This window comes from Rhinatrema bivittatum, chromosome 5, assembly GCF_901001135.1.
Source record: "Rhinatrema bivittatum chromosome 5, aRhiBiv1.1, whole genome shotgun sequence".
NCBI classification, from domain to species: domain Eukaryota; kingdom Metazoa; phylum Chordata; class Amphibia; order Gymnophiona; family Rhinatrematidae; genus Rhinatrema; species Rhinatrema bivittatum.
This window is the reverse complement of record NC_042619.1, coordinates 230,110,744-230,254,922: the sequence shown is the minus strand read 5'-3', so window position 1 is coordinate 230,254,922 and position 144,179 is coordinate 230,110,744. Positions and strand designations below refer to the sequence as shown.

Sequence of the window (144,179 nt, the reverse complement as noted above, 5' to 3'; positions counted from 1 at the left end):
GAAAAGAGGATTTATATTCAGACAACATCCAACAAGGCATTGATCTGTGCAGTCTGGATAAACAAGCATCAGGGTAACTTGCTTGATGTGGCGGTTATACCCTTAATTATTAAGCCTTATGCTCACCTTTGATGCAACTCCAACATTACTCTGCATCAATGGCAAGGGATGGCAGGAAATTTGAATCAAACAGTTACCAACAAGGGCCCTGAACTTGATGGCTGCTGAAACAGATAAGTATGGGAAAATAAATGTGGGAGCTTGCTCGGCAGACTGGATGGGCCGATTGGTCTTTTTCTGCCATCATTTCTATGTTTCTATGTAAGTATCAACCTGCTCTTTGCTGGGATGCACTAGTAGATAGTTGGAATAGGGAATTGGGGACTAAGCTAACTTCAGCCTATTACAAGGGCTATTTTGCTCGTACTCAATCTCTATCAGTAAATATTTCTCTCTAGGAACTTCAACTTAAGTTTTTACACAGATTTTATATTGCCTCTACAAAAGTTATCAAATTGGGGAGTCTCAGTAATGGATGCTGAGGCCCTTATCATACTTGGCCATCAATTTTGGACCTGCCCAGTGCCCAGTAATACATCATTTTTGGATTTGTGTCCACAAATATCTTATTCAAATGAGTGGTACCCCCCTTTCATTCACGGTGAACCTATTTCTCTAGGACGATACTAGGGGAATCCTGTTTTCTAACAAATATGTAAAATGGTGGTGTAGGTTAACGATACTGTTAGCCAAAAATTGTATATTACAAAAATAAATCTCACGGGGCCCGCCAACTATAATGCAATTCCGAAATCTTGTCCACCATACTTGTGTATTGGATAAATATATTGTCAAAATTGAATGGTTTAAAACGAAAAGGGATTTTATTCTATTTATTTATTTATTTATTTTTAAAAGGTTTATATGCCATTTTTACAATATAAAATTTTGTCAAAACGGTTTACAAGAAAATACTCATAATAAATATTAAAACAATAAAAATAGTTGAAAGAGAGCACATATTAAAAAAGGTCTTAAACATTGTCTATAAGAAAAAAAAGGGGGAAAAGTTTAGGCAAAGGAAACACACTTTGAGGTAGCCTGTTATGGTGTACTGATTTTGTCAAACGCTGGGAGTTATATTTACAATCTCTATCTCCTTTTAACTTGTGGTGTGCTCCTTAATGACATACCTATTGACAAGATTTAACTACAACATTTCTACAGTATACTTAATGATGACATTATGGTTTTATAAGTATGCTTTGACGACTCAGAATCTTACAGAATAAGGGGGTGGGGGGTGGGGGGGGTGTTTGCTTTATGTGTTTTCTTCTTTTAAATGCGTATTCCTTCTTTGATTGTTAAGCCTATCGGTTTACAGAGCTCCTTTCCGATAGGCAGTAGTTGATATTCTTGGAATAAGAAAGAATACGCAGAGGGACAAGTTTTCTTTGAAACTGTGTAGTTACTTAATGTAGTACTGAACCATTTGTAAAAACACTGTTTCTGTTTCATGACCTTTTGATCAATAAAAATGATTTAAACATACAAATGACCAGTTTGATTCTTCCAATTATGCGCTGAAGTGAGCAGACGTGTGTTGCTGAGCTCTCGTGGGGCCTACTCATTCTTAATCACACAGATCCTTCATTTGTGATTTGAATTATATTATGGTGCTGAGTAAAGACACTACTCAAAGTTCCCTATCTGCACTCTGGGCTGGGAGGAGGTTGAAGCTACAGAAAATAGCGAGAGGTAAATCACCAGATTGGGAGGGTGATTCAGCTGCGTCCATGATGAACGATGAACTGGATGAGGGCTTAATAAGTGCAGCTGGCAGCCTAGATAAAGCTGCTGATTTATTAGAGGCTTTTGCCGCGAAAATAACGTCGCTCCTCGATGCTTGGCTGGGAATTGTGGTAGGCAAAATTGCCCAATTGGTGGAATCAGTGTGGGAGCACTCGGCCAGACTTGAAGAGGTTGAGACCCGGATTTCTGAACTGGAAGAAACGATCACATCTGTGAGTGCCAAGCTAGATAAACTAGAGTGCCAGCAAACAGCCGTGGTCGGTAAAATGAGCAACCTTAAGAACCGATCACAGCGAAATAATATCCTCACTGTTGTCTCCCGAAAAGAACAGAGGGCCGGGACACAGTTACATTTGTGGCTCGCTCGCTCCTTCAGCTTTTTAATATCCTATGCAAAGATGGTGCCATTAAGATCGATTGGATGCACCGTATAACTGCGCCATTGCCGACCCGAGGTAGAACATTGAGGACTCTGATTGTGTGCCTTCACAATTTTCAAGACAAGCAGCACATTTTGTCAGCTGCAAGGGAGGCAAAAATGCTAACTCACGCTGTGGCGAAAATACAGATTTTTGCTGGCTTCTCACCGGGGCTTCAAAAACAATGGCAGGCTTTTGGAGCCGTTAAAAGGGAATTCAGAAACCTAGGCTTTCCTTATGCAATGCTTTACCCTGCCAAGCTTAAGGTAACCGTTGATAATAAGGCAATTTTTTTGCTCTACTGTGAAAGAGTCAGAGAAACTACTGTCGGAAGTGAGGAGTCATGATCGTGTCTCTAACTCGCCATGATGGATCTGGGAACAGCCTTGTTTTACTTGCTTTGTTCTCTTGGGCCCAGCGTGTGGCCTGCAGCCTATGGTAGCCTGTTTTCATTGGAAGTTCTTTCTAGCTACGTTTTGCGAGTCTTTCGAGCATGACTTGTGAGGTGACTGAGCCTTCCCCAAATCTGACCACATTGCACTTCTTTTCCTTCCTGGCTCAGTTCATCGGTGATTTCTCAATTACAGTTCAACTGATCATTGCGCTATTTTTTGTTCTGTTTCTTTTTCTTTTGCTGGCATGTGTACGCTCCACGTTTTGTCTGCTTGATTTAATCCTGTTATGGCGGGTATTCTTGCTGGTTACTCCTGCTCTTTTACGTCTATCTTACTGGGTTCTGGTGGTACCTGAGGCAGTCTGGATCCTACAGAATAAGCGATGGAATCGACATCTTACTTGTTCGCCCTATATATGAACTTGGATTCGGACTCAGACTATTTATGTCCTGGCCTTGAACTGCATGAAAGACTTTTAATGGACTGTGTCATTTAGGCTTAAGTTTACATTTATAGTAGTCAGTTCTGATGTAATTTTTACCAACATGCTTGATTTCACAGGTTAGATTGGTCTATTTTGCACGGACTTGCTGGGAAGGCCCGAGGGGGTTGGTTCCAGGGTTGGTAGTTTGGATGTTTATGGGTTGGGCCCCCGGTCCCGATTAATCTCCCACTGGGGTAGATGCTGCCCCTTTGTTTCTTGGATGCAGTGGGTTGACTCTTTAGTTGGGCTGGCCTTGGTTAGTTTACTTCATTAGTTTGGGTGGGTTGTGGGGGGTGGTTCTGGGGAGGGTTTGCTTTCACACACTAATCTTTGGGTTGGGGGAGAGTTTAACTCTTTGTCCATGCCTTTTGGGAAATGGAACATCTTAAGCATATTTTGTCTTCAACCACGTTCTATTTTATTTTTTATAGCATTTTGGCCCATGATGTCCTGTTTTACCTCTAAATGTGTGCACTCCTGCATATTTGGTCTTCAGGCTGGGATCCTATTTTCTTGCTTTCTTTTCCTCTCTTCCCTATGGTTAAATCCCCTACATAACTGCCTTATTTGTTTCTATCCTGATGTCTACTCTTAAAATTATGTCCCTCAATGTGCATAGCATTTCGTCTCGCATTAAAAGGAAGTGGATATTGTGCTAGGTGAAGCACAAGATGCACATACTGTTTCTGACGGAGACCCATTTGACAAACGCAGAACATGAAAAATTAAAAACTGCTTAGGTGGGTGGTGTTTATTATTCCTCCTTTAACTCTAAAAGTCGAGGAGTTTGTGTATTAATCGATAAAAATTTACCATTACATGTTAATAGATCTCAGAATGATCCTGAAGGTAGATACATTATTCTCGATTGTTCTCTGTATGGGGACAAGTTTGTTTTGGTGAATGTGTACAGTCCTAATCAAGACCAATCTGCATTTTATAAATGCCTGCTAGATGTTATTGTTAATTTTGGTTATGATTCACTCTATATGGGGGGTGACTGGAATGTCTGTATGAATCCTTGGTTAGATAGGTCCACTGTGTCCTATACTTTAGTACAGTCAGGGTTTTCTAGAAGTGAGTTGACCTCCACTCTACAACTCATAGATATCTGGAGGCATTTTCACACCCTGGATAGGTATTATATGTTCTATTCCCACCCCACCCCCACATAATGCTCCCCTGACTTTCTTGCTACGGTTGTGGACTGTGCCATCTTACCTTGTGTGATCTCTGATCACAGTTCTGTTGAGCTTTCCTTTAACCCAGCCCCGGTTAGACCTCATACCCGCTGTGCAGACTGAATACTTCCTTGCCAGGGAAATTGGAATTTCGAGAATTGATAACTAAAGCTGTGCAGGAATTTACTGACTTTAACCCAGAAGCTGACTACATGCCTATTCTCCGCTGGGAAACTTTTAAAGCATTTCTTAGGGGAAAAATTATTATTTATGCCAACTATATTCAGAAACAAGAGAAAAGGAGAGTGGCAGAATTGCTAACTGAGATCACGAAGCTAGAGGCTCAACATAAAAGGGATTTCCTGCCTAAAACGTATCAAAAACCTGAACTAGCTCGGCAGGAGTTGTGTTCCTTTGAAACTACCAAAATTGAGCAGGCCCTTAAATTTACCAGACTTAATTACTATGAGCACGGTAACAGGGTGGGAACTCTATTGGCAAGGGTGGTGAAAAAGAGACAAGGGAAATCACATATTGCGATTTTTCGCACTCCTGAGGGTTCGTATACTGCTGACCCACGTGACATGGAATGCCTTTTGGTACAATATTTTTCTACTCTGTACTTGGAGTCTTGTCCGCCTGCTGAAGGGGTCATCCAGCAATTCCTTAATAGCATTGCTTTTACTGAGTTGGGTGATGCTCAGAGGGAAAAGTTGGAGGAACCTATTACTCTTTTAGAGATTCAAATGGCCATTACATCACTTAAGAACATAAGAAATTGCCATGCTGGGTCAGACCAAGGGTCCATCAAGCCCAGCATCCTGTTTCCAACAGAGGCCAAACCAGGCCACAAGAACCTGGCAAGTACCCAAACACCAAGAAGATCCCATGCTACTGATGCAATTAATAGCAGTGGCTATTACCTAAGTAAACTTGATTAATTGCAGTTAATGGACTTCTCCAAGAACTTATCCAAACCTTTTCTGAACCCAGCTATGCTAACTGCACTAACCACATCCTCTGGCAACAAATTCCAGTGCTTAATTGTGCATTGAGTGAAAAAGAATTTTCTCCGATTAGTCTTAAATGTGCTACTTGCTAACTTCATGGAATGCCCCCTGGTCCTTCTAGTAACCGAAAGTGTAAATAACCAATTCACATCTTCTCGTTCAAGACTTCTGGGTGGGAAATGCCCAGTGCCTGATGGCTATCATATTGATTTTTACAAGAAATGCCTGGAAGATATTGCCTCATTTCTGCTCTCTTTATTCAATGGCGCAGGATTGACTGAATCTTCATTGGGGCAGTTAGGGGATGCAACTATCTTGGCTCCTTTCTAAACCTGGGAAGGACCCCACTGAGGGTGGATCATACTGTCCCATATCGCTGTTAAATTCCAATTTAAAAATACTGGCCAAAATCCCTCAGCTCCGCTTAGAAAGTGTATTTCCCTTCTTAGTTCACCATGATCAGACTGGGTTTGTTAAGGGGCACAATTCTACTGCCAATACTAGGTGTCTATTTAATATTCTGTGTCTATCTAAGAAGTTCGGGAAGACGGGCATGATTGTTTCTCTGGATGCTGAGAAAGCATTTGCCCATATATCCTGGCACTTTCTGTTTTTAGTCATGAGGAAAGTGGGCATACTCGAGAGATTCTTGCAATGGGTGAGTGCTATGTACACAGCCCCTAGAGCATGCCTCTTAATGGGGTATTATCTCTTTTCTTTCCGATAGAGTGGGGTATACTAACTCTCTTTATGCAGATGATGTCCTGATTTTTCTGTTAGACCCGAAGTCGTCTGGTCCAGCTTGCTTGAAGTGCTTCAGAAGTATGAGGTTCTCTCAGGGTATAAAACCAATTATGATAAATCTGAAATTCTCCCTATTGGTCCTCATCAGCTGTTTCCTGATTATATGGCCGCCTTTCGCCTAGTGGAAGTAGGACTTCTCTATTTGGGGATGTTTGTGCCTTGGGATCTCAAAATTCTCTTTTCCTGTAATTACATAGGGCTATTGGTTAGGGCACCTAATGATCTGCAGAAAGGGGATGACATTCCGATCTCTTGGGGGGTGCATTAACGTAATCAAAATAAACATCTTACCCAAGTTTTTATACCTGTTCCAACATATCCCTTGAGATGTCCGAACTAAGGTTTTTGATAAATTGCCCAATTTGATTTCCAAATTTCTTTGGCAAAATAAATGAGCCTGTATCAAATTCAGTCAATTGTGGCTCGCTAATAAGCAGGATGGGATGGCACTCCCTAATTTCAGGGTGTATTACTGGGCTGCCATATTACTGCCCTTTAAGGTCTGGTTCCGTCACCAGGGAGCAATTTGGAGGTCTCTGGAACAGCTCCAATCAGATGAGGTAGATCTTAGGATGTTGCCTTTTCTTTCCCATGCCTCTCCTGTGCGCCACAGAGTGACTAGGAATAGCCCTATACTGGCTCACACTTTGAAGTTATGGAGGCAAGTGTTAGGGTATCTGGGTTTGGATGAGAGTAAATTGTCATTGCTGGGCCCTATTTATGGTAACACCAATGTATCTGGACTCACCTTCTCTCTGGGTTTTAAGAAATGGAGCGAAGGTGGTCTATATAGACTTGCTCAGCTTTGGGAAAATGGGCGTTTTCAATCCTTTAAGCCCTTGAGTTTAGAATTTGACTTCCTGCACACACACACACACGTAAATTATTTACAGTTGCGAACAGTTCTTTCTAAGCTGATTGATCTTTCTGCTACTGCCCCAGAGCTGAATGGGATACAGTTATATTTACTAAAGGCACTACCCTTGTTTATTGGGGAATATTACAGGGGAGGTTTCGTACTTCATCTCCATGGGATCTTATAGATCAATGGAATATGGAATTGGGGCTCTCTCTCACAGAGTTCAAGTGGAAATATATATAAGTCAATGCACATCTCAGTTATCTATACCAATGTCAGATCGAATTCATGATTTGACTGCTACATAGGATTTACAGAATGCCTGTTTATTACTCCAATATTTTTTCTGATTATAGTACCCTTTGTTGGAGGGGCTGTGGGGAACGAGGTATATATATATATATATATATTTTTTTTTTTTTTTAATTTTTTTTATATATATATATATACACACAAAGAAAGACAATACTAAGGGAGAGGTACCTGCCATGGTGGGACAGGGGGAGGGAGGAGAGCAGGAGGGAGGGAGGGAAAGGACACAATAACTCATCTCCAATGTAGGACAGAAAAAAGTTTTAATAATGTAGCCCAGGCCCTAAATCATGTCATGCCATTAAACATATGCCCTTGATGTTTAACCCAAAGTTCATCACTTAACCTCTGCTTTTAGTTATGTTGTGATTTCTCTGATGGAAGAGTGTGGCATTGGTTTTTAGCTCCCTCTTTAAGCGTAGTGGACCTGTAGGGGGAATGTGCCCTATTTCAATATAAGTTCATGCTTAGTATGGGACATGGGGTGATTTTTGACTGGGGGCTTCTTGAGAAATTTTATCTGGTATTCAGCAGTGATTCCTGGTGGGTCTGCAGGTTTACCCAGGAAAACAAGGCCATGACACCATGGAAGCAAGAATGTCATCACTAGGCTCCTATGCAGTGTGCTGTGGCACCGAGCTGGGATGGGTGGGTGGGTGGGAGGCAATGGACTGCAGATGCCTTATGGGAATTCTAAAGGTTTTGCTGAGATGTACTGCCGAGAAGAACCCTGTGAAAGGAGGTGAGTACTGATAATAATTTGTTTGAAAAAAAGACTTGGATTACTCCAATCCCAGGGTTGTGGATTTGAGGTATATGTCTACCACTTAAGGGAGTGAACATTTAATGCATTTATCTTATTTATTAAACATTTTGCTCTACCACCTTATTAACTGAATGGGTAGCCCAAAGGTGGTGTGCAATCAATAAAACACAATCAATCATAATAATCAAAGATTGAAGACTTATTGCTTGAAGGGTAAAGTCAGATGATGGAGGAAGGGAAGAGAGTCTTGGTTATTTTTCCCTGACCGGCATGAGAGAGAATACAGCCCTTGCCATTGGGTCAAGTCCAGACTGCCATGTACCCTACCATTTTGTGAATTCTGAACCCACAGAGGCTGGGCGCCAGAATCAGTAAAAGCCCCAGCATCTGACACACTTTTACTGTATCTGCCCTGAGAAGGGGATTTACAACAGCAACTCAAGAGTCCTGGTAAATTACAGATCGAGAACCTTCAGTCTCAGGTCTGTAGACCCCAGAACTTCTCAGTGCTGTCACAAGCTTAATAAGAACAGCTAGGGGGTGGGCTCATTATTCACGATATTACACTCTATGTTAACTATGCACATAGTCAAGTCTCAAAACAAAACAAAAAAAAATAAAGGCATCCAGCTCACCAGCACAATAGCAAAGGACCGAGCAAATAAAACTAGAAAATAAAAGTGGGCATGCAGACTGGAAAGCCTTTTTCTTCTTAACATACGCTGCTTTCATGCAAATAATATTAGTATGTTCTTTAGACTATACTGATTTATGCTTAATTCTGCGGTGATTTAAAACATAGAAAATACACATAGATTAATATTTTTTTAAATCTATTAATTAGAAAGTAGATCTGTCAGGGGGGGTTTTGAGGGAAGGAAGAGCATGGAGAGGCAAAAACAATTTAAAAGGCAATAGCACTGCAGAACCTAAAACTTTCCTAAGAACCCTTATGATTCTTACTGTCCTCTAACAGCATTTGGATCCTTGCCTGGCCCGCTTTCCACAGAACGAGGCTGATGAAAGGAGATCTGTTCACTTGCTAGACGAACAGCAGTGGTTCACTGTCTGATGTCTCACTGCCGTCTCATATGCTCTGCTGCTGTATGGCGCAGCTCCTTGCCAGTTTTCCCTTCCAGTTAAGATGCATGGCTTTGCCTTTGATGGATATTTCCTTCTTCGCGGTTCTTGTGGGTGGTATCACTGCAGGACCTCAAAGACAACCACACGGTTTGTTTCAGAATCGGTTCTGCCTGCGCCAGTGCAACAGGTTTATCTGAGAGACATTCAAAGAAACAACTTCTTGGTGTGAAACAAAAACTGTAGCCTTCTTTTTCAGTTTGTTGTTTTTATTTTTCCTGTGAATTTCTCAGAATTTATTATGGCGAACATAAACAGGAAAAAAAATAAGTGGAAAAACTGAGTTGTCTTTTTTTTCTACTGATTTTCTCCCATTTTTGTTCTTTATAATAAACACCAAGAAATCCATGGAAAAAAAAAAAACAAAGTAAAAACTGAAAATGAAGGTCTATAACTATTGATTAGTCTTCTAAATTTAACAAACAAAAATATAAATTAAAATGTTCCTGGGCTGGATTTCCCATTAGGTAGAGTGGGTGCCTTGTGTCCGGAGGGAGCTGGACACCTTTAAGAGAGTGTGTCCAAGGTGAGAGAAGGTCACCAGACAAAAGAAGGTGCTCACTGATAGTAGCACATCCCTGGAGGAGATCCCTCCTTACCCCAATGCTGCAACTTCTGAGGTCCCTATTAGGACTGGTGCAAGGGTATTAGGTGCCCTAGACAAACCTTACAGCCTTGCATCCTGGTCTCACACTCCCCTCCATTGTCTTCTCCATACACAATTCATAGTTATGTATTTATTATAACAAATTTTACAAGAAAAAAAGACATTCAAAGTACAGTCTTCTGAGGTAAAAATATTACAACAACATGTACATTGTATTTACCTGCATTTGCTGTGGTGCCAATCAAAAAATCTTGCAAAAAAAAAAAAATGACACTTGGAACCCATATGGTATTAGGCCTATTGTAATGTGTGTTGGGTTGGGCTTGGCCCTCAGAAAGCCATGAGTAAATTGAATTATAATTACAAGCTAGTAAACGTCCCGTAACAGCACTAACTGCCAGCACTCAACAATAACAACCCTATCTATGAAAAGGCAGCACTGATAATATTATACCTGGCTCTAAAACACCAATACACCTCCTATTAGGAAGCAGAATAAGCCACGCTTCTATAGATTTCAACACAGAAACAACATATTAGCAGAATCCCCCACCTCAGTCACATATGCTGAACACAGACCCTCACCAAATACAGAATAAAAAGATAATAAAGTACAATGAGAAATATGCAGGCAAAAACTGAACTGAAACTGCAACAAGTCAGACTCTGTATGCAGTGCAACAATGCAAAACAGAAATATCATCATGCTTCATAAAATATCAAACAATATAATCAAGAAATATAAAACATAATATTAAAACCATACAAATAAAAAAATAAATATTTCAAAACAGCTAATAAATAAAAATGTCCAATAATTAAAAACTCATAACATTTTTATTAAATTTTCTAAACACCAATAAATATTTTAAAACAATAGATACATCAAATAATACCCCATAATTAAAACTAATATGGAGAAAAAATCCCCCAGTTCTCCATACTTGGGGACATTTGATTTCCAGACACCCTGAGATTGTTGTGGAATGAGGGAGAAGGGGCACATACTTTCTCCTCACTTTCTCTCATATACACACACCATCTAACAAACACATGGTCTTTTTCTAATACATGCTAACTCGCACATACACATTCCCTCTTCTCTCACACTCACTCACACATACATACAATCCCTTTCTCATGTTCAGATACTCTTTCCCTCTCTCTTATTTACCCTCTCTCCCTCTCACACACACACACTCACTATCTGTCTCATTGTCACTCAAGCTAGGCCTCTCCCTCTCTTCTTCAGCTACTGGTGGGATGGGCTCCACTAGCAGCCCTGGGGCCTGGCACAGGATTTTAACGCCCCCAAAGTCTGGTGCTCTAGGTGACCGCCTAGTGGAAATGCTTCCCTGGGCTCCACCCCAATCCTGCAGAGGACATTCCTATGTTTAGGGGTGCGCCAGAGGTAAACCTGGTCCTAGGTAGGTCAGGTCAGGTCTTTCAAAATCTGACCCACAATCTCTTCCCTAGTCATGGGAACCTATTTAAAATATATATCACCCTGCAGAAATTGAGAATTCATAATTACATATTTAAAAGCTGATAGTAGGCATATTTTCACTTTTATATATCTTCATAATATTGACACCTCCTTTAACATGTTTGGTTTTCTCTGGTAAGTCAACTCTAATGTTTCTTTTTACCGTGTTTTCCCCTCCTCTTACTAGGTTTTCTTCTCCTTTCCTGTATTGGCTGGGCATTCTGTATCACATTATGGGGGTAATTTTGTATCTGCCCCCATTTTACTCACCAGACTTTCCACCGGTTTTGAAAGGGAAAGTATAGTATAAAGTATACACCGTTTTTCCCTTGGAAAATTAGTCCACCAAAACCACCTAAACACATTTACACCTGCTGAGGTGTGCATACAGACGGTAACTTTTAAACAGGCGCATGGGCGCACATTGGGCACGCGTTTGCCAGCTCGTGTCCAGAGACGCGGCTATTTTAAAACACATGGGCCAGATTTTAAAACCTACGCGCAGGCGTAGATTTGTGCGCGCAACCCGGCGCGCACAAATCTACGCCCGATTTTATAACCAGCGTGCGCAACCTGTAACACTTGTGCACCTTTGGCGCACCAAGCCCTAGGGGAGCCCCGATGGCTTTCCCTGTTCCCTTCCGCCTCCCCCCACCTTCCCCTCCCTTCCCCTCCCTAACCTGCCCTCCAGCCCTACCTAAACCTCTCCACTAACCTTTGTTCCATAAGTAGCGCCTGCCTCTGGGCAGGTGTAGGTTGCACGCACCGGCCAAGTGCCGGCGCGCGATCCCCTGGCACGGCCGCTGTGCCAGAGGCCTCGGTCCTGCCCCTGCCCCGCCTACTCCCCACCCCTTTTTTCAAGCCCCGGAACATGCGCACGTCGCCGGGCCTATGCAAAATAGGCTCGGTGCGCGCAGGAGCGGATACGCGCGTAACCCTTTTAAAATTCACCCCTATGCGCGGATACGTGCACATGCTATAAAATAGACTGAACGCGTGCGCACAAGCGCGCAATTTTAAGTGGGCGCACACTTAAGCGAACAAATGCAGCTTCTGCCGGGTAAGCGGGGGATTTTAATACACACTCGCCGACGTAATTGCCCATTTTCACAGTTCGTTTCCAGTTTGCCCAGTTAAGGGATAGGCCTTCCAACCCCCCACCCCCAGTTTAATAGCCTCCCTTTTACCCTGCTATCCCCAACCTTTAAATTCCCGCTCACCACTTTACGTTGTTTCTGAGTTAGACGCCATCCGTGGCAGAAGTAAAGTTATGCAGTAGGAGACCCTGGTGCGCACTTGTGCGCATAAGTACGTATGTGCGGGTTTCATTGTGAATTCCTGGAACACCTCTGCCCTGCCCAGACCATGCCCACGCGCCAACCCTTTTTCAGGAAAATGTATTTGGGCACGTACGCGGGCTCCTTTTAAAACCTTCTCGTGTGCGCTGGCCAGACTTGTGCATGTATCTCCTGGGTTTTGCACGCAGAGTGCTATTAAAATCTACCTGATGGGGGTTTTTGGGAAAAACTATGCACATACTTTAAAAAATGCAAACATGTGCACGTAATTCTAAATCCTGCCCCACCCTCAACCTCAGGAAGACATTAAGAACATAAGAAAATGCCATACTGGGTCAGACCAAGGGTCCATCAAGTCCAGCATCCTGTTTCCAACAGCGGCCAATCCAAGTCAGATAAGAATCTTCGTCTTAAATGTCGGTATAGTAAAAAGATGTAAATAAATAAATAAATAAGTGCCTGGCAAGTACCCAAACATTAAATAAATCTCAAGCTACCATTGCATATTAATTAATAGCAGTTTATACATTTTTCCTCTAGGAACTTATCCAATCCTTTTTTAAACACAGCTATACTAACTGCACTAACCACATCCTCTGCAACAAATTTCAGTTTAATTGTTCGTTGAGTGAAAAAGAACTTACTCCGATTAGTTTTAAATGTACCCCATGCTAACTTCATGGAGTGCCCCCTAGTCTTTCTATTATCCGAAAGAGTAAATAACTGATTCACATCTACCCGTTCTAGACCTCTCATGATTTTAAACATCTCTATCATATCCCCCCTCAGTCGTCTCTTCTCCAAACTGAAAAGTCCTAACCTCTTTAGTCTTTCCTCATAGGGGAGCTGTTCCATTCCCTTTATCATTTTGGTCGCCCTTCTCTGTACCTTCTCCATCGCAATTATATCTTTTTTGAGATGAGACGACCAGAATTGTACACAGTATTCAAGGTGCAGTCTCACCATGGAGCGATACAGAGGCATTAAGACATTTTCCGTTTTAATAACAATTCCCTTTCTAATAATTCCTAACATTCTGTTTGCTTTTTTGACTGCTGCAGCACACTGAACCGACGATTTCAATGTGTTATCCACTATGTCGCCCAGATCTCTTTCTTGGGTGGTAGCTCCTAATATGGAACCTAACATTGTGTAACTATAGCATGGGTTATTTTTCCCTACATGCATCACCTTGAACTTATCCACATTAAATTTCATCTGCCATTTTGATGCCCAATTTTCCAGTCTCACAAGGTCGTCCTGCAATTTATCACAATCTGCTTGTGATTTAACTACTCTGAACAATTTTGTTTCATCTGCAAATTTGATTACCTCATTCGTCGTATTTCTTTCCAGATCATTTATAAATATATTGAAAAGTAAGGGTCCCAATACAGATCCCTGAGGCACTCCACTGCCCACTCCCTTTCACTGAGAAAATTGTCCATTTAATCCTACTCTCTGTTTCCTGTCTTTTAACCAGTTTGTAATCCACGAAAGGACATCGCCTCCTATCCCATGACTTTTTACTTTTCCTAGAAGCCTCTCATGAAGAACTTTATCAAACGCCTTCTAAAATCCAAGTACACTACATCTACCGGTTCACCTTTATCCACATGTTTATTAACTCCTTCAAAAAAGTGAAGCAGATTTGTGAGGCAATACTTGCCTTGGATAAAGCCATGCTTTGTTCCATTAAACCATGTCTTTCTATATGTTCTGTGATTTTGATGTTTAGAACACTTTCCACTATTTTTCCTGGCACTGAAGTCAGGCTAACTGGTCTGTAATTTCCCAGATCGCCCCTAGAGCCCTTTTTAAATACTGGGGTTACATTATCTATCCTCCAGTCTTCAGGTACAATGGATGATTTTAATGATATGATACAAATTTTTACTAATAGGTATGAAATTTCATTTTTGAGTTCCTTCAGAATTCTGGGGTGTATACCATCTGGTCCAAGTGATTTACTACTTTTCAGTTTGTCAATCAGGCCTACCACATCTTCTAGGTTCACTGTGATTTGGTTCAGTCCATCTGAATCATTACCCATGAAAACCTTCTCCAGTACCTCCCCAACATCCTCTTCAGTAAACACTGAAGCAAAGAAATCATTTAATCTTTCCGCGATGGCCTTATCTTCTCTAAGTGCCCCTTTAACCCCTTGACCATCTAACGGTCCAACAGGCTTTCTGCTTCGGATATATTTTTTAAAATGTTTACTGTGAGTTCTGCCTCTATGGCCAACTTTTTTTCAAATTCTCTCTTAGCCTGTCTTATCAATGTCTAACATTTAACTTGCCAATGCTTATGCATTATCCTATTTTCTTCTGTTGGATCCTTCTTCCAATTTTTGAATGAAGATCTTTTGGCTAAAATAGCTTCTTTCACTTCCCCTTTTAACCATGCTGGTGATCGTTTTGCCTTCTTTCCACCTTTCTTAATGTGTGGAATATATCTGGACTGTGCTTCTAGGATGGTATTTTTTAACAATGACCATGCCTCTTGCACATGTTTTACCTTTGTAGCTGCTCCTTTCAGTTTTTTTCTAACAATTTTTCTCATTTTATCAAAGTTTCCCTTTTGAAAGTTTAGCACGAGAGCCGAGATTTGCTTACTGTCCCCCTTCCAGTCATTAATTCAAATTTGATCATATTATGATCATTATTGCCAAGCGGCCCCACCACCATTACCTCTCTCACCAAATCCTGTGCTCCACTGAGAATTAGATCTAAAATTGCTCCCTCTCTCATCTGTTCCTGATCCAATTGCTCCATAAAAATGTCATTTATTCCATCCAGGAACTTTATATCTCTAACATGTACCGATGATACTTTTAACTAGCCAATATTGGGGTAATTGAAATCTCCCATTATTACTGCACTACCAATTTGGTTAGCTTCCTAATTTCTCTTAGCATTTCACTGTCAGTCTCACCATCTTGACCAGGTGGACGGTAGTATACTCCTATCACTATAGTCTTCCCCGACACACATGGGATTTCTACCCATAAAGATTCATACTGTGCGTAAAATTACACACACTTTTACTCGCATACCAGGTGGGCAATTTTGTCAAAGCACTGTTTTACCCACGGAAATGACTTTGAAAATTACTCTCCATATGTTCTGACCACTATTTTGGCATGGGATGAGGGAGACGGGGGGGGGGGGGGGGGGGTATTTACTATTTAGCCACAGCAAAGCTCAAAGCAGTTATATAGAGAAGAACCACCGCACAATGTTAAGTGTTTAGAAGATCCAAGCAAGCAGCATAAAGGCAAGATCAATAAGGTATAGAAACATGATTTTTTTGTTGGGCAAAGCTTTCACCTCCGAATTTAAGGCTGCTCTGAAAATTAAGAAGCAAGAAACCATTTCAAAAGTGTATAGTTTTACCAGTCACCGTGAGCCACACACTTACAGTCTCTGAGATAAACAATAGCTGCATGCACTAATCGAAGGACTGCCACAGAGATTGGTGTAATTGTCAGAAGACAAGACATCCTGTAAACTGTCAGGGCTCTTTGCATGTGGCGGCACCTTTCACCGCAAAGTCAGTCAAAAATGATGTGCTGGATATGAGCCATCGAGACCACAGAAGGTGCCTTCGGATGCGAAAGCAGGAATCAAGGAGCAGAACTGGCAAGGGTACTGGAGCTCTGCCCTTTAAAGAAATCGTTGAAACGCTATTTTATACAGTGAATTGGCCATAATGGATATAGCACACTGTATCATGATATATTTCAGTTCAGCTTTTAAATTAACTGGATTCCCTGTTCTGCTGGGACCTGAGGAAGGGAGTCTTAAAACCCGAAAGTTAGTCAAGCAATATATTAAGTTAGCCCAAGAAAAAGGTATCACCATATATTATTATTATTTGGATTTTTAAATCTTTATTCCTGTCATCTACCAAAACAACTGTAGGTGGCTATTTACTACTGCTCTAGGCCAAGAAGAAAAAGCAAAAGAACACATGTTTTGCAGGACTGGATGCACCAACAGTAGAGGCAATAAACAACCTTTGCTTTCCAATCCCTACTCTACCATCAGTTTTATCCCACTTCATGTATTTGTTTTAAGCAAATGTTTGCTGGGAAAAAAGGGATCATCACTGTTGGCTTGCTGGCTCTACCCTGGGAGCTACAATGCCAGGGTCCATCCAGCAGTGTGAGGAGGCTTGACCTCCTGAGCCCTTGATGTGGCCATGTCCCTGGTCATTCGCATTAAACCCCAATTCGCTGGTATCCGTTCTTCAAGAGGGGAAAGGAGACCAACTCCCCCCCAAAAAAATTAAAATTAACTTCCTGGGGGTCCATAGAGGAAAATAAAATCATAAGGTCTGCACTGGTGTTCAACAAAAATTTTACTTCAGTTTAAAAATCAATATTCAGGCAAGAATTGAAAAAAGAAGCAGCATTAGGAAAATCGATGTCATAAAAACCATGGCCTCCTTGTGCAGGATACTCCTCTTTGGTGTTCTTCTTTCCTTTCACTAGCGTCCATCTCCAATATTCCTTCCCCTTAAAGGAGAGGGTAATCCTGCTATAGGTCCAGCATCCAAACACTGGGATAATGAGACAAAACCCCTTGATTAAAAAAAAACAAAAAACCTAGCCTTCAGAATCAAATAAATCCAACAATTCCTACTAGAATGTCCAAACAATTCCAACCCTCTGTACTCTTGCTCTTGATTCTTTAGCAAAGGCGGAAAAGGAAAAACAGAGGCTCAGGGTCTTCCCTTCTGTCAGGAGCTGGCAAATTCCTCAAATCTCCAAAATCAACTCTACCGTGAGCAGAGAAAACCCTTCTCCTCCCAGTCATTTCACCTGGGAGATGGCAAAGACCCAAATCACATGCTCAAGGGGATTTTTATACTCCTGAGAAGCCTCCCACATAAAGGTAGGGATAAGACAAGGAGAGGAGTCCGAAAATGCCCATCCCCCAACACTGTGCTAGAAACATTGAGCGAACACCTTGGTGACGGGCTAAGCTGGGTCACAAAGCGAACGGTTTGCCACAGTGAAAGAGGTAACTCAGCAGTGTTGTTAAATAGCATTAACAATGATGAAAAATAACATTTAAGTTGGGTGTGAAACCTTGGATATCATGCCTGATTTCACACTCACTGGTATGCCTGTGTTTATTTCTTAATACCGAAGGTGGCAAAGCACACACAGAACAAACCATTAAGGTAAGTTATTGGCTCAGGTCTAAGAGGAAGTCCCATCAATGTAATCTGGGGCAAAAGCCTTTCACGTCCGAACCTGTGGATACAGAGTTGCTGGGTCCTTGTCGATCATTAGCTTGTGGCGCAGAAGTTTAGCAAAATGTAACATTAGTGGTGGTCCTCATCCAGGTGATCCCCTGCACTGAAAGAGGTGGGGTTAACGGAGTTTTGTCCCGGGAATTTCAGAAGGGGGTTGGGTCAGTCAAAACGTCCATGCATTACCAGAACTGTTGACTTGCACAGCCTCTGCCCCACAGTATGCAACTCTTGCCTGTCTCTTTCATAAAAGAAAGTGCTCAAGAGACAGAGCGCTCAAGAGACAGCAACAAGGAAGCAAATACCAAGAGAAGGAATTAAAACCTCTTGTAGAGTTCAACGCTGGCAGATGATCAGGATAGACTATCCATGCCTAGCAAATATGCAAACTTGGACGTAACTTCTTTTTTAAGTACAAAAATTCAAAATGCTTATGTAAACCCCTGGCAGGATGGATTCTTTAGCTGACATCCAGGAAAAGAGAGCTGAACCCCTTATGCACAACTCCTCTAACGTATCTCACGTCTCACTTGCTCCATGGATAGCATTAATTATCTGAGTTCCAAGGCTCCACTTGCGGATGAACAGTAATTATTATACCCGGTTTTTTGGGGGGTTTTGCAATAAGCATGTCTGTCCCTTGTAAACAGCACTGACAACTATCACAGTTTATGCATCCAATAAACATACTTGAGAAGAAAGGTGGTTTCCAACTCCTTTACTGATAGTTGATTAGATGACTGAAGGATATTTACAGTTTGAATTTGGATTTCAATTAAAGTCAATACATAATAAGGTAGCAGAAAGATTTAATAAACTTGTTATTCCACTACCTTTAGCAAAGTCTCCATATATCTTCTGGAAGCACTCTTATTTACTCCAAATACTTGAGAATTATTAGATTGAAGTTAGTTCAATCTCCTTTAACTTTCCTCACTTATTTTCTCAGCTCTTCCCACTGAAGATGGTCAGAATTTAGGTCCCAGTTTTAATACATTCCCTAAACTCTCCTTACATCATTTGACTCCTTAGGCAGCACCTGAATGGCACTTCAGTTCCCTTTGTATTTCCTCTGCATCAACAGCAACAAAGTTCTTGCATCTTTACTTTGTATCCTCTCGTTTCCTTCCCTCTTGTGCCATCGGCAGGGATCCTCTCTTCCAGATGAATTCCTCCAAGCCCCTTTGGCTCTTTCAGGAGAAAGAGACATCGCTCTCAATGGTTTTGTTACTGAGTCCCAGGTACCACGGGGCCATCAGTTCCCAGCAGAACAAAAATAGTCTTTGAACCCAAAGAGGGGAAAAACATCAAGTAAGAAGCAGGAAGGGTGGAATAAAACTTCCTTGCTTCAAAACCGAGGAGATAGTGCAAAAAGGCAGCTAATTTAAAATGGAAACTCCTCTGCATCAGGTCACTGCCAGGTCCTTCCTCTGAAGGAGAGATAGCGCACTGCAAGTCTTCCCTACCCCATGATCCAGCCTTGAATACAGGGTCACCCCAATCCACTGCAACAAGGGGGACCAGGCTCTCGCAGGGAATTCTCCAAAAATGGGAGAAAAAAAGTACAAAACAATCAAAACAGGAAGTCCACCATGCAGGATGACTTCAGGGAGTCCCTTTAGCTCCTTTCATAAATAAACAGACATGAGGCAGAGAGCTCCTCTTCAACAAACTCAAAACTAAATTCCACAACCAGTCTGAGCAAAAGCTGAACTAAAAATCCACGAGGATAAATGGTGCTTGGGGATGAGAAAACTAGTTGAAACCATCTGCAGCTCCCATACAGGGGGAGTCAATCCCAAACCTGTCTTTACCAGTTTCTACACAGAACCCCCCCCCCCCCCATTTAGATGGTGCAGTCCTCTTAGTGAGGGAAACCATAGGAGTGGGTCCCATAAGGATCCAGTTCTTGGCCAGATCCAGGGATTGTTATTTCAAGGTCAAAAGGATAGAGGAATTCTTTTGGAGAAACTGGGATACCAACCAGGTAGAGTTGGTATCCCGAGCTATCATTCTGGGACAAAAAGTGGCGTTCATGGTTTACAAGGGGCTCTGGGGGAGAAGACACTTCTTGGGAAAGCTGGAAGAGTGCTAATCCCTGTGCAAGTGCTTAATCTGTTTTAGAAACAAAATTCTACTTTCAGTATTTTGGACAGTATTTTCTTTCTGTATGGCTGGACTCTTAATTTTTGCAGTAAAATTTACTCCTGTTTTATAGCACAGCACTTAAGAGAGTGGACTTTTCTTTTGAAAGAATGAGTGTGATTCCCTGGGCTTTACAGTTTATCGTGCCCCCCCCCTCCCCCACAGATCCATGGTTTTTCCAGATGCTGCAATGAGTTTGTCATGCCCAGTGGTCTCTGAAATATGGCCTCCCCCTCCCCCCACTGTGAAGAGAGCGCGTGTATGTGTGTGTGTGTGTATGGTTGGGTGTGTGGGGAGGGGAGTGTTACATTAGCATCCAATTGAACCTGTCCTGATTCAAGAGAGACGAGAGAGATTTATGATAATACAATACATATTGCTCCAAAAAGGACCATACGAACCCTAGTTTCCCATCGTGTTTGACTCCATAACGCTACCGGTTTCTTTGCAAATTGTTGTCATGATAATACCATAGCAGGGTAGCGTGCCAGGCTGGGCAACAAAAAAACTTTAAGGATCATTGGAGGAAAGCAAATGTAATTCCGAAAAAAACTGCATGAAGAGGAATTCTTGAAGAAATATTATCCAGTGGTTAACAGATAGGACAACTGGATTATACTCCTGGATCTTCTGCTAACTTGCTCAGTGCTTATGCTTGGAGTTTGGCATCTTCTTTATTTGGCAAGGATGGATGCAGGAATTTAATTAACTCTTACTCCAAATGGAGGAATCTGCAGCTGGAAGGATTATTCTGTATGCCATAGCCTGCAGCGCTTGGATTACTTGTTAATTGTCTCCAATAACAGAAGCAAGAGTTGGACCAAGGCATATGTAAGACTTTCTCCGCTGATGCCTTCTCTTCAAATTTTGTTCCAGTTATGTTATTTTGTTACAAAGGATAATGTTGTGGAACTGTGCATAATTGGCTGACACTGGGATCTTTCCACCTGAAAAGGAGATTATGCTGATCTTCTTCTAATATTCATTCATCCAACCAGGTATAAGCAGCACAGTCTGACATGGCGGGTCACACTAAAGCTTTCTCCAACGAAGGCAGTTTCCTGTCCATCACTATTCCTTCAAAACCTTTTAATCATCAGATGAGGTCCCTGCTTCAAGCTCTCCCATCCCCATCTTGTTACTTTTCTTTCCTTGTCATTTCTCCACATCTTTTCTCTTGCACCCTCCCTCACCCCTCCACATCCTCTCTCTGACTCTTACCCCCACTATCCCTCCCAGTTCTCACAATGACCCTATTTGATCTCTGGCTTACCTATCAGATTTCTATCTCCTAATATCACTTCTTCCCAGCTTCCCCCCTTTCACACCTCCTCCTGAATCCTCTCATTCTTCTGTTCCCCCCTCTGTTTTGTATCCACTCTCTAGCCCCCCATTTCCACCCTCAGTACTAACTCCTCCCCAGCCCTCGTCTACTTTCTTCAATCTCTATTCCCCTCACCAGCTCGAGCGCCTCCCCTGTTGCTCACCCTCTCCCTAGTCTCTCTAGTCTCTTTATTCTGCCATCCCAGGTCCTATCTCCCTCTTCACCCTGGCCCCCATCTCTAATCCCCTCTAATGGCAGACTCCATCCACAGGTTCTCTCTCTCTTTCTGTCCCCTTCCTCCCCACATGTGATCTATCTCACTTCCAATCTCCTGTGCTCTCTCAGTCTTCCCTTTCCTTCTCTATCCCATCTGCCCCAGTCCTCCCTCCCTCCCATGCAGGATCCTCCTTTCGACAACTTCATCCTTCCATTCCAAGTCCTCTCCCCCATGTACAGTCTCTCTCTCCCTCTCCCTGCCCCCTCATCCCATCCCATGGCTTCCTCTCCCCATTGCCCCACCACCACCTCATGAGGGTCACACTCTTTCCCCCAAATCTGCCCATGTACAATCTGTCTATCACACCCTATGCAAGTTTCTCTCTTTCTCTCCCCCACCACATGTATGATGTCCCGCCCTCTGAACCCCCATCCCATGTAGGTCTCCCTTCCCCCCCCCCCCTCTCAGTATGTTAGATCATCTCCTCATTTTTCCCCTCTTCCCCCGGTGTCCAGTAGGTTCGATCTTCTCCTTCTCCTTCCCTGCAACCATATTCCCAGCTCTTCTTCAGGCCCCACTGTGGTTGGAGCAGCACGGAATAGCTTCCTCTGCCATACAGGGCTTATTTCACAGCTCGCACCACGAGATCGGCCCCCCGCACAGCAGAGGAAGCTGATATGCAAATTAAGCACTGGTCTGCCTGCCAGCCAGGCACATGACAGGGACTGGCACAGAGGCAGGCCTGGCCCAGCCCAACAACTACTACATATTTACATAGTGCTAAAATGTGTATGCAGCACTATACACATACACATAAGAGACAGTCCTTACTACCATCCAGAATATACAGAAGCACACAGTTAAATCTTGCTTGCTGGAGTGAAAGGTCAAATTTTGAAAATATACTCTCAAAATATCATTGATGTACACAAAATCTTGAGAAGCTTCCTGACCTTTGATAACATTTCTGGGTTAGCAGGTCCAAATTGGATCGCCCCCAACTCCAAGAAATAATATAATTCAATATGACACAAACCTCAGAATGGGTTGAGTCAGAATTTACATTCATTTATTTTATTTTTAGTGAGAAATGTATGTGTATGTGTTGCAGGGCAGAAAGGGAAGGTGAGGGTGAGAGGTAAGAGAAAGGGACTGCAATCCATCCAAACTGATTGCCTTAACCTTTGCCTCCACATTCGTTTGAATAAGTGCATTTTGTCTCTTTTCCCTAAGCCATACCGATACCTTGAAAGGGTAATTTGGTAAATTTGTGGGCCGGTACACGCAGAGGTAATACTAACATTTCATAGCGAAAGTTAGGGCTGCCAAGTTCACTTTGAAAATCGCTCCGGTAAGGCTTCCCATAGACAAGTTTCACTTGCCGTTTTGGTGCAGCAGTTTTGCTGGGGGGAAAAAAAATTAGCTGCATACGAATAAGAAAGCAGGCACGGAAGCGAGAAACCCTGCCCGGATCCCCTTTCCTGCACGTGGCTCCCAGGTACAGGTTTTATGCTGGCACTTTTACTTTGCAAATGATGGGAGTAGGCGAATTTCTAAAAGGCCATTTCCGGGGGCGGAGGGCACGCCCCTCCCTGCTATTTCCCGGGAACGTGCTCCGACAGGAAGCAGGGCGGAGTTTGCCGGCAGCGGCGGCAGAGGGCGCGGCGTGGGCTGCTGCACGTGAAGCGCTGGCGAGCCCCGGCTCTCTGATCTCAGATCCAACCCCGCCCTGGGTAAGGCTGGGGCTGGGCATGGCCGCGGTGACTAAGTCCCCTAATTCGTGCCTGGGTGATGCACACCTACCGCGCTGGCACCAGGGGGAAGACGGCAGCGATGATCCCACGGCAGCAAAGCCCGCCCTTCTTCGCCTAAACGGATGCCCCAGAGGCGCAAGGCGAAATCCGCACTTCTTCCTCGTTTTGTTTTGTTTTTTTCGGGTTGGGAAACTCTGCTAATTGTTGTTGCCGTATTACTTGCGGTGAGAACTGCCCCAGGCTCCAGCGTGCATGGCAATTTTGGGAAAACTCCGAGGGAGGGAGGCTGGAGAAGAGGTGTCTTAACCTGCCCTTGCAATGTGCTGGAGGGGGCGTTTCAAAGGGAGAGAGGGAACAATAGTGCACAACGGAGAGGGCAGTTAGCCATTTTCTGCACACAGTCGCCCACCGGCTGTGAGGGTGAAGGGACCTGCCTGGGACCTGTAGGTGGGCACTTTCACCTGCGGTAAACAGATCGCGATTGGGAAGGAGTTTGCATGTAAGCATGCGTGGGCTTTTTATTCAGAGACTCTCCCCTGGCAGATCAGCAGGGGTAGTTTTGGGGGGGGGGGGGGGGGATCATTTTCAAAGGGAAAATATATGCACACAGGTGTAAAGTTTGCAGGTAAAAGGCTTTACAGTTATATGGACAGTTCCAAAATTACCACCTTAAGGGTTCAATAAGAAAGCATCTCCTTCCTAAAGAAGAGTTGGCCATAGCATATCTCTGTTTGATGTTTTACTGCTGGTCAGATTTAAACGTTTGCTATGTAAGAGTGTTTCAAGCTCCGGATACCAGGCAAGGACAGCACAGTCAAACCTGTGGCACTTAAAATGAAATGTGTACACGCAGAAAAACAATCAGGTCTATCCTGTAAAGTGTGGCCGCGTTTACCCTGCTCCTAAGCCGCGTTTTACTCACTTTCCGGCCGCGTTATCCCTTCCTGCGATCCCGAATCCACTTTAACCTACTCCTACCGCGTCCTAAAATCCCCGGCCAACCCCTTCCGCACGCGGCATGGATATTGCATGCAAACGAGCGAATTAGCTATTCCCTAGCATCCCGTAACCCGCGCCCCGATTATCGCTATCTTTCCCTGCCGTTTTGTCGCACGTTTAACCTGCTAACTTACCGCCTACCCTGACCCTGCGGTAGAGGCAGGGGTAAGGGTAGGTGGCAAGCTTTCCCCCAGCCCTCGCTCACCTGCCCCGGCCGCGATCTTGGGTGCCGGTCTCCAGGGCAGCCCCAGTCCTCTCCCTCCTCTCGAAGCAAAAAAAAGTGAAAAAACCAAAAGCAAAAAGTAAGTCACTTCGCCGCTGTCACTTCTCCCCTCCTCCCGGAGCAGGGCGCGAAAAGCAGCCTTGCTCCGGGAGGAGGGGAGAAGTGACAGCGGCGAAGCGCAAAAAAAAAAAAGCAAAAAAAACCAAAAGCAAAAAGTAAGTCGCTTCGCCGCTTCACGGCGAAGCATCCCCGATCGGACTTCTCGTGCCTAAACTTACTTTTTTTGCAGCCGTCCGGTCCATCTGAAGAAGGTATCTTCCCCTCCCCGGGGAAGATGGATGCCAGCACGGGGGAAAGCAGCCCCTGTGCATTCAATTGGCTGCTCAAGACGTGACGTCACGACGTTTGGCATCATGGCATGTGACGTCACGTCTTGAGCAGCCAATTGAATGCACAGGGGCCGCTTTCCCCCGTGCTGGCATCCATCTTCCCCGGGAGGCAGAGGGGAGCCACGATACCTTCTTCAGATGGCCGGACAGCTGCAAAAAAAGTAAGTTTAGGCAGGAGAAGTCCGATCGGGGATGCTTCGCCACGAAGCGACTTACTTTTTGCTTTTGCTTTTGGTTTTTTTCGCTTTTTTTTTTGCTTCGCCGCTGTCAGTCTCCCCTCCTCCGGGAGCAAGGCTGCTTTTCGCGCCCTGCTTCGGGAAGAGGGGAGGGGGACTGGCAGTCCCGACTTCCTGGTATCTGTCATTTCAAATGACATTTGAAATGACAGATACCAGCGTGGCGTGAAGCCTTAGGCCCGCGCACCCAGGATACTGTATAGGCGCTCTATCCAGTAAAATGGGTTGCGCGGGCCTAAGGCTTTTCGGACGCGGTTTACATTTACATAAAATTAGTGTTCAGGATCGAGCGGTAGGTGAGCTGCACTGTGCGTGCGGCAACCGCGGGTGCCGCAGGCACTAAGGCAGCTCTTCCTACCGCTCGGTACTGGATAGACCTGAATGAAAGCTCTAGGATCAGCCACCCCCACTCTTTGAAGAAATGAAAAGTGACCACAAAATTGTTTGCTTGCTTAAAACAGGCTGGCAATGGTGTCCTTCAAGCATTGGGATCTCCTAAAATTTACTTGGGCCTGATTCATGAGGACCTTACCTCTGGTACAAGCTTGAAGAAATCAGCTCCTCCCTTTTCCTGACCTCTCCCCCCACCAAGAATAGTTACAAAGCACAAGTGGTGTAGGAATTAGAAATGAAGTTAGACCGAGGCCCCCTCATCAATGTGCAGAAATGGCACTGTGGAACATGGATGAGTGCTAGTGAATGAGATGTGAATTAGGTGCAGGAATCGGGCCGGGAGGATGGTGATGACGGGTGTGGGAATCGCCTGCTACCACACTTTTAGAGGTGGATATTGCAGAGCTACTGGTTATACCAACATGTTAGTACTATGGTGCTAGGTCAGTAATTTAAAGTAAGGTTACTCTGCTATGAGTGATGAAGAGAAAGAGGGTGCCATTACTGGCAGTGATGTTACTTAAAATTAATTACTTGCCTAGCACAGTACTAGCAACATGTTGGCAGATATGGGGGAAAATGAGTAGTACCAGTAACATCGAGAAAAGAAAATTACTTTTTGGCAAAGGTAGAGAGACCTGAAGACCACAGAAAGAATAGGCAATCTGTGTGAGAAAAAAAATCAAGAAAGTATATTTTAGGTGAATTTAGACACCCTACCAGACGGTGGACACACTGCTGACATAACAAGTGTGAACCCTTAACCTACACAAGCACATAAGATGTGTCACACTGAGTCAGACCATAGAGCCTAGCATCTTGTGTCAACAATGGCCAATCCGAGTCACAAGTGCCCTGCAAATCCCAAAGAGTAGACTGGTCACCTGACATGATGGTCTTCTTGACCCGAGGCTGCACACACACAAACAGTAGCATTATTATACTATAATATAAGTTAAAAAAAATCACTACTAACCTTAATGAGACACTTCATTCTCCCTGTAGGTGCAATGCCGACACCGTTTGCCTGGGTGACTTAGAGGCAGCTGAGACCATTTGGCCCATCCACTCTCACCACTCCCCCCTCCCAATCTCTCCACAAAATTACTGACCACATTTTTGGATAAGGCTGCAGCTTTATTGTGTAACTATGTGACCCAAGCCATAACAATGAATACCAGTTGCACCCCTCCAACGAAGCCTGAATTGCCACTGCCGCATCTCAGTGGGGCAAGCTACAACTCCATTTGGGCCTCAGACTCCTACCAGCAGACCACCACCATCAGTTGAAACCCACCCATGCCACAACCCAGCATGGGAAGCTACTTGGGAAAGAGTTGCTGATGGCCATCTCCTAACCACATATCCAACATGCAGCCCCATCTTCCAATCCCAAAATTGTGAGATTAACTTCCAGTTTAAGCAATGCCCCCCCCCCCCCACCTCCATAAATTCAGCAAACTTGTTTGGAGTCTCCCGCCACAGGCACGGACATTGTAGTCCATGACACACCACACAATAAAGGTGAGAGGGCTACAAACAGATACGAACAAAAAGAAGAATGTTCTCACAATAAACAGGAACTCCCCCCACAAATATCCCATTGCAGTCTAGCAAACCCCACGAATTGGCCCTGACAACACATTGCAGAGAAACCACCTTCCGAGCGCTCACAGAGTCCCTCTTTGGCTGCTAGCATCCCGCCAAGTCCCGATGTTGCCAAAACGTGCCCACAATCTCAGCCAACTAAAAATAGCAACACCGCAAACAAGAACATGCCCACCCCATCCCCAAACCACCACCCTCACACCAGCTGAACAGATTCCCTGACTGACACAAACTCCTGGTCTGAACACAACTGCTCGCACGCCCAAGACCAAGCCATGCACCAACCCAAAGGCCCCCCACCCCCCTGAACCTCCCACATCCCCGTTCCCAACCTTGTAGCACCCCATCCCTCAATTAAGTCTTTAAGCAATCCGGGCAATGCTCAACACCCTATAGCCACATTACACCAGGGCCGCAGTACACAGTACAATCCATAGGAATCTACCGCTCCAATTTCCAGACTACCCCCATAGCGACGGCTATAAAAACGCGGCGTCTCCAGAGGCGCCGCGCGAGAAAGGGGCCTGCCCCTCTGTTCGCCTCTTAGTTTCGCTCCTCTATACATCTTATTGCCGTATATGTTTTTGGTTTAAACACCCTATGGAAATTTCTATTATCACCAGTAAAGGTAATTACAATAATATGTTTTCAAATTCAAAGCAGCCTAAGAACTCTTTCTCTAATAAATCAAAGAACTACCCCAGACGTTCTTTAATATCTGTAATACCCACGTTTTGCACTATGTTAATGGTAACCCTTTCCTTCATTTTGTGTAATGCCCAATCTGTGCGAAAAAAAAATTCCAATTCTAACGGACCTGATACAAACCAATAATCCGGATTTCCTTTTACTTATTGAATCTTGGTTAACAAATGCTGATACAGTTATCATAAATAACTTAAGCCCAACAGGATATACCTCTATATCAGAACCCAGATTAAACCGTAGGGGTGGAGGTTTACTAGCCATTATCAAATCCTCTTTAAAACCCATAAAAAAACAATTTGTCTTTCCAGGCTCCTTTGAAATCTTACTTATATCCACCTCAATCATAAATGTCTGTGTTATTTACTGCCCTCCTGGCTGTCTTAACATAGAACTTTCAAGTTTTTTAGAAATCATTTCTGCACTACCTGTAGATCTAAGAAAACCTATTCTAGTTGGTGACTTTAACTTACATATTACCTGTCCTTCTCCTGTCATAACTGCATTCTTGGACTCCATGATCAGCCTAGGCTGGGAACAACATATGAAGGCTCCAACTCATGTCAAAGGTCAAACTATTGATTTAGTATTTTTCAACCCACTCTTTGCCACCCTGTTCACAAAGAAAACACTAATCACTCCTATACCCTGGTCAGATCATTACCTTATTCATTTCTCTTTGAACGTAGACTGCAATAATCATAGAATTAGAAACCAACCTACTATACTTAAACGAAAATGTATCAGTACAGACTCTTTCCTAGAAACTGTTATACCTAATCTGCCAACTAATTTATCATCCAACATTGAAGATTCAGTAGCCAACTGGAACTTAGCTATCACTTCGACACTAGATGCAATTGCCCCATTTAAAAAGATTCGACTTAACAAAAGCACCATGGTATACAAAATCTTTACATTCTTTTAAAACATTCCTTAGAAGACTAGAACGCAATTGGCGACATAATAAAACACCTGAAACAAAAAATGCTTATTACTGCACTTTATGTTGTTACAATAAGGAAATAAATCAGGCTAAGAAACTTTATTATGCCAATAGAATTTTCAAAGCCAATGGAAATCCCAATACTTTGTTTAACATTGTAAAATCCCTAATCACTAATCAAAATGAAAACTTTATTGAATATGATTCTACATTTTGCAACAAAATAGCTACTCATTTTAAAATGAAAGTTACTAATATATCGAAAAAATTCTTGCAACTATCATACCCAACATATAACAATACTGAGCCTAGTTATCAATGGTCAGAATTCACACCTATATCTGAAAACACCATTCAAACCATTATTAGAAAACAAAATCCCTCAAACTCACCTGAAAATCCTTGCTCTGGGGCTTCCTTTAAAGCCATTGGCCCCCATGCCAGCACCTTTCTTAGTCTATTAGTGAATCAATCACTAGAAACAGGACAATTCCCATATAGCCTGAAAGAAAACCTCTATTCTACCCATTATCAAATCTAAAACAAAAGATGCAGCAGACCTCAATAACTTCAGACCCATTGCCACTTTAACCTCCTTAGCAAAATGTATAGAATCGGCAGTTTTACACCAACTCTCAGATTCTTTATCAGAAAATAACATCCTTTATACCAATCAACACGGATTCCGTAAAGGACATTCCACTGAAACCCTCTTATTAGCCTCTTTTGACACTTTATTCTGTGCTTTTGACTCTTACAACGATTATATCATAGTCTCTCGACATTTCAGCAGCCTTTGATACGGTTGATCATCATATTCTCATCATAGGACTTAAATCCATAGGTATTACAGGTACAGTCTTAGAATGGTTTTCTTCATTTCTCACAGGACGCTCTCAACAAGTCAACATAAATCACCACTCTTCTGATTCATATACAATTTCTTCTGGAGTTCCACAGGGCTCATCACTATCTCCTATACTTTTCAACATGTATCTCTTACCTCTATGCCATATTCTTTCCTCCTTAAATCTACAGTTTAAAATCTATGCAGATGATATTCAGTTTTTAGTTCCATATAATACATCCTGGTCCGCTACCCTGTCTATGGTTTCTTTATATCTATCCACTATTAATACATGGCTTTCTCACAATCGTTTAAAATTGAATCCATCAAAAACCGAGATCGTCCACCTAACCTCCATTTCAGACTCCTCTATTGGTCCTCCTTCTCATCTGGTAACAAACGGTGTTTCCATCCCAATATCAAACTACGCTACAAATCTAGGTGTCATTATTAATTCGGATTTATCAATGAAACAACACATTTCTTCAGTAACCAGAAAATCATTTTACAAACTACTACTCTTAAAGCATCTCCGCCCTTCACTTTTCCAACACGATTTCTGAACTGTTTTGCAATCACTTATCTTCTCTGGTCTGGATTACTGCAATGCTCTTTTTATTTAGGTCTGCCCGATAATACAACTCATCCATTGCAATTAGTTCAAAACGCTACAGCACATATCTTATCTGGTGTCTCTCTTAGAAATCACATTTCACCCATCTTGCAATCATTCCATTGGTTACCCATAAAATTCAGAATACAATATAAAGTTCTTACCATTATTCACTGTTTAATATACAATTCCTCTTCCACCTGGCTCTGCTCCATACTCCGTATTTACGCCAGACATCTAAGATCGCTAACACAAAACCTTTAGATATCCCATCACCCCCGATTAGCAAGACTAGACATTACCAGAAGGAGAGCTTTTTCAGTAGCTGGACCCTCCCTCTGGAATTCATTCCCAAACTCACTCCGCTTATTATCAAATCCTATACACTTTAAAAAATCTCTAAAAACATATCTGTTTCAAATTGCCTTTAACATTTCGTCAAATACACGGTAACATTTAACTTTTCTACCAGCCTTACACTTTCCCTCCCCTTCCTCTGTGTCTCCTACCTCATCACGCCAAAAATACCTAACTAAACTTTCCTCAATCATTCCCTCTCACATCCCCCACCAGTTTAGGGTAATTGAATGGCACATGATTCTTTTTCTTTCTCTTGTTTAAGAATAGATTAATTTTGTACATTTGTTACTTTGATTGATTGTTATACCTGTTTTGTGTAACTTTTTATTCTTTTAATTTTTTTTTAAAGTGTATAGGATTTGATAACCGTTTTGATAAAATTTTTTATTTGTAAAAACGGTATAGAAATACTTTAAAATTAAATAAATAAATAAACACCCCCATCCCAGAAAGCAATGCCTCCGCAAAAATCCCCAGGAACCTAGGATAAAAACGCCCCAAGGGAATACACTTCCCCACCAAAGCTGTCCAGTCCATCACAACCCCTAACCACCCTTAGCTACCCTCGCTCCCTCCCCACTAGAGAACTAGCAAAATCCAATCCAAGAATTGACCCCATATAACAAATGCCCACATTACAAAATTGACACAAACTCGGTAACAGCTACAGCCGCCCAGGGCCTGCCCCTCCGCAACTTGTCTTGTATTATCAATCACTAGTAACTCGTGCCATCAAACAAAAGGCACCATACAAGTGTCCGCCACATCCAAAGAAAAGGGGAAGTAGGAATATCCAGCCATGCCCGCACTGGCAAGAGGGTGATATATAATAAAGCAATGCACATTAACCCAACTACTGCGAAATGGGCCCCCAGAAAGTGCACCCCAAAAAACCACACCTCACCAAGATCTCACACCAAGCAAGGAGGTCCAGCAAACTGCGTCAAACGAAAACAAGAAAATAATGCAAAACAACAATCCAGGATGGTCCGCCAAGAACCAAGCCACCTTTTGCCCCAAAAGCAGGTGAGACAACCACAATCCTATCCCACCCACCTCCACTCGGCAGGCATATTGATAACCAACAAGAAATGACCTAAGGCCGAAGCAGCACCAGAACCCCAACAGATCCCCTTAGCTCGACAAACCAACCAACAACCAGAGCTACACTACAGCTAACATCCATACCATAAAGCCTCATAGCCCACAGCAAAGAGTGGCTGTGACAATGTTCCACCAACCCAGTGGGAAGACTGAAGAGGCTGCAAATGTCATTGCATGCAAACAAAAAAAAATAATAAACACCCAAAAATGGGGAAATGCAAAGCCCCTTAAACATCAACCTGCATACCCCGTGGGCTAAGCACAGTATGGGCAAAAAGACATAAGCCTTCGAAGTAAAGGGGTAACAAACATAGGGGGTGACCCATGACCCCAGAAATGAGGAGGTCTCCAGCAACAAGTTCCAATCTGGAGGAAGGGGGCAGACCCAAGAGCAATTCAGAGCGACACAGTCACGAAGAAAGAAGGGATGTATGGCTCATTATCCATATAAATAGAAACACCACTAACCAGCCACACCTGCAGGACCAATAACCACTCTTCATTACAATCCACACCCAGAAACAAGGAAATACACTGCCCCTCCCCACAAGAACCCAACACCCCCTTCCACACACACACACACACACTCCTCGCCCCATCACGCCAATCCAGTCCCTATAAACAGCTCCCAGTATGGGAAAAACTACCACTTACCCTGACGCGCTCAGGGGAGATAAGAAGCACTCCATACAAAGCGACAACAACCCTGGTAGGACTCACTAACCCCCTTTGAGGCAACCCCTAACCACATATAGACCCCCCCATTTCACCCCTGCAAACAAGCCAACACTACAGGACCCAATGTCACATCCCCCAACCAGTCAACAAAAGCATAAGTATATAAGAACATTCAAACTCACCCCACCAGCTCACACCCTCCCTCACCAAAGTCCATCCCCCCCCCCCCCCCCCCCCATCCCAAGCGGCATCGCTCAATCCAATAAGAGAAAACAGCCCTAAAGAGCCCATGGACTGGAGCAATGCATCCAGCAGATCAGCCAGACACATCGCTCAAGCCACGCCCTCCCCTCCCCCCCACCGACATAAGTCACCCCACTCCCCTAAATCACAGGAAGAATGCCCAATCCACCACTTAAGTGCACTTGGAGGGAAGATACCAGCCCTCACCATCTTCAACTGCCAGGCACAGTGCCCCCGTCGAACATCTCCAACGCTCCCAGCCAGCTCCAGGACTTGCAACAGGATGTCCCTCCACACTTTCAGCCGACAAGGCTTGATGACAGACATCAAACTCCTTTGGCCCAAAGCAACCAATCCTGAAAGAAAACAAAAAACAAAACAGCAATACCCAAAGCACCGAATGGTTAACCAACCCGCAGCAATACATCTGCATGACCCCCAATATCTCCACTCCATGCCCCCAACCATACCCCAAGCATCCATCCCATTGAGACCGCTTATAACCCACCAACCGACCCTCCCCCTGCCCGGCCCCAGACACAGTTCAAACCCCTTCATCATGGCCCCCTACCTCACAGCAACGTCCCCCAGAAACCACAGATGTAATACCCCGAAGAATGCCTGAAAAAAACCCTAAGCCGCAACACAAATAAACCCTCTGATGCCACAGTGCACCCAGAGAACATCATCCCCCTGCCAGGCCCCAAAGGGACACTCTATCCCACTCCCACAAAAATCTGCCCATGACCAAGAGGAAAGAAAGCAGTATGGGAAACAGTCACAGACCCCGGACAGGAACATTCTCCAGGGAGCCCCGCATGGCAACACCCAGCCCCACTCTCTTGGAACAGCGAACCCATGGGACTTGTCCCCCGTTAATGAACCACGGCGGGAACACAAGGTCTCAACACTGTCAAAGGCCAGCCACACCTACTAATCAGAAAACCCTTCCCCCAATACCTGCCTCATCCTCCCTACCATCTCTCACATTTCCGCACGCGCTCATGCTGGAGGCACCTGTGGCGCCTAGCCTGCATAGCAACAACTGCTCTACCGTTACTGATGCACTAGGCCGCACCGCACCAACAATTACGGCAGGACCTTGCCCAAGAGTGCATCCAAACCGGCTCCTTGCAGCTCCCAAAACCAGACCATTGCTACATATTTCCCCCAAATGTGGCCCCCCCCCCAACTCCACTGCTACCATGGCAACAGTGAGGCAACAAGTGAGACACCACCATCAAAGTTTCCACTGCAAGGAATCCAGCTGCTGAGCATGCTCTGCGTGTGAACAATGAAACCCACACCATCAGGCTCTGCAAAACCTCCACAGCGACACCCTGGACCCATCATCACAGCCTCCACCCCTGCCAAACACAGGATGCCCCACCTGGCCAACCATCCACCCACCAACCTCCCCCCCCCCCCCCCCCCCAAGACATCAACCTGTCACCAATAGCCGTTAACCTCCAGTTCCACACCCCCAATACCACTGACGCCAAGCACAGGGCCCAGAACCGCTCTTGTATGCTCCAAGGCTCCGATCGCAAAAAGGCCACAACTCTCACACTATCAGGAGAATCCGGGTGCACCCCACCACCACTCGGCCATCAGCAAAAAAATGCAACGCCCCAGAACCGAAAACTCTCCCAATCCACTCACACCCAAAATGCAATGCTCACAGCAAGCGCATCTTGCCTTTCTCCTGATGACAGGACAAACAGGATGTAGTCCCACAAGCCAGAAGCCTTTAAAGCTGCAACATTCAAACTTAGGCTTTGCCTCCCAGGTCCCTCAGCCAACCAGCATTGCCACCCAACACTGTTGGTAACCAATCCGCATGAGGACTGTACAGCTCTCCCTCAAACTCCACCTCTCTTATACCTACTCTTGGGTCACAGTTGAGTGGTGGCTGAGCCAGGCTCAGTTGTCATGTTAACTACAGCTGCCCAGACAGGGCTGAAAAACAACGTTGCAAACAAATTTAGAACATAAGACATTGCCATGCTGGGTCAGACCAAGGGTCCATCAAGCCCAGCATCCTGTCTCCAACAGAGGCCAAACCAGGCCACAAGAACCTGGCAATTACCCAAACATTAAGAAGAGATCCCATGCTACTGATGCCAGTAATAGCAGTGGCTATTTCCTAAATAAACTTGATTAATAGCAGTTAATGGACTTCTCCTCCAAGAACTTATCCAAACCTTTTTTGAGCCCAGCTACACTAACTGCACTAACCACATCCTCTGGCAACAAATTCCAGAGCTTTATTGTGCGTTGAGTGAAAAAGAATTTTCTCCGATTAGTCTTAAATGTGCTATTTGCTAACTTCATGGAATGCCCCCTAGTCCTTCCATTATTCGAAAGTGGAAATAACCGATTCACATCTACTCATTCAAGACCTCTCATGATCTTAAAGACCTCTATCACATCGCCCCTCAGCCGTCTCTTCTCCAAGCTGAACAGCCCTAACCTCTTCAGCCTTTCCTCATAGGGGAGCTGTTCCATCCCCTTTATCATTTGGTTGCCCTTCTCTATACCTTCTCCAGCGCATCACAGAAAGGGTCTAACTTCTTCAGCCCTAACCTCTTCAGCCTTTCCTCATGAAATGAGGATATGCAGAGAATACCTCTTAGTTATTTAAATAAGGACCATCATTCCATGCATTACTATTCTTTTTGCATACGACTTTGGACCGTTTTGGCGTCCCTAGATAGGGCTCCACAGCCTCTCGATTCTTCAAGCTGTAGCTCTACCACCAGAACTAGCTACAGGCACGAAAAACAAATGCTTCCCAACAGAAAATAAAAATAGAAGCTAGGCTACAGCATCATAGCAGATGAGCTTGATGGGGATGAAAGGCACCACTACCAGCTGCATAATTAAGTTAATCACAACAACAAAACAGAGAGAACACATTGTTTTGGGTGCTATTGTCGCTAGAGATATGTGAACAATTCAGCTGGATGATTTCTCCTTGACACTGATAAGGCTTGAGTGGGCTGAGTCAGCTCAGCTGTGCTAGGAAGAGCTTAAGTATTCAGTACTCAGTGCCTCTTCATGTTTGTTGCTGTCATAACAGGAGGGTAGAAACAACATACTGTTTTGCTTGATAAAGAGTTGAGGCCTTTACACTGGTTGCCATCTCTGAAGGTACTTCAGCTGCAGGTTTTGTTGTAGTTACTGCTTTTATATAAACACAGAAAACGCCATCTTCTCTTCATTCTGCTTATGTCTTGCTGGATCCCCTTACGATCTACAATCCAGAAATATTAATTTTAGTTAACTCAATAACCACTCCTCTGGCAAACTGGAATTTCAGCCAAGCCCTCTGTCTCAAAGTAGACATAATCCTTTCAATGCGTGGCTCTTGAGTCCTCCCCACTTCGGTCTGTGCTAGCTCTGCTGGGTTTGGACCTTACCTTAATCTCTTTAGTGTTTGTTTCTCCCAAATAGTTGTTGCTGTCCATGGTGTTTTTCTGCCAGGTCACTGACCTGCAACATTTTTTTTACTTGCTCTCTCCCCCCCCCTGCCCGTTGCAGCTGAAGTGGAAGGCAGAGGCTGTCGCTGGCCCTGACCCAGTAGCTTTTTAATATTTTTCTTCAGAAAATTACCTCTGATTGATGTCTTGGTCTGATCCACTACCATTGATTCTCTGCTCATTTATTTATTTTCCCCAGCATGTTTCACTAGATTTTCTTCTCTCTCTCTCTCTCTCTCTCTCATAGTCATCTTGTCCATATCACCTGTCCATTTACGTTTTACATAGTGTCAGGATGATTCTCATTTCTCAACTCTTTGAATAACCTTTAGCCTTTCTTTTTCCATCTTTGGTTGCATTTCTTTCATGACTAAACTCTTCCACCCTTATTATTTCTGAAAGCAGGGAAGTCCTTTGAAGAACAAATAGAACTGAGTGCTAAAAATCAACAATGGGATAAAAGGAGTCATTTCATTGTGGTAGAATTACTTTCTACTAATCTGAGGACAATATTCTACAGCCATCGGTTTAGATTGCATTGGCTCTGTCAGATATACAGACAGGCAGAGTGTATGGCTCTCCAAGAAGTATCACAAAATGACCCAAGACATACCAAAGTTACAAATATATTGCTTTCTGTGTTCATCTTATTGCCTTCAGCAGGAGCAGCAGCTGTTCAGTTCCTCTTATTTGAAATTGTCATGAACAGAACAACTTCAGTTATTTTTCCCACTCTTTGCAAGGCGGAGGAGGGATAAGTCTGAAGAGACACCTGTGATATGTCAGGAGCTTCTTCTCCGACACAGTACCAAGCATATCCTGGAAAGAAGTGAGCTAGCAGCTGGAGGCTCAGGTGGCATTGACCTCATCTCTTAAAATTCCACATAGCAACCTTTAAATGCTTTGAAGATACCAGACTTGGTGGAGGAAAGAAGAATAAACTTTAATTTGTCATTACAAAGGAGCACAAGAAAAAGAAAACAGGAAGATACTTTTTTTGAATGCCAAGGAGAGGACATCTCTTCTCTAGTGCAAACACTGGCAACGCTATAACTTGCACGCAAGGCATGAGCTGGAATTTAATGTGGGCATTAAAATACCATAGTGCATTTAATAAGAATAGGATATCATTTTTGGTGTCCTGGGAAAGCCCACCTGACATTTACCTGCACTTAATTTTTGAAATAGCAAGAGTCAGGAGAGCTCCCAGGAACTTAAATTTGTCATTTCTTCCCCTGGCTCTCACTTGGTTTTCTCCTTGGGCTGGTCACTTTCTACCACATTTTCAAGGATAATAATAGAAATTGCATTTTGATTTTGTATTAAACTGCCTGCATTAAAATGGGATTACAACATGCATTACAATAATACTGACTTTTATGGCGCCCTCCCTGAGGGCTGAGCCCCTGTCAACAAGCACCGCTGACACTTTAAAGGGCGCACTCTTCCCGTTCACCTCTTTTTTTATTCTAATTTTTGGCACGTTTGAACAGAGAGGTGCTGTCGTTTTAAAACATGAAACCAGCAATATTTGTTGTATCGTGTTGTCTCATTTCCTATTCAAAACGACACCAAATAACTAATGAAACAGCGTTTGTCATTCATGCTGTTTTAGCATGCTTAGAAGTTTCAGCTCGTGCTATTCACAAAAGTTATGCGCATTGTGAAAAAAAAAACAGTGCAGGTTGTTAAAAAAAAAAAAAAAGCATGCCCTGGAGTCTTCCCCGTGGTGGTGTTTTTATTTTCTAATTTCGGGAGAATAATCGAATAGTGGAAACACTCATGCAGTATCTTTCTCGTCCTGTAACAAAAACAGGATTGCTCGCTCATTGCTGAACCCAAATAGGGCTGCGAAAGTCGGAAAGGGGTAGGGAAAAGAACGTTTTTAGGGGGTTTTTTCCTCTCCAGAGTGGCGTTTTTCTCCCAGCATTTAACCCCCCGACGTCCTTTCAAACTTCATTCAGTCCAGTCCAACTTCATCAAGCGGCGCTTACCTTGTCCTATCTGCAGCGCAAGAGCGCCACCTTGCGGAAGTAAGTGGCTTTGCTGTATTAAGCAGCACTGCCACTTTTGGGGAACTCGTGAAGAGGGGTGGTCAGGGAGGCACCACAGAATCAGAGCGCCCGATTTTATTTATTTATATTCTGCCTTTGAGACACTTTGAAGTAGATTACATTCAAGTACTGGAAGTATTACCCATTCTAGGAGCTTTCCTTAAAAAAAAAAAAAAGGACAAGAAACAGCTTTTAATATGGGATGTTGGTGCCACTGCTCTACTTTTACCTGCATGTTAAATTAAATTCTGAAAATTCATTATGTTAGTTACTTGGCTATTGATTACCTGCTCTACACAAGGGAATACTACAGCCAGCATTCACACTCCTAGCAAGCAATGGCAGAAAGCGCCATGAATAACAGATTACCTGTTTGGCTACCTTGTCTATATTTTTAAGACTGAATTTTTTTCTTTGGAGGTGGTCTAGTTCAAGAAAAGTAAAGTCTACAAAAGACAACCTTTAAAGTTAACACAATGTTGACTCCTATTTTTTAAGCTCCCTTTGCTTTAAAAAAAAATTTGAAATCTGAATTTAGATTCCAAATCGCTATCTCCCCCCCCCCCCAAAAAAAAAAAAATCTTGCTATTCAATTTCATCCAATTTATATGAAAAAAATAATTTGCGAACATTTTCGGAGCTCTTTTCCACTCACAAAAAGAATGAAATTGTTTTGGACTTTTCCTGTTTGTTTCAAAGTCTGCAATCTTCAAACACCTGTGGAGGCGAAAACCCCAGGAGAGGCTCTTAAAAGTGAATTTTAAAAACCAGGCATGTGCCAAAATCGGGAGATGTGCGTGCATGTAGGACGTGTGTGTGTGTCCACCCCATTTTAAAAGCTGCCTACATGCACGCACATCTCCCAATATCTCACTTCAAACAAGAAAAAGGATGGGTTGTGGGCGGGGTTTGGGCATTCTGAGGCGGGGCCAAGAGAAGTGCCCATATCCAGAGCTGCGTAAGTTTACTTTGCTATGGAGGAGGTGTAAGTTAAAAAGAAATGCAGGCATCCCTGAGGGGTTTAAGGGGTCTGGGGTAACTGGGGGAGTGCAGGCTAAAGAACCAGGGGGGCTTGGAGAAACTAGCTCTAGACTGGGTGAACTGGTGGATGAACTGGTGAAACTGGTCATGGCATGGACGTGCGCCTGTTATAAAGTTCCCTCACTTGCGCAGCTCAAACCTGATTTTATGTGGCTGTGCACACCCATTTGCAAAACTGAGTGTGCACATATGCGTGCCTAGGCTACTTTATAACATATGCGCATATGTTTGTGCATGTTATAAAATGGACAAGTCTCTGGGTATGCACTGATGTGCACCCGTGCGCTCATTTGAAAGTTACTGTCCCTCCATGGAGATGGATTTTACACAGATTTCCAAAGGGAACTACTCACTTCGCTTCTCTTTGAAAGCTTACACAAGAGAAAAGTGTACACGTGCTCAAAGCAGCTGCAAGCTGGGCGCCTGCTATGTGTACTTGCAGGGGGGGAGAGGGTAAAAGAGCAAGCGTACATTTCAAGAATTAATCCACGTGCACTTCCTAAGCACGCCCACAGAACTGTTTCTAAATGTAACTAAAGGCGCCCCACTCTGGAACCCGCCTTGGAGGACGGCAGTTCTCATTCGGGCCTTTTTACCCTGGTACATGAAAATGTGAAAACTGCCCGAAATGTACACAAAGAAGGTAATTTTCAAAGGAGTTGCATGTGGAAATGTAATATATCATAGCAATTTTGAAAAGCTGATAATTGAATAGCATATATTGTAGCAATTTTCCAAAGCCCACTTACATATGTAAAGTATGTTTACACATGTAAAATCCAGTTTTAAGCATGTAAATCCTTTTGAAAATTACCCTCATAGTTTCAGCTTCCCACCTGCTCTAGAAGTTGTATTCATGATTACTTGCTACTGTTTTAGCATTGTTAACATAATATAATGTTTCTGTTTTTTGGATCTTATCTTGTTAATTTATTATTAATGCATTAATATCTGCTGCTACTACTTTCTGATCTTTAATTATTTCAATGTGTACTTTTAATTATAGTCTTATTTATTTATTTATTTATTTATTTCGGATTTTTATATACCGACATTCTCAATACAATTATCGAATCAGGTCGGTTTACATATAACAAAACTTTCGCAACAAAGGCGTTACATTGAACAGCGTTTTCTTAACATATAACGTATAACAAATGGCATATAACATATAACATATATGTATAAATAAAAAGAATTAAATATTACATAGATAATAATAATAATAACTCGTCAACAGGACGTGGGTAAATGTTCGGCATGTTTAAAGCGAGAATAAATATCTAGAAAAATTGAAGGGGTGGACTAAATTGTGATATGAGGGTACATAGTCTTCTTACTGTTGTGCAGATTTATATATATATATATATATATATATATATATATATTTATATACTGTATATATACACACACACTGTTTTGATTTTTGTTTTGAATGCTTTTGTATGTAGCTACTTTGTATGTTCTGATTTTTTATATTTTTGTAATGTGCCTTGAGTGATGGAAAGGCAGGCTACCAATGAATTCAATCAATAAATCTAGATTTAAAGCAGTTATTTACATTTACAAAAGGAAGGTCAGATTTTGCGTGCTAGGGTGGGGCGGGACTAAAATGTGTTAGCTAGTCTTCAATCTTATTCTCTTAAAATGCTTTCAATTATGCTAATGCTACTCCACACCTTTTCCTCCCCTCTCCCCAGTGCTAACATAATGTGTGTTCTCCCTTTCTGAAAGCTCCACACTGGCTGCCTTGCTTCAGTTTGCACTTGAATATTAGTTGCACCAGCAGATATTAACCAACTTTCCTTATGTACACCAACCCCCATCAAGGTGGGAATCGTTCAGCCAGAAAAGATAAAAGACAGGAGCAAGAACCAAGAGAGTGTCTAGCACAGAATCTAGAATAGCCCAAAACAAATCCTTCATATTACATGTATGACTTCTCTTAAATAGGATTCCTCAATTCTCAAAATAGAGTATAGTGATTCAACCGTTATAAAAAAATATTTATGGAAGGAGAGGAACGTTTCATATACAATAATCATAAATCCCCAACAGGGTGATTTGACTGTCAATCTAATCATCAACGAACCTCCTCCAACCAAAGTGTATAATCAATGTGCAAATATTTTTTCAAAAGTGAATTTTCTGTGTGTATCCTTTAAAACATTAATCATTTCATTTGTTTATAAAGGTGAAGTGAATCACTCCAAAGGTCCGAATATTTTTTAAATATTTTTTCAAATGAACACTCCTCGCAGCCTTATAAATGATCCCGGTGAAGGGTATGAAACAATACTTTCAAGGCAACCTAGATCGGCATGCTAGGCAGTCTCTGATGGCTTAAACACAAGCTCATACAACATCCCGACTTATCTGATGGTTGTGCGGGTCACCAGGGAAGTTCGTCCTCTGGCGATGTCTAGTCGGTCAATGTTGAGCCGTTGCCTACTAGGTACATGACGTGAATCATCCGATTCTATCCAAGGCTAACAACGAACTTCCCTGGTGACCCGCACAACCATCAGATAAGTCGGGATGTTGTATGAGCTTGTGTTTAAGCCATCAGAGACTGCCTAGCATGCCGATCTAGGTTGCCTTGAAAGTATTGTTTCATACCCTTCACCGGGATCATTTATAAGGCTGCGAGGAGTGTTCATTTGAAAAAATATTTAAAAAATATTCGGACCTTTGGAGTGATTCACTTCACCTTTATAAACAAATGAAATGATTAATGTTTTAAAGGATACACACAGAAAATTCACTTTTGAAAAAATATTTGCACATTGATTATACACTTTGGTTGGAGGAGGTTCGTTGATGATTAGATTGACAGTCAAATCACCCTGTTGGGGATTTATGATTATTGTATATGAAACGTTCCTCTCCTTCCATAAATATTTTTTTATAACGGTTGAATCACTATACTCTATTTTGAGAATTGAGGAATCCTATTTAAGAGAAGTCATACATGTAATATGAAGGATTTGTTTTGGGCTATTCTATGATTATTGTAATAATCCTTCTTAACTCGATTTGGTGCTCATTGATTCATATTTTGGTATAGCACAGAATCTAAACATTGTGTACAAATAGAGTGTCCCCTACTGCGTACATAACATCTGCACTCAGCATACTGGAAAAATGCTCTTGCTAAACAGCTAAAGTCACAGCATGAGCAAAAGATATTTTATATAATTTGTTCACCAGATAAAAATAAAATCCTTAATATCTCTCTTTTCCATTCTAATTTTTAGCATGTTTCCATAGAGATGTGCTGCTTTAAAACTTGAAACTATTAATGACATGGTATTGTTTTGTGTCATTTTCTATTATAAATGGCACAAAAAAAGCTAGTGATATAGTGTTTATGTCTTTCATGTTGTTGTAGCATGCTCAAAAGTTTCAGATTATGCTATTTGCAAAAGTATGGACATTGTAAAAAAATAGTGCACATTGTAAAAACTACACTAAAATGAAACAAAATAATATACTACACTAAAATGAAACAAAACAATATATTTTTCAAAACAAAACAAAATAAATGGAAAGCTACACAAAACACATTTTTTAGGATTACCCCTATTTTTCAACTCCAAGCTGAAAAATGCTAATACTGTGCTTACATTCATCAAGATGCATGATAATATTGCCTGCCAGTAGACTAACTGAGGTGAGGTTTGAGTGTTGGGTGTGTGGGGGGGGGGGGGGGGGGGGGGGGTGCGTGTCAACCATGGGTCTGGGATTTACCCTATTGAAAGTGACCTCTTTCTAATAAAAATGAAGTCACTTTTAAAAGGGCAGAAGTTGAAAAGCATTCCAGATCAGGCACATGCAAAATTTGTTGTCCTTTGTTTTTTAATTCCTCAGGAGATTTTCAAAGCTCCTTCTCTGAACTCAAAGTCAATCACAACACTGTAGTGTTGATCCTTCTTAGAAACATGAGTAGAAAGCACTTGAAGCATGAATCTAGTGTGAGCAGCTAAAGAATGAAGTCAGACTTTTAGAATCAGAGGGACAGTTTTGCCTCGAACATGCCTGCTTGCACACTCACGTGGAGAGATTACCAGCACTGCACTGCTCAGCAATGCCCCGTGCTAGACCCATGTGTCTATTATAGGGAACTATTACTACTCTGATGGCAGCGACTCAGTGACAGAGAAAGGAAACTCTCATTAGATGAGAGCGAACATCAGGCATGGCCATAATCTCAGGTCCAGTCCCCCAGTCCCTACTGTATAGGCCTGGCTTCCAAGATCTCCACAATGAGCATGTATGAAAGGTATTTTCATACTTTAGTCTAAGAACAGGGTTAATTTAAATATTTGTGCTTGCCCTCAAACAGGCCAATGCAATATAGTGCACTCGGCTGAGCGCACAGCTGTACACGTGTTTGGATGCGCAATAAGAGGATTAACGTGTCCAAAACGCACATCCAAACCAGCGTGTAGCTAATAGCATTAATCACTTGTGAATTCATATTGATGAGGCTATTAGCTATTACCCCCTGATGCAAAAAAAGAAAATGTATGCTCTATGGGGCGGATTTTAAAAGCCCTGCTCGCGTAAATCCGCCCGGATTTACGCGAGCAGGGCCATGTGCGCCGGTGCGCCTATGTTCCATAGGCCTACCGGTGCGCGCAGAGCCCCGGGACTCGCGTAAGTCCCGGGGTTTTTCGAGGGGGGCATGTCGGGGGCGTGTCGGATCGGCGCAGCATTTTGGGGGCGGGACGCGGCATTTTGGGGGCGGGCCCGGGGGCGTGGTTTCGGTCCAGGGGCGTGGCCGCGCCCTAGGAACCGCCCCCAGGTCGCGTCTCGGCGTGCTAGCGGCCCGCTGGCGCGCGGGGATTTACTTCTCCCTCCGGGAGGCGTAAATCCCCCGACAAAGGTAGGGGGGGGTCTAGATAGAGCCGGGGGGGTGGGTTAGATAGAGGAAGGGAGGGGAAGGTGAGGGGAGGGCGAAAGTGAGTTCCCTCAGAGGCCGCTCCGATTTCAGAGCGGCCTTGGAGGGAACGGCGGCAGGCTGCGCGGCTCGGCGCGCGCCGGCTACACGACATCGGCAGCCTTGCGCGCGCCGTTCCTGGATTTTAGCTGATACGCGCGTATCTGCTAAAATCAAGCGTACTTTTGTTGGCGCCTGGTGCGCCAACAAAAGTACGCGAAGGCGCACTTTCTTAAAATCTATCCCAGAGTGCACATTTTTTACTCTCAAAAATTAACACCTATCCCCGGAGCAGGCGTCAATTCTTGAGGAGCCCAAAAAGTAAACAGAAAAGCAGAAAGTACTATTTTTCTGTACTTCCTTTGGCTTAATATCGTCACGAGATTAAATCGTAGGAACTTAAAAAAGGAAAACCGACAAAAAAAAAAAAGTCGCCAGTGGTCAGGTTAGGAAAATGGATGCTCTTAAAATTGAGCATCTGTTTTTCTAACCTGCTGCCAGCCACCTCTCCTGGAAGCCCGATGCCGAGGAGGCGCTAGTAGGGACGCATAATTTCCCCCAGCGCCTCCTTTTTACTGCAGCAAATTTATACATTAAATTGGGTGGCCGGGAGAGGTGGATCGGCTCGCATTAAGAGAGCGGGCAATGATGGGCGCCTATTTAATGCGCGCTGATATTGCATCGGCCTGAAAACCAGTGTAGGGACAATACTATGGAAAACAGTAAGAGGTATTCTCTAGCACAGAGAATGTTCTAGGTAAAGAAGAAGGTAATGGGAGTAGTATCTGTCACTAAAGGGGAGAGCCAAGTCTTACAGAGGTAGGTGAAAATAGTCCAGTGCGTGGTTTGGAGGTAGCTGACCATCTTTCTTGGCGACCATCAAGTGTTAGATCCTGCAAAGTTTGGATTTTAAAAAACTCTAAACATGGAAATCCTTTTGCTTTCTCTCATTGATTTTCTGAGAAGGGGTATGGATGCTAGAAAGAGATATGTCCTGATTACATTAGACATCTCGTCCGCATGCAACATCAATGACCATCAAATGTTAATTTAAGAACATAAGAAAATGCCATACTGGGTCAGACCAAGGGTCCATCAAGCCCAGCATCCTGTTTCCAACAGTGGCCAATCCAGGCCATAAGAACCTGGCAAGTACCCAAACACTAAGGGGCGGATTTTCAGAGCCCTGCTCGCGTAAATCCGCCCAAAACCGTGCGGATTTACGAGAGCAGGGCCCTGCGCGCCGGGAAGCCTATTTTACATAGGCCTACCGGCGCGCGCAGAGCCCCGGGACTCGCATAAGTCCCGGGGTTTTCGGAGGGGGCGTGTCGGGGGGGGGGGCGTGTCGGGGGTGGGCCCGAACTGCGCGGCGTTTTCGGGGCGTGTCGGGAGCGTTCCGGGGGCGGGCCCGGGGGCATGGCTGCGGCCTGGGGCGGCCCGGGGGCGTGGCCGCGCCCTCCGGACCCGCCCCCAGGTCGCGTCCCGGCGCGCAGGAGGCCCGCTGACGCGCGGGGATTTACGCCTCCCAGAGGGAGGCGTAAATCTCCCGACAAAGGTAAGGGGGGAGTTTAGACAGGGCCGGGCGGGTGGGTTAGGTAGGGGAAGGGAGGGGAAGGTGAGGGGAGGGCAAAAGAAAGTTCCCTCCGAGGCCGATTTCGGAGCGGCCTTGGAGGGAACGGGGGTAGGCTGCGCGGCTCAGCGCGCGCCGGCTATACAAAATCCATAGCCTTGCGCGCGCCGATCCAGGTTTTTAGCAGATACGCGCGGCTCCACGCGTATCTACTAAAATCCAGCGTACTTTTGTTTGCGCCTGGAGCGCAAACAAAAGTAGGCTATTCGCGCTCCTTTTAAAATCCGCCCCTAAGTCTATTCCATGCTACTGTTGCTAGTAATAGCAGTGGCTATTTTCTAAGTCAACTTAATTAATAGCAGTTAATGGACTTCTCCTCCAAGAACTTATCCAAACCTTTTTTAAACACAGCTATACTAACTGCACAAACCACATCCCCTGGCAACAAATTCCAGAGTTTAATTGTGTGTTGAGTGAAAAAGAACTTTCTCTGATTAGTTTTAAATGTGCTACTTGCTAACTTCATGGAGTGCCCCCTAGTATTTCTATTATCTGAAAGATTAAATAATCGATTCACTTTTACCCATTCTAGACCTCTCATGATTTTAAATACCTCTATCATATCCCCCCTCAGCCGTCACTTCTCCAAGCTAAACAGTCCTAACCTCTTTAGCCCTTCCTCATAGGGGAGCTGTTCCATCACCTTTATCATTTTGGTCGCCCTTCTCCATCGCAACTATATCTTTTTTGAGATGTGGTGACCAGAATTGTACACAGTATTCAAGGTGTGGTCTCACCATGGAGCAATACAGAGGCATTATGACATTTTCCGTTTTATTCACCATTCCCTTTCTAATAATTCCCAACATTCTGTTTGCTTTTTTGACTGCCACAGCACACTGAACTGATGATTTCAAAGTGTTATCCACTATGACACTTAGGGGCGGATTTTCAGAGCCCTGCTCGCCGGTGAGCCTATTTTACATAGGCCTACCGGCGCGCGCAGAGCCCCGGGACTCGCGTAAGTCCCGGGGTTCTCCGAGGGGGGCGTGTCAGGGGCGGGCCCAGTCGTCGTGGCGTTTTGGGGGCGGGTACGGGGGCATGGCTACGGCCCGGGGGCGTGGCCGTGCCCTCCGTACCCGCCCCCAGGTCGCGGCCCGGCGAGCAGGAGGCCCGCTGGCGCGCGGGGATTTACTTCTTCCTCCGGGAGGCGTAAATCCCCGGAGAAAGGTAAGGGGGGGGTGTAGACAGGGCCGGGCGGGTGGGTTAGATAGAGGAAGGGAGGGGAAGATGAGGGGAGGGCGTTAGAGGATTCCCTCCAAGGCCACTCCGATTTCGGAGCGGCCTTGGAGGGAACAGGGGTAGGCAGCGCGGCTCGGCGCGCGCCGGCTATACAGAATTCATAGCCTTGCGCGCGCCGATCCAGGATTTTAGTGGATATGCGCGGCTCCGCGCATATCTACTAAAATCCAGCATACTTTTGCTGGCGCCTGATGCGCCAGCAAAAGTACGCCTATTCACGTTTTTTGAAAATCTACCCCTTAGAGCTCTTTCCTGGGTGGTAGCTCCTAATATGGAACCTAACATTGTGTATAGCATGTGTTATTTTTCCCTATATGCATCACCTTGCACTTATCCACATTAAATTTCATCTGCCATTTGGATGCCCAATTTTCCAGTCTCACAAGGTCTTCCTGCAATTTATCACAATCTGTTTGTGATTTAACTACTCTGAATAATTTTGTATCATCTGCAAATTTGATTACCTCACTCGTCATATTACTTTCCAGATCATTTATAAATATATTGAAAAGTACGGGTCCCAAAACAGATCCCTGAGGCACTCCACTGCCCACTCCCTTCCACTGAGAAAATTGTCCATTTAATCCTACTCTGTTTCTTGTCTTTTAACCAGTTTGTAATCCACGAAACGACATCGCCACCTATCCCATGACCAGCGGCGGATTCCCAAGGAAGACCGGCCCGGGGATTTGCCGCCCAGGCCGGCCCAGGACACATCACGTGGTCTGCCGAGCGCAGCTCCATCACGGCTGCGCACCGGCAGACCACATGACTGGAGCGACTGGCCCACCGAGGGATGCCCGATCCCCCAATAGGCCAATCCGCCCCTGCCAATGTCTTTTTACTTTTCCTAGAAGCCTCTCATGAGGAACTTTGTCAAATGCCTTCTGAAAATCCAAATACACTACATCTACCAGTTTACCTTTATCTACATGTTTATTAACTCCTTCAAAAAAGTGAAGATTTGTGCAGCAAGACTTCTCTTGGGTAAAGCCATGCTGACTTTGTTCCGCGATGGCCTTATCTTCTCTAAGTGCCCCTTTAACCCCTCGATCATCTAACGGTCCAACTGACTCCCTCGCAGGCTTTCTGCTTCGGATATATTTTAAAAAGCTTTTACTGTGAGTTTTTGCCTCTACGGCCAACTTCTTTTCAAATTCTCTCTTAGCCTGCCTTATCAATGTCTTACATTTAACTTGCCAACGCTTATGCTTTATCCTATTTTCTTCTGTTGGATTCTTCTTCCAATTTTTGAATGAAGATCTTTTGGCTAAAATAGCTTCTTTCACCTCCCCTTTTAACCATGCCGGTGATCATTTTGCCTTCCTTCCACCTTTCTTAATGTGTGGAATTCATCTGGACTGTGCTTCTAGGATGGTATTTTTTTAACAATGTCCAGGGAATATGGCTGCTCAGGAACTGTACTTAAGTGGTTTAAATGATATTTATCTGACTGCCAGCAACAGGCTAGAATTGGGACATTGGCTTCTAAGTGGTATCCCCTCATGACTGATGTCCCCCAACGATCTGCACTTTTGGCCATGCTGTTTAATGTTTACCTGTCCCCTATTTGTAAACTGCTTGCCAGCATTTGCTCTGGTCATTGGCTTTATGCTAATGACATTCAATTCTATATTCAAGCAGAGTCATTTTGGGAAAAATCTTTATCAGTCATTTTTTGTTGTATTATCTGCAAAAAAGCAATGGCTGGCACCTAATAGGATGGCTTTGTACCTAACCAAAACCGAGATGGTTGTGTTACAGCAGGGGGCCACTTTAGCAATATTTTCTTCTGTTCTGATCGACTCTACCATTATTCAAACTTCCAATAAAATGAAAAGTCTCGGAGTAATTATTGACAGATTAAATCTGTTACCCACTCCGGCTTTTTATAAATAAATGTGCTATTTGTGGCTTAAGATCTTTGCTGTCCCTGTCTGATTTTCAACGGGTAGTGCAGGCCTTGATTATGCCCTCTTGGATTATTGCAATCCCTTTTGCATGTTGGTCTTCCCACCTCACTTTACAAAATGCCGCTGCTAAGGCTAATCTCGAGCAAATCAATGAGGGAGTTTATTTCTCCAGTCCTTTAAGTCACGTATAAAGCTGCCACCTGGGTACTACATAATGTGGACAGGTTGAAAATTGTTTTTACAATGTTACCTTCTTTTGGGAGCACCCCTGACCAGGCTGAAGAAGCAGGCAGGCAAACTAAAAAAATAAAAAATAAAAGGAATAAAATAAAAGTAAAAAGAGAAAAGCAGCAAAATAAATTATAATAAAAGGAAGAGGGGTGCAGGAAATTGCCTGGGGTCTGCAGCAAGCCCCCGCCGCAAGGAAGAAAACCCTCAGCCCCTCGGAACTGCCAGTAATGCAAGGGGGCACAGGGGAGAGAAGGGAGAGCAGTAAGCAGCACTGCCAGCTCCTACTTAAAGTAGGCACTAGATCCACAATGAAAAGTCTCCAGACTGGGTTAATAGTAGCTAAAACCATAGGGCCGGATTTTGAAAGCTTTATGCGCGTAGAGTGCCTTATGTGCGCCAGGCTTATTTTATAAAGGCCTGGCGACACACGTAAAGCCTCGGAACGCGTCTAAGTCCCGGGGCTTGCAAAAGAGGGCGGTCCGGGGGCGGGGCCAGAGGCTCAGACACAGCGGCCATTTGCCGCTGTGTCTGAGGATTGCGTGCTGGCAGGCTGCCGGCGCTCACAACCTGCGCCTGCCTCCAGGAAGAAGCAAACGTTTTGATAAAAATTTGTGGGGGGGGGGGGATTACAGTAGGGCTCGGGGGGAAAGGTTAGGGGAAGGGTTGGGAAGGTTAGATTAGGGGGAAGTGAAGGGATAGGGTAGTTAATGGTAATAAATCTGAAGAGGAATGTGCTCTAATAGATCCTGTTCTAGCTAGAGGGGAATGTTAGCTAGCTAGGGGGGGAAAGGTTAGGGGAAGGGGTGGGAAGGTTAGGTTAGGGGGAAGTGAAGTTCCCTTCCAGGCTGTTCCCCTAAAATTAAAGGCAGGGAATTTTTGATTATTTTTTGTTTTCCAGCAAGCTGCCAGGCACATGCACTAGAAAGATCTTAGGCTTGAGGAAGATACTCAGTACCAGAGAGGCAATGTTTATTATTGACTTCTTATAGACTGATTGTAGGTATCCCCCCACCCAGAAGTGGACATAAACAGAGGATGACCTAATGCCAATGACCACAGGACCGTCACTGGAGGAGACGTGGCTATGCCTGAGATCATCACACAGCAACAGACAGAGCTTGGACCCAAGACACTGGGACCACAGCTAAGTGTATGACACACATGGAAGGGACGCCACCTAGGTCTGGCCAGACTAGTAAAAATCACTGAGCTCAGTAGGAAAGTGACAGAAAAGACAGACAACACAGAGAAAAAGGCACATATAGCCAAGCAAGACAAATATACTTACCATAAGAGGGACTTTCTTTGTTTCAAAAGAGCCTAAAAGAGAAAATATAGCCCACAAAGATTCATGTATTTAAAATACAAATGTGAAGTCTGAATCCAAGTTTGGGGCACAGCTAGAGTAAACCAAAAGTGATACTTATCTGACTCAGAGTTGAATCCAGCTTGGGGTTCTACAAGAAAGAGAATAGAATTGTTAATATTGGTTTACTACTGCTATACTGTATGTAAAAGAAAAGTTTAACAGCATATTACCTTCTAAATAATTGTTTAATTATTAATTACTGTAAAAAGAAAAAGAGGAATTTTCCTTGAAATATTCTCACACAGATACCTGTGGAAAAAAATTTAATATTTGCTATTGTTCATTGCAATTTCTAATCCTTTTCTTTTTAGAAAAATAAAACATGTTAAACCTTTTATCTCAGGACGGTTTTCTAACTTCCTCTCACTAACCCCAGGAGGGTTTGCTCAGTGGCTTTAGGGCCCAGCGTCTGCACAGGAGATCAGTATAGAAGACAGCAACAAACAGTGCACCCTGTGAGGTTCCCTCTAGAGACCTTGCAACACAGAAACATGTAACACCTACTAGTACCTCACCAATCTCAGCCACGACATTGATGTCATTTGGACCAATTGATTAAACATGACCCTGTGAAAGTGCAGAAAGTGCAAGTATAACTTGTGAGCACTGGGGGTGGTATGATGGTCCTTAAATATACATTGTAAAAATTGATAAAAAGATTTATATAGCGTTGTGATTGTTCAAAATTATCAAATACCACGTCTTTCTATATAAGGTATTTGAAATCTCCCATTATTACTGAACTACCAATTTAGTTAGCTTCTCTAAATTCTCTTAGCATTTCATCGTCTATCTCATCATTTTGGCCAGGTGGATAGTAATATACTACTATCACTATACTCTTCCCTAATACACATGGAATTTCTACCCATAAAGATTCTATTGTGCATTAAGTCTCTTTCAGGTTCCTTATCCTGTTGGACTCGATACCCTCCCGGAAATAAAGTGCGCCCCCCCCCCCCACCTCCACCACCACTATCAAGTTCCTCCTCCCTATCATTGCAATATAATTTTTACCCTGATATGACAGTATCCCATTGGACATCCTCCTTCCACCATGTCTCAGAGATGCCAATTAAGCCTCTCATCATTCATTGCTATACACTCTTACTCTCCCATCTTACTTCTTAGACTTCTGGCATTGGCATACAGACATTTAAAAGTTTGTTTTTTGTATTAACAATATGCTTTACAGTTGATAGGGATAATATGGAAATCTTTAGCTCAGGTGATTTTTTACAAATAGGCACATGGACTACATTTGCTTTTATTGGAACCTCTCTGTTGGGATGCCCTAAATCTCCTGTTTCATTATCCTTCAAAGATACCTCCCAATGAATCATGCACTGCTGAGCGACTGTCAGCTTTCCCCTTTGTTCTAATTTAAAAGCTGCTTTATCTCCTTTTTAATGATTAGCGCCAGCAACCTGGTTCCACTCTGGTTAAGGTGGAGCCTGTCCCTTCAGAAAAGACACTCCCTTCCTCAAAAGGTTCCCCATTTCCTTACAAAATGGAATCCCTCTTCCTTGCACCATCATCTCATCCATGCATTGATACTCCAGAGCTCTGCCTGCCTCTAGGGACCTGCGCATGGAACAGGAAGCATTTCAGAGAATGCTGCCCTGGAGATTCTGGATTTCAGCTTTCTACCTAAGAGCCTAAATTTGGCTTCCAAAACCTCTCTCCCACATTTCCCTTTCATTGGTGTCCACATGTACCATGGCAGCCGGCTTCTCCCCAGCACTGTCTAAAATCTTATCTAGGTGATGCGTGAGGTCTGCCACCTTCGCACCAGGTAGGCATGTTACCAGGCTATCCTCACATCCACCAGCCACTCAGCTATCTACATTCCTAATAATCAAATCACCAACTATGATGGCCAACCTAACATTCCCTCCTTGGCAATAGACCTGGAAGACACATCCTTGGTGTGAGAGGACAATGTACCACCTGGAGAGCAGGTGCTTACTACAGGATCACTTCCTGCTACACCAGGGTGATGTTCTCCAACTGGGATACCTTTGTGATCCAAGGCAGCACTGGGGCTGCCAGATTGGATTAGGGACTTGGTTACTATATTTATTTATTTATTTAAAAATGTTTATATACCGCTTTTACAAACAAAGTTTAGTCAAAACGGTATACAATATATCATTCAAAAAACTCAAAATATAAAGTAAAACAATTAAAAATTACAAAAAATATAATAATATAAATAAACAAACTTAAAACAAAACCATAATTATTAAAAAAATGAATAATAATACTACTAATAGGGTGCCATATGATTAATGTATGAAGAGTAACTGATTGATTATTTAGTGGATGTAATTTTGAATGCAAGTTGAAAGAAGTGTATATCCCTGAAGATCTCATCAATGTACCTCTCTGTCTTCCTCAGCTCCTCCACGTTCTGAGTGTCTTTTTCAGTTTTGTGTTACTTCACAAAGTATCTAGCAATGGAAGGGGTTTATTACTGTTACTGAGGTGACACCAGAAGTTAAGTATATATTTTTTTTGTCTGGTAAGGATAAACATACTAGGTCCCTTGTTGAGGGAATTTCTGTGGATGCCAGGTCATCAGGGATAAGAGGAGTCCATCCTGCTCTCTCCCATTACACGATGTAATGACTTGTTTCAATTTAATATGTAAAGTAGTCCTACAAGTTCTAGTCTGGATTGGGATGGTAAAACTAGAACAGGTTTATCCTCTCACTGATGACCTACAGGCAATAATCTTGAGTTGTTTAAGTTACTTAGACATAGGTAAATCTTTTCTTCTTTTTAGCCAGCAGATTTCCTGTTGCTCCTTTAGGCTTCCAGCTCAGATGGAGGCAGCTTTTGTTGGGCTATGATGCCATGAGCATTCATTCGCAATTACTCAAGATATTTACCCCTATTTATATCCCCTTCCAACTTACTTTAGTCCAGACATCACAGGGACAGTCTTCAACCAGGGCCCATGCACTAGGGCTCCTTTTGAAACCATGCAATCCCGGGCCCTAAATGTAGCCATTGGGTGTTGCCATTGCACAATAACTGGGGACCCCCCCCCCCACACACACACACACACACACACCCCTGCTTCTACAGCGCAACCCTAATCATAGCCAGCCTAAGGAACAAATGATCTGACTCATGAATTAAATCGAGTCGATAGCGCTGTCACTGACCCACTTACCTGTCAGCCCTGAAGCATTCGTATTGGGTCCAGAAGTATTTTGTGTTAACAGTATGAACATGTTTTGTTGGCATATTTTGATAGTAGAGTACAATTTCCATGGAGACAGTCCATTGGATAATGCCTTTTCTTTACCTCCCTCACTACTGATACAGGGAACAAGTGGTCCAGATTCACTCAAGAGCAATCCAATAGACTTACTCTAACCCCATCACATCTGTATAACAGTGCTCAGACATTCAGTTATTGTTGAAAAGAAAGATAAGCCCTTTGAATTCACTTGGAGGTGGGAGGAGAAGTACAGTAATTCCTTGCACAAGGAAACAGAGTAGGAAACACCGGCCCCAACTAGAATCAATGGCGATTGCAACAGGAAGTAATTTGTGCAGACTCGATGGGCCTTTGAGGCCTTACCTGCTGTCATGTTCTATGTTACTAAATTTGCCAACCACACCTGGGAAATAATGTTGATGAACAAGAAAGTCAGCTCTTAAATTACAGCAGAAACAGGTTATATAGAAAACTTTGTAGTCAATAAAAACATAAACTTGTTCTGTTTTGTTTTTGTAGCACTTATATGTCAAGGTGAATATGTCAAGGGCAATCTACCTTCCAACCTGCTGAGTCAGGCGGAGTAACAATGTGATTTTTCAGACAAAAGCCCTAATTACATACATAAGAATCCTTCCAGTAGAGGTGGTACTATCCAAGTTATATGCTCTGAGACAAAAGCAAGGTCAGGTTCTGACAACACAATCTTCAACTATTACTTTTAGAAACTAAAATTAAAAAATATATTTTAAAAATAAATATATTTAAGGTAGTAATTTTGTCTCACATAAACAAATTGGCAAATTCATGCCTACGTTATATCAGTTTTCAAAGCAAACTTGCACACTTATGCTTGCTTTGAAAGTTATCCCACCAAAAACTAGGGATGTGAATCGGGCTTCGGACGATTGAAAATATCGTCGATATTTTCAAAATCGACGATTGGTCGATTTTGGACGAATGGTCCAGTGGGGGTCCTGGGAGCGGGAGATCGCTCCCGGGACCCCCACTGGACCACCAGGTACCTGTAAAATGTTTTTGGGGGGGTCGGGAGGGTGGGGGAAGCAAAGGGATTAGTTTTAAAGGGTCGGGGTGCGTTTTTTGTTTATCGGCTCGGGCGCAGCCAATAAACAAAACTGCGATCGGGCCTGATGAAAAAAAACCCACATGTGAATCGGAACCGGAATCCGAACCGATTCCGGTTCCGATTCACATCTCTACCAAAAACCCTCACACATAGTTACACCTAATTTGTACATAGGAAATTTTTGGGAAAAATGTTCATGCTTACTTTTAAAAATCCCAAAGAATTACATACTATATGTAAACCAAAACCCTCTCCCCAACTCTGCCTCGGACACCTCTGCTTAGTCCAGGTTACATTCATACAGGACATGTCCCATAGGTTTACCTGCATACCAGGCATCCAATTCTATAGCAAGCCATTTCTACATGTAAAGCACCATTTTACTTGCGGACATGCCTTTCAAAATGACCCTGTGGGTTGTTGTTTTTTTTTAATTTTTATTTAAACACGGCAACTCCAGTTGTGATTTTCCTTTCCGTGGACTTCCTTGGTTCCTTGCGGTTGATTGGCTGACATGATGATTGCATCTTCTGCAATGGGATGCGCCCTTCACACATGGAGGTCCAGAGCTCTGGCAGCTGCATTGGCCCTGCAGGTTACCATAAATTTGATGGGAGCAGAATAACGATCCTAAGTTATTGTAGGCCATGGGCTTGAGAGCCAATAGGCCTCCTTTTTCAGAAGTGTGTTCATTTACAGTACCATTTGCAACAAAAAAAACCCAAATAGTGGCAGCAACCCAATAAGCAAAGGTCAAGCTTCCCAGCCTATACTCGCAAAGCATAAATGGAGTACTATGAAAAGCTGATGTGTGGACTTGAGCCAGGATAGGACTTAAAATGACTACAATTTAATCGAGCACACATTTTGTTACAAATAAGTGTAAACATGTAAGAGATGAAAAAAACATCATAAACAATAAAGGCGACCTACAAATCAAACCAAAAATAGCCAACAACCAAGATCATTGGCAGACTCTAATGGGCTCTAAGGCTTTACTGTATGGAATGGGAGCAGGTATCAGTGTATGGTGTGTTGTTTTTTTTTTTTGCTAGTGTCAGCCAATGGAATAAGAGGGGGAGGAGCCCCATTCCAAAACTCTAGCAGTACCTTGTTCTCTCTGTGGTCTGTGTCTATGTTTCGGTTGTAGAGAAGACACTGTCCATTCTGCCTTTCATCCCAAGGGCCAAGCCCCCAGTCTAGGCTCAAGATGCCCTCCTCCTGCTCACCCCTCCTCATCTTCAGGTAGCAGATTTCAAATCAATCCTGAGATCAGCCTTCCTGCTGGTGCCAAGGAGAGAGAGAGAGAGAGACAGAGGAAGGGGCCATTCACAGACAGACAGATAGAACTGGAGAAAAATACAGAGGGGAAAGAGAACAGACACAGAGAGACAGGGAAGAGAGACACTGAGTGGGCTTGGTACCCTGACATTTAAGAATGTGCAATTGACAGTGGTTAATGAGGCACAAAATTTAAGAATCATTTTAGACTCGCAATTTTTTTCTCAGAATCCACTTGAAGAAATTAGTTTGGCATATCTATTGTAAATTGAAATTATTGTGGCCTTTAAAGTTTATTTTAGCCACTGATGCCTTTAGTAAGTCTGCTTTCCAAGCATTATTTTTGGACAGGTAGATTATTGTAACAATCTTTATATTGGTTTACCTACTATTCACATCAGGGTACTACAAATGATCCAAAATTCAGCTGCCAGAATAATGACAAACATCTGAGCATAATTCGCCTGTGTTATCACCCTTCATTGGCAGGGCCAGTGCAAGAGTGATAACACACCTAATCTGCCCCAGGCAGATCAATGTAACACCGCCCCTCCCTGAGTTGAATGTGCATCTCTGACAGAGGCACATATATAGATTTATGGTCATATTCTTACAGTTCTCTCTCTCTCACTGTTTCTCTCTAAATGGTGCTCTCGTGTACCCCAACAGTGTCCGCCTACTGGCGCCGTCATTTGTTGCCAATGCGCTAGTGTGCTAGAATTAAGCCATTGATTATTTGCATAAACTATAATATATGTATTCTGCTTGTAATTTAACAGACACACTCAATAAGTATCAATAGACCAGCTCCTTGCGATCACTGAATACACACTTATTAGCTGTTTCCTCATTGTGTGAATGCCTATGCTTTTTCATGTATGGGTCCAAATTTATGAAATGCATTGCCAATTGAACTGCGGAAAGAGAAGGACATACAAATGTTTAAAAAAAGGGTTAAAGTTTACTATTATATGGAAGCTTTTAACCAATAGGTTTTATTTTAATTATTTTTATGTTTTAAGATTGTCCTGTTGTGAATTGGGAACTGGTTAAAAGATGGAAAACAGAGAGCAGGACTAAATGGTAAATTTTCCCAATGGAGAAAGGTGACTAGTGGAGTGCCCCAGGGATCTGTTCTGGGACTGATGCCTTTTATTATATTTATAAACGACCTGGAAATGGGAACAAGTGAGGTGATCAAATTTACTAATGACACAACATTATTCAAAGGTATTAAACCACAAGAGGATTGTGAGAAATTGCAAAAAAAACCATTGCAAAACTGGGAGACTGGGCATGCAAATGGCAAATGAAATTAAATGTGGACAAGTGCAAAGTGATGCACTTAGGGAAGAGTAACCCAAATTATAGCTACAAAATGCAAGGTTCCACATTAGGAGTCACCACTCAGGAAAAGAAGCTAAGTAGATAATATGTTGAAATATTCTGCTCAGTGTGCAGCAGCAGCCAAGAAAGCAAATAGAATGCTAGGGATTATCAGGAAAGGAATGGAGAATAAAAAAGAGAACATCATGATGTCTTTGTATCACTCCATGGGGTGACCTCATCTTGAATATTGTGTGCAGTTCTGGTCCCCACATCTCAAGAAAGATATAGCAAAATTAGAAAAGGTACAGAGAAGGGCGACCAAAATGATAATGGGGCTGGAACAATTTCCCTATGAGGAAAGGCTAAAGAGGTTAGGACTCTTCAGCTTGGAGAAGAGACGGCTGAGGGGAGATATGATAGAGGTCTATAAAATAATGAGTGGAACGAGTAAACATTAATCAGTTCTTTACTCTTTCAAAAAGTACAAAGACCAGGGGACACACAATGAAGTTACTAGGTAATGCATTTAAAACTAGTAAGAAAGTAAGAAAAACATTTTTTTGTACTCAACACATAATTCAGCTCTGGAATTCATTGCCAGAAAATGTGGTGAAAGCTATTAGTGTAGCTGCATATAAAAATGTTTTCTAACAAGTTCCTGTATGAAAAGTCCATAAACCATTATATTAAGATAGACTTGGGAAAATCCAATGCTTATCCCCGGGATAATCAGCTTGGAATCTATTGACCTTTTGGGATCCTGCCAGGTACTTGTGGCCTGGTTTGACCTCTGTTGGAAACAGGATGCTGAGCTTGATGGACCCTTGGTCTGACCCAGTATGGCATGTTCTTATGTAAGATTATGTTTGCATTGGTCAATAGTTTCATGTATTCACGTATGAATATATTTATGAATGTAGTTATGAAATGCTAGAAGCTGTGGAATATTTGTATTTTTAAATAAATAAATAAACATAGGGATGGAAGGAAAAGAGGGCGAAAAAGCAGAGATAGAAGAGACAGAGATGGATGGAGAAGCAAACAGAGTAGTGCCAGGACCTTTTTTTCTGTGCCCAGGGCTGATATTCAATCTTACACCCCTCCCCTCCCTTGACTTACCAGTACCTGCTTTGGAGGCAAAGACACAGCAAAGCCCCCCCCCCCCACACACACACACACACACTCTCCCCCTCCCCACCCCAGCATCCCCTCTCTCTCTTCCCCCAGCCCTTTCCCAGCATCCCCCTTTCTGTTCTCTACCATCTCCCGCATTGTCCCAATCCACTCTGTGCCTTGCACGCATCCCCTGCCTTCCCTCCCACTCCACCCCACATATCCACTCCCCCCCCCCCCCCCCACTCCTTGCCCTGCAACCCCTCTCTTTCTCTCCTCCCACCACACTGCTTGCCCTGGCTCCCCCTATTTCTCTTCCCCCTCACTGTTTGTCCTGCATCCACATTCACCACCACCCGCTGCATAACCTGCATTCTCCTTCCCCACCCTCTTCTTGTCCTGCATCCTCGTTTTTCTCCCACTCCATTCCTTGTCCAGCAGCTGCCCTCCTCTCTCTCCCACCTACCCCTTGCCCAGAAGCACACCCCCCCCCCCCATCTACCACCCACCCATTGCCTAGCAGCTTCCCCCCTGCCCAACAGCCCCTCTCTCCCCCAACCACCTGCTCAGCAACAGAAGCCCTCTCTACCTCACAACTCCCTGCCAAGCAGTAGCCTCCTCTCCCCAGTCCGCTGTCCAGCAGCAGCAGCCCCCTCTCCCTCACCAACCTTCTGCCCAGCAGCAGCTCTCTCTGCCCAGCAGGAGTCTCTTCCTTCCCCCCCCCCCCCCCCCCCCCCCCCATCTCTCTTTGTCTTTCTCTTCTCCCATCTATGCTCCGAGGGCTGCAGTGTTATAGATCCGCTGCAGAAACCTAAAATCAGTACGGGGCCCGCAGCCCATCCCGCACCCACAGACGCTGAAATAGCCCCAAAGCTTTTCCCATACCAGCTTATTCCTTGCAGTATCCTGAAAACTTGACTCTGCTGGGGGTCCCCTGGGACATGTTTGGGGGCTACTTCCATATGTCCTTCAGCCATCTGCATCCCCTAAAAAAAAACCCCTAAGATTTTGCTAATTATATTAAACAATCATTTCCTCATGAAACCCCTCCCAGAACAATCCTGTAAAATCTCCCAATTGGACATCATCAGTTAAATACTAAAAAGAATTGTGCGTGTGGGTGTGTGTGTGGGTGGGTATGTATGTTTCAGAATCTTGCTACAGTATCTGACGAATGTGTCATCTATGATTTATGGAGATAGATTATATTAAAAAAAAAAATCCCAATTAAAATAGCTGGCTGGGCTGAACTGGAATATTCAAATTATGTTGTCACTTCAATAACAGTGATACAAAGCCCTTCCCTTAGCAGGCACTTTGTAAAGTAGCACAAAATCCTGCAAAAATCTACTCTGAACTTGTATAGCAAACCTGCCACAGCAAAACAGCCCTAATTCCCATAACTCAAACAGCAACAACCTTATATGAAAAGGCAACACTACAAATATTCCACCTGTCCCTAAAACACCAATATACCTTCTAGTAGGAAAACAGAACAAGCTGGACTATTACAAATCCCTACATAGAAGCTATATGCTAGCAGAATACTTCACCCTAGCCACACATACAGAACACAGACCCTCACCAAATACAGATAGAGGGATCATAAATTAGAAATAGAAATATGCTATCCACTTCAGCTTCATCAACCCTGCTCCCACACCATCTCGGTTCCTGTTTCCTGCAGAAAGGAGGAGGGAGGGTGAACAAGAGGAGAAGAGGGGCTGTATTAGGAAGCAGATGGCTCTTTTATTGTTTGCACTGTGCTCTGCCCACTTCAGGCTCACTCCCACCCCTCACCATGTGTCTTGCATGCTTCCTAAGAGGGGATGGGGCTGGAACAGGAAGAAGAGTGTTGCTCTCTGCTGCCTGAGATTCGGGGCACTGGCCAATAGAATCATTGTGGCCAGGCCCGGCGCAACCGGGTATGCATACTGTGCAGTTGCATGGGGCGGCACACCTGGGGAGGAGGCGGCCAGCAGCAGCAAGAGAGGCTGTGGGGCCGCTAGTGGAGCCTAACCTGCCAGCAGCTGAAGGAGAGATGCTGCTGGCCACCGGCGCACAACTCACCGGCGGCTGAAGAAAGAGAAATACTGCAGGCCGCCAGCGCTCAATCTACCGGCAGCTGAAATTAAGAGGCCCGGGTCTTCTGTTTGCGCGCACCTGCACCCAGCTTCCGCTCCCACCCATCATCCCTTGTGAAGCAGAAAGGTCAGTAGGCCATGATGGAGCTCATCCCACCACGGCCCAAAGACAACAGAAGGCCCACGGGGACTTGATGAAGCTCATCCCGCCATGGCCCGAAGACAACAAGAGGTCTAGGGGGCAGTGGTGAGCTCATCCCACCACAATCCGATGACAATAGGAGGTCATGTGTGTGCGTGAGTGCTAGTGTGTGTCTGAGAGCCTGTGTGCCTGTGAATGTCTATGTGAGAGCCCATGTGTCACATAGATTCTCACAGGCACACACACACACACACACACACACACACACAAAAAATGTATGTGTGAGGGAGAGGTAGGTTGTGTATGCTAGAGAGAGGGAGCGTGAGAGAGAATGAATGTGTTATTATGCATGTGTGTGAGAGAGAAGATAAAATTTGTGTGGCCCTACCTCCCCCAAACCACGACAATCTCAGGGTGACTGGAAATCAGAAGATCACAGGTAGGGAGAGCAGAAGATTTTTAAAAATCTTTATTAGTTCAAATTATTGGATGTAATTTGATGATTCTGCTCTTTCAAAATATTTATTTTTGGGGGGAGAATAGAACATTTTTTAATTATTGGATATTTTTATTCATCAGATGTTTTGAAATATTTTATTGGTGTTTGGGAAATATTGGATATTCTTATTCATTACGGTAATTAGTTTGAAATATTCTTTTTATGACTATGACTTTACTATTATGATTAATGTTTTATATTTCTTGATTTTATTTAATGTTTTATGAAGAATGGTAATGTTTCTATTTTTCCATTGTTGCTCTGCATATAGAGGTTGGCTTGTTGTGGGTTCCAGTTCAGTTCTTCTCAGCAGGTTTCTATTTATACTTTCTTGTCTCTTTATTCTGTATTTGGTCAGGGTCTCTCTGTGCTCTGCATATGTGACCGAGGTGAGATATTTTTCTGACATGTAATTTCTGTGCAGGGATCTATAGCAGCCTGGTTTCCTAATAAGAGTTTTATTGGTGTTCCAGGGCCTGGTGTATTATGTGCAGTGTTGCCTTTTCATAGATAAGGTTGTTAGGGTTGTTTTGGTATAGGAGGGTTTACTATATTGTAATGGTAATTTTGTTTGTTCATGGCTTTCTGAGGGCCAGGCTCACACCCAGTACGCATTACAAAACGTCTAATTCCATAGGAGCTCCAGGGTTCTTTTTTGCGGAGTTTTCTGGTTGGCACCACAGCAGTGCATGTAAATATAATATGTATGTTGTAAGTGATATTTTTGCCTCAGATGACTGTACTCTTGAATGTTCTTTTTCATGTACAATTTGTTATAAATGCATAATTTAACTGTGTGCGTCTGTAAAGGGTGTGGGAGTGTGTGTGTGGAGGGGTGGCCAGACTGTAAGGTTTCCCTAGGGTACCTAATACCCTTCCCTATCCATGGGTTCTGGGGTGGGGGTGGGGCGGGTCAGTTTTTAAAAATATAGATTGCAGGAGTGATCTGGGCTTTATTTGATGGACCTGGGACAAGCACTGAATGAATTGGGGTTGGGGGGGGGTACAGTAATTTTTCGTACGGGGCAGCAAACAAGCTAGCACCGACCCTGCTCGGGGCAGAGCCTTGTGCGTTTAGGTAGGTAGGTAAAAGCTGCCCTGCTGATGGCGCCCACTTGGGCTTCTTACCTGAGCCAGCTGCCCCCTTGCTTCCCCCCCCCCCCCCCTTCCCTAGTTCCAAACCTGGGAAGGAGAAAGAGTGGGAAGGAGAAAGAGAGAGAGAGAGAGAGAGAGTGAGAGCAAAGATGGGGGATGGGAGGGGATCAGAGTCTGCAAAACTGCAGGATACTTGGAGGATATGTAATAAAGAGAGAGAGAAAGAATTGAAATGGAGACGTGAAAGAAATTATGATGAAGGAGAATGAAATAAGGAATCAGCCAGGAGTTTTCAACACTGGTTAAATAATTGTTTATTTTATTTCTTGAAAGAAAAAGATTTAAGAATCAAAATGTTAGTACAGCCAATATAAAACAAAGGTTAATGTGCCAAAAAGGTTCTAATGTTAAAATTTCAGAATGAGCTGTTCATTTTAGCACAAAATCTAAATATGTCTCTTTGATGATTTGACATAATTGCCAGCAAATTATGTTTTTATAAGACGAGGGCAGTACTCCCATGTTAATGTTGTCCACGTACGAATGAAGCAGCGAGAAAGCAATTAGCATGGGAATCAGAGGGATTGTCTTCATCATTAGTGTCTAAGGAGAATCAAGGTTTTCCATGGGAGTATTAGCCTCCTAAATGCTAGGGGACTTCAGGGTCAGCTTCTTCCTCAGTGACCTTGGCATTTCAGAGCTGGATGGGTGGGGGAAGGAGTTTCCTTTCTCTGGGGCCGATGCAATACAGTGCGCTCACACAAGCTGTCGGACACGGGCTAAACAGGCGCTAATCCACCCCCCTAATGCAATAGGAGGATTAGCGCCGATTTAATGCGCGTCCGATGCGGAGTGAATGAGTTAGCGCTCATCACATGCAAATGCATGAGAATGAGGCTATTACTCATTCACTCCGCATGCAATAAAATAAATGTGCGTCTCAGACGCACATTTATCACTCAGCTTTTAATGCCTGCTTGGAGCAGGCGTTAATAGCTGCGCGCACTGAAAAAAGTACAGAAAAGCAGAAAAAACTGCTTTTCGGTGCTTCTTCAATAAAAAAAAAAAAAAGAAAGAAAATACCTCTGCAGACCGCCAAGTTATGAAGACCAACGCCGGTAAAGCAATGCCGCCGCGGGGGTCGCATTAGCAAGGAGGTGCTAAGGTCGTGCAAGCGACCCTAGCGCCTCCTTGCTAGCGCAACCCCCTAATTTGCATATTGCATGGCGCCCCCCCCCCCCTTGCGGGCGCCATGCATGCACTAAGAAAGCGGGGGCTGAAAAGTCAGTGCCGCTTTCTGCAAAATGTATTGCATCGGCCCCTCTGTCAGTACCGAGGATATCCTCACATATCAGGACGAGATGGGCTGCAGTTTCACAAGCAGCGAGATGCACCCTCCACACACTCCCCCCCGAAAGCCTCAGGCCAAGAGAAGGAAGGAGCTGGCTGTCCTCTCCGGCACCAAGAGTTTTCAAAGAATGCGGATACATAAAAGTTCAGAGAGGTAGGGAGGAGAGAGAAAGAGGTAAAAAAGTGGAAAACCTTGCCCTTTAACTGCTGCAAGAGGAAAAATGGACAATTGTGCAGAAATCAACTTATTTCTAACTGCAGGTGTACATGCTTCTAGCAGCACGATTTCTCCTGGGAAAGATCAACTAATATAACTTTTTCCCCAGATATTTAAATGCATAATTTTCCTCTGCACCTTTAATTATGTCCTCTTCTGTAGCATCAGGATATCCTTCACTTATCTACAGAAGTTCAGATGAGTTCTTGCTTTTGTTTTGGAACATGGTCATGGGTGGGTCAATGCAGCTGCATGAAGCAAAAGGAAAGGGAACCATAGCAACCCAAGTTATCTCTTATCCTCCATGCACTTCCTCACCCCTCCCACTACAGGAACCTTGCTTCCCACCTAAAATAGGAAGCTGAGAGAACCACCAAGAAGTTGGTGCAGGATGGACAGTATTTCTGTCTTGCAAGGGCAAATTCCATTTTTCTGTTATTCAAAGGCTGAAAAATCCCACCGTGAGATAAGAATTTTAGGTGAAGCGCGGTGAAAGCTCCAGAAGTGCAGCACAGAACGGCCGGGGAGATCTTATCAATGGGGTCATGGATGTGCTGCCCATCTCCCGAAGCCTGGCGTGTGCTGATTCTGTTCCAGATTTTAACTCAGGCTTGTATCCCATCCTTGGAGGTTGCTGCCACCACTTCAGTGCCCCGTCTGAAATCCAACTACAATTTCGGCAAGGCTTTCCTGGGACTTGATAAATGCAACGCCTGTGTTGGAACATCCATCTGTAAGAAGTTCTTTAAAGAAGAAATAAGGTCAGCCATGCATGCAAACTCATCACTAATGCAAAAAGTATTTAAAATCAGACCAGGTGGTCTACTGTGCACAGGAAGATGAGTTATTCTGCTTGCTAGCACTTACAACTTGGAAGCTTGCCTTCTCCAGGCATTAATCCATTCCTGGGTGATACTTAAAATGAGAAGGAAATTGAAGGTTTAAGTTTATAATTCCCATTAAGTGCCGTAAGGCAGACTTAGGGAGGATGTATGCAGATGATAGAATTGCTTGCCTGCCCTCCCAATAGAATTAATATATTGTATATAGCCTTAGTCTATTAACAGCATCTCAGTCTTGCTGTCCACTGCTGTTATAATGAATGTTCCTCACCTCGATCTGGTGTCAGTGTTAAGGATGGATGGGGTCGGTTATCGAAATTAACAGTCCAAGGCCAAACTCTAGAAGTGAAGCAGGAAATGATCTCTGAGCTTGCTTTTCTGCTAAGAGAGATGGGTGGTGGCAGTTAGCGAACAAATAATGTCAGCAAGGTACTCTGGTTCCTTTAGCATCCTGCCGCTGGTTGGTTTTCACAGTGATTACATGGGATCCTGGTGCCATGAGCCTTTTTTTGGAACTACCTGGGGACTTCCCCCCCATTTTAATAGACTCACCCTCCCGCTGTTCCCAGTCTGGCCATTGCAGACATGGCGAGGCTGGAGGCCGTGTGCTAGAGTTTCTTGTGGAACCCTGTATCAGGGACTAACCCCAGCCAGCAGGTGTCGCCCTTAACAATGGCCATGACTCTCTCCATGACTGTAAATATTGTCTCTGCAGCAACCCCCAGCTCAGGGGGAAGAATTGAAACTAGGAGGCCCTCTGCATGGGATCGTGTAGCATTGCCACAGAGCCAGCCCACGGTTTCTCTATTAACTGTAGCTATGCGCACATTGCCAGAGCAGGGGCTGTGGACTACTGTGTGGCTTCCAATAGGTGACTGAAATATGGCAACCACTGTAATTCCTCATGTTTGGTTCTTTCTGGCATCTGAGCTCAGAAAATGTTCTCCAGTTCTTCTCCCTTTTCTACCAAGAAAAGAAAGGTTTAGCATATGAGCTCAGCCAGGAAAGAGAAACAGTGGAGCCTGTGATCATACAGGAGAACAAACAATGCCAATTAATTAATTACTTTTATCCCCCCCCCCCCCCCGCCCATTTACTACTGCCTGACAGATAGAAATGACAGAGGTTCCCACACTCTTGATGTGGGTATTCACTGTTAATATTCTAAGGGGGGGAGGGTGGGAGGTGTCTTCTTGCTTTACATACTCATCACTGGAAGTGTATACCAAAAAAAAATGACCGTATAACGCCACGCCAGTGCAGCTGTCAGCCAGGTAATAGCAGGAGGCGAATTCAGATGTCAGGCCGGGACTGTCTTCTGGCAGGGGGGTTATCCCTCGCCACTCGTTAGCAAAATTAATTGTCCTTAGTTATACCTGCCTGTCAGAGACATTGCCTTCCGCTTGTGCATGCTTGATGACAAAGTGTCCAGAGAGGCAAGCTACTAAAATATCAGACAGCAGGACCATTTCTCTTCCAAACCTATTCTAGAACTCGTGCTGGTATTAAAGTTGTCTGAGATGACCAGGGCTTAAAGGTGCCTGAGAGTTTTGCCTCATGGTTTCTGTTTGCATTGTCTCTGCTACTGCTGGTTTTGCCCTTTAAGGCTCAGCTGCCTTCATAGAAGATGAGCCATGGATTTTGAAGGTTCATTGACCATTGCTGAGTGTCTTAGGCGCACTCCCTTGTTTGAGAGAGCCTGAGAGCCTTCTTGGGCATTTTTCAGAAGATATATAAGGAAGGATAGGGGGCATGGGTATTTCTGATGTCATTTCAAGATGAAAGATGAGGCATTCTTAAAACTAGAAGAGTGCTTTCCAGCATTTCCTACAGATTATTACTCGTACAGGTTACAAGAATGGAAAAAATATCTCCATGCCATAGACATGGGGGTTGGGGGGATGAGAAACAGATCTTAGGAGCTACTTTATCTTGGCTTTGAGTCTGTGAAAAGTGCACGCTTGTAGCGGCTGAACCAGTATGCTGTGTCCTGAATTACTGTTTCTAAATTTGCATGTTTTTAGGAGGCTTTGAATTAACACTGCATGGCTAGAAATAGGAGCCACTGATTTCACCTGGAGTAAACCTGTAAATGTGTCGTCCTTGTGCATGGCTGTTAGATACTTTATGTAACCTAATCGAAGGGTCACAGCAAAGTCCCAAGGCTGTCTTCACTATCCCAGATCCACAAAAACACCCAAATTCAGCCCTGGAGGTCAGGGTTCTCCGGCAGGGAGGAAACCTAAGTCTCTGAGGCCCTAGGTGTTGTGCTGGGGTTTCTCTCTTATCTCAATACTCACAGTGATGGTCCCAAGGCAATCCTGTAATAAAAAGGCTCAAAGTCCAGAGGTGGTGGTCAAGTAATAAAATGGTTTCGGTACAACTTAAAAAGGAGCACCCATGCTAGGATTCCAAAAATCATAAACGGGATGAGGAAAATGTGAATTAAAAATGCACTTGTCTTTGTCCATAGTGCCTCTTTTGATGACCCTCCTTCTGTCATTTGTGCCCTGGTCCAAAATGCCTTCTCAAACAAGGGCAGGTAAATTCTCTTCCAACTCCAATATATGTCAGGGATGCTGAGAAACCCCCCCCCCCCCCCTCAAAAAATAGGTTGAATCTTCAAACAACTATCGAAAGCTCAAAGAACTCCAGAAAATGTCAAATCTTTCCAAAAACTTCAGTCTGCCTTCCACCTTACCGTTTACTGGACACAAGATGCAAAAACAGGGATCCAGTCATTTCCTCCAGCGGATCCTCCCTTTCAGTCAGGAGCTGATCCAAAAATGCAGAATCCTCTCTCAAAAAGCTGAAACACTCAACCTCAAAACATCTTCACTTGCTTGGGCCTTGAGGACCTATGCATGTCTTCTCCTACAATAACACCCTTCTGTGAGATCCAGGGATGATGTCTTCTCTCCTTCCCTCTCCCATATCTCCTAACCCTCTCTCCTCTCTGCCACCAAACCTCTGACTTTCTTCTCGTGCTCAGTGCCAATTTATAGCGCCGAGACCCATCCCGAAAAAGAGGATGGTCCAAAAGCTGGGGAGATGCAGGATATCTACCAAACCCCACCAAGACCATTGGGAAAATATTAGAGCGGGTTCTAATCCCCGCTACAAATATCTGAACATTTTTAAATAGGTAGGCAAGAATAGATTGGTACCTAATGTACGCCTTGGAGCTACCCCCTGGTAAGCATCTTAATGTGGATAGGCACGTAGGATCATTTTATAGGCAGTTGTATTGGAACAGCAGTGAGGTCCTGTATTTTACGTGAATTTGTGATATTTTAATTTTTGTATCAATTAATTTATATTAAATTTATATTAAATTGTATATATTATATTGTAAAATGCTTAGAACGTAGAATATGTGGTATATAAATGTTTTAAATAAATAAATAGATACACATGTAAAAAAAAAAAAAAGCTATAAGCAGAGTTCATAAGAAGCATATTTTTAGTTACTTTAAAAAGAGATGGTCCCTGGGACGTGTTTAGGTAGGGTGAGTGAAGTATGCATGCAGAATGGTTTCAATCTGTGCATGTAATCCCCCCAAGCCCCTCTTTCCTATGTCCACAGGGTAAGGAGTTGCAAAGTCCGAGGGTGCTTTTAGCACTGGGAACCCACGTAAGCACATTTTTAAAAGAACAACCATGCGCATTGCACATAGTTTACAATAAACAATGCGCATTGCGCATTGCGCATTGTTTATTGTAAACCGCGGTGATGTATCTTTTTACGTACTGCGGTATATAAAACCCCCTAAATAAATAAATAAATAGTTTTCTTTGAAAATTGCCTCCCAGGTCCACGGGTACAAAACCGCAGTGGACTTTGCACCTAGATGGGCCTCTGAACACTTCCCCTTTGTATCTATGGGAAAGACTCTTAGACCCTTAAGGTAACGAAGTGACCTCCTTCCTTAACCCCGAGAAGCGTAGACAGCGCAGGCTGGCTGTTCATTCGGTCTCTGAGCATTTGCACATTTAAGGTTCCCAGCAAAAATCTGTCCCTTTTTTTCCATCTTTCTATTCCTTTCTCACAGGAAACTCTTTCGCACCACCCTAACAATCCCATAACGTTTCCAGGAAAAATCAGGGACAGAGAACAAAGGCGGGGGACACATTAGCTATTGAGAAGCTGCTTTCTAAATGTAGCTAAAGAAGGGCAGCACCACAGATATCACAAACTATTTCACATTTCTGTGAGCATTTAGGAGAGAATGAGGAGAACAGGAGCCAGAGGGACAGAATTAAGCACAAGCCCAATCACTTTCCTCTCACAGTTTGGAAACAGAACATCCTGTTCGGCCAAGGATTTCGTTTCCTGCAACATCTGGGGGGTGGGGGCGGGAAAGAAATGCACAGAAAATATCAAACAAAAATGTATTCAAAGGAGCACAGTGGACGTTTGCCCGATTTATATGTTTAGCTCTTAGCAGGACTGCCGCGTCACCCCAGGACAACCGAACAAGCTGATCCAGTCCGCCTTTCTTTTTCTTTTACCTCCTTACATGCATGGAGTTGTAGTTATGATTTTCTTAGGGAAATCAAAGGAAACAATCAAAACCAAAATGTATGCAGGCAACAGGGCAAAACCAAGACCACATGGTTGGGCTGAAGTGAGGTGGCAACCCTAACCCTAGTCTCAGCCCGGCCTTTGAGTGAGCCCTCTGCTCAGCCAGTCTGATTTTCAGATTGTCCTGGGCCATTGGGATCCATCGTCTGAGTTTTTCGACTCAGGTGGACGCAAATATCTCTCATGCATATTCACTGTGGAAAACATGAAAACCACAAGGGACTAGGGTGCTTCCAAGAATTGGGTTTCAAACCACTGCCTTAGGGGCAGAAGTCCTTTCAGTGCTTTTAGCACAGCTTTCTGCTTGTTTGACATGTTGCCGTGAAAGAGGCAACCGCTTTAGGCTTTGTGGCCAGAGGATCTTTTCAGACCAGCCTAGCTGACAGAACAGCCGTTAACTACGATTACTGACAGTGCATGTCATGTCTCTAGCGCTGCTAGACGTACCCAGCCCTGTACAGATGCAGAGATTGCCGCTCTGTGGAGCTTGCAATTTAGCCAAGACCCACTGACAAAGTAAGTGAAAAGTATTTTCAGGAAATGTACCTATTACAGTTAACATGAGTAAAATCAAGAAGGCCAGGATCTGGAAGAGTTGGGGTTTTAAGATTTAAAAGCAACCTCAAAAGGGTGGGATTTTAGGTGGAACTTGAATACGGCCACAGAGGAAGTCACGGAGCACTGCAAAGCAGAAAGCATGGAATCTGGAGGTGGTGGTGGAGCAGGAAGGCACAGATAAGAGCAGCTTATTCGATGAACGGAGATCATGAGGAGTGCATGATGAGGTAAGAGAGGAGAGGTAATGAGGAACTAAAGGTTGAAGGCACTTGTAGATAAGTAGGAGAAGCTCAAATTCAGTGGCATTCCTAGATACTTAAAAGATTTGGGACTCGGGCCCAGGGCCAGCCCTTCGACTAGTGGTGCCCCTTTGCAGGGCAGGGAGGTTCTCATCCGGAGAGATGCATCTTGCTTATCAGCCTTTTCACTGTTCGGGCAGCAAAATGTGCACAAGAACATGGAAGCCGTTCCTGCAGCGAGAAGCACATTTCTAGCATGGGAATGCCCTGTGCTGGTTTCTTACTGCGTACCACTATTAATTTTAGCAGTGTCCTCCTCAGTAATATTTCTGTAGTCCAACACCACTGCACTGTGCCCGAGCAAGGAAGTTCAAAATAATTGATGGCCAGCAAGATTTTCTAGTCACCACCTAAAACAGGATATGTAAAATGTCTCATTTAAATTGTAGAACAGGATACGCGCCAGTTATTACACACATTGTTTTAAACAATTAATTGTACAGATAACATAATAGTTTAATACCGCAAAGCATTACATATTCCAATGAAACCAAAACTGATTTTGAGACCTGCATTTTTTGAAGCTCAAAAGATCAGTTTCCATCTGCTCTTTGGAGCTTCCACCTAAACTTGAACCGGAGATGGGATCTGGCAGCTTGGCCCTTCGTCTGCAACATCCGTTCTATATCCCTTCCCAGTTTATGTTAATGCCCTCATCACAGCAGCAGCCTTGGGCCAGCAGCCATGCACCAGGGGTCCTTCTAGAGCGCTAAATCCGGTCCACAGGCGTCACCGTCGCACAAGGCCTAGAGCTCCTTTCTCTGCAGCAACTCCACCCCAGCTTTCAACAATTACAGATTGCTTAGAAGGCGTAGTCGTCACACGGCTGATTTTTTTTAATAGACCGTGGAGCTGCTATGATGTGATTCATTTTGCAAGTTAGTCACTAGTGCTTTTCTGCTGTGTTACTCATGGAGATGAACATAACCCAGCTTCCAAAGCAGAACATTTTTGCCATCTCTGTGACCATCATACTAGGCACCCCCGGTGTAGAATACCTTCATTTGCCTTACGTATAATCATTAGCCCATTCCATTTTATTTTTTTTTACTTTTGTTATGCAAATAAAACGTATCTTATTCCACAATGAATTGAAACTCCCCGACACGGGGCTTGTTGTCGTCATCGCCATAGCAGTTTTCGTGGTGCCAGGATCCGAGAACCGGAAGCAAGCTGATATTTGAAAGAATCGATTAATGAAAGAAAGAGTGGCAGTTAATATGAACATCTCCCTGATGCAGGGAACGAAACACAGACTCGTGTCGGGGAGTTTCATTGTGGAATAAGATACGTTTATTTGCCTAAAAAGTCTAAAAAAAGTTGAAGAGTAGGTATTTAGCCTTGGCTGATGATTACATGGAAGGCAGATGAAGGTATTCTACACCAGGGGTGCTAGCATGGTGGCCACAGAGATGGCAGAAATTTTCTGCTTTGGAAGGTGGCTTATTTTTGTCTACGCTCTTCCTCTTTTGCACCTTTATTATAACTGATAGAAATTAGCCATAAGTTGTCGATCTTTGTAAAGTCAGTCCTAAGGTGCACCTTTTATTGCCAAGCTGTAATGTGCTTTTGGTTGCTATTGTTATGCACCTTTCTTATTGTGCCAGTGCAGTTGACCCCTGCCCTATGCTGCTATTCTAATATGCTGCAAACCATTTTGGGTGAACCCTACATTCAAATAAGCAGTTAATAAATCTGAGTGCGACAGGGTGCTCAGTTCTTCCTCTGCTGGAGGTGGTTGCCCATCAGGGGTATGGCCTCATTGGCCTTGACTGGCCAGCTTGTCAGTAGAGTGAGTCAGAGGTTGCTATCCAGAACCTGCCCCTATGTGTGAGGTCAGTGTACGGTAGGTCTGCTAATGTTGCGTACCACTCCCCCTTGGGGGGGTTGGGTTGGAAGTGTGTATAAAATCCCTTGCATCCATGTGATGCAGTAAAGAGGATTCAGGAGTCAGGAGCTGAGAATCAGCCTTAACACAGGGCTGAGGGAGCAGGTGCTTCTCCTTGCCTGAAAGGAGTAAAAAGATCCAGAGGCAGGAGGGGGTGAAGCTCTGGATCCCCAGAGAGTTCAGAAGAGGGACGAACCCTACCTTTGAGGAGCTCCAGAAAGGAGGGATTTCTCCAGAGACAGCGTGCAGTGGAGAAGATTGTCTTAGGAGGTTCCAGAGAGAAGTAGCCTGCCCAGGAAAATCTTCAGGCATGCTGACTGATTAACTCCAGCAGCCAGAGACTCCATTAAGCGAAAGAGAGACAGTGAGAAGAAGATCTGCATTACCCAAAAGATGCTGGGAGGACCCAGGGTGGAAGGCTACCTTCCCTATAGAGCTGACCGGTTTGGGAGAGTATAAGAAAGATGGGGGGGGGGGGGGGGGGTGTTGTACTTTAGACTGTGTTTGTTGGAGTGCACCACCGTCTTGTGTGCTGTGCTCTGGATTTTGTTTTTCCTGCCACAAGTTTTATTTCGAACAACAGCTTGGAGTGGATTGTGTGAGGGTTTTTTCGTGCCGAAGACCCCAGAAAGATAGAAAAATCTAAGGGCCTTGAAAAGACTGCCCTCTGGGAGGTCATAGGGCCTTGTGTAGGCCACAACCCTCTTTGTGTACCCCTGTCCCCAAAAGCAGACCTGGACGGTGAGTACACGAGTAATAAATCATTTGAATAATAAATATTATTACATTTACAGTGAATAATAAATATTCACTGTAAATGCGTTTTACTATGTAAGTATTCCTGTCCCTTTTCTCTTTTTTCCTCCTATCCCAGTTGGTAATTTCCTTGTTCATTGTAACTATTATTTTCTGCACCAGTTCAATTACCCTAGTTCTATGTTTATTATACGACTTGTTAAATGTAAACCGACTTGATGCAACCTTTGGTCGTGAAAGCCGGTATAGAAATTAATAAATAAATAAATAAATAAAATAAATTTGTCCAGATAAAGTTAGCTAGATAAATTATCAGAGATATTCAGTAGGATAAAAATCCTACTGAATATTCCTGAATAAAGTTACCCAGTTACATTTAACCAGATACTTTTAAACCTCACTGGTTATCTTTGGGATATCCTCGATTAGATAATTTTAGGTTTATCTGGCTATATTTAAAAAAAGGAGGGAGGGGGAGCCAGTAAGTGGTAACTTTTTCGGCTAACTCTTATTATTGGAGTTAGTCAGATAAGTTTCCCAACTAACTCATCCCCAACACAAAACACGCCCAAAACACCACCAACTTATTCAGCTAAATTTTAGTTGAATAATGATTTAGCAAGCTAAAATGTAGCTAAGTAGTGCCAGTGATATAAAAAAAAGTTGGCATATAGTTGAATGACTCTCGTAGGTTATCCAGCTATGTGTCTTTGATTATTGACCTCACTATATATGTTTCAGCAGAGAGAAAGAGGAGTTGACGATGACCAGGTGCAAGTTGGGTAGACAAGTTGATTGCTGTTGCTGTCACAAAAAACATGATGTTTGTTCTCCTAAAAAAAAAAAGAACCAGCAGAAAATGATCAGACCTCTATGCAATAATTCAATTTTCATCCATTTGGGAGCCAAAAGATTATACTCGGACACATACACCACAGAAAATCCTCCTGCTCCATTAATATGTAGGCCATGTGATACACTAACATGTTATTGTTAGGTTGTTTTTTTTTTGGGGGGGGGGATTAGCTAATATTTAGGTAGGGTTGTAAAACATTTCTTCACAATCCCCAGAATTTTTTTCAACACTTAATTTTCAGACAATGCTTTCCATATTTAGTTTTTGAAGGAGGGCAAGAGTTTGAAATGATATCCAAATAACTGAAAGAGGCAGGGGGTGCTCTGACCTTCACTCCTCCACTGCAAAACATCTGTTTTTTGCAGAACTGAAACTTGAATTCCTCTTTGAGAGGGTTATATTGGCTGCTTCCTGATTACCAGCGTGTGCTAACGGTCACTTAAATATGTCCTGTACCTGGCTTTGCAAGCAGTTGCCATTTGGGCACATAAGATCCAAAGCACAATATCGGAGAGATGAGCAAGAAACTGAACAGGTACGCAGCTTTTCCAAATTCTCTAGGGTTTGTGGCATCTAATTTTTAAGCACATAAAAGTTTCTTTCCTTCAACATCTAATCAAGCACTTCATAACTGGAACAAAACAGAAGGACGAAATATTGTCTAGTCACACTCAAACCCGGCTTTATCTATTCAAACCAAAGCCATTATAACACTTTAAAAATACTTGGGCACTGAGATCTAAAAATCAATTAGGCCGCATAGGTTGGATGTCTTAAAACTGCATCACTTAGGAGTCCCATCTCTTGATATTCAGATGAGGTTGAAGATGCCTAACATTGCACATGCATAACAGGAAAGAATCTGAATCAGCTTTAGGCTCATGAAACCTTAGCAGGGGTGGTTCTATCATTAGGCAGGGTGAGGCGGCCACTTCAGGTGGCAAAACTTTTGAGGCAGCAAAAAATGCCCAACCGCCACCCACAAAAAAAACCCCTCTGTGGCGGTTGCCTCACCCTGCACGAAGATACAACCATCCGTGGCTCCAAATGACGAGTGCCAGTGGGCAGGAAGAAGGTGATGGCAGTGATGCAAAATTGTGACCTGCCCATGGGGGATCTCAGGCAAGGAATAAGATGGCAGCAGCAACCAGAAATTGTAACGTGCCTGCGGGAATCCCAAGCCCAGCGGGCAGGAAGACGACAGCAGCAGCGGCGCGAAACTGTGACGCCCCCACAGGCAGGAAGAAGACGGCAGCGTCACAAAATTATTACGTGACCCGTGGCCACGGGGATCCCAGGCCCCGCGAGCAGAGAAAGAAACCTCAGGTCAGTGCAGAATTATGATGGGAACACCTCAGGCGCAAAGAAGAAGAGAACTGGTCAGTAGGGGGTGAGGGATGGGAAGAGATGGGGGTGAGTGAGAGGGAATGGAATGGTACAGCAGGGGAAGGGGAAGTGAGATAAAGAGGGGAAGCAAAGAGGGCCGAGTGCATGAAGAGGAAGAAAGAGAAAGTGGGGTGATTGAGAAAGAAAGGAGGGGATGAGAAAGGGGATGGAAAGGGGGGGGAGCGAGAGAACCTGTGAGTGAGTGCGTGTGTGTATGTTAGATGTATGTTAGAAAGTGTGGGCCAGATTTTCGAATCTATGCCCGACACGCGCAGCCGCACACATGTCATAAAATCCAGGGTCAGAGCGTGCACCCCAATGGCTTTCCCCGTTTCCTCCGAGACAGCTCCAAAATCGGAGCGGCCTCGGAGGGAACTTTCCTTCTGCCCCCCCCCATCTTCCCCTCCCTTCCCCTACCTAACCCGCCCCCCAGCCCTATCTAACCCCTCCCTTACCTTTGTTAAATAAGTTGCGCTTGCCTTTGAGCAGGCATAGGTTGCGTGCACCGGCCAAGTGCCGGCGTGCAATCCCCCGGCCTAGAGGGCCTTCGGAGCCCTCTGGCCACGCCCCGCCTCGGACCGCCCCTTTTCTCGAGCCCCGGGACATGCATGTGACGCCAAGCCTATGCAAAATAAGCTTGGCGCGCGCAGGAGCGGGTTTTCGGGGTTACGTGCGCAACCCTTTGAACATCCGCCCCTGTGTGTATATGAGATAGCATTGGCAAAGTTTGTGTATAACTCCTTTCCCCCACTTATCCAGGACAATGTCACGGTGACTGGAAATCAAAAGTTCCCAAGCATGGAAAGCTGGGAATTTTTTAAATCCTTAGTTGTAATTATTGGATGTTATTTGATGTGTTTGCTGCTGTTTCAAATATTTTGTTTTTGGGAACATTCAAAAAATGTTTATATGAATTTAATTATAGAATGCTATTCTATTTGTTGGGTATACTGAAATATTTATTTACTTTTATTAGTATGGTTTTACTATTATGATCGATATTTTATATTTCCTGATTTTATTGTTTTATGAGGAATGGTGGTTTCTGTTTTTCCATTGTTGCACTGTATGCAGTGTCTGGCTTTTTGCAATTTCCAGTTCAGTTTTTGTCTGCACACTTCTGGTCATTTTATTCTATATTTAGTGAGGGTCTGTCTGAGCTCTGGCATGTGACAGAAGTGAGGGATTCTCCCTCTGTGTAGTTTCTGTGTAGGGATCTACAGCAGCCTGGCTTGTTCTGTTTTCTTAATAGGAGATGTATTGGTGTTTTAGGGCCTGGTGTAATGTTTGCATTACACCAGGCCCTAAAAAATAAACCATGTTGTTGTAAGTGATATTTTTATATGCGAAGACTGTACTTTGAATATCCTTTTCATGTAAAATCTGTTAATGCATAATTTTTTAACTATGTGCTGTGTGAGCAGGGACGGGCGCAAGGCTGGAGAGTTTGTTAAACACCTAATACCCTTGCACCGGCCCTGAGAGAGTGCATCACGCACAGACCCCTCCCCATTCACCCATCTCCCACTTTCCCAGAGTGCGAATGCTGGAGATGGTAGGGTTCCCAGGAGTATGGCAGGGTTGCCAGTTTCTTAAAAACATCACCGCCAGTCTTATCTGCAATACCTCTGGGAACTCTGACCCCCCTGCCTGCTCACTTCTCCGGCATTTCAAATCATCGACAGGGGCAGACTCCAAGAGGTGATTTGACCTGTGCTGTGCCTCGGAGGGAGGAGGAGAGTATCATTTCTTCCCTTGTCTCAGGCAGTAGATTGCCCTGAGCCTCCCCTGTACCTTAGGCACACAACTGGTTGCCTTTGAGAACCGAGACCTAAAGTCCAATCTGAAGCTGGAGCTTTTGGTACGGACTCAGAGCCACTGTGCATCCTCCCTGTGGCTCAAATGCATAATTGTCAACGATACAGCAGGAGCCAACCAAACAGGAGACCCAGCCTCAGATTTCCCCCGCTCCCAATTTCTCATCAGGGAGCTCTCATTAACTGGGCTCCTCTCAGTGCAATGCACGGTGGTCATCAAATGATTTCACTTGGGCTCATAGAATCGCCCTCCAGCTCACACACACACACACACACACACACACACACACACAATCATGCTGCAGGATTTAATCATTGAATATTCATATCCTGAAACACTCTCTCTCTTTCACAAGGATGTTAGAATGGCTGTTACTTGTCTTGGCAGATTTCAGAACTGGTTGTCACCCCATCTGAAACTCCCTCCCGACCACCTTCAGAGTTACTCTGGGAATTATACCGATGATGCAGAAAGCTGGAGGGAGGTAGAGATTTCCAGATTAATCACCAAATCCGAACATGAGATGTCAGACAAGAAAATCTGTGCTTCTGCCTCCAAAGCAAAATCCTGCAGCATTGAGTATGTGCTGAAGAAGACGGAGCGATTCCAGAGGTGGATGAAGGCCAGGCGCCTGACTCCAGAACTCGTGCAGGTGCGTGTACAGTAGCGATGCTCAGCTGTGCAGAATTAATATGTGCAAAAATATATGGCTGCATGGTACTGTGTGACCAGTACATTCACATACCTCTGGATAGCAGTATGTATTCCTGTAAGCTCTTGTTTATCCACCAGTGAGAGCCCAAGTATTTTATGTAATCCCTAGTTGAGTTTTCTCTGAGGGAGTCTGCAGAAGGAAGAAACACCTTACTGGGAGGAAAATGCAACACAACCAAAAAGATGTCTGGCCCCTGCCTGGGAACAATGGGAGCACTGTAAGTAAAGTAAGGCCTGCTGTATATTGTGTTTAAAGTAGGGAGAGTTCAGGAGTTTGCCATCAGCTCAGGGGGAGGGGGACCACAGTCCTTCTGCTGTACTACTATCCTAAACCATCTCATCAAGCTTGGAAAGGAAGGCGTATTTGCCTCCACCAGAGACATTGGCTGTCAGAACTATATGTTGTGCTTATGTGCTATTCTCTTCACTGGGAACGGATTGCGGACTGCAGTTTGTCGCTGTCTTTGCTCCTGTAACTAACCAGACCTTGTGGAACTGCCAGTAAAGTTGCAGTGTGACCTTTTCAATTAAAAGATGTTTCCACCAGAGCAATAAGAGAGACTAGCTGCCTTCTGTTTGCTCAATCTGTGAGTCTGAGTTTTACAGTGGACCCTTGCCAATGGCCAAAAATGTCTCGTCAACCTTAAATGTGTGAGTGATTCAGATTGGGCTGGTCCACGACACCATCTGTTCAACTGAGACTACTCCTTGAACCCAGTAATCCAGGCAAAGATTGAAACCCAACTACCAACTAAAGGTTACAAATACATTAAAAAAAAAAACCCCAAGACATAAAAGGACTGCTGAGAATAAAAATACTCAGATTCCAAAATTAAAAATAGAAACAGAGAATCTGATGGCAGATAAGGACCACGAGACCCATCTAGTCTGCCCAATTTACTTCCTCTTGCAGTACTATACACCCGATTTGATCTCTGGCTTTTCCTTCACTTCGTCCCAGCTATGAATCCTCCATACTTGTCACAGGCTTTCTTGAATTCTTTTATTGTTCCTGTATCCATCACCTCCACTGAGACGCTGTTTCATGCATCCAGCAGCCTTTCTGTGAGGAAATATTTTGTTGATCTTGAGTCTATCACCTGGAGTCTTTAACCATTACCTCTTGTTCTAGAACAATTGGAAAATATTTTCTTCTTCTACTTTATTTATAAAGACCTTTGAGATATTTGAATGTCTCTGTCATATCCATCTGCCTCTCCTCTCGTCTAGGGTGTACATCTTGTGGTCCTTAAGTCTCATTTCATGGGGATTTTGATACAGAATTTGCACAATGTTAGAGGTCCTCTGGACTGCCTCTTCGTATCCATTTGGAGATATGGCCTCCAGAACAAGACTCAATCCAGAAGAGGCCACAGCAATATCTTACAGAGTGGCATTATCACCTTCTTTGCCTCCCCGCCCTCCCACTGATTATACTGTACCTCTCCCTAGCATTCCTCTGGCTATGGCCACTGAATTCTTGCACTGTTTTGCAATCTTGAGATAATCCAATAAGATCACCCCAAGATTTCTCTCCTGTTTGGTGCACATCAGTATTTTTATCTTTCATTTATATTCCACTTTTACTGGGGAGTTCAATGCAGATCACAATGTTTACAATATAAAAGTATTTAACCCCACTTCATGTACCACTCCCTTTGACTGTTGAACATCAAATGCATGACTACATTTTTTTTTCATTTAGCCTTAACGACTATGCACTTGACCACATCTCCAGCTTTCTTAGATCACTCCTCGTTTTGTTTAATCTCTCTGCAAAAAGACATGCCTTTCCTACAAACCCCTCTGCAAGATCACTTACGAAAATATTGAAAACAGCGAGTCCCTAAATCGATCCCACTGAAAACCCACAAATGCCACCTTACATCTATGTTGCCTAGTAGAAATGTCCAGGTGATGGAAATGGAACTTGTCCTGAGGAAGATGACCTAGTTCCTCCTCTTACTGTTATCCCAATCACAGGCCGATACAGTAAAAATCATGGGAGAGCTCTCCCGGCGCACGCACAGGCCACTCTCCTGTGCACGTGATTCAGTAAAAAAAAATATTCAAATTAGGGCCCGCGATAAAAAGAGGCGCTAAGGACACTAGCGCGTCCCTAGCGCCTCTTTTTTGACAGGAGCAGCAACTGTCAGCGGGTTTGACAGCCGACGCTCAATTTTGCCGGTGTCTGTTCTCAAACCCGCTAACAGCCACGGGTTCGGAAACCGGACGCTGGCAAAATTGAGCGTCCGGTTTTCATCAACCTGCGAGATGCGGGTCGATTTAAAATTTTTTTTTTTTTTAAATTATTTTTAACTTTTGGGACCTCCGACTTAATATCGCCATGATATTAAGTCGGAAGGTGCACAGAAAAGCAGTTTTTACTGCTTTTCTGTGCACTTCCCCGATGCCGGCAGAAATTAACGCCTACCTTTGGGTAGACGCTAATTTCTGAAAGTAAAATGTGCAGCTTGGCTGCACATTTTACTTTCTGAATCGCACGGGAATAACTAATAGGGCTATCAACATGCATTTGCATGCTGCGGGCGCTATTAGTTTCGGGGGGGGGGGGGGGGGTTGGGCACGCGTTTTCGACCCCTTACTGAATAAGGGATAAAGCTAGCGTGTCGAAATCGCGCGTCCAAACGCGGGTGTATCGGCCTGATTGATGGCTGTGGAATGGAAATAAGGAACAAGCAGGGACATTTCATTACTGCTTGGCCCTTTTGACTAAGAGCAAGTGTAACCTGTGAGCTGTGAGCTGGAGACTGAGAACTTGTACAATGCCAGGAGGAGTGGAGGATAATTGCCCGCTACTAACCCCAAAAGGGACAAGATATTAGGACCGAATAGAAAGTAGGAGGATTAAATCCCTGCTCAATTTTTTAAAAAGCTATTTGAACATTGTGAAGCTAATAGAGCAGGGCTGTATTTCAAACCGAAGAGGAATTGCCCTAGATACAAAAGAAAGCGTTGCATATTTGTACATGTGCTGTAAAGAAGGTATACACCAAAAAACTACTGCATATTTCTAGTAATGCTATAGTGTGGTTGCTGTGTTAATCCATTTGAATGCACAAAAATAAAGGTTAACAAAAAAAAAAAAGTAATTCCTTTTTATTGGACTAAATACATTTCTTGACTAGCTTTTGCCAGCTAATGCTCTTCCTCAGGTCATAATAGAAAGAGCAGAAGATGACATTACCAGGAAATATAAGTGAATCATAAAATGCATTCCAATGATAGTGTGAAGGGGAAAGGGGAGGCGCTGGTTTGAGGAAGGTTTGATGAGCGATCAGAAGGGGACAGGCACTATTCATTTTATGGCTTATAATGGGTTAAGAAACCCAGCTCTTTGGTGCACTCTTTATGTCAGTTCCAGAGTATCTAATTATTTTAACTTCACAAGTCTTAACGTTCCTGAATTGTGTTACATTTTCCTTTAATTAATGATCCTGATCCTAAGGTCCTTGATGCAGTGGACCGCTTCAGAAAATTGCTCCCCCATGGAGGTGGCGCCATGATGTTTAATTTTGTGTCTGTGTGAGTTAATTCATGTATTTAATATCTGGTCCATCTCACCAATGTAGTTTGCTTCTTCATATTTTCTGCATCGAATACTATTAACACTACATTATGGAAAGAGCATGAGTAGGATCCCCTTATGTTGAATGTTTTTCCTAAGTGGGTGGGTGGGCTATGTGCTGGCATAGTTTGCAGCGTGGTACGTTCCAGGGGTATGTGCCATTTTCTTCTTTCTGAGTTTCTGTTGGAAGCTTGCTTTTTACTAATTATTGCTTCAGATTAAGTGGTTGCCAGAAGGCCAGACCCGGTGGAGCAGGGACTCATCTTCCAGGAGTACCGGCTGCAGATCTTTTATGATTTTTCATAGCTTATAATGCAATAGAAATGGTAAGTAGTAGTAATAGTGCTAGAAACCCTGCAAACAGTATAACTGTTCTTCTCCAAGGCACATGCATAAAAATAAAATGACAACATTGACCCACAGGGGTGACACTCTCTTTTACAGCTGTTTTGCAAATGCAAGGTTTGGCTATAGGTCCTCTTTTGGTTGCTGATGGGTCTGTTTTAATGCATCCTTTTGGCCAGCAGTCACCACTGCACTGGTTCTTTTGTGCCCCCTCAGTGATAGCATGAAGTGTTAATTTCCCACTTCATGCACACAAGAAAGCAAACGTTTGTGTTTCCACTTTATGGAAGCTTAGTTTTGCTTGGGGGGAGGAGGGGAAAGGGGAGAGCAGCATCGGAGTGGTATAACTGGTCTTCAGAAGCCATGAGCATAAATGTGAATTGGAATGCAACTTGTCAACTTTTAAGCACAAAAGCCTTGAGGTGCTACCAATGCACTGCCCTTGGCAAAGAGGACAACTTGATGAGATCATGAATGAGCGCAAAGGGAGAGGCTATGTTCTTGACTTTTTTCATAGGCTGGTGCCAATATCGGTCCGTGCCCTTTCATTTTATTTTTAACTTGGGTGTAAAACTTTCCATTGCTAGAAAAATTATGCTTCTGATTTCCAAAGCATATGTGAACTACAGTGAATGCAGCAAAATAGCATCTATTCCCTCATATCAGTCCACATAAGTGCATATTTGTCCCATGCTTCAGAACTTATACTCACAAATTGACCAAAAAGACACAAATAAGCTGGAGAAGAAAAAACACGTGGACAGAAATAGACAAGGACACACCCTGCTTCCTTGTCTCACCCACTCACAAACACATGGCATTACTGACACACATACCCCCACATACAAACATCCTCCATTTCACACCCAACACATCTGTCACCAGTACCAATACCCACATGCAAATTCAAGCCCTCTCTTCAAATACACACAAGAATCCCTCAGAAAAAACAACTCTTACCTTTGTCACACACACAAAAACAGTTTCACTTATGCTTACATATCCAAGAACAGCCTCTCTATGTCTATCACACACACACAGGCCAATAGTGTATGGTGTACTCAGCCGAGCGAACCATTTAGCGTGCGATTGGCCGCACGTTTTCGACATACGTCTTATTACCCCTTGTACAGTAAGGGGTTTAGCGCGTCGAAAACATGCAGCCACCCCCCCCCCCCCCCCCCCCCCGAAAACTAATAGCGCTCCTCACATGCAAATGCACGTTGATGAGGCTATTAGTTAGTCCCCAAGATACTGAAAGTAAAATGTGCGGCCAACTGTGCAACCCGGAAAAGTGTACAGAAAAGCAGAAAATAGTACTGCTTTTCAGACACCCTCCAACTTAATATCCTAGCGATATTAAGTCGGAGGAGCCAAAACTTAAAAAAAAAAAAAGTTTTTAAAAATCTGCCCGCCGGTCAGTGATTATAGCAAAATGAACGCTCAATTTTACCAGCGTCCATTTTCCTAATCCGTCAGCGGGTTCAGAAACCGCCACCGGTAAAATAGAGCATCAGTTGTCGGACCCACTGACAGCCACCTCTACCGCTAATAAGGAGGCGCTAGGGTCGTGCTGTTGTCCCTAGCGCCTCCTTATTAGCGCACCACCTCATTTAAATACTGAATCACACGCCCAGGAGAGGTCGCTGGGCACGCATCGGGATGTGTTTGTATATACACACACACCTATACATATACATTTTGGAAATTCACACTCGGTGTAATAACATCTTTGGAAATTGTGTGTACTCAATAGACTATATGTTTCCAATCTTGTTTAGCCTAACTCCCTACAGGAAAGATGGCCTTTTAAAATCATAATGTATTTGTGTCTGTCTCCGTCTCCCCCCCCCCCCCCCCCCAAATAACTTTTGAACCATTCATCCAATGTCATTCAAATTTGTGCCACCTATAGCAATGCATCCAGTGACTCCTGGATCATGCACTATTTGAGCCCCACCCCCTATATACTTAGGATTCCTGTTTTCTTAGCTTCCTAAAAGGAAGCAGGTCAGTTCATAGCACATTATGAGGTCATCAAACGTTTTTATAGCTAATCCCGCCATTATGTTGAAATTGAGAATTTTGAAAGCTTATCTGCCATTGATTACTAATCATAACCCTATACAAATTTCTGTACCAAAGAAGAAAGCTAAGCATCATGAAATATTCAAACATCTCCTTGTTTGTATTTTATGTTTGACAGTTTAATCAGCTGCTGATCTGCAGGCCAAACCGGATGCAGGGACTTCCTCTATCCTTGTCTGCAGTCTTGAACGTTAGGGTGGGGGAGGGGCAATGCAGGTGTCAGGTTCACTAGGGGAATCTTTTAATCTACAGAAATCAGTGAAGGTATAGAAAATGCAGAGTACAATGAAGACCACTACTTGTACACTTGATGTTGGCTTCTTGGATTTTGAAACATACAGAGGGGCTAACCTAAGAAATTCAGCTTTGAGTTTGGGACAGTTTCCATGGTGTTATAAATAAACCCTAATCTGACTTATCCTGAAAACCTCTAACTCTCTTACTTGGCCTTGATTAGTAAATAAAATTGAGAAAACAGTTGCACTTCAATTAAAAGCTTTCCTTCAATTTTCTTCCTGGCTTGATCCCCAGCAATCTGGCTTTCAAGCTGTGCCTGGGAGTGAAATGGTGTGAGCCTTCACTGATGGCTTGAGCCGCCCATTACATAGGGGCAGAGGCGGGCGAGAAGAACAATCCGGCGCGGGTGACGACAAGGAGGGGGAGTGCCAGTGACTGCAGCCAATCAACCTCTTGTCGTTACCCGGGAAAAAGAAATGTTCCAGCCAGGAGCAGCCACTGGCAGGAAACCTAAGCCCTGTTAACTGATGAGAAGAAGGAGAAGAAGCGGAGTCGAGCCAGCTGACGGCCCAGCGATCTTCCTGCTTGGGAGGGAGGGAGCGGAAGCTGTGTGCAGGCGGGCACAGCTGCTGCTCCCCCCCTCCCCCCGAAGCAGGAAGATCAGTGGGCCATACGGCCCGAAGGTAGCAGGAGGCCCTCGGCCGTGGTGGAGCTCATCCTGCAATGGCCCGAAGACAACAGGAGACCATGATGTATGTGAGCTCGTGTGAATGAGTGAAAGCCTGTTTGTGTGTGTATGAGATGGTGACTGTATAGAAGAGTAAGTGTGTGGGTGCCTGTGAGTGCGTAAGTGTGAGAGGATGCCTGTGAGCAGGGGTGGGGGGTAGGGGTGAGAGAGAGGAAGCATGAGTGTGTGTGCCTGGGTGAGAAAGGAATCGTGTGGGAGAGATACAGAGGAAGCCTGTGTGTCTCTTTCACACACACACTCAAGCTCTCTCTGTCTCTCACCAAGCACAGAGGGAGCATATTTTGTTTCTGTCTCTGTGTGCGTGTGTGTGTGTGTGTACCCCCAGTTAACAACAACCTCAGGGTGACAGGTATGGAGAGTGAGGGATTTTTAAAATTCTTATTAATTTTAATTACTAGGTGTTATTTGATGTCTGCTGTTTTGAAATGTATATTTTTTAGTATGATTTTACTATTCTAATTGATTTATATTTCTTGATTGTATTGTTTTTAGGAACAGTGATTTTCTGCTTTTCCATTGTTGCAGTACATTCAGAATCTGGCTTGTGGTTTCCATTTTAGTTTTTGTTTCCATTTGTGCCAGAGAGAGATAGAGGAAGCGTGCGTGTGTGTGTGTGTTAGCATGTGAGAAAGAAGAAGTCTGTGTGTGTGTGAGAGAGATGGAGGAAGCATGTCTGTGTGTGAGAGAGATACAGAGAAAGTGTGAGTGTGTGAGAAAGGTACAGAGACTGTGTGTGTGTGCCTCATACACACACACATGCACCCTCTGTCGTTCACAAGCATGTATGTGTGTGAATGAGAGAGAGAGGGAGCATATAGAAAGACATGATTTAATGGAACACAATCAGCATGGATTTACCCAAGGGAAGTCTTGCCTAACAAATCCACTTCATTTTTATGAAGGGGTTAATAAACATGTGGATAAAGGTGAACCGGTAGATGTAGTGTATTTGGATTTTCAGAAGGCGTTTAACAAAGTCCCTCATGAGGCTTCTAAGAAAACTAAAAAGTCATGGGATAGGAGGCGATGTCCTTTTGTGGATTACAAACTTGTTAAAAGACAGGAAACAGAGAGTAGGATTAAATGGTCAATTTTCTCAGTGGAAAAGGGTAAACAGTGGAGTGCCTCAGGGATCTGTACTTGGACCGGTGCTTTTCAATATATATAAATGATCTGGAAAGGAATACGACGAGTGAGGTTATCAAATTTGCGGATGATACAAAATTATTCAGAGTAGTTAAATCATAAGCGGATTGTGATACATTACAGGAGGACCTTGCAAGACTGGAAGATTGGGCATCCAAATGGCAGATGAAATTTAATGTGGACAAGTGCAAGGTGTTGCATATAGGGAAAAATAACCCATTGCTGTAGTTACATGATGTTAGGTTCCATATTAGGAACTACCACCCAGGAAAAAGACCTAGGCATCATAGCGGATAATACTTTAAAATCGTCGGCTCAGTGTGCTGCGGCAGTCAAAAAAAGCAAACAGAATGTTAGGAATTATTAGGAAGGGAATGGTTAATAAAACGGAAAATGTCATAATGCCTCTGTATCGCTCCATGGTGAGACCGCACCTTGAATACTGTGTATAATTCTGGGCGCCGCATCTCAAAAAAGATATAGTTGCGATGGAGAAGGTATAGAGAAGGGCAACCAAAATGATAAAGGGGATGGAACGGCTCCCCTATGAGGAAAGGCTGAAGAGGTTAGGGCTGTTCAGCTTGGAGAAGAGACGGCTGAGGGAGGATATGATAGAGGTCTTTAAGATCATGAGAGGTCTTGAATGAGTAGATGTGAATCGGCTATTTACACTTTCGAAAAATAGAAGGACTAGGGGGCATTCCATGAAGTTAGCAAGTAGCACATTTAAGACTAATCGGAGAAAATTATTTTTCACTCAACGCACAATTAAGCTCTGGAATTTGTTGCCAGAGGATAAGTTCTTGGAAGAGAAGTCCATTAACTGCTATTAATCAAGTTTACTTAGGGAATAGCCACTGCTATTAATTGCATCAGTAGCATGGGATCTTCTTAGTGTTTGGGTAATTGCCAGGTTCTTGTGGCCTGGTTTGGCCTCTGCTGGGCTTGATGGACCCTTGCTCTGACCCAGCATGGCAATTTATTGTGTTCATATTGGGGTAGATTTTCAAAGGGTTACGCACATAACCCCGAAAACCTGCCCCTACGCACGCCGAGCCTATTTTGCATAGGCTCGGCGGCGCACGCATGTCCCAGGATGCGCATATGTCCCGGGGATTTGAAAAAGGGGCGGGAAGGTGGCGGTGTCATGGGCGTGGCGCCAATCCGGGGGCGGTCCCGAGTCCTCCGGCACAGCGGCCGTGCCGGAGGTTTGTGTGCTGGCAGCTGGCCGGCAGGTGTAAAAAATAAAATAAGTTGTGTGGATTTAGGGAGGGCTGGGGGGTGGGTTAGGGAGGGGAAGGTGGGGGGGAGCGAAAGAAAAGTTCCCTCCATGGCCGTTCCGATTTCGGAGCGGCCATGGAGGGAATGGGGAAAGCCATCGCGGCTCCCCTAGGGCTCGGCGCATGAAAGGTGCACAAGTGTGCACCCCCTTGCGCACGCCGACCCTGGATTTTATAATATACCCGGTGCCAAAGAAGTATCCGCCCCAGGTGCCAAATACTCTAGGTACACCTCTGGATAGGGTGACTAGTCCTTCCTACTAAACCTTTTGGCAGCATTTAATGCTGTTGATTACAATTAGGGACCTTCGTTTTTATTTTATTTTTCCATGGACTTTATCAGTATTTCTTATAATGAACAAAAATGGGAGAAAAAATTGTGAAATAAAATAACTCATTTTTCCCCCACTTTATTGTAATGAACAAAAATGGGAGAATTTCAGTATGGGGGAGAAGTCTTTTTTTTTTCCTCACTGATTTTTCCTGTTTTTGTTCATTATAACACACACTGATAAATTAATGGGAAAAATAAAATGTAGCAGGACCCCCAGTTGGCTTGCTGGATGAAACCTGGCAGCTACATTTGCAGGATTAATCTGGCAGAGAGCAGGGGGAGATTTAACCTCCTGGGCCCAGTCATTCAAATTCACATTCACCCCAATCATCCTTGTCTCTGATCAGAGGGTTCTTAGTGTGAAAAATCCTGCCACTTGTGATACTATGGTTACCAACTGGCTCCAGATTTTCAGGACAGGTTGATCCAGTGCTGGTTTTACTTCTCTGCATGCAGGTACTTATAGTCTTGCTTTTGTTAGGGAATGAAATAGGGAAATCAGAATAAGCCCCAGCATGCAATGGGGTAAAACCAGGACTCGATCAACCTGTCCTGAAAACCTGGAGCCGGTTGGCAACCCTATGTAATACTGGTAGCAAAGAATTACGGAGTTCAAAGAAGATGTTCAAGATAAAATGTACTTAAAATTTTGAAAATAAAAATCCAGGTGGGTATAGAAAAAAATTAGAAACAGCATCAGAAAGTTCAAAATAAAAAAAAGCCATAGTCTCTTTGTCCATGGTGAGTCCCTTCCCCTTGAAGGATAGGGTAATCTTTTTGTAGTTCCAGCATGAAACAAGAGCGGGAAAGATGACAAAAAAATGTGCTCAGGAGGAAGTGATGTTACCGTGCGAGATGGCAGCGTAAAGAAATTACTCCGGCCAGATGCTTTTTATATATTGCATTCAGATATAGATTCAACTGCCCTTAAGCTTACAATCTCTGCCTGAGATCTGATACATCCCTCCACTATGGCCACTCGCCGAAAAATGCCTGAAATTAAGCATTTTTTTTTTAAGCGGATAATGCTTCTGGGAAATGTGCAAGTCAGACTCAAGACACAAGAGACCAGCCCTCCTCTGACTCTGAATCCGACAGCGAGATCGGAGGGAAGGGTGAAGCGCCCGATCAAACAATTACTCACTCTGAGTTGGAAGGCTGGTTTCGGGACTTACGAAGGACTTTAAATCTATAAAAACTGAAATGATGGCAGAAATGAAGGGTGGCTTTCCTGAGCTGGGAAATCATGTGGACGAGGCAGAGCAGAAGATGACAAATAAAATCTGCTTCTCATGGAAATGAAAGCCTCAACTGTTACTCTTTTTGACAATCAGTCAGAGATCTTCAACAAGCCTGAAGATCTCAAGAACAGATCCAGGAGGAATAATATCAGAACTGGAGGCCTGGCTGGAGGACACGCAACATGACGCCGCCATCTTGGTGACGCAGAGTCTTTGTAAGGCTGTATTGCTCGGCGAAACTGCTATGGAGGTGGAGGATCCCAATATCAGCATCGAGTGAGCTCATCAAGCTTTGGGTCCCCAAAAAGGGGAATCTCCCCCAAGACATTGTGGCATGCCTGAAGAATTTTCAGGATAAAGAGAAAATTATGAATATTGCCAGAATGAAGGGGACTATAATATGGAAAGACCACAAGGTTTCCCTATTCAGTGATTTAGCTCCAGCCACATTGTAGAGGAGGGGAGAGATGAGAGATGTGACAACAAAACTTCGGAAAGAGAATGTGAAATATCGCTAGATCTCCCCCTTTGGTTTACTATTCACAATCAGAGGGTCCAATATTAAAGTAAGAGTAAGAGGGTAAGAGTGAGGAGCAAAAATGATTTACAGAGGACAATTGGCTTTGGTATGTTGTCAGTGGAGCAACAAGGTGGTTTATGATTTTTAGGCTTAATGCTGATAGCTGGGGAGTGCAGACAATGATTTCATTCTATGATGGCTTCTAAAAGAATAATATCTATGAATGTTCAAGGTTTAAATATATCCTATAAGTGGCAACTCTTACTCAAAGAGCTATTACGACAGAAAGTGGACATAGCTTTTATACAGGAAGCTCATCTAAGAAAGCAGGATGAGCACCTGCTCAGGCATAAGAATTACCCACAGATATTTTGGCATCCGCGAATGATAACAAGAAGACCAAAGGGGTGGGAATCCTTTTTCATTCTTCCCTCAATGTTACTATTGTAGATGTACATAGAGACAAAGAGGGCAGATATCTAATCCTTCATATTTTTGTAGATGGGGTAGAGCTTTCCCTTATAAATATTTATGCCCCTAATCATGTACAAGGTCAATTTTACGATCTACTTAGAGATTGTATGGTGGAGTATGGGAAGGGCTCTCTACTTCTAGGAGGGGATTTCAATCTTAATATATGTCTTTCTTCAGATAATTCCAAAGTGCCTGGAAGTCTTACACAAAGCATAGGAGAAAACTGGTTCAATTGATAGAAACATTTAATTTAGTGAATAGTTGAAGAAAATTATTTCCCACTACCAAAGATTACTCTTTTTACTCTGTAAAAAATGACTCATACTCATGTATTGATGTGCTGTTTTGTTCAAAGTTATTGGTTGATAAACTGGTTGGGGGCTGGTGTAGATTCACAGGTGTAGTCTGATCATGCATCTATATGGGCTGACCTTCTAAATTTTAGTCTCTTCAAACCACAAAAATTCTGGAGATTAAATTATACTTTGCTATGAGATGAATCAATAGCTCATAAAATCAAGCAAGAGATTCAGGACTATCTTCAATTTAATGATAATGGAGAGGTTACTGAGGCTTTTCTGTGGGATGGTTTGAAATGCACATTGTATGGGAAATTGATTATTTGGTCTTCTCAGAGAAAAAAAGAGAGACAACAACAGGAGGGAAAATTGAAGGGTGGAATAGCTCATTTGGAACAACAACATAAGAGTATGAGGACTCCAAACATTTTGGCCCAACTGGAACATTTATGAGCCCGATTGCTGATAAGAGTTAAACAAGCTTATTATGAACATGGGAATAAGGCTTCCAGATTGTTGGCACTTAAGTTGAGGGAGCAGATGGTGAGATTCCAAGTTCAGGGAATAAAAACTAAAGAGGGGATTCTAGAGCAAGATCCTTGCCAAATAGTTAATTTCAGGAATATTATAGAGACCTATACCAGAATGAAATGTCAGTGTGAGACAAAGATATAGTCTCCTATTTAGCAGAGGTAGAATTACTAGCATTCCAGCTGGCCATCAAGAAATGTTAAATAGAGAAATATGGGAAGGGGAAATTAATCTAGCTATTAAGAATTTGAAAATATATAAATCACCTGGATCTACTATATGAGGGATGTATTGCGTCTGGAGGGTGGTATTGTTTCTCCTTAGGACTCTGTCTCATTTAGAGATGGTATCATGGGAACAGGGTGTTAGGGGAGGGGGGTTGAAGGGAATTAGGATCGAGTTGGGTAGTGGCAGTCGAGGAAGGGTAGCCTTCTAGTACTCCCTCTTTGTAAGTGGTTTAACAGCCTCTCAGGCTTGCTTCCACCTTTGATGAAACTTGCTAGACTCATGGTTATTCCAAAACCACGTAAAGATCGCACAAATTGCGGATCTTATCATCCTTTCTCACTATTGAATATTGATGTAAAAATACTAGCTAAAATTTTAGTAGATAGGCTAGTGAAAATCATGCCATGGTTAGTACATGAGGATCAATTGGGTTTTCTAATGGGGTGAACCACTGCAGATAACATTAGGAGAGTCCTTGACCTTATCTGGGCTTCGAGGGAGATGAACCAGAAGGTCTTAATCTTAACTGTTGAAGCCGAGAAGATGTTGGATAGGGTTAATTGGCAGTTTATGCATAAGGTTTTGCAGAAATATAACCTGGGCCCTCAGTTTTGTAAGTGGATCCATAAATTATATGAAGATCCTCAAGTGTATGTAAAAGTCAATAGAGGGCTGTCAGATCACTTTCCACTGCAAAGAGGAATAAGGCAGGGGTGCCCACTCACCCCCCTTCTGTTTGCATTGGTTATGGAACCACTGGTGGAAAGGATACAAAAAAATAGGAATATCAGAGGGATTAGTATAGGTCCACTTGACCATAAAATTTCACTTTTTGTGAATGATGTCATGTTCACATTGACTCATTCATTGACCACTATGGTTGTGTGTCAGGTTTGAACGTGAATAAGACCAAGTCAGAGATTCTCAATATCTCCACTCCTCTAGCCCCAGAGCAATGATTATGTAATAGTTTTCTATTTAAGTGGGTGAAGGAATATGTTAAATATTTAGCCCAGTTAAATTTTGCCAGTTGATTGAGGACATTAAATTGGATCTTCACAAATGGAGCAACCTCACTCTCTCATTGCTAGGTAGGATAACAGTCTTAAAGATGAACACTTTACTGATGTTAGGATACTTGTTTCAGGTTCTTCCAATGGCTGTCAATAAATGGGACTTTCAGACGATCCAGACTAAATTTATGGAATTTATATGGTAGCAGAAAACTCCTCGAATAGCTAAGTGATTGCTATATTTGCCTAAGGATTGGGTGTTCCCAATGTTGATTGCTATTATAAGGAGAACAAATCCAGGCAACCTTAGAATGGTTTAAGATGATTGGGAAGAAACAATGGGGATCTATTGAAGAACACTTTACCGGTGGTATTCCATTTCATGTATGTCCCTGGCTGCATAAAGGACATCCCAGAATACGGGGTATTAGGAATCCTTTCACCAGGTGGACTAGAAGTCTGGCATTCTGTAAGGGAAAGGATGGTTTTGTTAGGCAAATATTCACCATTAACACCTATTAACCCAACAGATCAACTAAAAGATAGATACAAAACTATTCTCTACATTTACAAAACAGATATCAACAAAGCCAAAAAAGATTTCTATGCTGAAAGAATACACAATTACCAATTTAATTCCAGAGAACTCTTCACTTACATCAAAGAACTTACTCAACATAACAAACCCCCTTTACCTAAAGACCAGCAATTAATTACATCTGATGATTTCGCCACTTTCTTCAGAGACAAAATACTCAACCTCATCATGAACATACCAACAATTAATGAAGATACTACATCCCTTCCAAACATACCCAATTCAAAATGGTCACTTTTTGATACTACATCTTCTACTGAAGTTCAAAATATCATCCAAAAAATGAATCCCACATCACATCCAATTGATGCCATCCCAATAAAAATACTCAAACTAAGCTCCAACATCATCGCTAGGCCAATTGCAAACATAATAAATCTTTCATTAAATGAAGGCATTTTCCCTGACAAATTGAAATGTGCTGTGATTAAGCCAACGCCCAAGAAATCTCATCTGGATCAATCTGACATCACCAACTATAGACCTATTTCCAATCTCCCTTTCATAGCTAAAATACTTGAAAAATGTGTCAATCAACAACTTTCAGAACATTTAGAAAAATATAACATATTTTTCCCGGCACAGCATGGATTTAGAAACACTCTTAGCACAGAAACTCTTTTACTATCTCTCTCCAACGAACTCTTAAGAGGACTAGATAATGGCCAAAAATTCATCCTCATACTCCTTGATATATCGGCAGCATTTGATACCATAAACCACAAGATCCTACTGAAAAGATGAAAGGAAATCGGTGTGTGTGACATCACCATCAATTGGTTCTCTTAATACCTATCCAACAGGTCATACATGGTAAGAACTAATTACAAAGAATCTAGACCAATATCACTTCTGCATGGAGTTCCTCAAGGATCTTCACTATTATCTACTCTTTTCAACATTTATCCACTACCTCTATGTAAACTACTCTCAGATCTTGAATTATCTCATTACATTTATGCTGATGATGTTCAAATTCTTATCCCATTTAATGATAACCTAACCAGTACACTAAACCTTTGGAACACTCACCTCACTGCAATCCAACACTTATTAGTACAAATGGCTCTCACTCTAAACCACAATAAAACAGAAATTCTCAATATATGCAACAAATCCTCACCTGTATTTGACTTCCATCTTAACAATTACATAACTGACAAAAAAGTTATACTCAATGTAAGAGACCTAGGAATTAATTTAGACTCTGAACTAAACTTTAAGAAACATATTAACAACATAATAAAAGAGGGATTCTGCAAACTTCAAGAAGTAAAAAGGATCAAACCTCTCCTTCACCATCAAGATTATCGTACAGCCTTACAATCCCTCTTATTCTCCAAACTAGATTATTGCAATGCAATTCTCATTGGCTTACCCGCTTCCACAATCAAACCTCTTCAACTTCTCCAAAATGCAGCAGCAAGATCAATCAGCAACAGCAAAAGATCAGATCATATCACCCCAGTTCTCAAAGAACTGCATTGGCTCCCAATTACATATAGAATTCAGTATAAAACTTTCTCTCTTATTCATAAGGCCTTATACAACAACGAGACAAAATGGATGGATACGATACTTCATTTCAAAGTCCCAAAGAGAAATCTGCGCTCCACTAATACTGGACTCCTTGCAACTATCTCCCCAAAATTAACCCGCCTCAATTCAACAAGAGAACGTGCTTTCTCATTGACCAGCCCTCTTCTATGGAACACCCTCCCCCACTGAACTAAGAATTGAGCCATCATCACAAACTTTTTAAAAAAAATTAAAAACATGGCTCTTTGAGAAAGCATACCCATCATAATAAGAAGGATAATCATCATCATCATCATCACCACTCTATTTAATGTTTGCAAATCATACTTTATTTATTTCCCCTCCTCTTTAATTAATTCTCCCTCTTTTTTATCTATCTACTCTCTACTATTTATCACAATGTAACCTTTTCTTTTTTAATTTGTTATATGTAAACCCACGTGATGACTTAAGTTGAATGTCGGTATATAAAAAACAAACAAATAAATAAATAATAAATATTGGTTATAACAAGGAGTTTCCATCGGGCCTAGAGGTCTCCCGGTTTCATATTTGGGAACACAAAAGGGCTTAAATGTTTAGGTCAAATACTTAGCCCATGAGATTGGACTAATTTTGAAGACCTGCAATCTAAATATGACCTGAAAGATAAAGATCATGTTGTATACTTACATCTATGATCTTAAATGCATCATTGCATAGCAAAAATTGGGGTGGGGAAAGATTAATCTGTATTTGATCGATACTATATTAAAGGTTTACCAATGAAGGGATTTATTACCAATATATATAAACTTTTGTGTGGATCCCCAGGTGGTCTCCTTACGCATGAAAAAGATTGGGCAGCGGACTTAGGTTGTACCAATGACGGCAAGGATTAGGGAAGTATAAGATCGAGGGTGCATAAATCCTCTATTGCAGTCTCTCTGGTGGAAAATTCATATAAAATATATTTTCAGTGGTACCATACTCCTGTGCAACTAAGGCTATATTTTCTACAGTGTCTGATCTCTTTTGGAGAGAGTGGGGGGAACAAGGATCCATGGGACACATCTGGTGGGCTTGTTAGAGAATTATACCTTACTGGGATATGGTACAGATTTTAATTAAGGACATAATGCAGTTTCATGTGGAGAAGGATCCGTTGTGATGAGCAAGTTGAATCCCTCCTCTCCTTTGTTTTATGGATGAGGAGCTAAGACAAAGGTTGTGAACAGACCTCAGTTAGATTATGTTCAAGTCATAGCAGTGGAAGAAATTGATAAAAAGAAAAACAGAAAATAAACAATTATTAGTCTCCAGTGCAACTGAGTATTTGAAAGATCAGGAAAGAAAACAAATGATTATATTGGTTCCATATATCTGAGTTGCCAGTTCTTCTTTTATTCTTCCTTTGGGCAGTTTTTTTTTCCTACTGTTTTCTTCCACAAATTTCTTTTAGAGTCCAGTGCATTTCAGTGGGATATTGTGATATCACTATCTTTCACTCACCAAATCTCCTTTTAAGATATTTCAGAGGAACTTGCGACTTGTCTTGTTAAAACATTTTCACTCTCAATTCAGTTGTCAACTACCTGTTGAACACCAACCACAACCACCTGCACTGTCTTGGTCCTTTAAGAAATTATAGCTTAAGCAACATGCCCATCATAGATTTAGTGAGGGAATGTTAATACCAGGGATCTACCAGGGATAAGCAGACTTCAGCACTTGCCAAGTGCATCGCAAAAGAAGGAAGAATAAAACTGTAGGTGGAGATTTTTAATTGCTCTGACAGCATGGAAGGACAAAAGTAAAATAGTGCAGGCTTAATTACAACATGTACTACTGGAAAACAGAATTCTAGTAGCTGCTTTCAAAAGTTAATTTTTGTTCGAGGTTCAGGGAGTCATTTGGTACTGGGTGAGCCACAATATCAACACAGAAGGTAAAAGGAATGCTACATAATATCTTCTGGCAGTTTTTGTACCGTGTACAATGCCTGAATAAAAACAAGTAATTTACCTATTGCAGTTGTCTCTGCAAAATACATTTCCCCAAACCGCAGATAGAGGGAAACACACAATAAAATTTGGATAGTTTATAAGAAAGCTGTACTTTCTCTATAGAGTGCAATAATTCTCAAGTATTAATACATACTGCATGAATTACAAATGCTTAAATCTCTTTCTTGCAACTCACAAACCTCTGGAAGTAGTCATGACAGCAAGCGTCACACATTACTTTACCCTCACTACATCCCATTGCTTTGTTCTGCATATGTTATCCCAATTACAGCCCATTTATGCATGAAGCAACTGGGCACTGATCTAAGTGAACTGCTCTAAGATGCTCTCCTAGACATTACTGGTCAGAGGTTTAACGGAATAGCAGGGGACAGCTTAATGAACTTTAAAAAATGGCGTCTTAGTAGAACTGATGGATCATATTAACATTGTATACACTTTTTAAACAATCCATAATCTTTATTTTTAAAGATTTCAGAAAGCAGATCTACTGTTCTTATTTGAAACCAAATATATCAGTGTGCAGATGCATGTAGATTATTCTTCCTTTATGTACATCACTCTCTATGGTTATACAAAGAGTTAAACTCTTATTCAGCTTCATATATGAAGACTGGCTTGATTCTTAAATTCCAAACATTTATTAAGAAATACAAATTTAATGAAAGATAAAATGGAAACAAGAATAAATGTCACAAAGCCTTTAAAATATGTTACATTTGCAATGAAGTCTTCTTTGAATATTTTGGCTAAAACAGGTGAAAACAAATGCTTTCTATGAATTTCAAAAAAGAAACAGATATAACAAGAACTGTATACTTACCTGAGAACAGCTGCCTGAAAACGGAGGCTCGTCACATAGTGAACCAAATTGCCCAGAACACACTGCTTCCTGCCCAATCAGAGCAAAGGCTACAAACATTTTGCTAGCTAATGCATTCTCCATCTCTTCTGTGCAAAAACATTTTTCTGTTTCACATGCGTTTACTTGCTTTGGGCTTTCTAGTTTGGCATACAATCACATTTTTGTTATCCACCTTTCCAATTAAAAAATATCCAAGGTGGAATTCAATCAATGCAATTGGTAAATACATTAAAAGCATTAAAAACAACAACCAAAAAAAACATAAAACCAAAAAAGTGGCTTTTAAAAGCCCAGTGCTTGTTGAAACCGTGAAATACGCAAACATGTCAGGCCAGCACGTACAGAAAAGATGTTAAAAGCTGCCTGCATACATGTGAATCCGCCGCTATGTGCACAAATGAAAAGCACTGAAAAACAGGCGTGGCGTGGGCATGGTCTGGGCAGGGGAGTTCTTGGATTTCAGCTTCAAATTTTCGTGTAAATACTTACGCGCACAGGCGTGCCGGGGTCCCCTGCCGCGTAACTTTCCTTCTGCTATGGAGGATGTGTGCGTAATAAAGAAAAACAGATAAATCGGCAGGGTGTTAAAGGTAGGGCTAACAGGCAAATGGGAGGCTATTAAACTAGGGAGTTTGGAAGTCTTATCCCTTAGCTGCGCAAACTGGGAAGGAACTGGAAAAGCTACAAATAGCAGCTCGCGTGTCTATTAAAATTCCCCCATTTAAGCAGTAGACGTGGCATTTGCACGTGTCCATTTAAAATTGTGTGCGTGTTCAGTCTATTTTATAACATGCATGCGTACACAAGCGTATGTTATCAAATGGCCGTGGGCCAATGAATGTGCGCACATGTGCGCCCGCGTGCCAGTTTAAATATTACAGTCAAAGCATAATATCAACATAAGTAACCAAAAAAAAAAGATATATTGATTAAACAAAATGGCAACAAAATCAGTTACTATTAAAAACTTCTAAAAAAACAAACAAACAAAAAAAAGACCCCAAGTTTTCAAGGCTTTCCTAAAACCTGGGCAGTCTTAAAGTATACAAATATTTATGGAAAAGGAGTTCCAGAGGTGGAGGCTGATTCACAAAAATACAATGGAAGTCGTGTCTAAAAATAGTATTGAAAGCCTATTTTTAAGGTGTTGCTAGGGAGGTGACAATAGCTATAAAAGACACTACTGTGACCAAAATTATGTGAGTAGATGACACTGTCAGAAGAACCCTTTAATAAATAAATGTCTTCCAGTAGTACTTTAACATGGCCTCGGTGAGAGTGAGCAACATTCAGATTCATGGCCATGGATACCGGCTGCTACTTTCTATAAATTCATCCACCTCTGAAGTCCGAGCAGGGCCTTCACACTACCAGAGCTGACACTGGACAGGGAGCTGAAGTGAAGTCTGCAGAGCAAACCACCCACCTCACCTTCCTGGAAGGCCCTAGCAGGATTAAAAATATATTTTCCCCTCCTGAAGGTATAAAACTTGAAGTAAAACCTAATCCTGCTGCCCAGAGCTGACGGAGGGGACTTTCTTCTAAGTCCACATTGCCCTTTAGAGTTGATGGGCACCTCATGCTCCCTCTGGAGTAACCTGACCTCTTCTTCACATACCCATCCAAAGTCTTATTTCTTTCTACCAAGTAAACTGATTTACCTGATGTAAAATATCTGTTTCAGAGAGGCAGTTGTTCATTAACAATAATAATAATAATAATAATAATAATAATAATAATAAATCCCTCTTTTCATTCTCGAAGTGTGGGCATATGGTTTTTGGTCTCAGGCCCGCACTGAGGTGGCATCAGCTTTTGCAGTGTCCTGCTCAGCAATATCCCTGCTCCCCCCTTCTCCCTCGCTCCCTCCAGACTGCTACTGGAGAAAACGCAGATCTCCAGGAATGAGGGCACCAGCATTTTCTGCAGCCAAGAGCAGGGGTTGTGCCCTCAAGCTGTGGCAACCAATTATGTGAAAGTGCAGAAAAACGCAGCACATCCAAGACTTTTATTTTTTTTTTAAGTTCAGGGACAGTAAACTTTTAAATAGGCGCATATGTGCGTGCATTTGTCAACCCGCATCCAGGGAGGCTATAAAATAGCTTGGACGCGCGTACTCGTGCGCTCAATTTTAAATGAATGCGCGCATATTTGCGTGCAAATCACATTTATACCGCGTAAGTGGGGAAATTTTACAAGGGACGCATGCCAACGTCATTGCTAGTTTTCCCAGTTCACCCAGTCCAAACCCCCCTCCCCCAGTTTAATAGTCCTGTTAGCACCGACCCTTAAAACCCTGACTTGCCTAATTTTTTTGTTTTAAAACTTCCACGTCATCCGTAGCAGAAGTAAAGCTACGCAACATGGGACCCCGGTGCGCACCAGTGTGCATGAGTATGTAAGCACCAGTTTCATGGTAAAACCCCAGAATGCCCATGGTCCACCAAGACCACGCCCACTCCCCGCCCCTTTTTGGAAACGTTTTCTTTCTGCGTGCAGCAGCATATACACACGTATCCTGCCGGCTTATAAAATCTGCTCAGTGCACGTGAGCCCTACTTGTGCACGAATCTTCCAGCTTTGGCACATGCCAGGCTTTTAAAATTCAACTTTTAATGTACATATTTGCATAATATATCTGTGCATAATTTTTGTATAGTTCTAGATTTTGCAGAATTAACTAACACAGCTTGTAGGTTTTGAAACAAGATCTAGTTACTGATTTTGCCAAGCCAGGTCTAGACAATACGAACCTATATTCTGTGATGAGATGCATTAGTTTACTTATATGGAAATTAGCATATTTTGTGCTTTTGGATCTAAATAATATTGCTGGATGTCTCATTGTTTCTGCTTCATTGATTTTGTTCTCATATTTGGGTATAAAATAATGAATTTAACAAGTAGAAATATTTTTGTGACGCTTTATGGTTCACTTTGAATTGAAATTAGATGTTAATTATAAGAATGTATGAGCACCAATTAATTAACAACTTAGAATTGTGTTAAAAATGATCAGTCGGTGATTGAGACTGAATTTCATAATGAACATGCAGATCAATATTAAAAAAAAATTTTAAATCATATTTATAAATCACTTTCACAGATTGCTGAAGGCAGGATACAATGACCAAAAACACAATTTAATATGCCTGGTGGTTCATATGGCAGGTGCAGTGCACTGCCATGAGGAAGATCCCCTGTTCATTCCCCAAGTTGACTGGGGATGCAGTGGAGGGGGAATATAAAATAAAGAATGCAATCCCTGGGGAGTTATGAATGAAGGCTCACAGTGCCAGATCCCAGCTCCAGTTTCAACTGAGCAGGAGGAAACTGCTGAATAAAAAAAAAATGAAATCAAATAAAAATAGCAATACACAAAAAAATAAACACATTAGAAGACAACCATAATGGACACTAACCTAAAAATAAAGCACTATTCAATTAAGATAAAAGAATCTAAAGAATTCTACAGCCAATCAAGAAGAGAGTTTACAGCAGAAGCTAAGTCTACCATATCAAAAAAGCACTAACTTTCAGGACTCAAACAGCAACAACCTTACTCAAAAAAAAGCAGAATCAAGAACTACAAATTACATTAGGCCCTAGAAGGCCAATACACTTCCTAATGAAAACAGAACAAGGTGGACTACTAGACCCCAACATAGACACTACACACTAGCAGAATTCCTCACTTCAGTCATACATGCAGAACACAGACAAACCCTCACCGATTACAGAATCAAGAACTACAACTTAGAAATAGAAACATGTAAAAATAAAACTGAACTTGAAATCCCAAGAAGGCAGACTCTGCAGTGCAACAATGGAAAACTAAACACATCATCATTCCCCACTACTGTTGCCTCCTGCTCCGATCCCTATCCCTGTTGTCTCCAGATGTTGCCAATCCTAGTCCTGGACAAGGGACAAGGAGAAGTTAATACTTACCTGATAATTTCATTTTCTTTAATGAGGAGAGGTTAATCTACACCAGTGGATTATGCACCTCTACCAGCAGATGGAGATGGAGCAAAGCTGACGTCATGGTATGTAGATCCCTGCACTGACATCAGCCCACCTGTATTCTCTTCAAAAGCCAACTGAGGACAACTAAAGAATACATGATCATAACCATTAAAACAACCATTCAAACACTCAGTTAACAGAAAAACATTGAGGTCAAACAAGGAATATAATATTACTAATGTAGGGACTGGATCTGACACCAGTAATCCCCAGAAATGCAGCCAACTCAGGACAATAGCACCAATATCCGGCAGCCAAGGGGGTAAGGGGACTTAACCTGTCCTCATTAAAGAAAAGGAAATGTCTCCTTTCTTAGCATTCAGACAGGTTAATCCACACCAGTAGGATGTACCAAAGCAGGAAGACCTTGTGAGACTGGAAAACTGGGCATCAAAATGGCAGATGAAATTTAATGTGGATAAGTGCAAGGTGATGCATATAGGGAAAAATAACCCATGCTATAGTTACACAATGTTAGGTTCCATATTAGGTGCTACCACCCAAGAAAAGAGATCTAGGCGTCATAATGGATAACACATTGAAATCGGTTCAGTGTGCTGCGGCAGTCAAAAAAGCAAACAGAATGTTGGGAATTATTAGAAAGGGAATGGTGAATAAAACGGAAAATGTCATAATGCCTCTGTATCGCTCCATGGTGAGACCGCACCTTGAATACTGTGTACAATTCTGGTCACCGCATCTCAAAAAAGATATAATTGCGATGGAGAAGGTACAGAGAAGGGCTACCAAAATGATAAGGGGAATGGAACAGCTCTCCTATGAGGAAAGACTAAAGAGGTTAGGACTTTTCAGCTTGGAGAAGAGACGGCTGAGGGGGATATGATAGTGGTGTTTAAAATCATGAGAGGTCTAGAACGGGTAGATATGAATCGGTTATTTACTCTTTTGGATAATAGAAAGACTAGGGGGCACTCCATGAAGTTAGCATGTGGCACATTTAAAACTAATCGGAGAAAGTTCTTTTTTACTCAACGCACAATTAAACTCTGGAATTTGTTGCCAGAGGATGTGGTTAGTGCAGTTAGTGTAGCTGGGTTTAAAAAAGGATTGGAAAAGTTCTTAGAGGAGAAGTCCATTACCTGCTATTAATTAAGTTGACTTAGAAAATAGCCACTGCCATTACTAGCAACGGTAACATGGAATAGACTTAGTTTTTGGGTACATGCCATATTCTTATGGCCTGGATTGGCCACTGTTGGAAACAGGATGCTGGGCTTGATGGACCCTTGGTCTGACCCAGTATGGCATGTTCTTATGTTCTTACTCCCAAACAGAGTGGGAGGCTGCCCATGGTCCGATCAACATCACCCACGTGAAGACTGGGTGTTGCATAAGAAAATTCATGTTGCAGTTTGGCAAATCTCGACGGGAAACAACCATCTAATCTCTGCCCATGACACTGCCTGATCCCTAGTGGAATGAGCACTAACCTGACCTGGAAACTGCTGCTCAGCATCCACATACGCAGCGGACTATCAAAGCCTGCGTTGTTGGCTCACCCTGTTTACTCCCACTGTGGAGTATAAACAGCCGGTCCATCTTCCTGAGAGGTTTAGAAACCTCCCATACCTCAAGATATGCCGCTTGACACCCAAGGTCCATAACAGGTAATATTCCTCCACTTCTCTCACCCTGCCCAGAGTTGGCAGGGGTTGATTGATTCTAGTGAAAATCTGAGACCACCTTTGGTTAAAAAGATGAAACAGTTCACATCTGGACTGCTCCTGCAGACACTGGCAGAGACGGTTCCCAGCAAGAAAGAGCCAGCAGTTCGGAAATTCTATGCACAGAACATCTTCCTCTAGTAAATAAGCTCAGGAAGAAACTATGCAGTGGTTGAAAGGTGGGACCTGCCAGAATTCTAGAACCAGATTAAGACTCCACTTGGGCACTGGCAACCGCAAGGGGCATGAAGATGCTTCATCCCTTTCAAGATTGTGCCACAACCAAATGGGTCGACAAGGGTTCACCATTAATGTGACCTCGGAAACAGGCCAGAGCCACCACCTATATCTTCAAGGAATTAAGGGCCAAGTCCTTACACAACACATCCTGAAAAAATCCAAACTGAGTAGGATTTTAACTGAACAAGGATGAGCCTCTCAATCCTCACACCAAGCCAAAAACATTTGTCAAACATGAACATAGGCTAAGGAAGTGAATAACTTTTGCGCTCATGGAAAACACCGCAGTGGACTACTGACACTTCCGCAACCGAGCTTTTTCAAGGGCTACATTGTAAGAAACATAGAAATGATGGCAGAAAAGGACCAAACGATCCATCCAGTCTACCCAGCAAGCTTATGGTAGTATCAGGGGGTGGCATCTGCTGTGGTGTACAAGTTACCCCCATACTTAGTTTCCCAAACCATTAAAGTCAGGGCCCTGGTTGGTTATTGTCTGAGTCCAATTCCCCATTATCTCTTGCCGTTGAAGCAGAGAGCAATGTTGGAGTTACATCACAAGTATAAGGCTTATTGGTTAAGGGTAGTAACAGTCACATCAGCAAGTTACCTCCATAATTGTTTTCCTAGACCATACAATTCAATGTCCTTGTCGGTTGCTGTCTGAAACTAATTCCCTTTTCCTCTTTTATCCCTGCCATTAAAGCAGAGAGCAATAATGAGTTGCATCAACAGTATGAAGACTTATTGGTTAAGGGTAGTAACTGCCACACCAGCAAGTTACTTCCATGCACTCTTTTCCTCATTTCCATCCTCTAGCCTTTAGAGATCTATAGTGCTTATCCATTGCCCCTTTGAAATCTTTCACCATTTTTTGTTTTCACCACCTCCTCCAGAAGGGTATTCCAGACATCCACCACCCTCTCCAGATCTTTGAGAAGAATAGGCCCCTGTCATTGCAGATTCCAGTGGACCAGTAATCGGAGAGGATATTCCACCAGAAGCCTTCGCAGATCTGCATACCACAGCCTCCTGGGTCAATCTGGTGCCTCCAGAAGTACCAATCCTGTGTGCGTCTTGAATTTCCAAATCATTCTGCCCAACATGAGCCACAGGGAAAAGACATATAGAAGCTTGCCTTCCGGCCACTCCTGCACGAGAGCATCAATACCCGAAAACTTCAGATCTCTCCTAGGACTGAAGAAGAGAGGAACCTTTTGCATTGTGTGATGTCGCCAGCAAGCCTAAAATCAGGAAATCTTAGCAGCCCACTATGAGCTAGACCACTTCACTGCACCATTCCTTTTCTCCTGGATCCAGACACTGTTTGCTGAGAAAGTCTGCTCTTACATTGTCTTTTCCTGCAATGTGCGAGGCTGAGATCTCCTGAAGATGTTCTTCCGCCCATTCCATGAGTTAGGCTATTTCCTGTGTCCGATGTAAGCCACTGTTGTTGCATTGTCTGACATTATTCGGACCGCTCAATTCTGCAAGTGATCAACAAATCGCAAGAATGACAACCAAATGGCATGGGCTTTCAGCCAATTGATGCTCCAGAGGTATTCTTCTGTACTCCAGTGCCCCTGCACTTTCAACTCCTGTAAGTAAGCCCCCCAACCCTGGAGGCTCGTATCCGTCAGGCATAATACCCAGTCTGGTGTTCGTAGGGGAGCGCCTTTCATTAGATGATCTGCTTGCAGCCAGCACTGCAGTTGGATGCAGTGCTCCACCGGTAACTGAAATTGTATTAAGGAGTTCTGATACTGTTGACTCCAATGCATAAGCAGTGTGTGCTGAAGAGGACTCAATGTGCCCTTGTCCATGGAACCACTTCTCAGATGGCTGCCATCAACCTGCGCACCTGCGGATAAGACTACACCGCTGGGCATATCGTTTCTGTTAATAGTCGCACCTGCATCATCAGTTCTGAGTGCGGACCCCCAACAGGGACACCTGCCTTGCTTTATGTCAAAAATGAAGATACTCCAATGTCTGGGATGGCTACAGATTGCTCTTAGCCAAGTTCACCACCCAATCTAGTTCCTGCAGCAAGGAAATGACCTTGCATGGGGTCTGAAAATTCTCTTTCATAGCTCTTGGTTCGAATTAGCCAATTATCTAAATATGGGTGGATCAGAATGCCAGCCTCTCTCAACATTGCTGCTACCAGCACCATGACCTTAGAGAAGGCTCTGGGCACAGTGTCCAATCCGAAGGGTAGCACTCAAAAAGTGACAATGTCACCCCAAATCAGCGAAATGCAGAAAATCATTGATGCTCCAGACTGCTGGGAATATGCAGGTACTCCTCTGACAACCCAGAGACTTAATAAACTCCCCCGACTATACTGCTCTTATCAGTGAGCATAAAGTTTCCATGTGGGAATGAGTCACTTGCAAACCCCTGTGACTCCCTTGAGATCCAGGATGGGGCGAAGGAATATTGGCTCAAACCATCTTGAGACATGAGCCTTGGTATCACAGTCCGTAGGCTGAGAAGTCCTTACAACTTACACTCCACTGTCTTCCTCTTCCATGGAGAGCTGCAGGGAGTCACCATGAAAATGTCCCAAGGCACACTGAGAAAGTCCAGAACATAGCCATCTCTTAGCACCTCCAGACCCCACCATCTGATGTGACCTTGATCCACCTCTGATGAAAGGAGAAACAGGTGACCCCCTACCTCCTGATCCTGGGAGTGGTTCAGCACACCCTTACTGAGGGGTTCGGGGGGAGGGGGCACTGCCACTCAAGCCTAAGCCTGCATCTGGGCTACCTGGGATGAAGGACTGAACCTATCCAACGGTCAAGCCCTATGAAAAGTCGCTGCTCTGTAGTGTCCAAAACATTTGAAAACTACCAGCACAACATACTGTGCCAAACGAGCGTGGCACCTGCTTTTAATCCTCTGGTAACAGAGGAACCTGGGACTCACCCCACTTATTGGCCATTTCTTTTTCTTTTTTCATTTACAAACCAGAGTGATTCATAAAAGGCCATTTCATAAGAGGAGAGCTTTGGATTGTCTCAGCACCCATTTGACAGCTATAGCTGATTCTCAACCCTGCTTAGCTTATGAGATCAGGCTCAACCAGGGTGAAGAGGCCATGGGGCACTGCCATGGATTCAAATCAGACTCACTGACTTCCTGAGCGAGAGCAAGGAAGAGCGATCCACCAGGGAGCAGCAAGAGGCCATCTGCAATTCATTGCCACCGCCTCGAGGCCCTGCTTCAGGATAGCCTCAATTCTCCTATCCTGCACCTCCTTCAAGCTGCTCCCCCTTCTACAGGGATAGTCTCCCTCTTGGTGATGGCACACACCAGCACATCCAGTTTAAGAAAGTGCAAGTACTCTCTCCCTCTGCTGGATCCAAGGGGTACCGCGCTACCAAATCTCGTCCCCCTGTAAAAGTAGTATCTGAAGCACCCTGTTCAAGATCAATCAATTCTTTAATATCATCCATAATGCCTCACATAAGGAATCTAAATGGGAGTCTTGTTTGGCTTCAGCCCCCGGCATCCCCAGCATCTTCAGTGCCTGGGTGATCCGAGCCTGCCACCCATCTGTATGAGGAAATGCAACATTGTGCTATACAGTTCCAACTCCGGAGGAATTTCCCATTCTCCAGGGGGTAAGGGCTGCCTTCACCATCTGTGCCACCTGGGTCCCTATCAGCATGACCCGCAGCAGGAGTAGGCACACTACAACGCTTACCTGCGGCAACAGGTTTGTTGGAATTTGCTGACTGCCTTCCTGAACACTTAGGCCTATCGAGTCGGCGACTGAGCAAAAACCTGTGAGCGAGGCCTAGCCAACCAGCTGCTCAACCCACCAAGCTGTTCTGTGGCAGATTGCGCGTAGAAAAATGCACGGTCGCAGCAGCCCATACCAAAACTGGGGGGGTCGGATCTGCTCCCACTGAGAAGCCTTTTCCCGGTGACAATCCAGTTAGGGGGGCCCCAAAATCAGGTGACACCTCTGACAGGTCCCCCTCCACTCTTCCCATTCCCGCATCATGCTGGGAAGGGCAGGCTAAGCAAAAACAGCCAAATAAAACTCTCCCTGAGCTGAGTCTCCAAGTAGCACTGATACAAATTAGTGGGGGGGGGGGGGGGGGAGGGGGGCAGGGAGACGCCAAGCTGAGATGCCTGAATATGGCAAGCAGCACAAAAGTAAACACCCGCTAGCAGCATGCTCCCAAAGCATCTGACCATTGTGTGCCCAGCTGCATGCCCACACAAGCGAGCACGGACAAGGCGGCCAGAAATCAAGGCCTGTCCAATAAGCATACAAAAATTATAGGCACACAACATGCGGTCCAGGTAGGCGCCCACCAGAGTGCCCCAAGTGCCCCCGAGCGCCCACACCTAGGCATATACCGGAGAGCACAAGCACGAGCGGGACAGTGTTTTGAAGCAGACTTGTGCACATGACCGCCATGTGATAGATGCCTATCACGAGGCATCTAAGCAAAGCCTGAGAGCGGGACCTAGCCAAAAAGGCTGCTCAACCCACCAAGCTGCTACGACTCCCCCAGCTCCCTTGGAGATGAGAATGGATGTTGGATCTGCACATCGAGGCTCGGAGACTAGAAGGAGAATGGAAACCCTCACTCCTCTTTTTTTTTTTTTTTTTTTTTACTCCTTACCTGAATTCAGCCCTTCCCGGCTGAATATAGAGTTAGTCTCCAACTGTGGGGAGAGAGGGAAAAGGCCTTCACCACTGTGCTCGGCTTCCTGCACCTGCTAGCCTCTTACCTGTAAAAAAAACAAAACAAAACAATTATCAGACTGAAAAACTCATCTGAGGGAAGGATCCACAGATATTACCACAGGAGAGCGGGGCAAATCAATTTCCTTCTTCTTGTCTCCATTTTCTTTTTTAAGTAATCCCCAGTAGGGAGATGTACGTCCACCATCTGCTAGAGACGGAGAATACTGGCAGCTGATGCAGTTCAGGGGTATATATACTGTGACATCAGCCTCGCTCCATCTCAATCTGCTGGTAGAGGTGCATATAACCCACTGGTGTGGATTAACCTGCCTGAATGCTAAGAAAAGGTGCAACCTCCTCTCACGCCAGAAGACACCACCACCACCCTCTGCCCAGCACTTTCCTGACTGTCCCTCCACTTCGGCCCCACCATCCCCCTGATCCTACTCTCCCCAACCCTCTGTCCAACATCCCCCTGACTCCACTCTTTCCCCACTCTCTCCTTGATCTCCCTCCTCTGTCCTCTATTACCCTGACCCCACCCTTCCCCCACCCTCCCTCTGATCACCTGCCTCTCTCCACAATCCCCCTGACCCCGGTCTTCCCCCTACCCACCATCCTCCTCAGCCCCCATAAACTAAACTGAACCCACCACTCCTAGGCTTCTTACCCTCTGCTCACCATTCCCTTGACCATCTTCCCAGCCCCAATCTCTCTCTTCCCCTCATCACCTTATGCCTATCATGCCCCCCTCTAGCTGCGCAGCAGCCTGAGCATTTTCAGCAATCCTGGGCCATTTCTCTCATCCTCCTGGCTCCCAGACAGCAGTCCCTCCCTTCTTACTCTGGCAGCTCGCCCCCCTTCGGCTGCCCTGCCAGCCCAGTGGAGACGACGACAGCTATGGGACCAGGTAATGGAAGGCAGAAGTTTCTCTCCTCCCATCTGATGGCAGCAAAAGGAGGTGGTGGGAGGGAGGTAGAGGTAGGGAGAAAAAAAACGGAGCCGGAAGCAAGCAGCAGTAGTGGATCCAAGCAGGCTAAGTGGCTGCTGCACACACCTCTCCCACCTTCTGTCTCTGCATCTGCCCGGGAGGCAGACCTAGGAGCTGTGGGGCAATCCAAGGCAGCAGTAGGGCAGTGTGGTGCTACCTGCAGCCAGCAAGGGCAAGTTGAGGATAGAAAAAAAAAATGTAGCGGTGGCCGTGGATGAGACTCAAGGCAAGGTACTAACGATGCCTTTGTTTTATGCAGTCTCTCTCATGCGTATTCATTGTGGCAATCCCGAATACCCAATTGGCTAGGTGTGCCGCCAGGAGAGGGTTGGGGAACAATGGGCTAGAGAGACAAAAGCTTTATAATCCCCAACAACTGAGGCTCTTTAAGGTGGTATGGAAGATCAAACATCAGTTTTAGAAAGGTACTCCGCTGTGCTTTTGGGGTTTTAAACATCCTATCCTCTGAACTTTCCTTTGCTGTTGGTTTTTTTTTTTATTACTATTATTATTATAGCCGACTAATAGCTAGAGAGGCAAATGACCCCTGAGCTGTAATCAAGAACACTGCATCGCATTACATCTTTTGCAGAGAAGCACTTGTTAAAACTAATGTAACAGGGAGCTGACATGCTCTCATTCTTTCCTCCACCAGATGTCTGAAAGAACTGCAAAATACTGAGTAAGACTGAAAGAGTATTACCTTTTAACTAGCCCACAATCTGTACTTTTGCAATCACTAAAAAAACAAGTGGAATTTGTAACATGTTGGACAAGATTAAACTGGGGCATTCACCCTCTGAAAACAGTAAAAACAATCTTTATTATACATACATTAAGGATGATTCAAAATCCCTTTGCCATTTCATGCCATAGTGGCACTTCCTGAGTGAGTGGCTGCCGCCTTACATGCTGCTGTATAAATATTCCCCATCTTAATTTGTGATACGTCTGTTTCATTCTCTTGCCTCTTGCAGGGGCTGCCGAGCCCAGTGCTGCGCTGCCCATCTCAGCGGCTCTTAGATCGCATAGTCCGACGCTATGCCGAAGTGCTGGACGCTGGCAGTGTCTACATGAACCACTTCACAGACCGCGACAAGCTGCGGCTCCTCTTTACGCTCTCCACCAATGCCCACCCTATTCTGTTGCAGGTAACGATAAAAAGAGTAGTTACAAACATACCGCGTCGATAACAATACAACTACAAGCAGTTATAATAAATGTGTTAGTGATAGCATTGCTTGGAAGTCCAACAGCCTGAGTAGACGAGATAGGGACTATAATCACAAGGAAAGTTACCTCAGGCCATTCTGTGAAACGCTTTGTAATTAGCGTGTCTGATTTTAGGTTTTAACGATAAGCCAGAACACACCTCTGATGCAAAAAGAAAATTAAAATAGGTGTTTATTAGATAAACACTGGAAAAGCACCACTTCCCCCTAGTACTCTTTCACCTCTCCCTTTCCTTATCCTGGATCCTCCATTTTGTGTTTGTGCCTTTTTAATGTAAAGACTCCTCAGTTGATCAAATGTATGTATTTGATTCACCCGGAAAAGGTACTAAACAATAGCATCTGCACCGTAACAACACCAGCCAACACAGTGTTGATACCCCCAAAAATCTTAATTAGCTGGAAAATAAACACCTAAATTTACAATTTATAAGCACATACAGTGCAATGAGAAGCCCTAAGTATAATACAATGTCATTCCACTTCTGTTCATATGCTGTGTTAAACCACTTATTCCAGTAACAATTCACAAAAAATTCTTTAGGAGATGTTTGTGTATGAGCTTTTAGTCTCTTCCTTTGGTTATGTCCAACTGATGTTGCTCTGTAAAGTCAATAGCAAGCATGCATAACATTTATTTTGTTGGCCTTCTAGACTCAAGGATATTACCAACCTCCAGAGCAGTCTAAGTTTTAAGGGACCAGTAAGAAAACCGAACATCCTAATCCATAAATAGAAGATGGTGTTTCTTTTCCTCTTTTCTTGCAGATCTTTCCAGGAGCAGAAGGGTGGCCATTTCCCAGGTATTTAGGCTCCTGTGGGCGCCTGATTGTCAGCATGAGCACCAGGCCCCTCAGAGAGTTCTACGACTCTGCTCCAGAGGTGGCAGCAGACCTGGCCCACCAGCTCCTTCACATAACCCACTACATGCAGAACAATGACCTGAACTATTCCTTCTACTTCACCCAGATTGACAATGGCACCTTTGGTATATTCAGCGACGGGCGCTTATTTATAAGAGACAGCAGCACTCTGGGAGTTATTGACACGCAGGAAGGTACTCACAGCTCTTTCAGTGCATGGCCTGTTAAAAGGATCAAGCAAGACTTGCAGACAGTTCTCTTTTCAGAGGCATATCAAATTGGTTTTTTTTGAGCAGGAAAGGAGAGATTGTTTCTCATTAAGGAGCGATTGTTACCCTGAGAAAACAGCTCCCTTCCTTTAACCTACATGTATCTTTCTTCCCTTAGGTGTGGAATGTGTCTTGTTTATTTTTGTCTTTTTATCCTACAGTACCAAGCTTATCAGTTCTTCAGGGATCTGTACTTGGACTGGAGCTTTTCAATATATTTATAAATGATCTGGAAAGGGGTACGATGCGTGGGGTGACCAAATTTGCAGATGATACAAAATTGTTCAGAGTAGTTAACTCACAAGCAGATTGTGATAAATTGCAGGAAGACCTTGTCAGACTAGAAGATTGAGCATCCAAATGGCAGATGAAATTTAATGTGGACAAGTGCAAGGTGTTGCATATAGGGAAAAATAACCCATGCAGTAGTTACATGATGTTAGGTTCCATATTAGGAATTACCACCCAGGAAAGAGATCTAGGCATCATAGTAGACAATACATTGAAATCATCTGCTCAGTGTGCTGCAGTGGTTAAAAAAGCAAATAATGTTAGGAATTATTAGAAATAGTGAATAAAATGGAGATAATCATAATGCCTCTATATCACTCCATGGTGAGACCGCATCTTCAGTACTGTGTTCAGTTCTGATCACATTAAAAAAAATATATAGTTGCACTGGAGAAGATACAGAGAAGGGCAACCAAAATGATGAAGCGGGTGGAACAGCTCTCTATGAGGAAAGGTTAGGGCTGTTCAGTTTGTAGAAGATTCAGCTGAGAGGGGATATGATAGAGGTCTACAAACTCATGAGAGGACTAGAACAGGTATATGTGAATTGGTTGTTCACTCTTTCAGATAACACAAGGACTAGGGGGCACTCCATGAAGTTAGCAAGCAGCACATTTAAAACAAATCAGAGAAAATTATTTTTCATTCAACACACAATTAAGTTGTGGAATTTGTTGCCAGAGGATGTGATTAAGGCAGTTAGCTTAGCTAGGTTTAAAAAAGATTTGGACAGGTTCCTGGAGAAGAAATCCATAAATTGCTATTAGTCGACTTAGGGAATAATCACTGCTTATTACCAGCATTAGTAGCATGAGATTTATTTAATCTTTGGGTACTTGCCTCTGGACTGGCCACTATTGGAAACAGGATGCCTGGCTTGATGGACCCTCGGTCTGACCCAATATGGCAACTTCTTATGTTATTACCTTTAGGTGACCAACTTATCTTACAGGTAGGTCCAAATAAAGCAACTACAAAAAAGCAACTATCACCTGGGATGGGTAAGTCAGTTGCACCCTTCTTGGCATTTTATATGGATTTTTGAAACTCATATTCCATCTTGAAATGTTCATATCTGACTCAGATATGCCAGGAATGTTTTAAGCTTGTTCCATTTGAACTTTAATACAAGATACTTAAACATAGAATAAGGTGCAGATTCAGATCATCAAGCCCCTCTAGTCTATGGTTACCGGATAACTCCATGCTACTTGGAAGAGGCCGCTTCAATCCTGGTTGTAAGCTGGTTTCATGGATGGAAATGTAGTCCTGCTTTTCCTAGCGAAACAGAACTGCAAATTCATGAATGCAATGGGGCAAACCCAGGACTGGATTAACTCTCTTAAATGACAGAGTTGTCCATTTTCATTTCCTATTGCAGTATAGCAGACCCTGGTGTTTTCTAGCTTTACTTCTGCATCCTTGGAGATCCAAGGGAACATCCAATGTGATGCAAGTTGGCTAGGTTTTGGTCAAATCATGTCTGTAATGGGTGGGTAGAGGGATTGGCAGGATTCTCTACAATATGATAAATAGATTTGTGACACTGTTCTGCCCCCTCCCCCACCCCAGTGATTCAAGGGAATTGCAATGAAGCTGCTTAAATTATGACTTGAAAGTAAAATTATTAAAATATATAGGGCATCATAAGGATCCTTGAAACTATACACAGTGCACAATATTCTTTTATAAAGTAACATTTGTAAAAATTTCTGAAATATTGCATATGACAGAGTACAGTTATTTAATAAAGCATAAAGATCAGACTTTCTGACGTTTACAGCTATAACATCTACTGATTTTGTGTACATAGTATTTCAGAAGGGCTTTACAGTTTAAACAGTTAATTTATAATCACATCTGAAATATTTCTAGTAAAAAGAATTTGACTTTAGAAGCTAGATAAGTTTTACTAATACTTTGTAGAGCTGATGTAGGTTTCCTTCTATAATTAAGATGTTTTATAGTAGGATGAGGCAATTCTATTTCAATGACTTAACAGTTTTATATTCTTATTTTGTATTGCTGCATGTTAGGTTATGCAAAGATCAATGAACAACAGGAGCACAAAGACATATTCAGTTGTTTGACTTCAGACTGCAAGTCTGCGTTTACCTCCTGCGATTCGGTCAGTGAGAAGCAGAACTTCATCATGGTGTGCAGAAACCTCCTGCCACAACTTCTCAAGGAGAAATTCCCTGGGCCAATGCAAGAGAAGATAGACAGACTTCTAAAGCTATGCCAGGAGAATTCGCTTTCTGCTGAGGAAGTCATTCAGACAGCTGGAGAACTGAAGAGGATCCTGAAAGCCTTGAGCCCCTGTGATTCTCGCTTCACATACCGCTATCCTGAGTGCAAATACAGTAATAGACCCTAAAGCCAGTGCACCAGTCAGAATCCCCCCAAAAAGTTTAAACTGAAGTGCTCAACTCGCAGATTGTATTTTGAGGCGTGTTTTGGAGAAGTGAGAAAGAGAAACTTGTTTGAAAGCCCCACAGAAATTTGCTGGTTTAAATTTCATTTTGCGAGACAAAATTACATCCCTTCATATACAGGCTAGCCGGCCACCCCAGTTTAAAGTAATGCATTCCCCAAAGTGGACAGGAAGAGGAAGGGAGACTGACACAGGAGGTATGCAAAGAGAGACAAGAAAAGGAGGTAGGAAGAATGGAGACAGTCTGAAAAAAACAAAAAGCAGAGGAAAGATGTCAAAGAAGGGCAGGGAGGGACTACAAATGTCATGAATGGAGGAGTAGCCTAGTGGTTAGCTATGACCCAGGAGTCCTCCCGTCGCTCCTTGTGATCTTGGGCAAGTCACTTTACTCTCCATTGCCTCAGGTACAAACTTAGGCCTGGATTTATCAAAATGCACTAAATATCGCATGCGATAGGAAAAGGGGTGATTTTTATGGTAAAAGGCAGTTTATTGCAATAATACCTATGTGAAGTGCTATCTTTTGAGAGAGAGAGAGAGAGAGAGAGAGACTAGCCATAATCAGGGGTGGATTGGCCTTTTGGGGGATCAGGCATCCCACAGTGGGCTGGTTGTGCTAGTCATGTGATATCTCCTGGGCTGGCCTGGGTGGCTAATCCCTGGGCTGGTCTTCATTGGGAATCTGCCGCTGGCCATAATGCCCTCATACTAGATTGGTATTTATATCTCTATGGGAGGCCCACCTAGTAACTTGAGGTGAGGTTTAGGTATTAGTGTAGGGGTTAGGGGGCCACTTTGACATTCAAAGTGAGACATACGAACAGAACAGTGCTCTCTTGTGAAGATTTGATGACCTTCGGAGTGAGGAAACTCAGCCAAAGATGAGATTTGTGCAATGTTCTCTCAACCTAGCTTGATGGACTCTCTACCTGGATATGTATATATATACACACACATAATTGTAAGGGTAGTTTTATAACTATAGGCATGCCCCCAAGTGTTTAATACATAATTATTTCATATAGAAAGCAGATCTGAATTTGCAGGTCAAAGTATTTGGATCTATAAATGCCAACCTTCCTGATTCCACCATCAGACCACTAAAAGATATTTGAATTGTGTGCATCAGTGATGAATGGCAGATATTCACACACTTACATACCTCAAGCCCTTCTGGGCAAGAAAACAAGAACTCCTCCCACCCTAACGCCAAGTTTGGATTTCAACTTGACAACGGCATTCGAACAGAACATGCACAAGCCTTCATGGTCTGATGCATTTCTGCAGAACATCGTGTGTATTCCCTTTCCAACTGCCTATGTTCAACACCATTATAAAATAAGAGGGAAGAATGAAACCACACCCAGCAGGCTAAGAAATCCAACACAAACCAGCAACCCACACATTTATTGCAGTTTGCTGGTCAATACCTTATTTGGACTAAATGCATTTGTGACTAGCTTTCAGTGTCAAGAGTATACTCCCAACTTCTCCTCATCAGATCTGATGTATAGGAAAGCTCACACCCCTTCGGATTTTGCCATCTTTACAAACAAGAGTAAATTGATCAGTTTTCAGTCCAGTCTTGGCTGGCAATACTCTAAATTGCAAGGATACCAATTGTCATAATCCCTGTTTGTGACAATTGACCGTTTCCTCCATCATGCTTCTAGCATTTGGTTGTATTATAAGCCTTTTACTTTTACACACCCTAAATGCTACTGTGCTTATTGTAATCTCCTCTCCACTATGTTAGCTTTAGGCATATGCTATTCTGACTCACTTTTGTTTACCGTCTGCATTGAATAGGGACTATTTATGATTTTTTTATGCTATTCTCTGCAGTCTAGTTTAACCAATTCTTAATCTAGCTATTCATCCACTCCAATAAAGCTTTGTTATAAAAGGGCTCATTGTAAATTGCATGTCGACAATGCGGTGTTCTGTTTAGGGCTGTGTTGATCTGTACATAACATTTTACACCCAAGTTGCTGAAAAATCCATGGATACTTTTAATCTGTTTTCTTTGCACTACTATTCAAAGGAGAAGTGTGCATATTTTGAAAATTGCCCAAGGAAAAAGTACTGGCAGAGATTGTGCCAACTTTATCTGTGGATACTTTTTCTTACTGACTTAAACTACACACACAGTTTTGAAAATCCAAAACTATGCATCCTGTTTTCTTTCCCGAACTAATTGCACCCCAGGAATGTTTTCCACTATGATGCGGGTAAAAGCCCAGGAGTTGTGGAACTATGTGAATACTGGACAATTTTCAAACAGCCAATGAATAGAGGTAAAATGCTTTTCATCCACAGAAATCCCTTTAAAAGTTAGGAATCTGACAGTCCAGATGACACACTTGGGGCTCTCAGGCTCATAGAAAACTCTGCGAATGTGCTTATTTGGTTTCAGTGGTGAAAGCAAAATTGCTTACCTTGTAATAGGTGTTATCCCAGGACAGCAGGATGTAGTCCTCACATATGGGTGACGTCATTCACGGAGCCCTTAAGCGGGAAAAACTTCTGGCAAGTTTCTAGAAGCTTTTGGTTTGGCTGCCTGAGGCTACTGAGCATGCCCGGCATGCCATGATATTCCCTGCCACAGGGGTCTCACTCCAGTCTTGTATGTAGCAATAAGCGTTAGCAAAATAAAATAATAAAGTCTGAAGCCCAACTCCGTGGGGTGGCGGGTGGGTTCCGTGAGGACTACATCCTGCTGTCCTGGGATAACACCTATTACAAGGTAAGCAATTTTGCTTTATCCCAGGACAAGCAGGATGCTAGTCCTCACATATGGGTGATTAGCAAGCTAGAGGCTGAGTCATTGTCCATGCAGTTAACCGGAATGCTTTGTTGAAGAAATGAGTCAGCCGAAAAATATAGCAGGATGGATGTAGAAGGAGTTGGGATTAAACTGGAAACAAGTTCTTTAAGACAGATTGTCCATAGGCTGAATCTTGTCTTCCCTCCTTATCCAAACAGTAATGAGCTGCAAAGGTGTGAAGGGAACTCCATGTTGCTGCTTTACAAATGTCAATAATTGGCACTGAACGAAAATGTGCTACTGAAGTTGACATGGCTCTTACTGAATGTGCCTTTACTCGCCCTTGGAGAGGAAGGCCTGCTTTTTCGTAGCAGAATTGTATGCAATCTGCTAACCAATTGGACAGAGTATGTTTTCCCACTGCTTTTCCTGGCTTATTTGGATCATAAGATACAAAAAGCTGATTGGATTGTCTAAGGGATGTAGTGCGATTCAAATAAAAGGACAATGCACGTTTACAGTCCAAAGTGTGTAAAGCTCTTTCCCCTTGGTGAGAGTGAGGCCTTGGAAAGAATGTGGGTAGAACTATTGTTTGATTTAAGTGGAATTCCGTAACTACCTTAGGAAGGAATTTTGGATGTGTTCGGAGAACCACTCTGTCATGGAGGAACTTTGTGTAAGGTTCGTATGTGACAAGTGCTTGTAACTCACTAACCCTCCTAGCTGATGTGATGGCTACGAGGAAAATAGTTTTCCACGTGAGAAATTTAAGGTCACAGGAATCTATGGGTTCGAAAGGAGAATGCATTAACCTTGTTAAACCAGATTCAGGTCCATTGTGTAGCTGGAGGCCGAATTGGTGGCTTAAGGTGAGTGAGACCTCTCATGAACCTAGTGACGAGAGGTTGTGTGGATATAGGTGCATCTCCTATCTTATTATGATAAGCTGAGATTGCGCTGAGATGTACTCTGATTGATGATGTCTGAAGACCAGAGTCTGAAAGATGGTACAAATAGTCTAAAAGAGAAGTAGTGGGGCAAGTGAAAGGATCTATATGGTTCTGCTTGCACCAAAAAGTGAACCGTTTCCACTTGTAAGAATAATTGCGTCGTGTGGAAGGTTTGCGGGAAGCTATAAGTACCTGAGAAACATTAGTTGAAAGATTAAGGGATTGTAGGATTAAGCTTTCAACATCCATGCTGTCAGGGATAGGGATTGAAGATTGGGATGACGCAACCGACCCTGATCCTGAGTGATGAGATCGGGAGCTACTCCCAGGCGAATTGGATCCTTGACTGACAGGTCTAGCAGTGTGGGAAACCATACTTGTCGAGGCCAATACGGGGCTATGAGTATCATGGTCCCCTTGTCCTGTTGTAGCTTCACCAATGTCTTGGTGATAAGCGGTATTGGAGGATATGCATATAGTAGGCCGGAGTTCCAAGGGCGAGCAAAGGCGTCCTTGGCTGGGTGGTTCTTCTGTTTGTGCAGAGAACAGAAGTTGTGTACCTTGTGGTTCAGATGCGACGCGAAGAGATCTGTTGATGGTTGTCCCCACCGTTGGAAGATCTTGGTCGCAATGGAGGGATTCAGAGACCACTCGTGCGGCTGGAACTGGTGACTGAGTCGGTCTGCTAGGACATTTTGAATCCCTGCTAGATAAGTGGCCTGCAGGAACATTGAGTGGTGAAGGGCCCAGTCCCAAATCTGTGCTGCTTCCTGACAGAGGAGATACGAACCCGTACCTCCTTGTTTGTTGATGTACCACATGGCTACCGTATTGTCTGTTTGGATTAGCACAGTCTTGTGTGAAAGGCAGTCCTTGAACGCATGCAGAGCATAACGTATAGCTCGAAGTTCTAGAAAATTGATTTGATATGTGGCTTCGAGTTTTGTCCAAGTTCCTTGAGTTTGAAGAGTGTGTAGATGAGCTCCCCACCCCAAGGTGGATGCATCTGTAGTTAATGTTATCTGAGGGATCGGTTTTTGGAAGGGTAGGCCCTTGCGTAAATTGTCCTTGATTGTCCACCATTGCAGCGAGGCTCGAAGTTGGTGGGTTACCTTGACTTGATAATATAGCGGTTGAATGGCTTGGATCCACTGTGATCGTAGAGTCCATTGGGTGAGTCTCATGGCAAGTCGTGCCATAGGAGTGACGTGAACCGTGGAAGCCATGTGGCCTAGCAGGATTAGAAACTGATGAGCTGTCACTTGTGGTTGAAGTGATATGTAGTACGCCAGCTGGGACAGCGTGTGTGCACGGTCCTTGGAAGAAAAGCGTGTGGCTAGGTTGTGTGTTAATTCTGCACCTATATATTGGAGTAAATGAGATGGGTGCAGGTGGGATTTTTGATAATTGATGAGGAATCCCAACTTGTGTAGTAACTGTATTGTGCAATGAAGAGAAGTTACTGCTCCTTGCTGTGACTGACTTTTTATGAGCCAATCGTCGAGATAAGGGAACACATGAACACCTTGTTTGTGCAAATGTCCTGCCACCACAGCTAGGCATTTGGTGAATACTCGTGGAGCTGAGGCTAGGCCGAACGGCAAGACTCTGTATTGGAAATGGTGATTTCCCACCTTGAATCTGAGGTATTTGCGATGTGGTGGGAAGATTGGAACGTGAGTGTAGGCGTCTTGAAGATCCAGAGAACAAAGCCAATCTCCTTGTTGTATGAGTGGAAGCATGGTTCCTAATGATACCATCCTGAATTTTTCTTTTCTGAGAAATTTGTTGAGATTTCTGAGATCTAGAATGGGACGTAGGCCTCCAGTTTTCTTTGGAATGAGGAAATACCGGGAATAGAATCCTCTTCCCTTCTGATTTTGTGGTACATGTTCCACAGCTCTTGCTGTCAGAAGAGCAGATAATTCTTCTTGTAATTGAGGATTGTTGTCTAGATAGGAGTTTATTGGTGGTAACTCCTGAGGGGGAGATGTGAAGTCTAGTTGGTAACCTTGACGAACTATTGATAAGACCCACTGATCTGTTGTAATGTTTTCCCATTGGGTGTAAAATTGGGAAATTCTTCCCCCAACTGGTAACTGTGGATGAGGGTTTGGTAGTTGGCAGTGTTCTCTGGAACTGTTTTCAAAAACCAGAGGTTGAAGTTGTTTGAGGTGGTGGCTGAGGCCGTGTGGTTCGTTGCTGTCGCTGTTGAGGACGCTGTTGGGTTCTCGCAGGACGTGGTCTGGTGTTCTGTGGATAATATCTCCTTGGCCTGTAGAACGGACGCTTTGTGTCCCTACGGGGCGGCCTACGTGGAGGATGAGATGATGTATCATGTGACAAAGTGGAGAGCTGTTTTAAAGTCTCAGAGTGATCCCTAAGTTGTGCAACGGCGTCTTGCACCTTTGTGCCGAACAAATTGTCACCTTGACACGGCAAATCCACCAATTTGTCTTGAACCTCTGGGCGCAAGTCCGAAGCCTTTAACCAGGCCCATCTTCTTGCAGATATTCCAGATGCTGCAGTCCTAGCAGAGGTCTCAAAGGCGTCGTATGCTGCACGAACCTCATGCTTTCCAGCATCAAAGCCCTTTTGGACAATCTGTTGAGCTGCCTCTTGTTGAGATTGAGGCAGTGAGGGTATGAATTCTTCTATCTGCTTCCATAAATTTCTTTGGTGCTGCGTCATGTACAATTGGTAAGCAGCAATTTTGGAATTTAGCATAGCCCCTTGGTAAATTTTTCTGCCAATAATATCCAGAAACCTGTTATCCTTTCCAGGAGGAATAGAGGCATGGGTTTTGGATCTACGTGACTTCTTCTGTGCAGATTCCACCACTAGGGAGTTGTGAGGAAGCTGAGTCCTTTCAAATCCTGGTGCAGCTTGGACTAAGTAAGTAGAGTCCACTCTTCTGTTAACTCCTGGTGTTGTACAAGGGTGTTCCCAGATTCTTTGCTGGAGTTGCAGCAACACCTCATGTACTGGGATAGCCAAATTATGTTTTGGGGGATCTACGAACTGTAGAATTTCCAGTGTTTGCTGTCTTTCGTCCTTTTCTGCTTGTAGTTGAAAGGGAATAGATTCTGACATCTCTTGGATAAATGCCGAGAAGGATAAATCCTCAGGAGGGGACTGTTTCTTTGCCTGAGGAGGAGTATGGTCCGACAGGAAATCCTCCGAAGAATGTTCAGACTGTGTATCTGACCAGGTATCTGATATGGGCTGGTACTTATGAGAGGTTTGTACCCTAGATGGGGACATCCCAGATGTGCCCTGCAAGGGATTTTGAGGGTCAGGTGAAGTGTCACTTACTTCCCCTTTCTCTTTCTATTTCTGCTTCTTCGTCAGGCCCCACAGGCAAAGATGCCAAGAGATCTTGGTATCGCTTCGTGAGGATTGCATGTAACTTCCTGTCAGAAGAGATGTCAGGGACAGGTCTGGAAGTGTGTTTAGACTTCCCTGGTGCCTTTTTTGAGGAAGAAGTTAGACTATGTACAGGATCTTCCGTTGAAGGTATTGTATAGTGAGGTGTTACCGTAGAAGCTGCTGGTATGGAGATAGGAATTAATGAAGAAATTGGCCTAGGAATCAATGAGGATACGGAGGTCATAGATGCCATGGATGGCTGCAGCTGAATCGATGATGGGGCTATCGAAAGAGTAGCCCGTGATACATCTGAGCAGCCCGGGAAGTTCTCTTGTCCCGATGGTATTGATATCGGCATCGTCATCGAGGTCGATGGAAGTAGTGCCATGGAAATGGATGTTGGCATCGACATCGGCATCGCCATCGTTCCCGATGGCGTCATCGAATCTGTAGTCGGTATCGACTGGTTGTTCGGCATCGGCCCGATGGCCGGCTTCGACTGTAAAGTCGGCATCGACCCAGAAGTCGGCATCGACCCGGAGGTCGGCATCGGCGATGACGCCGGTATGTTCTCCCGGAAGGCATCCGTGACAATCTGCTTGATTAAAGCCGTTAGGTCGGATACTGATGTCGATGGCAGCGGTTCTGTAACGATGGTCGATGACTTTTTTCGGCGTTTAGGCACCGGTTCCTCTGGCGGTGGAAGTGGAGGAACTGTATGATGTTTGCGGTGCTTTTGTGGCGGACGAATGTCAGACGCCGATTTTGTCGACGAAGAGGATGGGGTTGGCGAAGAGGCGTCCCCCGATCCCTCGATGTGGCGTTTGGTTATTAATAACTTTTTTGTAACGCCGGCCGGCGAGGATTTGGAGGAAGTTATCGGTGATGGCGGCGTTTGAATTTGAAAAATTTGGGCCATCTTTTCGTGTCTCAGCTTCCTACCTTTCGCCGTCATCTCTTGGCACTGGGTACAGGCAGCGATGTCATGGTCCTTTCCCAGGCAGCGAACGCACTCAACGTGCGGGTCCGTAATTGACATAGTCCGGTTGCAGGCCGGACATTTTTTGAACCCCGTAGTTCTGTCAGTCGACATCCGTCGATTGATCGGTGACTTTTCCGTGAAGAAAAAGTTATAGTGTTTGTCACCAGCCGGTGACAAACCGAATGAGACCCGGTAGGGTGAAAAAACTTGAAATCTTTTGTAAGTTGTGAGGAAATCACAGGCTCCTAAGGAAAAACGCGATGCAATCAGCAGCGCGGAAAAAAGAAGACTGGAGTGAGACCCCTGTGGCAGGGAATATCATGGCATGCCGGGCATGCTCAGTAGCCTCAGGCAGCCAAACCAAAAGCTTCTAGAAACTTGCCAGAAGTTTTTCCCGCTTAAGGGCTCCGTGAATGACGTCACCCATATGTGAGGACTAGCATCCTGCTTGTCCTGGGATAAAGAAAGGCTTCAAATCAGAGGTGCTAGGCTATTTGAATCTATGATCTAGGTCAGAGGACCAAGTTTCATTTCCAGCTCTACTGTACAGATGCTCTATGTAATAAATAAACTTTCCACAGATGTGGTCATATATGAAATACAAATAGATCTACTGTATATGTCGAGATCGATTTTAAACAGGTGTTCGATGTGGTGTCTTTCTTTAGACTGTTTTATATTTTCAGTCTACCATAGTTGAGCTCAAAACAAAATCTTTTCACAGGTTCCCTGTGGATTCCTCCATGGTTCTCAAGTTGATTAATCTCTATCTAGGTTACAGAGATGAGTGAAAACTTTATGAAGCTTGGTGATCTTTTCACTTAAATCTCAAAACTAATTTTTGATAGTATATGCATTTGAAGGGCCTAAATTACAATTATTTTAATCGTGCTGCCTAATAAATAATTCTTTTTAACCGTTATTTATTCATATAAGGCATATACAGTGAATTCGGTAATACGATATCATACAATATGAAAAAGTACAGCCATTATAGTCTAACAACAAGTAATCAGACCAATTGTGATGAATGAAAACATAGCCAACACCTGTAAAGCATTTTTGCTGCCAATATTTCCCCTAAACATTCCCATGTATACCTTCCCCATATGTATTTTAATTTGGAAAACAGGGCAGACACAAAAAGAAAGAAGAATGATCCATCTGAAGAAAATAGGATAAAACATAAGCATTATCAAGTTAAGTGTAAAACATTGATAAGACAGGCGAAGAGAGAATTTGAAATGAAGTTGGCCATGGAGGCAAAAACTCATAATAAAAACTTTTAAAAATATATCCGAAGCAAGAAACCTGTGAGGGAGTCAGTTGGACCATTAGATGACCGAGGGGTTAAAGGGGCCCTTAGAGAAGATAAGGCCATTGCAGAAAGACTAAATGAATTCTTTGCTCCCGTGTTTACTAATGAGGATGCTGGGGAGATACCAGTTCCGGAGATGGTTTTCAGGGGTGATGAGTCAGACGAACTGAACAAAATCACTGTGAACCTGGAAGATGTAGTAGGCCAGATTGACAAACTAAAGAGTAGCAAATCACCTGGACCGGATGGTATGCATCCTAGGGTACTAAAGGAACTCAAAAATGAAAATTCTGATCTATTAGTTAAAATTTGTAACCTATCATTAAAATCAACCATTGTACCTGAAGACTGGAGGGTGGCCAATGTAACCCCAATATTTAAAAAAGGCTCTAAGGGCGATCCGGGTAACTATAGAGCAGTGAGCCTGACTTAAATTCCAGGAAAAATAGTGGAAACTATTCTCAAGATCAAAATCATAGAGCATATAGAAAGACATGGTTTAATGGAACACAGTCAACATGGATTTACCCAAGGGAAGTCTTGCCTCACAAATTTGCTTCATTTTTTTAAGAGGTTAATAAACATGTGGATAAAGGTGAATTAGTAGATGTAATGTATTTGGATTTTTAGAAGGCGTTTGACAAAGTCCCTCATGAGTGGATTACAAACTGGTTAAAAGACAGGAAACAGAGAGTAGGATTAAATGGTCAATTTTCTCAGTGGAAAAGAGTAAACAGTGGAGTGCCTCAGGGATCTGTACTTGGACCGGTGCTTTTCAATATATATATATAAATGATCTGGAAAGGAATACAATGAATGAGGTTATAAAATTTGCGGATGAATCAAAATTATTCAGAGTAGTTAAATCACAAGCAGACTGTGATACATTACAGGAGGACCTTGCAGACTGGAAGATTGGGCATCCAAATGGCAGATGAAATTTAATGTGGACAAGTGCAAGGTGTTGCATGTAGGGAAAAATAACCCTTGCTGTAGTTACACGATGTTAGGTTCCATATTAGGAGCTACCACCCAGGAAAAAGATCTAGGCATCATAGTAGATAATACTCTAAAATCGTCAGCTCAGTGTGCTGCAGCAGTCAAAAAAGCAATCAGAATGTTAGGAATTATTAGGAAGGGAATGGTTAATAAAATGGAAAATGTCATAATGCCTCTATATCGCTCCATGGTGAGACTGCACCTTGAATGCTGTATACAGTTCTGTTCACCGCATCTCAAAAAAGATATAGTTGCACTGGAGAAGGTACAGAGAAGGGTGACCAAATGATAAAGGGGATGGAACAGTTCCCCTATGAAGAAAGGCTAAAGAGGTTAGGGCTGTTCAGCTTGGAGAAGAGATGGCTGAGGGGGGATATGATAGAGATCTTTAAAATCATGAGAGGTCTTGAACGAATAGATGTGAATCAGTTATTTACACTTTCGGATAATAGAAGGACTAGGGGGCACTCCATGAAGTTAGCAAGTAGGACATTTAAGACTAATCACTCAACACACAATTATGCTCTGGAATTTGTTGCCAGAGGATGTGGTTAGAGAAGTTAGTGTATCCAGGTTTAAAATAGGTTTGGATAAGTTCTTGGAGGAGAAGTCCATTAACTGCTATTAATCAAGTTGACTTAGGGAATGGCTTCTGCTATTACTGGCATCAGTAGCATGGGATTTTCTTAGTGTTTGGGTACTTGCCAGGTTCTTGTAGCCTGGTTTGGCCTCTGTTGGAAACAGGATGCTGGGCTTGATGTACCCTTGGTCTGACCCAGCCATGGCAATTTCTTATGTTCTTATGTCATTGGGGTTTTCCATTTTCATGTGAATGCATGGATGGGGGTTTCCCTATTGATCATTTCTTGGTTCATCGGCCTGTTGATTGGGTGGTCCAGAAGACAGTGCGTGGTTCGGAAGGGCGGCTGTCCATCACTCATGCTATCTTTCTCTGGTTATGGGACGTGCTGTCGGGCATTTGTGTGTCGCAATACGAATGCTGTTTGTTTTGTTTGGCTTTTGTGCTCGCGTTTTATCGGAGCTTTTTGGATTAGTGAGCGTGTGGCTAGGGTGACTATGGGGGCTGAGTCCACTGTATTGTTAAACCAGCACATCACATTGTGTCATGATTCGTTTATTCTTTACATTCCTAGATGTAAAACTGATCAGGGCGGTAAGGTTGCTTCTGTGGTCCTGCGAGTTGTTCTGGATTTGTGCATCTGTCCGGTTGCAAACACTGTGGCTTTTAATCAGATCTGACTGATGGGTGGATCCCATTTTTTAGTGCACTCTAACCTTTATCCATTAACTAAGTACCAGTTTGAAATGGTTTTGTGGTCAGGTTTGTCTGTCCTTGCCTTGGACGTGAATTGGTTTGGAGCCCATTCCTTCCAGATTGGAGCGGCCACATTGATGGCTCAGTTGGATTTGTCTAGTGGCGTGATACAGAGGATTGGATGGTGGAAATCAGATGTGTTCGAGGGGTATGTGCATCCTGGTTCCCTGTGATGTGTTCCTAGTTTGCTAATTGTTTTTTCTTTGCAGGTTCTGCATGCTGGGGGTGATTTGCATGGATTATTGGATATTTGTACATCATTGGGCCTATAGGCATGCATGTGGGCGGCCTTACGGGACACATCTGGGCCTGTCTCAGCATGATGCAACTGTTTTCTGGTTGGGATGAAGGAGGATGCTGTGGATGAGTTGATTCTGCGTCTGTGGCGTGGATTGGAGTGCTTTGGTCAGCTGAGTGGTAATGACTGGGGTAATATGTCTGGATGCAAATTAATCAGCATGGTCAGGAAGGATTTAATGTCAATTTCCCTGCTGTTGTCTGCTGCTATGAATTGCTGGTCAGACATTATCGCAAGGCCTTCTGAAATGGATAAGTTGATTTGGCATCATAGTTGGGCTAAGGCCGATTAGCAGATTGGTTCTTGGCTATGTTTGTGAGGCTGGGCGTCACATTAAGCATGAGTGGTCATGGGATTTGGATTGTGAGTTGTTCCTTGCTGATAGAGTCCATTTGTCCTTTGTCGGTTTAGATTTGCTCCTGAATGCGTTTCAGGAGGCCTTAGAGGACTTACTGAGTTAGGAATCATGTCTGCATCTTTGGCGGTCATAGGTTAGTTTCTTACCTGTGCCTATGGCGGGTTGCCTGAGCCAGTTTGGGGTTCAGCAGTATGCTGAATGGTTTGCTGTCTTGACGGTGGGCATGTCTGCATTTCTGGGATGGAACAATTGGGTGCAGTTGTCCCATGTGCAACTCTTTGCTGGGCTGAGGCGGGGGTCTTCTTGCATGGCATTGCAGGGGTCATGGGTGTGGCAATAATGAAAGGCTGATAACCTGCAGGCTTGGTGGTGGATGATCACTGTAGGTTAGTCATCTTTGATGTGCTGCTGGTTCAGGCTCTTTGTTGTACAATGTAATAAAGCTGCGGCCTGTTTTGATTCCGCGCAGGTGTCAGTGTGTTTATTGTGTCTGATTTACTGTATAAGGGCAGATTCTTTTTTTTTTTTTATTAAAGTTTTATTATGGTTAATAATAACAAAGAAAGTCTGTGCTTGCTGGCACAAGGAGCATCTTTAGGGTAAAACAATCAAATTAATAACCAGAGTTATACAATCATAACATCCCCTCACCCACTCGAGCCCTCCCACCCTCTCTAGATTGTCCATTATTAACATTTAAGAACTCTTATGTCCATAACATATTCACCTTTAGAGGTCTGAAGGATCAGTCTCAACAATCTATGTTGCTGTTTTTGTTGCTATCCATTGCTCATATAACAACCAAGATGTGTGAAATTGCTCTAATTTATTGTGACATGTGGCAGTCAATTTATTAAGATAGTAGACATGAGTCATTTTCCGCAAAACTTCTGTAAGGTGTGGCAATTCTTTTTGCTTCCATGTTGCAGCAATTACTAATCGGGTAGTGATGACCATCTGGGATATCAAAATCTGGTGGTCCTTATTGAAGTCTGGATGTGGAACAGTAAGCAAACAACATTTAATGTCCTTAGGAGCTAAACCACTTATTGAGTTATGAACAGTTACAGGACAAATTTAATTTGCCCAATACAGACATATTTGTATACATGAAACTAGTGCATTACATTTCCTCCTCCACAGTTAAAGATCAATTACAATTAGAAAGATCACTATTTGAGAGCTTATGCGTTATGTTGGGAAAACCTAAGAGATTGATTTCAAAATTATATCTCTGTATTTTGGGAGATATGAAAGAATCGCCTAAACACATTCAAGCCTGGGAAAAAGATCTGGGGGAGGCAAAAGGGTGGATTGTGAGAGAAGTGTGGGAGGTCAAGCAGGCCTTGCGCCTGCTTGGCAGAAGTAATATGATGCCAGGCACACGAGGAAGCAGGCCGAAGGGGATTACAAGAATAGAGGGTGGGGGGGGGGGGGGGGGGTCAGTGAGCTCACGGTCTGTTAGTTAAGGGAGGAGAGATGTCGAGCCTGGATTGTTGTCAGTCCAATAGTAGATGGAGTAGTTAGTTTGAATTTGAAATATCAGAGCCCATTGGTTCTTAGGGTGCCAGGGTTATGGGAATAGGAGGAGTCAGGAGGTATTATTTGCAGCAACAGCACTAATCCTTCATTCGTGCCTCGTTGCTGCAGTGGCCACTTCCCCTTGTGTTGCTGTGGTGCTAGTCACTTGCCTTGGTGATCGGTTTTGGTGTTTTTCGGTGCGTTCATGGAGCCTGAGAAGGCTGCGGTGGCGTATGAGGACTGCGGAGCCATGCTGGAGGGCAGTCCTGCTGCTGCTAGTTCTTCTGCCGGCACATCGGGTGATGTCGCCTCATCAGCTGAATTACCCGCGGTGAGTGTGGTTCCAGGCGATTCTTCCCATGCAGTTGGAGAAGGGGTGGAGTCTCGAGTGGGTGGCCCTTCAGCTGCAGGGATTATGGCAGATTGGGCTGTTCGAGGCCGCTCGGGGGTTGCTAGGGCCAGAGGGAGAGTTTCAGGCCCCGGGTCCTCCAGCGATTAGACCGTTTCAGTGCCTGACAGAGCAGGCACTGCTTCTGCGATATTGCAGGCTACCCTGACTACTGTCCATGGTGCTGCAAGCACTCATTCCCTTCCTACTCATTCGGTGGAAGGTGCTGCAGATGGGGGTTTTGGTGGCTAGTGTGTGGTGGCTGACTGTGGGAACCTGCAGCATTCTAGCACTTTAGGTTGGTATGTGGATGGGAGAGCAGGCAATTTAGTGGATCCTGTGGTTGTTCCTGACTGGAATTCTGTTTGGAGAAGGTAGTTAACTTGAGGGGTAATTGGGATCCCTCTAATTCCCAGTGGCCCCCTTCAGGTGTCACTGCCTTACTGCAGTGCTTGGGGTCTTGCTCCCAAGGCAGATTCCCAGGGCAAGGCAGTGGCAATTCGAGTGGCCATAGTGAGGGTGCAAGGTTGGGTAAAGGGGGTCCTTGTTTGGAAGGATTTGTCTTCTGCGGTGCACCTTTTGTTCCCTCACAGGTCGTCTTGCCGAGTGGATCATCTGATCATCCTGGAACCTCTCAGCAAGAAGGATGGTGAAGTGATCCAGCTTCTCTGGTGATTCGTAACGTAGACTCTCATATCCCGAATCCAAATCAGACAACTACATCCATTCTTTAGCAGGGTGAGTGTATTGATGTTGAGGTTCAAAGGGCTGGGTCCGAGATAAGACAGGGGGAGTCTTCAGCAGGCTTAGGGAGTCAGACAGCTGAATTTCCTGTTGTTCAAGAGCCTCTGGCATCAACTACCAAGGCACTAGATTCTTCAGGAGGCAAAAGGAAAGAAAGATCCAAGCATAAAAGGAAGCGCGATAGATCGAGCTCATCTGATTCCTCTTCCTCTTCTTCATCATCTTCATCTAGTTCTTCAAGTGACACATCTTCAGCTAGTAAGGTATCTAAGGCAAGAAGTGGTGACAGAGATGCACCAGCGTTGGTGACATTTTCTGAGCTTTGGGAAGACATGTTGCGATCCCTTAAGAAAGAAGATCCGATTCAGAAAGTACATCTACATATTTCAATTTCTGGAGGGTTGTAGAGGGAAGAGAAAGGAAAGGAAGAAAAAAGGTGGTGCCAAATGATTCCCAGGGACTCAAAAGAAAGTGTCATGGAACATTCACAACTGGATTCGCTCCTTCCTTCATCTGGCAAGTGTTATTGGTCATCGAGGCCAGACTCAATATGGGGCCTTACTAGCTTATGCGGATGCTAGTTTGGCTGCTAGCAAGGAGTACAAAGGTTGGTCATGGCTTAACTACGATGAACGTTTTCAGGTTTTCATATTCCTTGTTCGGAATTGTTCACGATTGGGGGTGGTACTAATTGTCCTTCAGTTAAGAAAATTATTCAGTTAGTGAAAGTAAAGCTGCAAGCTGAAATTGATTTAAGTAGAATCGCTGGGCCTTTTCTTAACCTTCCCTTCCAAAACTTAGTTCTCTCGTCTTTGTCAATTATTCCCAAAAAGGAACCTGGGAAGTACAGATTGATCCACAATTTGTCTTTTCCGGACAGTCTTTCTGTCAATGATTTTATCCCCTGGGAGCTGTGCATGGTACATTACGCCTCATTCAATTCAGCGGTGCAATTGATCAGGTGCAATTGATCAGGTGTTTTGGCTAAAGTGGACATTGAGTCCGCCTTTAGGTTATTGCCAATACATCCAGATAGTTTTCATTTACTTGGTTTCTGTTCAACGGCTCATATTACTTTGACAAATACATGCCTATGGGATGCTCTAAGCTTGGGCATACTTTAAACCTTCAATACATTTATTCATTGGGTAGTGGAACAAGTTTTTGCATCCAGGAATAATATTCATTATTTAGATGATTTTCTATTTGTTGGTAAAGCCGACTCTGATGAGTGTTTTAATCTGTTACAAAGTTCTCAGGAAGTCACCAGATGCTTTGGTATCCCATTGGCATACGAGAAAACAGAGGGCCAATGTACGTGTTTGACATTTTTAGGTATTGAATTGGACTCGATTGATATGATTTCTCGCTTACCTGAGTCCAAAGTTGATGCCATGCGGGCTTTAGTAAAAGAAGCTTTGAGTAGACTGACGTTAACTCTGCAGCAATTGCAATCATTGGTAGGTAGTTTAAATTTGCTTGCAGAGTAATTCCAATGGGTAGGGTATTCCTGCTTAGGTTATCCTTTGCGATGACCGGTGTTCCTAAGAGCCATCATCACATCTGTATTACTTCAAAAATGCGAGAGGATTTCTTCATTTGGGATCAGTTCTTATCTGAGTTCAATGCTGTTCTTTATGGCAATCTGACTTGAAATCTAATCATGATTTAGAGCTTTACATGGATGCCACAGGGTCTCTCGGTTTTGGTGCTTACTTTCAAGGTTCATGGTGTGCCAAGGCTTGGCCCAAGGATTAGCATTTATCTGGTACCACCAGAAACATTATCTTTTTGGAACATAAGAACATGCCTATACTGGGTCACACCAAGGGTCCATCAAGCCCAGCATCCTATTTCCAACAGTGGCCAATCCAGGCCATAAGTACCTGGCAAGTACCCAACAGCTAAGTCTATTCCATGCTACTGTTGCTAGTAATAGCAGTGGCTATTTTCTAAGTCAACTTAATTAATAGCAGGTAATGGACTTCTCCTCCAAGAACTTATCCAATCCTTTTTTAAACACAGCTACACTAACTGCACTGGAATTTGTTGCCACATCCTCTGGCAACAAATTCCAGAGTTTAATTGTGCGTTGAGTGAAAAAAAATTTTCTCCGATTAGTTTTAAATGTGCCACATGCTAACTTCATGGAGTGCCCCCTAGACTATTATCCGAAAGAGTAAATAACTGATTCACATTAACCCGTTCTAGACCTCTCATGGTTTTAAACACCTCTATCATATCCCACCTCGGCTGTCTCTTCTCCAAGCTGAAAAGTCCTAACCTCTTTAGTCTTTCCTCATAGGGGAGCTGTTCCATTACCCTTTATCATTTTGGTCACCCTTCTCTGTACCTTCTCCATCGCAACTATATCTTTTTTGAGATGCGGCAACCAGAATTGTAATCAGTATTCAAGGTGTGGTCTCACCATGGAGCGATACAGAGGCATTATGACATTTTCCGTTTTATTCACCATTCCCTTTCTAATAATTCCCAACATACTGTTTGCTTTTTTGACTGCCACAGCACATTGAACCGATAATTTCAATGTGTTATCCACTATGATGCCTAGATCTCTTTCTTGGGTGGTAGCTCCTAATATGGAACCTAACATTTTGTAACTATAGCATGGGTTATTTTTCCCTATATGCATCACCTTGCACTTATCCACATTAAATTTCATCTGCCATTCTGATGCCCAATTTTCCAGTCTTACAAGGTCTTTCTGTAATTTATCACAATCTGCTTCTGATTTAACTACTCTGAACAATTGTGTATCATCTGCAAATTTGATTACCTCACTTGTCGTATTTCTTTCCAGATCATTTATAAATATATTGAAAAGTACGGGTCCCAATACAGATCCCTGAGGCACTCCACTGCCTTCCACTGAGAAAATTGTCCATTTAATCCTACTCTCTGTTTCCTGTCTTTTAGCCAGTTTGTAATCCACAAAAGGACATCACCTCCTATCCCATGACTTTCTAGTTTTCTTAGAAGCCTCTCATGAGGGACTTTGTCAAACGCCTTCTGAAAATCCAAATACACTACATCTACTGGTTCATCTTTATCCACATGTTTATTAACCCCTTCAAAAAAATGAAGCAGATTTGTTAGGCAAGATTTCCCATGAGTAAATCCATGTTGACTGTGTTCCATTAAACCATGTCTTTCTATATGTTCTATGATTTTGATCTTTAGAATAGTTTATACTATTTTTCCTGGCACTGAAGTCAGGCTCACTGGTCTATAGTTTACTGGATCACCCCTGGAGCCCTTTTTAAATATTGGGGTTACATTGGCAACTCTCCAGTCTTCAGGTGCAATAGATGATTTTAATGACAGGTTACAAATTTTAACTAATAGATCAGAAATTTCATTTTTTAGTTTTTTCAGTACCCTAGGATGCATACCTTCTGGTCCAGGTAATTTGCTACTCTTTAGTTTGTCAATCTGGCCTACTACATCTTCCAGGTTCACAGTGATTTGGTTCAGTTCGTCTGACTCATCACCCTTGAAAACCATCTCCGGAACGGGTATCTCCCCAACATCCTCAATTAGTAAACACAGAAGCAAAGAATTCATTTAGTCTTTCTGCAATGGCCTTATCTTCCCTAAGAGCCCCTTTAACCCCTCTGTCATCTAACAGTCCAACTGACTCCCTCACAGGTTTTTTGCTTCGAATATATTTTTAAAAGTTTTTATTATGAGTTTTTGCCTCTACAGCCAACTTCAGTTCAAATTCTGAGAACTTTTCCCAGTTGTGGTTGCTATGTACTTATGAGGTTCGCATTTGAGAGATAAGGTGGTCCTTTTTTGGTGTGACAATCTGGGTGTGGTCGAGGTTATTAATTAAAGATCGGCAAAGTGTTTGATGATTTGTTGAGTGAGCTTATTCTCCGCTGTATGTATTTGAATGTGACCATTTGGGCTTGTCATGTCCCAGGTTTCACTAATGGTGTAGCTGATTCTCTTTCTCATGCCAACTGTGAGCTGTTTCAGAAGCTTGCTCCAGAAGTGGATCCAGTCGTAGCTTCGGTACCTCTTTTCTTATGTAAATTTGTTTCCTGGAAGCCTGGAAGCTGCTGCGAGCATCACTAGCTCCGTCCACTTGGAACGGTTACATAATAGGCACCCATAAGGTGGTTTCTTTTCTTTCATCTATGGGATGGACTTGCGGGCCTGTTTTGGATGTTCTTTTGCTGCAATTTATGGAAAAGGCCAGAGCTGAAGGATGCACCAAAGCTTCCATCAGCAAACAGTTATCAGGTTTTTCCTTTTTTATGAGAGCTAATGGCTGGGGCTTTCCAATTGGCCGTTTTGTGATTCAACAGTTGTTGGTTGGGTGGGTCTAGAGATTCAACTCGCATTGTGGATGGGCACCTGCCCATCACACATGACATCCTATTGAGGCTATGGGATACATTGCCCAGCATTTGCACATCCCCTTACGAATGTTGCCTTTTCAGGGCAGCTTTTGTGCTAGCATTTTTTGGAGCTTTCAGGGTCAGTGAACTATTAGCCAGGGCATCTAAAGGAGCTGAATCCACTGGTTTGTTAGTTCAGTATGTGACGACATCAAATACTTCGTTGCTATTGTATATCCCAAAATCAAAAACTGATCAAGCGGGAAAGGGGCTCTCTGTTATATTACGGGCCATTCCAGGTTTATGCACATGCCCAGTAGCTAATACTGTAACGTATTCCCAGATACGTGCCCCTGGGACGGCCCAGTTCTTGGTTCACGTAGACCTCCGTCCTCTGACCAAATACCAATTTCAAATGGTATCACAGTCCAGTTTGTTATTAGATGTGGGGAAATTTGGGACGCATTCCTTTAGGATCGGAGCTGCAACTTCCGCCACTTCCACGATTTATTGGGAGGGATGATTCAGAGGATTGAACATTGGAGGTCTGTTGTGTTCAAAGGCTATGTCCATCCTAATTATTTTCTCCTTCTAGGTTCTGCATGTTTGTGAAGCTGCATATGGATTGTGGGACATTCTTATATCGTTTAGACTTACAGACATGCATGTGGATGCCCTTAACGGTCTCGATTGGACTTATGAGGACGAGGCATTGTAGTCCAGTGGTTGGGTCATAGGGGAATGCTGTGGGATGAGTTGATACCATGTTTACAACGGGGTTTAAAATTTATGGGCAACCAAATGTATTGATTATTCTTTTGGAGAATAATGACTGGGGAAAGATGTCAGGGCGCAAATTCATCAGCATGGTTCACAAGGATTTAATGTTTATTTCCATAATATTCCCTGCTGCTGTAATTTGTTGGTCTGAAATCATAGCAAGGCCTGCTGAAATGAACAATTTAATTTGGCACAGAAGCCATGCTAAAGCCAATCAGATCAGCTCCTGGCTAAGCCTTTTGGGTGGTCAGCACATCTGTCATGAATGGTCGTGGGATTTGGAAGGGGTCTCTTTAGAGATGACGGAGTTCACTTATTGTTTATCGGCTTAGACATTTCTTAATTCAATTCAGGAGGCCTTGGAAATAATTTTTCAGTAGGAATCTTGGCTGCATCTTTGGGGGGCACAGATTTGGTTATTTGTACCTGTGGTGGGTTGCTTGAGCCTTTTGGGGATACGTTATTATTTCTGCTGAATTGACTTTGGTCATGTTTCAATTTATAAAGACGACTGAGTGCAGTTGTCAACTTTGGACTCCTTGCTGGGAGGTGGCGGGGGTCTTCCTGACTTGGGCTCCTTGCTGGGAGGTGGCAGGGGCCGCGATAATAAGTTTTAAGTCTGACAGGAACTTGCTGGCCGGGTGGCTAGTAGTGATCATCTTGCTGGGAGGTGGCGGATGGTCATTTGGAGTTCCTTAAATTTCAGTGTTGTGGGCTCGGGCACCTATTGTACAATAAAGCTGCGGCCTATTTGATTCCAATTTTGTGTCTGTGTGTTTTCTTGAGGGTTTTTTTGTAAAACGGTGGTTGCGGAAGAAGTGTATATCCTGACTACCCATATTATATGATCTGGCTACAAGTATTACTGACTCATGGGTACATTGTAACGTTGTTGCAATTGTGCAAATGACAATGATACCTTGAAATGAAATGTACAATAAAAGTCACCTTAGTTAACTATGCCCATCCTTTTCCATGTTTTGAATAATGAGCTCTCCTGTCCCGGAGTTAATTCAGGATTTCCTATAAATTTCTTTAACTCAGTGGCATGGGTGTTTGTCACCTCCCATTTGCACATAAATCTCCATGCTAAGATCACTGATCTGATCAAAACATTCCTTTTAATCTGGATAGGTAAGGTCTGATCAGATGCATGTAATACATTAATGATATCAGACACCCTTTGGGAGCCATTAATCGGGTTAGGCACTTCATATTTGAAATATTGCTTACATCATTCCCAACAAAATCATAACTGACATGCAACACTGTAAAACGAAAATGGGGAGAGGCGTAAGCCTCCGTATGTTTTGGATTGCATTTAAACAATGTAGGCACAATTCACTGAAAGGCTACCAAAATGGTGCATGGTCTGTAATATAAGACATACATACAGGCCGATACAGTAAATTTCGCGGGACAGCGGGCGAGCACCCGCTCTCCCGGCGCGCGCACAGGCCAGTGCGCGATTCAGTAAACTAAAATATTTAAATTAGGGCCGGCGGTAAAAAGAGGCGCTAGGGACACTAGCGCCTCTTTTTGGACTGGAGCGGCGGCTGTCAGCGGGTCTGACAGCTGACGCTCAATTTTGCCGGCGTCGGTTCTCGAGCCCGCTGACAGCCACTGGTTCAGAAACTGGACTCCGGCAAAATTGAGTGTCCGGTTTTCGAGCCGCAGGCCGATTTCAAATTTATTTTTTTTAAATTCTTTATTTATCCATTTTCAATTACATAAAAGTAAAATATTTTAGGTATGATTACATTCATTCTGAATAAAGAGAAAAGAGTTATAGGAATATGATTCTTACTTACTGTAAGTAAGAATCAAATTTTTTTTTTAAACTTCTTTTTAACTTTCTGGACCTCCGACTTAATATCGCCATGATATTAAGTCGGAGGGTGCACAGTAAAGCAGTTTTTACTGCTTTTCTGTGCACTTTCCCGGTGCCGGCAGAAACCAGCGCCTACCTTTGGGTAAGCGCTAATTTCTGAAAGTGAAATGTGCGGCTTGGCTGCACATTTTGCTTTCTGAATCGCGCGGGAATACCTAATAGGGCCATAAACATGCATTTGCATGTTGCGGGCGCTATTAGGTTGGGGGGGGGGGGGGGGGTTGGACACGTGTTTTCGATGCACTATTACCCCTTACTGAATAAGGGGTAAAGCTAGCGCGTCCAAAACGCGTGTCCAATCGCGGGGTAACAGTGTGCTCCGCCGGAGCATACTGTACTGTATCGGCCTGATAGGCTGAAGGAGGTAAAGAATCTTTAAAAGTAAGAAGGTAAAGTGAGCGTATGATACAAACATTCAAATACCTAGCAGGTATCCAAGTATCAGACAGTAGCATTTTTTTCAGGAAAAGCTTAAGGAGAAAAGATGATGGAAAGGAAATTCAAAAAGAATGAGTAGGTTTACTTACCTATTTAAGGGTTCTCAGAGGACAGCAGGATGTCTGTTCTTACTTACACATGGGTGACATCAGATGGAGGCCGGCACCAAACTTTGATATCAAAGCTTTAGGAGCTTTCAGCCCACTCTATTGGACATGCACAGCCCCAACCACTCCCTCTCATCCCATGCAGGGCCAGTCAGTCCATGATAAAGCTAAGATTTGGAGAAAACAACTTCTGAGCAGGTGTAAAGTTATCTGGCCTTGTGTGGCCAGGTAACATGCTACTTAGCCGGATATCTTTAAAAGATATCCGGCTAAGTAGTGCTGTCACCCTATAAAATAACAGGTTCAAATTACAGAAGAGTTAATCCCATCTCCCCCCCACCCCCACCCCCCACCAAGCATGATGCTAAATCCTTGCCAGGCCATAGTCTTTTACCCCACCCACCTTCCTCTCCCCAAATCTATTTAAAACAGAAGTGCCCGGCCTACAGTCCCTGGTCCCAATTTGTAAATACACCGTTCAACTGCCTTCCGCCTTTTCCCCCACCCAACCAGAAGCCAGGAATCATGGTTCCTGCCCCCCTCCCCATCCCAGCCACAACCTTTTTTTTTTTTACCTGTGCTGGGAGCGAGGGACCCTGTGCCCTGCTCCCGGAACTTCCAGTGCTACACTGACAGCAGAAGGGAGGAAGCCGGACATAGAAACATAGAAATGACGGCAGAAGAAGACCAAACAGCCCATCTAGTCTGCCCAGCAAGCTACGCACTTAATTTTTTTCCCCTTTTTCTCTCTCCCACCTGTTACTATTGGCTTCCAGTACCCTCCAGCCCTAATTCCCCTCCACCAATTTAGAGAGCAGCGCCGTATCTGCATCCAAGTGACATCCAGCTCAATTAGGGGTAGCAACCACTGTAACAAGCAGGCCACACCCTTGCCCCATACTCTTACCCACCCGTTTTTATTTTTTTGTTTGTTTTTTTATTTAAAAAATTCTATTTAAATAAATCAGTGTGTTTACTGATCGGGACAGGGGACCGTAAGCCCGGATAAGGACCAGGCTTCGAAGCACCTCTTCTCAGTCCTCTTCTTTCTTCAGCTCTTCAATGCCAAATGACGGCATCCACTGGGGTTGTGCCAGAGTGAGTTAACCCTGGAGCATTCCCCCCTGCGGACAGGACCATTTTGATGTACATCAGGCCACAACTACCACAGTTTCTCAGGCTCCATCTGTCTCCATTACCACTTCAGTGCCAGCATTATCCACCCCCAAGGATGCAGACAAAGGCAAGGGATCATAAAAGAAATCTGTGATCTGGAGGCACTTTCACGTGAGGGAGGACCCATACTTTACTCCTTGTAATTATTGCGCAAAGATCAGCCAAGGAAAGTAACTGGGATGGAGCATCATGTGAAGAAGCAGCATGCCTTTCAATATGCAGCTAGGGATGGTTGTGGCAGTAGTCAGGGGACCCCTTCTGCAAGCCAAAGGACACTATTTGTAAAAGGGGACGAGTGTTTCTCAAGCTACCTCCAGGCCTTCAGCTCCTTCTACCATCAGGTGGCAGGCCAGAAGCAGCAGTCCCCAGCTATACCTAGGAAGCAACAGCCCACCATGGAGGAAACGGGGTGGTGTTCAGTGGCACTTTCACAGGGAAAGAGGCAGGCAGCATCCAAAGTGATGATCAGGAGCATTGGCAAGTTGATCGCTTTAGATGATCAGCCCCTACAAATAGTGGAGAACTTTGTTTTCAGGCGTTTGCTGCAGGTATTAGCACCAAACTATAAAGTGCCCTCCAGGACCACTTGCAGGAGAAAGGTCATCCCCAATTTGTACAATCATTGCCATAGTCACATCCAGGCGCTGCTGGCAAAAGCACAGGGGAGCAGTGTGTATTTTACTAGTGACATCAGGATATCCACAAATGCCTCACACTCCTTCCTCTCTCTGACAGCACATCGGTGAGACCTGGCCAAGGTAGGGGCAGGCAGCAGCTCCACAGGGGATGGAGTTATCAGGACACAGGTGGGTTTTGCTGCACACTCACTTGGCAGACTGGGCCCATACCTTGGCCAATATTTTAGGGGCCATTGGAGAAATGCTGGAGTGTGGGCAGCTGGATAAGAGAGCCAGAAATCTAAATGCAGGATTTTTGGTCACTGACAATGGCTCTAACATGATAAAGGCAGTATCTGATGGGGGATATAGCAAATGTTGCTTACCTGTAACAGGTGTTCTCACAGGACAGCAGGATGTTAGTCCTCACATATGGGTGACATCATAGGATGGAGCCCAATCACAGAAAACTTCTGTCAAAGTTTCCAGAACTTTGACTGGCCCCTACTGGGCATGCCCAGCATGGCACTAATTCTGCAGCCAGCAGGGGTCCCTCTTCAGTCTTGGATACTCTTAGCTAACTCCTGCTTACACAGGCCTGTATTTGAGAAGAGTAGCTAGCTGATACACACAGTATATTGTGTACATGTAGAGCTTGTGTGGTGTTAAGGGGAAGTTAGAGTCACATCATCACAGCAGATTTGATCCTCTGACCCCTTTCTTGTGTCAGCACTCAAAGGCTATCTGTAATCCAACATTTGTAGTTTTCACACTAAACCAAATATGATGTCAACTTGAGTGTTGGAACAGAGTGTCAGCTGCTATGTGACAACTAGGGAGGAGGAGTGAGGGAGTAGTAGTTGTGAGCGTGGGGCTGCGGTTGCTTGCTGAACAAGATGTGGGCCCTTGGACCCCGGCATGGTTCAGGGAGGAGCCCCAAGGCGCGCACCGTGGGAGGTGACGTGTCCAAGCACAGACTGGAACTGGATCAAAGCTGGAACATTAGGAACTGGAACAAACAGGCTCAGACCTCCACGGACCTACATGCACAGGTTAGATCCAGCAACGCAATACTGGTCTCAAGAGTAGCCCTCCGGCAACCCGGTAGCCCTTCCGGACCTTATGCTTGGGAACAACAAGTGCGTGAGGCCAGATGAAGGCTAAGGGTAGGAGCAAGATGAGACTTGTGGAACTTGGAAGACTCAGATTGAGATTCGTAGAACTTGGGAGACTCAGAAGAAGATTAAAGGAACTTGGAAGACTCAGACTCGAGGAACTTAGGACTCGAAGAACTTGGAAGACGTAGGTTCAGATTCAGGCTCAGGATTAGGATTTAGAAACAAGTACAGGGTGAGTGCTGCCCCGCAGTGCTCCCTACACAGCTGCCTGTGGCTGGTCGCGGACCATGCAGGAAGCGAAGCAGACTCCAGGCGAGAAGATGAAGACTCGAAGCTGGAAACATGACGAAGATTCAGAAGAAACCTGCACCGTAGCGCGCTCTACACAGCCACCCGTGGCTGGTCACGACCACGCTAAAGCAAAGCAGGCTCTAGGCTTGAGTCTTGAGCATGGACGGATGCAGGAGCAAGGAACTCTTAAGACCAGGAACAGGGTTCAAGGATTCAAGACTCAGGATTCAGAACATGGATTCAGGAATAGACCTCGGCATTAACAACAAGGGCCTTCTGGAGACTTGTGCTGCAGACATGAAGACAGGCCTTGTCTTCATGTCTGCATGAAGCTGGTCACGGACACGACGGTGGCACACCAGGAAAGGTGGAGAGAAGGAAACCTGGAAGCAGGACAAAGAGCCGGAGGCTGGAACACCAGACAGGTGACGAAGGAGCTCCAACAAAGAACAGGAACATCTAACGAAGAACATGGAACCATCTGGATAGGAAGACCTTGCTGGATGAAGAGACCATGGGCAACCATGAAGATCCAATGCAAAGGCCCCGAGGAAATGAAGGAGAGACCTTTAAATATTGGAGAGAAGCATGCGCGCCTATGCTGAAGCCAGGTGCAGGACAGAGGTAGCAGTGTCGGCGGCATCCCGCTGTGAAGAAGTTAAAATCGGCAGCGGCACTCCTGCTGCCAGATGAGCAGAGACGGCAGCTTCCCAGATGCAAAGACCAGCAACGATGGCGGTTTCATGCTGCGAAGTTGACAGCAGCATCGGTGGCACCCAGGCCACGAAGAGAGGATCGACGGCTTGGGCATGGGATAAACACTGTGCATCCATAAATGCTAGAAGATGGTAATGAAGAGAAGAGCCATGGGGGTGGCTTGCTGGAATGGTGGCTACTACCTGGTGATTAGTATCCTTACCTCAATAAACCTTCACACAGTTAATGCAACTCCAACATTGTTCTCTGCTTCAATGGCAAGGGGAAATGTGGAAGAGAGGATTTGCATTCAGACAACAACCAACAAGGACCGAACTACACAGTCTGAGTAAACAAATAAGCGTGGGGGTAGCTTGTTTATTGCGGCGGTTACTTTCCTAAACCAATTAAGCCTGATACTTCACTTTGAATGCATATACAGCATTGCTCTCTGCTTCAACGGCAGGGGGAAATGTGGAAAAGAGGATTTACATTCAGACAACATCCAACAAGGCATTGATCTATGTAGTCTGGATAAACAAGCATCGGGGTAACTTGCTTAATGCGGCGATTACTACCCTTAACCATTAAGCCTTATGCTTCACCTTTGATGCAACTCCAACATTAATCTCTGCATCAATGGCAGGAGGTGGCAGGAAATTCAAATCAAACAGTTACCAACAAGGGCCCTGAACTTGGTGGTCGGTGAAACAGATAAGTATGGGAAAATAAGTGTGGGAGCTTGCTGGGCAAACTGGATGAGCCGTTTGGTCTTTTTCTGCCGTCATTTCTATGTTTCTATGTAAGAGGTCCTATAAAAGAAACCTGTTCTAATACTGACAGATTGGTTCCACATCCATTTACTATCATTTTAATTAACCTAATTAAAAGAGGAGAAACATGGTCCAGTTTGTGTTAGCTCAGCTAGTGGATGATAGCATGGGCTATAAATGTTTCAAATAATGTTGCAGTGTGTGGGTCTCTTTGCGTGGAACCTTTGAAGGAAACCCTAAATAAATATAAAGAAGGACCACCTTTAGTTATATATATAAAACTAAAGGTTATATATACATACACATATACACACGCAATATGATTTTGAATATTTTTAAAATGTAGATGTTTGAAATGTTTTGTTTGAGATCTCTTAATAGAATTATTTTTTAAAGCAACTTTCCCATGATTCATATTGCATTAGGCTAAGTGAGCTTTGCTGGAATCTCACTTTGATTTGTTTTATTGAAATCCTCCCTCTCCTCCCCAATGACTGCTGAATTTGGAAAAAAAAATAAGATTTGGACACTTGAAATATAAACCTTATTTTCTCCTCACTAGGATTTATCAGGCGGAGATCGATATGAAAAACTGATCTTTAGAGGGCTCCACATTCTATTTTATTGATTTGAATTACTGAACTGCAACAAGTACATATCTTCTCTGCTTATAATTTCATGGTGTAACTACAGTTACAGAGAATTACAAAGTGCTGGTTTCAGATTACATTTTATTATGGAACATTTCCTCCTTCATCCCGAAGAATGAATTCATGTCTTTTGAAACAAGATTGCTTTTTTACTTTGTGGAATATATGGATCATTCTTTCTGATTAAATTTGAAAGGACTCCTATAAACTAACTTTTCTTGTTTGCAGTAAAGTTACTTCAGATGTCTGAGACAAAATTAGTGCTGCTGATTATCCAGTTTTCGTTTTTGCAACCACTATTTACTTGTTATTAAAGCAAACGCCGCGAACCAATAAAACAGTGAGAAAGACATTAAAGGTCTTGAAAAGACACTATATTTTTAAAATCAATTTTATAAGCAATACTTTACAGTAGACACCTCAAATCTACCATATATATGAAACTTAAATGAGATAAAAATGTAGGCTCTACAATTTTTGTACACATTTATATTTATATACATATATATACACACCCACATGTGTATATATAAATATATATGTAGTCAATATATGAAAAAAATGAACAAGACTGGTAGCTGTACATAAATTCTTGTTAAAACTCAAACAATAGAAAAACTCTTTAAACATTAAACAATTTTAATAAAAGTTTCTGTACAATGCTAAGCAGTTATTTACATATAGAAAATGTAATAGGAGTAGTGCTTGAAATGACAGAACTCCTTAAAATTTCAATGGCAGGTAATCTGGAAAAAATAACAGCATTCCAATTCACAAATATTTTCAAGCAATAAATATGTATTTATAAATAGTGTAAATTTACATCAAGATTAGAAACAAAAATCACAAATCTGAAGTTTATTCCTTAGTCTATGTGCAACCCATTTATCTTTGTGACTTGGCTGTTAATTTTTATTTTTTTAAATTTTATTTTATATAGGAAACCAAAAGTGTAACCATCATGGCTTCAAAAACAAGACAAAAAACTGTAAAAAATGTTTCTCACCTAACTTTTCACATTAAAAAAATGTTGCCCAAAGAGAGACTTAAAATTCCTAACTACCTTACAAAGAAATGACCAGCTAAGCTAGTATTTTTTCCAAGGGAAAATATGATGGGGAGAAATAGATCAAACATGATTCATCAGCCCAGAAACAGAAACAGAAAGATATAAAAGAGGTGGTCTTCAAATCAGTAGTCTGTATAATGTTGCCAGTTTTGTCAGATATATACAAAACATGGGATTATTTTTATATTTTTTTTTAAGAACAGCTGGATCAGCTTCATTTATGTTTAAGTCCTGGAGATGGAGTAGTGTTCTCTCCTGTCCAGTTGGTTGACACTCCGCACTTGGAAGGTTGCATAGACACAGCTTTCAGCCAGCAGCCTTACGGATTAGCTACAAAATGAAACAAAACCCCTGCCCCCTCCCTGCCCAAAAACAAAACAAAACAAAACAAAAACAAAAAAATAAACAAAACTGTGGTGCAGAACTGGGTCACTTCCTGAATATCAGAAAAGTTCTCATTTACTGTCCATGGAACAATGTCAAGATGAGGATGGTGGCAATGGAGGAGCCTGAAAAATAAAACTTAAATTACCTTTCCTATTGGGATAGAAAGAAATATAGGTGATCAGTCTATCCAGCAATGTACACAAAAACTTAAATCGGCACTTGCATAAAACTAGCTTAATTAAGAACACAACTGAGGTGTTACACTATTTCATATTCAAAATGTTTTATTTATTTTTTTCTTCTTTATTCCCCTCCCCCTTAGCAATCTTTGCTGTTCCCCCTTTCTAGAAGTTATGCCTGAGCGGCTCTGTGGACCCTTGCCTGTCTCTGAGAGGCATCCTTAGCATCATTTATTGGCTGGCAGGATCCGCCACAGCAACATTCATCTTCCCTCCTCTTCCTGGGCCTGAGCATACTATCTCACTATGACACACCCAGATTTCACTGGCCCAAAGAATAGTGAACCTGAAACTGGATTCTCTGTGTTGCAGTGTGGCCTGAGTTGGTTCATTTACCTCATTTTATTGCACTTTTGAGGCTCTCTAATAATGTGTATCGACTCTTGAGTATTATACACGCCTGGGTCTTTTCACCTCTAGACTTGGTTCTCTGCTAGTTAACAAAATTATTCCTCTATATTATTCTAATTAGTACTGGGCCATATCAGCTCAAAACTGTCTATCTATAAATATGAAACAAACTGGACACTCTTCATGCTTCTCCTGCATTTGCACTGTTCTCAATAGACGTTATAAGTACTTGTCCATATTTGAATCTCAGATACTGTCACACTTCTAAACCAGCCAGGGATCTCTAGTGAACTTACTAAGGTAAACTGGTCATAAACTTGCATGAGGTCCTCCATTGTGTACTGTTCTAGCACCACAAAATTTTCCAGGTTCACACTGGTTTTCTGTGCACAGTCATGGCAATGTACAACATAGGTCTTTCGAGAATTGCTCTCGTTCGTAACAAACAGCAGGTCAAATACCTCTACCTGTCAGATAAAAAGAAAAAAAAAAACATTCATGTGCATCAAAATATTTAAAAAATGTAAATTTAATAGGCACAGACACATCCAGACATTAGATAAATATATAAATAGACAATGGCACAAGATTTAAAAATCAAGAAGTTCAACCAACAAATACAAATTTCTTTTAGCTGTTAATTCTTTGTTAGACTCTTGTCAGGTTGGACCATGTGCTTGGCAGACCAACACCAATATTCTTAAGGGAGAGTT

The 144,179-nt window shown here is 43.4% G+C and overlaps 2 protein-coding genes across 2 annotated transcripts in view; one reads left to right on the top strand and one right to left on the bottom strand.

Moving 5' to 3' along the window:
- Nucleotides 1–64,304: 64,304 nt before the first annotated feature.
- DIPK2B (divergent protein kinase domain 2B) lies at nucleotides 64,305–114,302 on the top strand. Its single transcript, XM_029603419.1, has 5 exons — nucleotides 64,305–64,716; nucleotides 77,331–77,595; nucleotides 109,375–109,548; nucleotides 110,398–110,686; nucleotides 113,089–114,302. Exons 1-5 carry the CDS (start codon nucleotides 64,493–64,495, stop codon nucleotides 113,427–113,429), a joined length of 1,293 nt encoding a protein of 430 aa, XP_029459279.1. The 5' UTR covers nucleotides 64,305–64,492; the 3' UTR covers nucleotides 113,430–114,302.
- Nucleotides 114,303–141,995: 27,693 nt separating this feature from the next.
- The window catches only part of LOC115092515 (lysine-specific demethylase 6A-like), a 716,945-nt gene continuing 714,761 nt past the window's right edge, over nucleotides 141,996–144,179 (bottom strand). The window contains 2 exon segments of the mRNA XM_029603412.1: nucleotides 141,996–142,998; nucleotides 143,763–143,933. Of these exon segments, the coding sequence (XP_029459272.1) occupies nucleotides 142,969–142,998; nucleotides 143,763–143,933 (201 nt within the window). The 3' untranslated portion in view covers nucleotides 141,996–142,968.

Bases quoted from the DNA above. Each gene is read 5' to 3' on its own strand.
- DIPK2B (XM_029603419.1), top strand. From the start codon at position 64,493: ATGGGGTCATGGATGTGCTGCCCATCTCCCGAAGCCTGGCGTGTGCTG. The intron at 77,596-109,374 runs GTGCGTGTACAG...TGCCTCTTGCAG, and splicing joins TGACTCCAGAACTCGTGCAG to GGGCTGCCGAGCCCAGTGCT. The intron at 110,687-113,088 runs GTACTCACAGCT...GCTGCATGTTAG, and splicing joins AGTTATTGACACGCAGGAAG to GTTATGCAAAGATCAATGAA.